Source organism: Cervus canadensis, chromosome 8 (assembly GCF_019320065.1).
Source record: "Cervus canadensis isolate Bull #8, Minnesota chromosome 8, ASM1932006v1, whole genome shotgun sequence".
NCBI lineage: Eukaryota > Metazoa > Chordata > Mammalia > Artiodactyla > Cervidae > Cervus > Cervus canadensis.
The window spans coordinates 56,512,146-56,656,324 of record NC_057393.1 but is presented as its reverse complement, the minus strand read 5'-3'; the positions used below and the strand labels follow the sequence as shown (position 1 = coordinate 56,656,324).

At 43.2% G+C, this 144,179-nt stretch overlaps 2 protein-coding genes and 1 long non-coding RNA gene across 4 annotated transcripts in view; 1 reads left to right on the top strand and 2 right to left on the bottom strand.

Annotated features, from left to right (window-relative positions):
* DRGX (dorsal root ganglia homeobox) overlaps positions 1–24,085 on the bottom strand; it is a 30,884-nt gene extending 6,799 nt beyond the window's left edge. The window contains exons 1-5 of the mRNA XM_043475038.1: positions 24,052–24,085; positions 19,797–19,894; positions 18,843–18,944; positions 15,549–15,727; positions 15,347–15,459 (exon numbers count right to left, since the gene is read on the bottom strand). Coding sequence (XP_043330973.1) covers positions 15,347–15,459; positions 15,549–15,727; positions 18,843–18,944; positions 19,797–19,894; positions 24,052–24,085 — 526 coding nt within the window. The remainder of the gene's footprint in view (positions 1–15,346; positions 15,460–15,548; positions 15,728–18,842; positions 18,945–19,796; positions 19,895–24,051) is intronic.
* A 16,617-nt stretch (positions 24,086–40,702) lies between these two features.
* Positions 40,703–113,145, bottom strand: ERCC6 (ERCC excision repair 6, chromatin remodeling factor). Of its 2 annotated transcripts, XM_043476336.1 has the most exons (21): positions 113,032–113,145; positions 107,948–108,383; positions 105,989–106,109; positions 103,991–104,102; positions 98,356–99,067; positions 82,364–82,492; positions 78,077–78,235; positions 71,015–71,150; positions 61,487–61,657; positions 60,808–60,984; positions 57,444–57,560; positions 56,281–56,376; positions 52,909–53,124; positions 52,333–52,443; positions 51,833–51,952; positions 51,188–51,282; positions 50,678–50,823; positions 49,891–50,592; positions 47,810–48,014; positions 47,027–47,105; positions 40,703–45,904 (listed from the first exon to the last, which is right to left on the bottom strand). In XM_043476336.1, exons 2-21 carry the CDS (start codon positions 108,367–108,369, stop codon positions 45,482–45,484), a joined length of 4,449 nt encoding a protein of 1,482 aa, XP_043332271.1. In that variant the 5' UTR covers positions 108,370–108,383; positions 113,032–113,145; the 3' UTR covers positions 40,703–45,481. The 2 variants fall into 2 exon arrangements, with proteins under 2 accessions (XP_043332271.1, XP_043332272.1); XM_043476337.1 differs by lacking the exon at positions 40,703–45,904 and having other exon boundaries at positions 47,027–47,102; positions 47,803–48,014.
* LOC122446313 lies at positions 84,031–105,017 on the top strand. The gene is made up of 4 exons (XR_006270842.1): positions 84,031–84,163; positions 87,639–87,733; positions 103,907–104,110; positions 104,858–105,017. It is a non-coding gene; the product is annotated as an uncharacterized LOC122446313 (long non-coding RNA).
* Positions 113,146–144,179: the final 31,034 nt, after the last annotated feature.

Genomic DNA, 144,179 nt, shown 5'->3' with positions numbered 1-144,179 from the left:
ATGAGATTTCTCCAAGTGTTCTCCTGCCCGAACAACTTCATCAACCTGGAGCACTGTTGACAACAGAAAGAGCAAAATATGAATGCACCCTTTGCAATGCTCAAGGCAGCAGATAAACCCATGGTTACCAAGTGAAAACCCAGATTCCAAAACACATGCATTTTGCCCACAGAAAGTAGGCTCAAGGCCCTCACCACATACTTAAAGACTTCCAAATGCATGGCTAACATAACTTTTCTGTCTTACAAGGTTGCCACAAGCTAGAAAGCAATGAGACTGTTAATAGCAGAAACACTGATGGGTAATACTGAGATAAAAGACAAAAAATTTATAAAACAGCCAAAAAATTCAACATGCACAGTAACCTGGAGCCATTTAGTACAAGGCAAGCAAAGTGGCAAGCTTTAGAATGGCCTGAAGCTGCCGGTCCCTGGCCACAGGAACCACCGCAAGAGACAATGTTTGAAAGGGCTTTGAAAACCACACCAAGTCTGTGTCTGCTAGTGATGGGGTGACGCGGAGTCAGCCATGAAAGAGACTGTCCTCTTTACTATGTCAGGGTGGTAGCAGATACTTTCGCAACTATCTACACCAAAACCGAGTCATATTTATCAACATCCTATAAAATGAGAATGGTGACAGGACACCTCTGGGGTCTGAAAGCCAGATGCAGCCTGCAAAGGAGGAGGAAACGGGCTTTGAAGTTTGACTCCTGGTTCCACCGTTAACTGGTCATGGGACTTCACACCATCTTTCCAAGCTCCAGCTTCTTCATCTATAAGAAGAGGTAATATATCTAATTCTATAAAGCACCCAGTACTAAGTCCTCCAACAATTATTATTTCCACGACCACACACAAAATAAAGGGCAAGAGTAAGTTCCAATGCACAGCTTGTTCTAGTTACCAGTTCAAATCAGTGACCAGCAAAAGTCTAGACTTGCTCTGAGCATCCCCGGGAGGACACACAGAATGAACAGTGAGATCCCCCTCCAGATGTGTGGCTGTGCTGTGAGCATCCTTCACCCTGCCTTACACAGTCCCTACATGGTTTTCACAGCTGTGTGGCTTCCTTGATGAGCCCTGTTCCCATCATATCAAAAAGCAGAATAACTTATTCTGCCACTAGAATCTTGAGGAGTAAGCCAACAAACTTTAAAAGTCTCATCTTTTCATGTCTGGATTTCCATACTTGGGGCTCTAGTTTTCTTTTGTTTTTTTATCTGTCAAAAAGCTAAAATCACGAGTGGTCTAAAAATTAAATTAGTTACAAAGGAAGTCATTCCCGTGCGGCAGTAGCAACAAAAAATTATGAAGAAACTAACCACCCAATTCTAGACAATTGACTGAATAAATTATAATCACCTTATTGAATGCACTAAAGCTATGACAAAATTATATTGTAAGAGGACATTTGGTGCAAAAATATAGTAATAGTAAAATATTAAATTTTAAAAGTAGGTTAAAAAACAGTAAGTCAAAATTATCCCATTATGTGTGTGTGTGAATATGTATATATATATCTGTATATACACAATAGTACATATATACATCGTACATATGTGTATATGCACATGTACAACCATATACCATATCAATATATGATCACAGGTATATATAGTAAATAATACTATTTAGAAATAGAAAATATTTATAAACTTAAACATTGATTTTTTAATTCTAAATAAGTTTTAAAATACATAAATTTATTGGAGATACATATTTATAAATGGGAAGGAAACAAATGTACCAATCACAAATATTCCTCATGGTTGATTCTGGATGCTAAGATAAGCTTTATATTTTTCTTTGTGTTTTGTTGTATCTTCCACTTTTTCTGACCAAGTATTACTCTCACAATAAGTGTGTCTTTCTCGTGACTCGTGATTCCCCATCTCCTTTCATTCCAATGATGGGAGAGATGCTCTCCTTTAGAAGAGAGTTCCACTGAGGTTTCTAAGGAGTAAGAACTGTGTCCTCAGCACCTGGCTGAGACTCCATGACTGCTAATGGCCTCAGTCTGCACTGGAGCTATTGACTGGCAAACATGGACCTAAGGACTGGCCGTGGAGGACCCACCAGGAACATTTCATCGATTTCCTGTTTGGTGGGGATCGAAGTCAGTGATCCCTTGCAGGGGATGCAACCCAACCTGCCAGCCAGCAAAGCCCCTACAAGGCCAGGACTTCTTCCCTCTCACCTACCACAAGTGCCATCACCCAAGCCTGTGCAAGAGCCTCCCGCTCCCCAAATGCAGACTGAAAATTATTTTGTTTGGAGAACTTACTACCTCCTCGACACTAAATTAAAACGCACAATTAGATTTCCATTAAGTTACAGCAAATTCTGCTGAATTGATTTAATCGGCCTACATTCCTATATGACATCATGCTTTAAAGGCTTGGCCTGAACATAAATACTTAATGTAATAAATACAGTCTGAAGTATTTGATCTCCTCGGCAGTTTAATTGATCTACTACAGAGACTGACAGGAAAATTTAAGTTAGTTCTGTCTCGTCTTTGCCAATAGCACATTTTCATCATATAAAGGCACAAGAACGACAATTTCGGTTACAAGTAGAGCTCTTGCACACCGATTTTTTGCTAAATGGTCATGTTAAGGGTAAGAATATTGAGCAAGTAAGTGCGTAAGTGGATTTATAAAACTTTTCATATACATACAGTTCATTTCTTTTTTGCTTCATAGCAAAATAGAATAAACATGTTCTGTGATTCCTAATACCAGTTCCTTACAGTTTGCAAGGAGTGTGGGGGTAACAATGTTGGCAGACACCTATAATATTTAAGCAGAGACTATTCAATGCCGTGGCTAACTGTGTTCACCTATAAACAAATATACAACAGGGTCCAATTCACTCCCAGGTGATTTCTATCACAGAACTCCCAAACTGCTTTCTCCCATCTCTGTGTTACGGTTTTTATTGCTTCTTTAACAGGAGTTGTGTTTATTTTTGTACCCACCTCACCTCCCAAATTTGCAGGGTAAGAGCCTTCACCTATCCTCACCCCACAGCCCTGATTCTAGAGCTAAAATGTCCATTCTGGATACAAAGAAAACACTCTATTATATTTGGGGGAGGGAGGAAGGAAGGGGAAGTCTATCTTTCCTGATCTAGGGAGCATATTTTGATTCCTCAAAGTTGCCATCTCCCAGGTCCTAATCTTCCTCAATACCCCATGAAAAGAAAACCTATGGTCACCACAAAGCCACCCAACCTGATTAATGCCAAAATCCCCAGGTTCATTTGGCAGGTTACCCTGGGGTGGTTTAGTTGCTAAGTCATGTCTGACTCTTGCGACCCCATGGACTGTAGCCTGCCAGGCTCCTCTGTCCATGGGATTCTCCAGGAAAGAACACTGGAGTGGGTAGCTATTTCCTTCTCCAGGGAATCTTCCTGACCCAGCAACTGAACCCAGGTCTCCTGCACTGCAGGCAGATTCTTTACCAACGGAGCTACAAGGGAAACCCCTACCCTGGGGGAGTAGACGCTAAATCCCTCCCCATCAGTCCCACGTGTGCATGCACTGTCCCGATATTTGTTTATTCACTCAGCAAATGCTCTCTGATGGGAGTCAGCTCAACCAACCATTCCTTGTGCTGTGACCCAGTCTGGGGCCAGGATCAATGTCCTGTTTCTGCTTAGATGCCTTTGAGGGGGCAAGCAAAAGATGACAGCACCCAGATCCAAGAACCCTGCTCATCAGGGGAGCAACAGGGACACACACTCTGGGTGATCTGATGCCAGTGAGTGCCACCCTCCCTCCTTCCAGCAGCCCCCTGCTGCCTCTGGGCATAAGCCAGGAGCCCTCTGCTCAGCTCTGCACTCCAGGGCCCCATTGATTAGCAGGAAGGGCAAACCCATCAGCACCCATAGGAAATGGCTTCTGGAAAGTGAGTTGCAGTTTTTAAAGCCAGAGAATGACAGCAGGGGCCTGTAAAAGGAACAGAATCAATATAGGGTGTGGGGAACTGGACAATGGGACACTTGGGTCCCTGGCCTGTCTTACCTCTGGCAGACACACTATGTGACCTTGGGCAGTCCTATCCACCTCTGAGCCTCAGTTTCTCCTACTGTATCCTGGAGAAGTGGTGGTAACATACTCATCAAGGAGATTCCTTCCAAATGTTAAGTGCTGGCATTCTTCACCCCTGTCTTCATGACATCGGCTAGGCACAGAGGATCTAGGGCTGACCCAACCACATCCCACACGAGGACAGGTCATGCTCCAGCCCTCAGGTGCCCTGTTCCCCCAACACCTGCACCTTCAGAAGTAAGCCGGGGTCCTGCAAGGCTGTGCTGCTTTCCTGGAGCTGCACACACTGCGGACCTTAGGCCGGGAGCCTCTCCCATTGAGTGGTGAACTCTGCAGGAAGTGGGATCCTCTGCCCTAGTCAGACTTCACTACCTCCTACTCTGCACCAGCCTCTGTGTTAAGGGCAGAGGTGAATGCCTTGGAAGGATCTAGAGGTGATTCAGATAAGGACAGTGCCCTTAAAGCACTTATAGTCAGGACTGGGAAGTTAGGTGAGTTCAAAAACAAACCTCTCAGGACTTCCCTGGTGGTCCACTGGCTAAGACTTTGCACTCCCAATGCAGGGGGCCCAGGTTTGATCCCTGGTCAGAGAACTAGATCCCACACGCCACAACTAAATTCCCACATGCTACAACTAAAACCTGGTGAGGTCAAATAAATAAATAAATATTTGTTTAAATCCCAACTCACATCACAAGGCCAGAGTATCCTCAATACCTGTGCAGTCAGTCTCCACAGAGGGCCTTCGATGAACCACACTCCCAGTGTTCACACCTGTGTGCAATTCCCTCCACTTGTATCTGAGCTGGCTCTGTGAGCAGCTTCCATCAATAGAATTCAGCAGAAGTAACACTGTGCCTGTTCTGAATAGAAGTCTTTAACAAGACCTGGCATCTTCTGCATTTATAATCTCAGGATCCAACCACCATCCAACTCCCACCAAAGAGAGAGAGAGAAAGAAAGACAGGGCACTCTTAGCATCCCTGCCAGGGCACCAGGCACAGAGGCATTGCCATCCTGCATGTATCAGCCCCAGCCACCATCTGACTGCAACCTCATGAGACACTCTAGGTAAAAGCAGCAACAGAACCACCCGGCTGAGCCCAGCCCGTCCTAGGAATTGGGAGAGACAATAAAACAGCTGGGCAGTCTTGCTGCCGCTTTTATTATACTAAGTTGGGGGGTAAAGTAAAACAGTACTGAAAATCGGAATAGAGGTTATCAGGGGAAAAAGTTACGAGCCAATTTCTTCATGATCATAGACAAAAAAGCCCTAAAAAAAATATCAACCAGTCCATCTATATATAAAAAGAATAACATGTCACCTCTAATTTGGGTTAATTCCAGGAATGCACAATTGGTTTAACATTAAACAATCAACCAATGCAATTTCCTGTATTAATATTTGAGAAAGAAAATTCCTGTGGTTGTCTGAACAGCAGCAGGAAAAAGTATTCCATGAAATTCAACATCCCTTCATATTCATGATATTTTAAGATAATAATTAAAATAAAACTCTTAGAAAACTAGGGCAAGAGAAAAATATCTTTACTTGATAAAGTGTATGTTAAAAATAAAAAGGCAGACAGCAAACATGATGGTGAAACCTTCATGAGGTTGTGAGAGCTTTCCCCTGAGATCAAGAATAAGGGCAGAAAGCCAGTATCAGTCACAAAGACCAGCTATTGTATGATACGATTCCACTCAGTGAAATATCCACAGTGGCAATAACAGAATGTCCACAATCCATAGAGACAGAAATATTAGTGATAACATGGGGCAGGGGAGGTTGGGGGAAACGGTGACTGACTGCTAATAGGTCTGGGGTGATGAAAATTTTCTAAAGTCGATCGTATGATGGTTTCACAACTCTTGTCTATATAAAAAAATCACTGAGTTGTTCATTTTAATGGGTGCATTGCATGGTATGTGAATTGTATTTCGATAAAGCTGTTACTGAAAAAAAGAACAAGGCAAGGATGCCTATTATCACCACTTCTATTCAGTACTTTACCAGAGGTTCTGGCCAGCACAGCTAGACAAGAAAAAGAGAAATAACTGCAGTCTGCCCTTCTGTATCCCCAGGTTTTACATCCTCAGATTCAACCAACCAATTGAAATCAACCCCCCAACTGGTTGAATACAGAGATGTGAAACCCTCAGATATAAAAGACCAACTATACTCATTATATTACAACATTTTCTATAAGGGACTCAAGGATGGGCAGGTTTCAGTATGGCAGGTGGGGAAGGTCACCCTGGAACCAATCCCTGTGGATACCCAAGGATAACTGTATAAGGTGGAAAGGGAGAGACATATTATTGTCGTTATCTACAGATGGTCTGATCGTGAACAGAGAATATAATAAAAAATTGACAACTAAACCTTATTACACGGATAACTCCCCCACATATGCCGAGTCAAAGGAACCAGGCATGAAAAACATATCCCATATGATTCTATTTATATGTATACACATGTACCATTCAAAAAAGTTCAGACTAGACAGTAGCGTTTCAGAATGCCTACTCAGGTGGCTGACAAAACCGCGTTACCATTGCAGTCAGCATAATGGTTTTTTTAGGGGCAAGAAAAGTGATATGAGAAGAATGGGGCATGGGGATTCAGGGGGCTTCTGGGGTCCAGGCAGAGTTCCAGAAGAAGGGTGGCACATGAGTGCTTAAAACTATTCAGTAAGTTCTAAATGCATATTTTCTGAATTTTCCTGATTATCATAGTTCATAACAAAATAATTTTAACTGCTTACTAAGATTGTGATTTTTCTTTAAAAATCACAACACAGAGGAAAAAGTGATTAAGAGAATTAGAGTGAAAACATTTCCAGGGGCTTGAAAGAGGAAGAGGCTGCCTCCAGCTCTGAGTTTAACCCTGCTGGGGAAACACTTATTGGCCAGTAAAGCCCTCCCAGTCTCAGACTCTGGACGCTTTACCTTGGCTTGGAAGCCCAAGGGCCAAGTTGGGAGGGCACATTCTGGGGTAACTATGGGGCTTTGTTCCCAGGAAGGACATGGCCAGACCCTTTCCCAGCACTGGATGCCCTGCCCCTCGCCTCTCACCTCTCTCCTCATCCTCACACATGTGATGCAGGCTCAGGACGGCTATGGAGCTAGGCTACAGGGTTGGGACCAGGTCTGGATGCCTCTGGGCTCCTCCCCACCTAAGCCTCACGTGGGACCAAGGCCTCACCTGGAGCAGGTGGAGAGGGGAACGTAAGAGGTCAGACCTCCTTCCTCAGCTCTGCTGCGGTTCTCTCAGCTTAGGCCTGACTCCAGGGGTCCATAGAAGACACGGAGAGTCCCCACAGACCTGCCTTGCCTCGCAGGCTGCCCATCCTCCCTCTGGTCCCCATCTTGTTGAGGACGGTCAGCTGTGATGCCCCGCCTAGCAAGGGAGAGTGGCTCCATGGCTAAGTTATGAAAGCTCTCCCCTGGCAGCTGTAAGGAGTTTCCACCTCACACCCAGCTCTCCGAATCACAGGTTAGATACAGCCAGGCTAAGTACACAAGAGAGAGGGCCTTCACCGACGGGGGCCCGTCCTGTGGCCAGCACTTCCCCGGAACAAACCCAAGCACTTCCCTCGGCCATTAATAACCTCCTCTGCATTAATGAATTGTGAACATAAGGCTGGCCATTAACACAGTGCAGGAAAACTCTTTGTATTGCAAAGGCTTTTTCTCTAGACACTCATTATTGATACGCAAACCCTGGCTTCATGGGGTAGGGTCCTGCTGCCTTTTTCTTTTCCAGTTTCCATAGGACATCCAATACAGAAATACACTGACTGCCTGCCTGGTCAGGATGGGCCCTGTCTGACCACCCCAGAATACAAAGCACATCACTGGCTGCATGAAACCCCAGGGAAGGAATGAGTGCCCTGACCAGCAAATCTTACCAGGGGTGGGAAGGAGCCACCATCACTGCCAAAAATCAGAACAATGGGGGTTACAGGAAATAGGTGAATGCCAGCAGTGATAAGGGCTTCCCATGTGGCACTAGTGGTAAAGAACCCACTTGCCAATGCAGGAGACACAAGAGACAAGGGGGTTTGAACCCTGGGTCGGGAAGATCCCCTGGAGGAGGGCATGGCAACCCACTCCAGTATTCTTGCCTGGAGAATCCCATGGACAGAGGAGCCTGGCAGGCTACAGTCCACAGGGTTGCAGAGTCGGACAGGACTGAAGCGACTTAGCACGTCTGCCTGGAAGTGATAACGTTCACAGAAATAGTAGACGCTTGGAAGAAAAGACGTTTTATTGGATCTTAGAAATATGAGTGGGACCCAGTGACTTGGAAATGAGAATGGAGGTATCTAGTTAATAACGATATTGTTAATTCACACCTCCCACTGGTCTAGAAGCCTCAGATATTCTAACTCACGCTCCCCCCATTTACTCCTATAAATTCAGTCCTATAATGTCAAGATCCCCAAATTTACAGATGAGGAAGCAGAGGTAGAGATTCCCAGTACTTTACTCAAGATGTACGTGGCTAGGGACTTCCCTGGTGGCCCAGTAGTTAAGAATCTGCCTTCCAATGCAGGGGACACAGGTTTGATCCCTGGTTGGGAAACTTAAGATCTCACATGTCACAGGGTGACTAAGCCCACAAGCCACAACTAGAGAGCCTGCATGCCAAAACTAAGAGCCAACAAAGAAAAATAAATCAACTGATTAAAATAAATAAATAAATGTCAATAAAAATTAAAAGATTAACATGGCTAAAGAATGCAAGCATGAGGATTCTCACCAGGCAGGCCACCCAGAGCCGTTGCTTAAAGCTACTGCACTCATCAGCTGCTTGATAATTAAAGCAGAAAACTTTCACAAATGTGTGGTTTTCAACTGGCTCTATCACCAGTGGACAGTCTCCTGGCCCCTCTGTTGGACTCAGCCCAGTGCCCATCCAGGGGCCTGCCCAGCAGAGACTACAGGTTAGTCTGCCACACTTACACATATAGGCTCTCTGCTTAACCAGCCCACCCAGAGGGTTCATAATCTCCTGTCCTTCAAGGGAACCAACCCCACCTCTCATGCTTCCTGGACTCCTGATTGCTTGAACAGCCTTGCTGACCCATCTAGATACATCCCTCCATGAAAATCCCTCCACACACCCCAACGCTGAGCCTGCTGAATGGGTGTCCCCAGTGCTCCAACCCCAGAGCTGCCCCCCAGCCTGCTGGGGCCTGGCAGCAAGCAGGGCAGAGTCACCCAGCCCAGGACGTGGCAGGGGCAGGACTCCAGGAGGTCTCTGCCCTCAGCTCCTGGCCTGAGGCAAGTCCACCAAGCCAGCCCAGTGTGTGCCATGCCAGTTCTGAGTTGTGCAGATTTTCCAAAGCCAGGGTCCTTTCCAGCTTCATCTTGGTTTTCCCAGCTCTCCAGCTGCTTCTGAACCCCAGGACCCTACCCTCAACACGTCTCTCCATGCAATGAAAATGAGGGCCTCTAATTCCCTAAGAAAACTATAATCCAGAGTTTTCTGCTACTGACTTCTCAGTCTGGGTACTAAAGCTCTGCAAAGCAGCTGGGAGACCTGTTCCCTTTCATCTTTTCTGGACCACATTCCCCCTTAATAAAAAAATTAAAAGCAGAATCTAGATACACCCGGCATGTCCTAAGCCACAGTGAAAGAGCTGCCAGCACTCAGCCAGTCCACCCATTCATATTGGAGGCAGGGCTTGGGGACACCCCACAGCTCTGTGCTCTGGCACCCCCACCGAGCACAGTCCCTCTGTAACTAGCTCTCTGGATCCACTCCTGCTTGTCTTTTTCTCCTCCAGTGCCATCCACCCCGGGCGGAGATAGTCAATATTCCAAGAATGCTCTTGTTCTCAGAGCACATTCAAAGCCAGTGTTGCCAGGAAAGTGAGTTCAACAGTTACATAAAGGACCTAAGGATTTCAAGGACTAACTCCTAAAGCAACTCAGCACCCTATACCTTGCCAACCTCCAAGCTCCCCCACAAACATTCCTGGAAGCTCTCTCAGTGTTCCCCAGGGAAAAACTTCACATCTGTCACAACACCACCTAGAATCAGAGGACCAAGACTTCCTACTCAGAGTCCCTCAACTTTATAGAGAATGCTCTGCAGGCAGTCAGCTCTAGAACCACTGCCGGGGAGGGCTCCATGTGCATCCAGGGAATTGATCCTGCCCAGGCACTGGGAGCCCACATTCCCCTCACACTTAGGCTGGGCATTGGTGCATCTTTGGCTTGGATCCTCAGGCCCTGGTCTGGAGTCTTGGGAGTGACACCAAGAGTGCCATCCAGGGCAGGGTCAGCACAGTGCTGTCTTTGGTCCAGGGCTATATGATCCCACCAGGACCACAAAGTCTGGGGAAGGAGACATGAGCACTGATCTGAGTCCAGAAACTTAAATTCCCTTTGATTCTTTTCCTGTGGGTCATTTGCAAGTTGCCTCAGGCCTGGGGAGTGGGCTAGGATCTCTGGGCTGTGGTGCTCAGCTGACAGTGGTCCTGGTCTGTGGGTGAGTCCAGATTCCCCCACCAGGGCTCGTACCCAGTGGACTCATAGCTGCTCTCACTTGCCAGGGAGAAGAGGTAGGGGGTGGGGTGGGGCGGGGTCCAAAGTCCCTACAAGCAGGTACCCACCCAAAGGAATGAATGAATACATTGTGTCTGGAGGAAAGAGCACATCAGGACCCATGGAGATCAGCCCTGATCTGAAAGGGGAGGCCTTGCTGATATAAATGACATGTGAGCAAGTGGTCTTCCTTCCTGGAACCTCAATTTCTTGTTTATGAAAAGAGGGATGGGCATGGAAGCCCAGATGTATACCTTCTAGCACCCACATGCATCAAGTTCCCAACATGAGGGCGCCCCCTTGTTGGCCAGAAGCCCCTGAGAAGCAGAGTTCGGGGCACCAGCCTTGCCAGCACCTGGATGCCCAGCCACTTGTGTGGGTGAACTCAGGAGAGGGCAGCTGGGTGACATCCCAGAGGTCCTGGCACTGAGCCAGGCCTAGAAAATTGGGATCGCTTCTCTCTTGGGTCCAGACTGGGCCATGCATTTAACTTCTGTAGCTCGAGGAATCTCCTGATAGAAGGAGACACTGGCTGTAAGAGTCTACAGGTCATAGGCCTCAAAGCAACGAACAGACGTTCCACAAAACAATCAAGGGTTGAACCCCAGGGCATCCAGAACCTGACTTTCAGGTACACACTTGTTACCCCAGGTCCAGAGGCAGAAGCAAGTCTGCCAAGCACATCTCCATGGACGGCCAAGCCCACCAGGACTGCAGCAAGGCTGTGCTGATCAGCTGACTTGGTGGAGACTTCTAGCTCAAAAAACCCCACAGCCGGGAGTGCCACCTCACAGGGTCGGGCACTTTTAGAATGCAAAAGTACCCAGCTAATACCAGCTGTTATCTCAGAGCCATCCCAGCCCCACTGACCTCTTGTGCAGCTCTAGAGTCTCCCTGATACATCACTGACTCCACTACCCTATGTGAGAATTAAATGGGCCAAATGCGAGACAGTTTTAAACAGTTCGTGGGGTTCTCACAGCTAGAATACTGGCGTGGTTTGCCATCCCCTCCTCCAGAAAGAAGAAAAGAGGCAGAGTACAGCAGAATTGATGCTTTTGAACCATGGTGATGAAGACTCTTGAGAGTCCCTTGGACAGCAAGGAGATCAAACCAGTCAATCTTAAAGGAAATCAATCCTGAAAACTCTTTGGAAGAACTGATGCTGAAGCTGAAGCTCCAGTACTCTGGCCACCTGATGCAAACAGCTGAGTGATTGGAAAAGACCCTGATGGTGGGAAAGATTGAAAGCAGGAGAAATGGGTGACAGAGAATGAGGTGGTTGGATGGCATCACCAATTCATTTGATATGAACTTAGGCAAACTCTGGGAGAGAGTGAGAGACAGAGAAGCCTGGTATGCTGCAGTCCATGGGGTTGCGAAGAGTTGAACCTGACTTGGCAACTTAACAACTCCCACCACCAGGCAGAGCACAGAAAAGGTTTTCAATAATCACTCACTTCCCGCCTTTCCGACACAACTTAGCTTGCAGAGACTAACAAGCCAGCTGCTCAGAGAGACCAGATAGTAAGGGCCACGATGGGTAAGGGGTAAGGATGAGCAGCAAGAGGGGAACTTTGCCAGGGAGGGCAGAACTGAGGAGGAGCTATGACTACAGGAAGAAGAACTCAGAAAGCAGAGATGGGAGGGGTGGAGTAAAATTGTCCCCCACAGGAAGGCAGGCCGCAGGCTGGTCTGACCAAGGATGTGCCCATTTGGCCCAAAGAATTGGAAGCCACATTTAAAAGATGGGGTTATTCTAAACAGAAATCTGGATTTCTAGCTTCTCCTGAAATTTCAGTTGTTCTGGCAATGTTGGTTCCATATATCCATTTGCCTACCAGGGGCTGACCTGAATGGCAGTTGACACTTGAGTGGGCAAACGCTCCCCAGCCCACCCTCCACCCCCACCCAGTTCTGCTGAATCGCAAGGCACCCCTTAGCATGATCTTTGCATAACTGCTGACGGTAGAGAAGCGTGCCTTTTCCCCACCCCTTGCTCAAAAGTGGGAGAAAGACGCACGGACTGAGAAGGTTGCGAGTTTCAAATGATCAAGAAGAGCTCATTTGTATCTGGGGGAGCGAAGGCAAAGCCTCACACACTCGCTTCGCTCACTGCCTGCCTCACTCTGTAAACGTGGAGGGTGCCACCTGCCCCAGCACACCTCGTGTCCCTGACTGTAGCCAGGAAGGCCTTCCAGTGAGGATGTCCAGGCTTCCCAAGCAAGTGTCACCACAAGGCACAAGGATGTGCCCTGGTTTTGTGTGCACACTGTGATTCCCATCACCTCTGCAGAGCCCTGCACACCCCAAGCCTTCCCCTCCACCAAAGGAAAGTCTGTTTCCAGCAAGGCAAGTTCAGAGCAGGCCCCAAGGGTGTACTGGGGTTGGGGGGAGTACCTACAAGCAGAGGAAGAAGAAGAGGATGACAGATACGCCTGTCCCTCCCCCCAGCCCTGCCTCCTCCTGATCCGTGCTGTGTCCCCCTCTCACCACGGCCTTCGGCCTCTCCGTGGCAGGCAGGCAGTCTCCCCTGCTCCCTGCCGGCAGTCCGGGCCTCTCACCCTTCCTTCAGCCACCACGGGCCTCCGCCAGGGCCTCAGCTTGCCACAGATCCCCCAAAGGCTGTCCCAGCAAAGAAATGTGGGATTCACCTTCAACTCATGAGGCTGGAGTGGGGCAAGCAGAGAATGTTTATAAAATAGACAGTCATTCCCAGGAGCTGAGTTGGCCCTCACCGAAGCAGAGATGATTCAACAGACAGACACAGGATTGCTCCTCTGTCTGGGCAAGCTCCCTGAATGATACCTACATCCCACTGGTAATCTCTTTCCGGAACCTCCTTGTAATTGAGACCCCCACCTTCATTCTTAGCACCCTTCAGTCTATTAGTCTGTGACTGTGTCCCAAGGCCACTCTGTAGAGGGCCTCTACGTGGCCCCTGGAGCTGAAGGAAGCACCAGGAGGGCATGGGATCCAGAGATGGATGGAGCTGAGTCTCAGCCTCCCGCACCAGGATTTGCCCAGCTGCCTGGACCACTCAGAAGTGGCTCCAGGCCTCAGGCCCCCACTTCCAACAGTGAAAAATCCCCCATGAGAGTGCAGTATCCAAGGCCTGCAAGCTCTGGCCCTGCACCTTATCTCTTGGCCCCATCCCGTGAGCACCCAACACGCGGGCCATTTACCGGACAAGCCTGGATCTCCTCCCTGCTGCCCTGCACGCCTGTTCCCTGCGCCTAGAACACCCTTCTCCCCTTCTCCCCTTCTCGCCCTTTAGGAGATTCTCCAGGGAGGCTCCATCATGCCCTCATTCTGACTCCAGAAACTACATTTGCAATGCAGATTGCCATGATATGTGTGTGTGTGTGTGTGTGTGAAGAACTTGCTGGAGGGAGACCCCCTTGAGGCCAGGAGACCCCAGACCCTAAAAGAGAACACAGGAAACACTCTAGGGGGAATCTCCCACTACTAAAAGGCTAGAGCCCACACCTGCACCTCCACCTCCCAGACCCACTGTGACAGACAAACCCCAACACTAACACTTGCTGCCCCATGCCCACTCTGGGGCCCAGCCCTGCTCCCGGCCAGTACAGCTGCCTGGCTTCCTCACAGAGTGGGTGTGGGGCCAAGAACTAAAAGATACTGGATGGACCCATTCATCCAGTGGGTTGCCCCAGAAACCCCCGACGGACAGTCCCATCAGAGTCCCTCTCTGTCGGCCTGACAAAAATGGCCCAGATGGTTTTCACCATTCAAACAATAGCAGCCTTTGAAAAGAGAGCAAATCTGAGAAGACCACAAGCTCTAACAGTTCAGATTGCTGACCTGGAGTAAGAAATAGCAACCCACTCCAGTATTCTTGCCTGGAAAATCCCAAGGACAGAGGAGTCTGGCGGGCTACAGTCCATGGGGTCGCAAAGAGTCAGATACGACTGAGCACGCATGCTGATCTCTGACATCAGGAGGCCCCGGGGAAGGCTGGTGGGTGAGCTGCATGCATGGAGACGGTCCCTGCAAGGTGGGACAACTGTCCACTGCAGGCCTCACCCATGAGCTGCAGGCTAGCACCTAACACTGGTCAACTTGAAGCGGGGAAAGGACAGGGTGGGATGAATTGAGAAAGTAGCATTGACATATATACGCTGCTGCTGCTGCTAAGTCACTTCAGTCACGTCCGACTCTGTGCGACCCCATAGACGGCAGCCCGCCAGGTAAAATAGACACCCGGTGGAAAGCTGCTATGCAACCCAGGCATCTCAGCCTGGTGCTCTGTGATGACCTAGAAGGGTAGGGTATGAGGAGGGGAGGAGGCTCAAGAGGGAGGGGATATATGTATATATATATATATAATTATGACTGATTCGCATTGTTGTATGGCAAAAACCAACACAACACTGTAAAGCAATTTTCCTCCAATTAAAAAATTTTTTTTTCAATTAAAAAATAAAATAAAATCAGTACCAATGCAGTGGCTCCTTCTGAAACAGCCCCCTTCAGCCAGTCCTTTGGCCAGTGCACTTAAACTTAATGACATTCACCTGTATTCTCAAGACATCTAGAAATCAAACAAGACAGCATGTGTGCAAGAGGATGCTGTTTGCAACCCTGGCTGAGCCTGAAAGAAGGAGAAAAGGAGCTGCACCCGCCCCAGGTGCAAGGATGGGCCAGACCAAGAACAGTCTCCACGATCCCCGGGGAGGAGGTGAAGACCTGCAGAGTCCAGACTCACCTTTCAGGGAGGCGACGTGTGACAGGGCCTGGGCGTAGGTGGCCGTATTCAGGAGGGTTCCCGGCAAGCACGAGGGGAAGAACGGCCCTGTGGGACCCACAGTGCGTCCCAGGCTGGCAGAGAAAGAAAATCACAGGGTGAGTTCTCAACCCGGCATTCCCACCAGCCCCCGTACCCCAGGCCCGAGTTCAGCCAGCCTCACCTCTGCTGGGCCTCCAGGGCCTCCTTCTTGCTCCGGGCCTGGTCCCCCGGGGGCGGGGAGTTGAGGTTTCTCACCGGTGGAGGCGTCACCTCTGCCATGGGTTCCTTGGCTCCTGGCTCCTGGTCAGAGGCCCCTCTCTCCGTTTTCCTCCATTTGGCTCTTCGGTTCTGGAACCAAACCTGAGTCCGTGAAGGAAACACACATACACCCAGGGAAGGCAGAAAATCAGACAGAAGGAAGCAACCAGAATCTAAACCCAAATGCCTGCTCCCCGTGCCTGGGCCCATAGGCACCTAACAGCAGGTGTGTGGGAGCACAGCCTCCTCTCTCCAGAGATTTAGCAAAGCGATGCTCCCTGAATTGCAGCTTCAGACCCACAGGTGGGTCAGAAAACCAGTGTAGAAAATGTGACAGGCATTTTTAAGATTTTTTTTTTAATGTGGACCATTTTTAAAGTCTCTAATGAATTTGTTATAATATTGCCTCTGTTTTATGTTTTGGTTTTTTGGCCTAGAGGCATGTGGGATCTTAGCTTCCTGATCAGGGATCAAACCCACATCCCCTTGCACTGGAAGGCAAAGTCTTAACCACTGGACCACCAGGGAAGGCATTTTCAAATGAGTATCAAATCACAGCAAGTATCCAACTGCACTGCCCAGAGTAAGGGTAAATGTACCCTCTTGTGGCAATTCTCAGTGCATGCAAGTTCATTTGTTTGATGTGAAATGTGTTTCCTATGGGGAGAAGGGGGGATTCATCATCAAAGCAGTTTGTAAAACACTGCCCTGCGGTTTCCTCATGCAAAATACTCATTCTCTCTTCCAGCAGGTTTGGCCTGAGTGTGTCTGGACTCATGCATGTAATTTAATCCTGACACATCATCACATCATGACAAGTACATCACTTGTGCACCCAGTAGGAACACTGATTCTGGAGTCGGCTCCGGCTTAGAATCCTGGATCCCAGTGACTCTAATTCAGAATCCACTGCCATCTTTTCAGGCAGGCGGCTCTTAACAGATAAGAAAACTAAACACAAAGTGTTTAACTTGTCCAAGATGATTCAAGTGCTATGTGGCAGATCCACAATTTGAAGCCCAGTGACTTAGCTGGGAACCATGATCCAAACTGTTTGGGAGTAATAATAGTGTGCCCCCACCCCCCCGCAAGCATTGTTAGGAAAATGAACAGAGACGGATGAAGAACACCGAGCACAGTGCCTGGCACAGAGCAATTAATCACGCAGTGAACGTGGGCCAGTGTTATTATCTGCACCATCTTCAGGTTAGGAGGCAGCTTATGATTCACCTGCTCTAAGCGCCTTCTTAGAGACGGGTGTGAAGTTCTTTAACCCCTGGGAACTAAGACTGTGTTTGTAGGACAGCCTCAGGGCAGCCAGGCAGATGGGGGCCCAAGGTAGCCCCAGAGGTCAGTGAAATCTGCAGTTCTTAACTCTATGCAGCTAAACATCTTTCCCATTTTCCTGGGAGATTAGTCCTGGTTTAAAAAAAAAAAAGGCTTGGCTAGACCCCGCTCCTATTCCCCTGGGCATCCTCTCATCCTCCTGTCGACCGACTGGCCCAGGAGAGAGCCTGGGAATTGAGGCTCACCCCACCTCCGAATTTTCATTCTCCTTTAACTGGGGTTTCTTTCTTTTTTAATCTAGTTGGTTTTTAATTGCACATATCAGCAACCATTGAATAATGATTTTATCTATATTCTAAATTTAGGGCAGTTAAATGCAAAGCAAAATGCAGACACTTTCTGGCGTCTTAATTGAATGAAGGTCACAGCTATAACAACATTTAATTGAGCTATTTTTCATTATCATATTTTAATGACTTTGCACTGACAGTTCGCCTGCTTCTGAGGAAAGAGCATGATGGAGTCGTTTATTTCCCTATTTAGTTATTGTTTGACAACATCAGCTTCGATTAAGACCCTGCTTTATAGAACATTAATCATATTTGAATGAGCAAGGGGTATAAATGTAAACACATCTCCCTTCCCGCCAGCAAACCCATGTCCCCACACGGAGGCTCACTAAACAAATGCTTCACAACCATTGTCTGTTTGCATAATAGCCAACAATAGCCCGAACAACAATCCCCAGCTTTAATTGTCACCACCCCTATCTCACCCTTGCACCTTTCAGGGAGAAGTTATGATCTTCCACTTCTGAATGCTCAATAATTGTGTCATTTATCTCAATTTGCAGTTCAGTCTTTAGGCAGCTATTGGCAAGCTGGCATTAAAAAAAGAAAGGATAAACAGCATCCTGGCCAAAGGAGATTTTCATTTCCAAATAATAATCAGTTTAATTTGCCCGCATATGACCAATGATTCATGTTCAGATTTAATAATCAGGATCACATAATCTGATTATAGGGGAAATAATTTGTTTACAACCCCCAATTTACTGCTCAGAATTCCATTATCTCTCTTCAGCCATTGGTTTTTAAGAGATACTAACATGACCCAGGGGAACCAAAAGCAAACTATTATATTTCCTACAATTAGATCTTTGCATAGTCTTAACCCCAAGCCCCTACATAAAAAAGAACAGAAACAGCATGGAGGAAACCCCATAAATAAAATGAATATATAATTGTGCTCAAAGAATAGCTCTCCCAGAGAGGCGGCGCTGAGAATCTATTCCTCCTGCATTCGGGCACATCTGCTGGGCTCGACAGGCTTGTGCACTTAAATGTAATCACCATGGAGCTTCTAAAAAGAAATCCTGCTTAGAGACGGTCACTGCGGGCCACGCTCAGCTCAGAGGCAGCCCTTCGATGCTGCCGTTTAAAGATTTTTAAATTGCCCATGTTCTTCATATCCACTTCGCTGAAAGAGTCCACACACTGGAGAAAAGTTGGACATGATGCAATTTCTGGAAAGCAGATTCTACCCTGTTCCCATATGAAAACATAGTTCTCTGCAATTGACCGGCCTTACTCCAGAGCGGTCAGAACTGCTTTGAGAATAGCATCTCAGCTCTTTTTTTTTTTTTTCCAAAGCAAGGAAATGGATGTGCATTGATGTAATTTAGTACCTTAGAGACGCGGACAAATTAGTGTAGAACATTATCACTAGTTAATTATGAATGACCGATTAATCAACCTAATCTAATATTCCACATTATGTTGATGTTATTAAAGTGCATCATGAAAATGACAGATAGTCTTCATTTGCTTTCTTTGGCCAAATGTGCACTATGCAGTCATGATGTCAAAAAAAAAAAAAAAGTTTGCCAGTTTTAATATTAGAGAGTTAAATAATTAAAAAGAAGGTTTACCTGCACTCTGGCTTCTGTGAGGTTGATTTTCATGGCTAGCTCTTCTCTGGTAAAGACATCAGGATAGTGTGTTTGGGCAAAAACTGCCTCCAGAGCTTCTAGCTGGTAAAAGGAAAAAATATTTACTGGTGAGAGGTTGCGGCTAGGTGAGAGGAAACAGATGCATATTTCAAATTTTCTATGAGTGGTGAGGAAGTCATTTCACAGATCAAATGGGGAGGAAGAGAAAGAAGAGAGCTCTTTGAAAAGATCCCACAGAATTAAAATTTCAACCGCGGATGACTTAGGAGCAAAGACACACTAACAACCTCAGGGCTATGCCAAGAGGTAGAAGGAGAGAGGAACTAAAATGTATATGCCTTTACATTTAAAGTGCAGCCCATGTGGCTGTCACTGTAGGGCTTGGGAGGACAGAAGCAACTTGCACAAGCCCTCACTGTGTCAGTTCCACGGAAACCGCCTAGGCTTTCTGCTCCAGGGCGCTCTGGGAGAAAGACAGGTTTAAGGGCCCTGGAAACACAATGTCAAGGTTCCACTTGTAGTCCTTCCACTGATGGACAATACCTTCTACAATTCCCTCAACCTCTTGGGCTTTCTAATCTATCTGCTGGGGATGAGAATACCTGACCTTCCTTCCTCAGAAGGTTATTTCAAGGTTGAAACGATATTGCTACATCGCTGATGTGAACATGTCCCCGAGATTATCAACCTGACACAAATGGGCACCAGCATCACTGCCTCTTCATTTACTATCTGGGATCACAACAAGGTCACCATCCTCTGCCCTCTCTCCAAACAGATTCCTTGACACACAAATTGTTCAAGAAAGCAGAAAGATCCGGTTTAAGATAATTAGTCAGCAGCCTTATTTTTAAAAGACAAAGAAGAGCTGCTCAAACTCTGAGTTTTTTGGAGGCAGGAAGTGGCTGGCTTTCAGAAGGGGGACATCATCACCTGCTGAAGAGTGAACGTGGTCCTGTTACGGCGCTGTTTTCTCCGCAGAAATCCATCGTCGAAATCTCCCGTAGAATGGTTGCCAAAGGGTGCAGTGCCTGCGATGAGCAAACTGGATCAGTCTGAACACAGCCCCACCCCACAGTCCTCACACAGAGCCCCTGCTATGCACCCTCGCTGGGAGGCAGCGGCCTGTCCCCTCCAGACAGAACCTTGTCTGGCCAAAAGTGTTTTTCTTTGCTCCTATTGTTAAGGTTCCCTCTTTTCCACTCTCTCATGCGCTCTCTCTCTCTTTCTGTCCCAGTAATCTCTGACTTTAAGCTCAACTATGCCTATTTCATAGGATGATGGCAACCTTACTCCCCCAGACAGCCAAGTCCACTTGTGAAATTCTGGACCCTCTGAGTCAGGAAGGGTCACTGACTTGAGACGGAGCCTTCATCAGCTTTCTGGCTCCATCTGCATCTCTACACCTTCAGCTCATCCCTTCTACTTCTGATCTTTTAATAGAAGCCTCAAAGTTTCTCTTTTGCTCACCTGTTACTTTACTTTTCCTTGTTTCTATAAACAATAAGGATTAAAGGCTGGAAAAGGGAAAAGAAAGACATCTCCAAGAGATATCCCCAGCACTCCTTTCCTAGAACTTCAGGGCATGAGCAAGTAAGAAGTTTATAAATGAATATTAATACCATTGGTCACAGCTCATCGGCACCATAGCGGATCTGTTACATAGATGTCAATTAACAAGAAATCTGCTCTAATAGTGACTGTCCTGAATTGCAAGCAGACTTCAACAGAACCATTCTCAAAGGGCATCCCAGCCTCTGGCCAGGCTCATAAAAGACCTACTGCTCCTGATTCTCTGAAAAGAAAGGCATTCTTTCCACAGTCCTCCCTGGCAGCCTCCAAAGCTCGTATTAAGCCGGAACAGAGTTTGGCCCCAAACGTGCATTCAGATCATTTTCCAAATGTGCGTCATTTACTTGACAGTCCACAAAGACTTCTTAACAAAACAAATGAGCAAGTTCCCATTAGCCAATGAATGCTGTACCTGCCATGGACTCCGGTCTCAGAATCACTGCATGCTCGGCATTAGGAGCTGACAAGTCACACTGCCCAGGCATTATCCTTCTGAAGGACTATTTTATGTACTAAAATTCTGTGTACTAAAATTCTATGTACTACTCATTACACTACTCCCCTCATCCTATGCCACAAGACCTCCACTCCCTGGTGAAGACTTCTCCTTCCATTGTCTCATCCAAATTGCTTTCTTCCCTGAAATCCTCAAAATATTTTTCTCTAGCTCATTGGAAACTTCAAAGAGACAGACTCTAAACAGTCTTATTCCCACTATTTTGTGAGAAACCAAATTGTCTCCTTTTAAAACAAAACATCTGACTGGTGAAGATGAAATGCAACCTCTAAGACTCTCCAATCACAATCAGCTTCACAAATTTCTGCTTGCTTGTCCCAAATTGTATCACAAAGTGTACATATAATATCTTTAAATGAAACCCTTTATGTCATACTGGATCCTAAAAAAGGCTGACAGTTGATCAAATTAATAAGAACAAAGGCTGACAACCTAATAGAAAAGAGGAAAATATGAGAACATGTTTTTTACTTAAAAACAAATAGAATGGTTGATAATGTTATGAAATTTTAAACCTTTAAATAATTAACAAAACATTTTTGAAAAAAAAATAAGATGCACAATTATAACCAGTACAGATAAAAGTATAACGAATTGTACATACTCTTCACCATTTGTAAGAGCACAAATTGGTGAAGACTTATTAGAGGATAATTTGACAATATCTGCCCAAAATTTTAAGTGTATATACAGGTATTTAGTCTATAAATACATTTAAAAAGTGTACCAAAATAGAGAGAGAATATTGTTCCTGGTAACATGATAACAGAAAAAAGCAGAAACAACTAAAGTCCCCAACGGTGAATATTTTCTGTACGACATATAATGGAATACTACACAGCTGTTTAAAATAAGCCAGTAGATCTGCATACATTAACACAAAAAAATCACCAAAATCTGTATCATGAAGAGGAAAAACCAAGTACTGAACGATGTGGCAGTACAATCTCGGTATAAAGAAGACATAACATATACAGGAAAAAATACATAAATGAGGGTAAATGCAGGTAAAAACACATTTTTCTTGAATGAATCACAAGAAACCAACAATAGGGAATATCTTTAGAAAAAGAGATAGAGAAGGAGGATCTCACTTTTCAGTGTACAAGTTTCTGTTCTATTCGAATTTTCGAGCAGGTAGATGTAGTACTTTTTAATTTAACTTCAGCAAAATTAACTGAGAAGATTTTGAGCCATGTTTGCTTTCTCCTGTATGACTTTCTAGATTAATAAAAAGTAAAAAGCCAGTAGGCAATAACGAGATGTCAGATTCCAAAGATCTGTCCTCTGCCTCCCCATCCGCAGCAGTCACCTCCTCCCCAGCAAGACTAAACTAAAATAAAACACCCTTTTCTGTAAAGCTGGCTTTGAAACACATCTGCAAAGGAATAAAAAAGTTCTTAAAATCCCATTTCCTTTTCTTCTGGTCACAGAAATCATGATCACCATCGAGGTGGGATGTGACCAGATGCAGGAAAGAAAGATGAGCTGAGCTGAGGGTAGCAGCAGCTCAGTGCTCTGCGGCCACGACAGGCTGGCCAAGGCTCTCCCCAAGTGACTTCTGCAACCCACTCTGCAGGCTGGACTTTCCCCTTCAGCCACCCTGGCAGCCCACCATGTGCTAAATGCCCAAAGCTCAACCATCCCATTTTAACTGGAGAGGTGGGCTGCCGAATACCAATCAGTCCATACCCGAGATTCAGATATGCAGAAAAGGTGTATCTAGTGCAAAAGCAGAGGCTCTCCCTGCAGTCCTAGGTCAGGGGATGAACCTCTCAGACCTTTATAAAGCCCATCAGCATGGGTCCTTGGGAGCAAAAGGAGGTAAAATGCAGTCACGTGTCTGTCCTTCCCTTCTTAGGAATGCTGATCAAGCTGGCAGGGCTTGGACACTGGTCTTCCTTAGCCTGCTTTAGAAAATCTTACTGAACTCTTAAAAGCTTCTATGGAAAAAACAAAACAAACTTTCTGAAATCCCTTGTGCATGGCCTAGCTGAAGTCAGCTACTGCTCCAGGTAACCAGGGCAAGGTGAAGGAGCATGCTCTGATATTTCAGGTTCTCCAGGGTCTCACTACCTTTTGCCCTGCCCCATGCCTTTGATTTCTTTACGCCCAAAATTCACTCACCTCCCCCATCCCCAAATAGAGGAGTAGGTTGCCAAAACCAAGTCTTGGTATTGCTCCCAATATGATAGGCTACAGTCCATGGGGTCGCAAAGAGTCAGACACGACTGAGCAACTTCACTTCACTTCACATACGTCTTGATAGCCCAAGGCTGAGACTACTGGTCTGAGGAAGGCGCTGTTAAAGGGCCAGAGTGTGTGGCTTTGCATTTGCCTGAGGCATTAGTAATCTCTGTTTGTGGCCGGCCCACCCCTGGGGAGTCCTCAAGACCAGCGATCCAAGCTCTCCCCTCTCACCAACTTATCCCCACCTAACAATCCACTGCAGGGACCATGCCAAGGATCCTGAAGGGAAATTTATTCTAAGAACTGGAGACCCTCAAAGACCCAAACCCTGGCCATGGGATGCCCATGGGAGTGGGAACTGGTTAGCATTTGGGGTCAGAAAACCAGTGAGTCACAGAGGAGGAGCCATACCAGGGCACTTGGTGGGCAAGGCCACCGGACTCCTGAGGGCCACGTTGTCCTGGAGCAGACCTTGAGGACCCTGTGCAAGACTGCCTTGGGCAGGGAGTGAGAGCAGCCTGGCAGAGGGTGGCTCCTGCTCCTTTCCGGCCCAGGGCCATGCAAGCCACCTAGTCCACCGTGAAAGATTGATGCAGCCGCCTGGGCAGGGGAGTCTCGATTAGAGGCGTGACACCAGCATCTGTGCTAGGAGGGTCCGCTGGTACCGGCAGCGCACATTGCCTGGGGCCGACCAGCCCAGGCAGAGATGGGGGAGGTAGGAGGCAGGTGGCGACGGGGTCGCAAGACTGGAGCGCGATGTGGGGAGGGATCTAGGGGGCCTCTACCCAACTGCCGGTGGCTGCGCCCTTCTCCGAGCTGGGACCTAACCTAACCAGCCCCAGCTGCCGCTCGGGCCCTTTCTGGCCGGCACCGGCCTTTTGGAGCACCTTCGGCTCGGCGCTTACTCACCCTCTAGCTGTGGTGGACAGTGGAAATAAAACATCGCCGACGGCCCGATCGACTGCACGGCCAGGACTCGGGACGGTGACCGCTGGACCGCCAAGGCACGCGTACGCGTCGATCTGGCCCGGCTGCAGAGCAAACAGCGACAGAGTCTAAGTCTCCCTCTGCCTTAGCCTCCACCCGGCCCGGGAGCGCACTGGGCGCTCCCTTCCTGGAAAATCCCCTCCCAACGCCTTCAGCCCACTATGGGGACTGGAGGGGAGGCGGAGTGCCGTCGCAAGCCGGGGACCCTGTGGGCAGCCGTTCCGTTCGGGTCCACCACCCGGACAGACGTTCCCCAGCCTCGGCCCCAACACCAAGCCTACGTAGTCTGGTTCCCGGCTCTCAGGGGTCCCCACCGCAATCCCTGCTCCCAAGCCACCTCCGCCGAGTCGGCGAGCGCTCCAGGGCATCAGCGCCAAAGCCAGCCCCCGCCAGGAAGGCAGCCCCAAGGCCGGCCGCACCGGGCTCGGGGTGTGGGTGGGGAGCCCCGCGTACCTCGGCGGGAGGCGGGAGAGGAAGGCCGGAGCGCGACCGCCTCTGGTCCGCTCGCCGGGCTCGACTGGCAGCGGGCGGGGCTCCGCGCGGCTGGCGCCCGCAGGACCAGAAAAGTGACTCGGGAAGTGGCCAGATGTCTTGCTGTCTGTCTACAGCGCGCGCCGCCGCTCAGCACTCGCCTTTATAATCTCACGCATAATTGGCCTTAATCTGATTATTTCCAGCGCTGTCTACAGCGAGTAACTTGGATAGGTCTACTGGGCCTTACAAATGGCCCACGTGGTGTAAAAAAAAAAAAAAAAAAAAAAAATCCGTCATTTCTTAGCAAACATCAGGAATGTCTTTCCTCTTTTCTTTTAGAAGGTTGAAACAATCACCACTACCACCACCCCCAAAAGGCATTATTCTCTGACCACTCCACCCCACCCCCACCCCGAGTTCCCTCTGCCTCAAACCTTTTTTCTCCGCCGGAGCTTGACTTTAGACTCCCCTTGTCAGAGGCCTGGTGACTCCCGGGCTGCGAATTGACAAAGAGCTGCTAATTGTCGCCACCGGATGGGTTTTGGGGGGACTCTTTGCACACGGCTTCCCTTTCCAAGCGATCGTACAAAAGGAAAGTTTGATTTTGTTCTCAGCAAGGGGTCCCTGAATTTATGTTCGCTTCTCCATGCAAATGATATGCGGTGGGACCCTTCGCAATTACTTTTAAAATGCATCCGAGGCAGACACTCAGCAGAGAGAGACCGCCCTTCCCTCTGCCTGGGTGAAAATTAAACTCTAAAGTACCGGGCTGAAATTTTCAAGTCAGGGGCGCGGGATTGGATCAAATCACATAAACTGCAAAAAAAGCAAGTCTAATGGCGCATAATTGGTTCTGTAATAGCATTACACTAGGATAATAGCCCGTTACGGCCCCCTGCACTATTAAGTGCTTCCCTGGCGGAAAGCCTTTATGATATTAAAGGGGGAATATAATGATATTTTGGTTATTAAATGCGTGTAATTAATTTATGCACCACTGAAAATAAAGTTGGTATTATGACCCACTCAAGATGCATCAGAAGATGCAAGTCAGACAACTGTTGATAAGTTCTGGTGTCTGTGTTCCGTCTAGACTGCTGATTTTATTTTGGGACGATGGCTTCTTGGACAGACTGCATAAATTGAATATTTTATAAACATTCTAATGCTGCGTTCAGGATCCCTGGCGAGGCAGTAGGTTGGGTCCCTGCATCGCCTGGGATCCAGCCTTGATCTTAAAGACACAGTGAGTGGAAAGCAAAAGGCCTGGCGGCCCACACGTGGACATCCACCCCAAGGAAGGTGCATGGAGCGGGAGGGCAGATTGCCTGCCAGGGCCCTGGACCACTCGTGGATGACCCTCTGAAAACCACCAGGAGGAAGAAGCAGGACCACTTCGGCAGAGACAAATCGGGGCCGCTACACTTCAGCGGCCCCTCCTGGACTCAGCCCGCCCAGGCACAGAAAGCCGACCCCATCTCAAAGAAGAAACCACTGGAAACGATGGCTGGATTCTGAGCTGAGAGAGCCCGCGGCGCCAGCTTCGCCAGGGCCACCGACTCCAGGAGTCCAGGCGACCCGCCAGCGGGGAGCATGCCTGCAGGTCTGGGCGGCGGGTGCAATAGCAAGCTGGGCTGGCGGGGCAGTGAGAGAGCCATTTCCACTCCATCCGGAAAGGGCTAGAGCCCTGAGAACCGACCCTATTTCAGCCCAGGCCAGGAAGCTCAGCGAGCTCTCTCTCCTTGTCTCCCTCAAAGCACCCGTGCTCTCTGGAGTTGTTTTCAAGAGCCAGGGTCTTCCCTTGAGTGCCTGAGTCTGCCAAAAACCCCCTCAAACTCCTACCTACCCTAGGCGGCCTCCTGCAAGCACCCTGCGCGCTCCGGAGCCGAGTGCCTGTGAAGCGAGGTGAGGAAGACATCTGGGCTGGCTCCACAAGATGCTCCAAGGAGTACCTGAGTATCTGTGTAGGAACCCCAGGAACCAGGCGCCCAGCGCCGCGTTGGCCCCGAAAACCAACGAGGTCCAAGCCCGTCTCATGTCCCCTTTTCTGACATCGGCTGAAGCAGTTTTCTGCCAAGGTCCAGAGATGTCCTGGGCACTGGACGGGTTTGTCCTGGGTCTGCGGGCAGGGCGCTCCCCGAGCCTCCCTGTCGGTCAGAACCCTGGACAGCGGCACCAGTTTCTACCGGGATGCTAAGGGAAGCGACCAGTCACAAGGTCCCCTCTGCGGCCCTGTGCTCCGCGGCGGCGGGACGCACCCCGCCAGATTCTGGGTGTTGGGAGCCGATCCCAATCCTCTTCTTGTCCAAAACGAGAAAGTTACTTGGGACGCTCGCTCAGTGCTCGCAGCAGGGGCTGAACCCTCCGTTCCTCAGTCCAACGCCCAACTTCTGTCCCGCGGCCCCAGCCGGGAAGCATCCCACTACCGCTCTCCGTGTAGTCCCGGCCTTCCTAGCGTTCCGCTCCCGAGCCTGGCTGTCTCCCCGGTGAGACACTCAGCCGGGCTCCCGCAAAACACTCACCCAGAGCGGGGCTCAGAGCCAGCGGGACCCTCGGTCTCGTTTCCCCGAAGTTCCTCTCCCCCAGCCTCGAGGCCAGGCTCGTTCCTGTTGGCAAAACAGCGAATAAACAACCAACCAAGCAATCACAGAAAGGAAAGGCTACAGCAAACTTTGATGACGACGCGGGCCCTCTTTTTTCCCTCGGATTGTCTCCGACCCTCCGGGCCGGGACCGGAAAGAGGTGACTCACACGTATTGCTGCCATTTCCCTCCCCTCTGAAAAAGAGCTTCGGTAACGAAAAGGTTATTTTTTCTTAATTCCTGTGCGGTAAAATGTATTTTCCAATTAACCAAATTCACCGATCTGTCCAGCTTGGACACTCTGATAATTTACAACCTAAAAGTGTACTTTCTTTATCTAAAGACCAAGGTGACTGCTTTTAATTTTCTCTAACCTCTTTACACTTGATGTTCACCAGACTCATAATGTTAATTGGCTTCATATACGGATCATCAGTTTAATGAAGAAATAAATCCTGTGTTGCTTTATGTTTTAACAGTGATTGCTTTAATGAGGAATGTGACGTGTTCCAAAATCAAAGCTGCAGGAGACATTAGAGGGGGCTTCTATTAGGACGGAAATGCTTATTTAAAGTTAAAACCACCACGGGTCATATTTCAACAGTTTCTGTCAGCGCCAGCCTTCCCCTCTCCCACCTGGGTTGCTTCCAGTCTCTAGAAGGATGCAATTGTGTGGTTGGTCCTCAAAGGCTCCTTCTCTGAATTTAATACACAGCAGCCACAGACTTCATTCTCTCGAAGAATCATTTTCTAGCTACTAAACAGGCATGCTACCTTACCTCCTGTCCAGCAGAGCAGAGAGAAGCTGGAACAGAGTAGTGAGTTCAACTTTCAAGGTTGTTCACTTAAAAAAAAATAAAATCAAGTGGGAAGACAGTACCACACACCCTAAGATTTGTGTGCAGCTGTTACAGAGCGGTGCCCCCAGCACAGCGCATCCCTACCACTGAAAATTCAAGCCTCCGCTCTTAAAAGACAGACAACTTCAGCTTGGGCCGAGTGGGCGGTTGCTGACCCAGGCTCTGGCCCCTGAGAATGTCTGCAGGGGATGAGCTGGGCTCCCGTCTAGGTGATGGTAGCTTTCCATCTCCGTATCAATTAATAAGAGAGTAAATCTGCTTTCTCTAGTGGGTGTTTGATTTTTCTAATTTTAAGCTTGTTCTCTATGAAGAGAACTGTCATTGCAAAAATACTGAGAGCAGCAATAAAATGCTGGAAATTGGAACATCTATACCTGGAAGCCCTAAATTGTCCTTCTGTTGAATTATGAGTTATTTTTAATTGATTCCTGAAAAGAATTCCAAATCCTTAAAAAATGTAGGGGGTTGAAATGCCAGGTCAGTGTCTCCAACATCACACATGGTATTTATTTCTTATCATTTGCTCTGTTTTAGGAAAATGGAAAAACATTTGGAGACACCACTGTCAACATCTTTTGAGTCCGAATGCACTGTGTTGGATTTGACTTTTCAGCTGTACTCAAAGAGATTTTTCCAACCTCCCTTTCAAAACTTTCTTTAGCAGAAAAAAATTTCAGTAAACACAGTTTAAAACCATAACAATGGGGTCAAGCAGATAAAAATATTTCAATTTTCAGGGAAAAATAAAGAACAAACTGAATTCCTGTTTACAAGTTTTCAAAGTGTCCAGATGATCTGTAATATTGTTTCACTGTTTAAATTTTTTAAAGCCTCTCAGGTGGAGCTCCCTGTGGCCACACAGCTTTCCCAAGACAGAAAGTGCAGCACATGCGTGCTCAGTAGGGACCCCATACATCCTCTGCAAATCTATTGTCATTTGTAGTTTTGGAAATGGCCAGCCAAGAAAGTTTAGTTTGCCAAACATGATGGAATAAGTGAGGGAAATAGCAGCTAATTGAAATTCCAGGTGAACAGGGTACTATGAATAGGATATATATACACACACACACCCCTACACACACACACACACACACACACACACACATACACACACAAGGAAAAGATAGGCATTTTATTATCTTGGAAATTTCCTATCATTCATTAGTTTTATTGTCATGTAAAAGTAAGAGCAGCTACTTAAATACAAACCAGCTTCCAATAACTTCACCTGCAATGACTGCAGGACAAAGTGCATTCCCATATGGTTCTTGGGGGCTCTCATACCTGGCTCTAGTCTGCCTAATCCTCACAAGGTGAGAAAGCATTGCACCGGAGGCAGGCCCGCTGCCTGAAGAGTCTGGGCGTGCTTGTCACTCAAGCAGGCTCCAGTCCTCATGAGCGAGGTGAGAATGAGCAGGTCACATGCCCTTTGAAGACCCCCATGACTTTCTACACAAAGAGGTGATAAAAATGCCTATTTCAAGTTCTGGTGGGAAGATTAAAAACAGTACTAAAGGGCTTAGGGCACTGAAAATATTCTGCATATTACAGTGATGGATACGTGTCACACTACTTTTCTTACAACCCAAAGACTGTACAACACCAAGAATGAACCCTAATATAAACTCCTAGCTCTGGGTGATTATGATGTATCAGTGTAGATTCACTGCCTGTAACATCTGATGGGGGCGCTGGTAATGGGGAGGCTATGCATAGAAAATTGCTCTAAAAAAATAAAGTCTATCTTTTTCAATTAAGGGGAGGGGAGAAATGCTGAAAACAATGCCCAGCATGTAACAAGCACTCATTTTCTACAACTGTTACACTATCATTATTGTTATTGTTGTCTTGCCACTACTACGATCCACGAGGGGGCCACATTTTTGGAGAGATGCTACTCTGAGCTGCTCTGGACACTTAGAGATGGCACATGCCTCTTCTGGCTGTCTCCAAGAGGAGTCCACCTTGGGCTGAAGCAGCACCATGGGGAGAGTCCCTCTTTGGCACCTTCTCCTACCCCATCTGCCAGTCTACCAAGCTTGTTTCCTTACATTTTTCCCTTCATGCTTCTTTGCTTGGTTTGTTGAGTATTACTCAGCACACACCTCTTTGGCTAGAAAACCTAAACCAAGGCCCTTTAAGCTGTATCAGAGGTGTTTTACTTGGCCAACAGAAATCTTTTAGAAATTCAAATTGAGTGCCTTTAGACTGGGTGTGTCAACTCTACTTGCCTACAACTCCTACTATTCCACTCTACTTTCCTCCAGGTCGCCTCTCATATTTGTGTGACCCACCAGGTTCCTGCAGACATTTGACTTTCCTACCTCTGACATAAATTCTGTGTGAGTCTAGCATAATTTCTAGACTGTTAATGCATTCTTATCAAATATTAGGATGGGAAAGGGGTATATGAAGGAAGACAGAGTCCACAGTCCCTGGAGGTTCAGAGTCTAGTTCAGTCCACTTCTGTAAACATTTATCTAGCAACCCCTCTGTGCTAGGAGCAGGAGACACAGACCTGATGTCTGGCCGCAGGAGTCAATCTCTAGAGATTTTGGATAGGAAAGGAAATGGGAGGGAGCAGGGAGAAGGGAAACTGGCACCATCTGGTACCACTCTGAAAGGCATTGGCTTCACTGGTCTTCTCTCTTCTGCCCTAGAGAGCTCTCTAGAAGGGCAGCTTTCATAATATAGACCACCTCCTGCTGGGGGAGGGGCTCCCAGGATGCTCGTGCATCCTTTTGCAGCTTCAGATGGAGAAGCACCCTCTCTGCCCAGAGCACACAACCAAGTCTCCCCTCAGTCCTCAGTGTCTTGGCCATCACACCAGAGCCCAAGAGTCTTGACAAGGCTCAGTATCAGCCCTCAGCCTCTTGCTTCCCAATTCCTGCTGCAGGGAAAGTCTCAGGGAGCTGGACCATAGTCTGGGATATGTCCTAAAGCTGAACCTACAGGAATCAATTTCTAAGATCCCAACATCCAGGACTACTCTGCTGGATCTACTGGAGTCACTGACTTGGAGCAAAATCATTTTAGCAACATTTAGTTGTTAATTGTAGCTGGCTATTATTAAAGACATCATAATAAGTTGCTGAAAAGAAAATGAAATCAATCCAAGGAAATCTCAAATAGGATCCAGCCTAAAATAGAAGAAAGATCTATCTCCAAATCTAAATGATCTCACCAATAAACCTCTAGGACAAATAACTTTCAAGGTCAACCCTTCAGTGTAAAACAGTTCTCCCCATAAGAATAAAATAACAGAGTTGCTGAAAGTTAAAGGGGAGTGGGGAGGTGGCACCTGGACAAACTGGTTGACAACAGAAGCAGGACTGGAGTCCATCTCCCAGCCACAAGCCGTGTGCTCTTGACTGGCCCTCTTTAATAAGACATGTTTCTCCTGAAACAAAACACACAGTCAATTGTCCATGCTAAGTGTTCAGTAAATGTGCAGAATTTAATTGAAATGACTATTAAAGAAATAAAATGTTTGCAACATGAATATTAGTAAGCACTATAAAAGCTTTCTAATTTCTAATAGACTTGAATTATGTAAACATCTACGGTGGGAAGGGAGCAGGTCTGTAATCAGACTTGGGGTTAACTTTCTTAAACCCCTTTCTTGTCTACAAAGCAGGATTGACAATGCCTGCCTTTCAGTATCTGGCTGGCCATCAGTACATCAGAACATCAGTACCTTATTCTCTCTCTCTATCTCACACACACACACACACACTCACATACACACACCTAGTAGGTGCTTCAGAACTGTGACTTCTCTGTGACATGCTTGCAAACCTGGCTTTAGAGGACCTTCCCCCTTCTCTTCTGACCAGCCCACTCCTGTCTGTGGTTAGACCCCGCCTCTTCCAACCTACTGTCCCTGACCCACACCCAGTTCACAGTTCTGCTCATACTCTCTGGTTCTGCCTTTGTGACTCGGTTCACCATCATCTTGCCCAGCATGGACCAGCCCTGGGTGTATAGCAGAACTTCTCAGCACACTCCAAGAGTAGGGTCCATTCTGCCTCCCTCCCCCCATGCTGGCCTCACTCAGTGGGAGCCTCTCAGAACCCATTTAAATCTCAGCATAAATATTTATTGAATGAACCTGACTGATGTCTGAGCAAGGCTGGTGCAGGCAATTCCCACCACTCTGCCCCATCACCTATCAGCCCACAGCGCCCCACAGGCCAGCCTGGTGAGTGACAAGGCTCAGCTTGACATCCTGATACACACTGGAGACATCCTCCATGTACCTGGCTATCCATCCATTTTTTCATTCATTCCACAAACAGCTGTGGAGTCCCAGTTGTGTGCCAGGTGCATTCAGGGGATGCACTTGTACACAAGACCCGCAGGGATCAAGGAGGTTGGTGTGTCAGGAAAGCCTCTCATAACCATTGTAGCAGAGCTCACTAGAGTCCAGGTTCCAGTGACAGGCTGTACCCTGGAAGGGTGGACCCCTGCTCCCCAAGTCTGCCCCCTCCCAAGCCCCCAGCCGCATGGTCCAGAGTCCCGGCCAGAGAGGCTGAGCCCAGCTGCTGCAGGACAGCAGCTGAAGCAGTGATGGATAAGGCTCAGCTTTGCTGGGGAGGTGGGGGGGGGCTCCCACAAAGCTTCCCTGATGCCATGCTGAAGCTCCAATTTTCCTCTTCTTCACCTCTCACTCCTCCAACAGTTGCTCACCGAGAGCCATGTTGTGCAAGAGATGGCTTTTCTTTCACTATGCTTAAAATCTTTTAATTTTGTTTATTTGCGTGATTTTTTTTTTCTAATATTGTCTCCCCAAGTAGACTAAAAGTCTTGAAGGCAGAGAACAGGTCAGAGTGGGCTCATCATGACATTCTCTGCCCTTAGCCCAATGCCTAGTACCTACTACTAGACATGCAATATAGAACACATAAGAATGAGACAAGATCTACGGGTTCAAGTTCAGGAGGACATGGACATCAGTAGAGCATTTGGCAACCAATGCCTCTCCCTGCAGTGCTGGTCTGTGTCTTTCATGTTCCCTGGGATAAGCTAGGGCACAAATAAGTACATGAATCAAGGGCCAACCAATTGTCTCCTCTCTCCTGTATCTCTTACTAATTGTTGCAGGGGGCTTTTGAATAGGCACAAGCAGTCACTTCTGAGATAATAGTGAGCAAAGTGGGCACACGGTGCAGTCTTACAGGAGGAAAGCACTTCTCCTAGGCTGTGTTGCCCAACTTGACTCACAAATCATTTGAGAGCTTTCTCTCTCCCCACTTCACATCCCGCAGTACTAGAATATACGTGGTGTTTCATGTCTGAAATCCCCAGGCTGCTCTCCAGCTCCTAAACATCATCTCCTCATCTGCAACAGATAAATGATTCCCATCTCAGAAGAAGTGCTTTATGATATGGTAAAAGGCTCCATAGATGTGGTGGTGGAGGTTAGCACGTGTGAGGCCCCATTCCTGAAGAGGGGTGGGTTTGGGGAATGGGTAATAGCCTCTCTGCTTTTGCATCTTCTCTGTCTCTCTCCCTGTTCCCTCCCTCCCTCCCTCTCCCTCAATATCCTCTGTCTGGTCCAGCCCCTAACCGGCAAAGCCTGTGCTAAATTCTGTCCTATCTAAGGGATGCCCTATCTGCCTTAGCTCTCCCAAGATTGTCTGTGTGGGCTCTGACCTCTCACCACCTTCGCCCCTTTAACCAAGAAATAGAGTTCGGATGGGGAGAGGAACCAGTGAAGAAACGGGGGAGAGGGAGAAGATCCTCAATTTTTAATTTTGAAGGGGTGTCCACCTGGCTATTGTGGTGAAAGTTTTGTTGCGTTGTTGTTTAACCAGAATCAATATTGGCTTTGTTTTATTACATTTGAAATGTGAAGACGATTGTACAGAACACCACTGACCAAGGTCCACACCCTGCCTGTTTGTAACACTGGTCTCTTTACACAAAGATCATTTCTCCCTGACATCTGAGGGCATCTGAACTTATAATAGATTCTAAGATTTTTTAAGTGAATAGATTTTTTTGAAGTGGTAGGTTCCTTTTATTCTGCTCCTCAGAAAAAAGAGTTTAAAGGAAAAATCAATGAATTAAATGTGAAGATAATTTTTAAAAAGCACATAGGACAATGAAATTTAAAACATCCACAATGTTACAACCTAAAAGAACCATTATTAACATTTTATTGTCGAGCTTACAGATGTTTTATATGAATTTGTTTTATGTATACTTTTTAAAGAACGAAAGTGGGACCATAACACTACCTGGGTCTTACTCACTTCACAATATATTGTGAATGTCTTCCTGTGTCATTAAATGTTCTTCCACAATATTCTTAGTGGTTCTTACACACAGTTAGGATATATGTTCAGTTGTTGGGATAGAGACCTTTAACAGTGGCTTAAACGAGACAGTGCATTTCCCTCTTGTGTGGATGTCCACTCTGCTTTGATGGCTCTCCTCTCTGAAGTGGCAGGGCTCCCTTTAATCTGCTTTCTCCACCATCCCTCAGGTGTGGCCCTTGTCCAAGTGGCCCAGAGAACCCTCTCCACATCTGCCTCACAGCCAGCAGGGAGGGTAGAGAAGCAGGGTTGGTAGCACACCCTTCATTGGAGGGCACAGCCCTTCCAGCATCTGGACGGTACACATGCTACCTCGGCTTGCATCCCTGTGGCCGGGAGCATGTCCCCACCCAGCTGGTAGGGAGACATCCATGTGCCCAGATGAATATCACAGGGTCTGTTATCCTGGGAGAAAGGAGAGTGAACACTGGGGGACAACTGTCAGTATCTGCCACAGTGCTGTTTCACTGAGGGACTGTTGTGGAACATTCGTACAGCCATTGTTTTTCTCTTAAGATAAATTTTCCAGTAGACAAACTGCTTGAACAAGCAATAAACATATTGAAGATTCCTGAGAGTCATTCGTGCCTATTCAATCCCTAAGCTATGTCCAACTTTTTGTGACCCCATGGTCTGTAGCCCACCAGATTCCTCTGTCCATAGGATTTCCCAGGCAAGAATACTGGAGTGGGCTGCCATTTCCTTCTCCAGGGCATCTCCCCAACTCAGGGATCAAACCTGCATCTCCTGCAGTAGCAGGAGGATTCTTTTACCACTGAGCCACCTGGAAAGCCCGAGTCTTTTGTACTTGTTCCCAAATCTGTGAAAGCCTATGCCCACTTAAATATTTTTCTTTTTGGCTTCCCTTCTACCTTGAGCGAGCTTCCCTTGTGGCTCAGCTGGTTAAGAATCCGCCTGCAATGCAGGAAACCTGGGTTCGATCCCTGGGTTAGGAAGATCCCCTGGGGAAGGGAAAGGCTACCCACTCCAGCATTCTGGTCTGGAGAATTCCATGGACTGTATAGTCCATGGGGTGGCAAAAAGTTGGACATGACTGAGCGACTTTCACTTTCACTACCTTGAGCACCCTTCAACTCTCCATCCTTTACCAAGGAGACCAGCCCGCATGAATGGTAGACATCAGTGACCACCACCCCAAACTGAAAACTGTAACACAGATCCTGCAAGCCTGCATCAGCCCCTCTCTAGTCTTGGGTGGCAACATTGAAACCAGACAGGGTCTCAGGGACAGCCCAGAAAGTCAGATGGAAAGACTCACAGGCCAGGGAACGATCTGCATGGAAGACCATGATTCCCTAAACAGACCCTTGGGAGGCTGATTGTGGACACTGTCAGGAAACCCAAAGCCAGGGTACACTGGGGTGGGAGCTGGAAGGCGGTGTAGGCAGGTTCTGGGAGAGGCATGAGGTCAGGGTTTTCCTTCCCAGGCTAAGGAGGAAGATAGTCACAGGTCAAATGCCAGGGGAGTCGGGACTCTAGCACTCTAGCCTGCTGGCTAATTTCTCCCTAGAGCAGGGGCATAAACAGAGGTCCTCAGGACTCCCCAAATCTCCTCGGCTCCTCCACCACCAGGGCCGCCATCAGCTGATGGGGCCTCTGTTCACACCCCAACAGAATGGCCATACATCCTGGGTCACAGGTCAGCACTGGTGACTTGATGAAAATATGAGCTCAGATTAAAAGGAGAAGAGGGGAAGTGGGAGGAAGGCAGGAAGGAAAACCTTGAGTAACCCCATCTTGGGGACCAGAAAAGGGGAAGGGGGAGGGCTCTCTCTGTCCCCAGTTGGCTCAGCCCAGTTTCCTCAGACTGGGCTGGCGAAGAAGTGTTACCCACTGGCTAAGCTTCTGAGAGTGCTGCTGTTATCCTGACGTCCCATGGCGGTCCCCCAACACAGAGTCACCCCTATTGATTTAAGCCAGAGCCAATGACTTGCCACTAGGTGGCACCAAAATGCAAAGACACTCGCTCCTTCCTCCAGCAGGAAGTCCGGCACAGACAGCTTCACAAGGAAGACTGAAGCCCCCGCTGATTTATCTGGGTGTTGCCTGCTCCCATCAAAGCCCTGGCACAGAGTGGTGACTCAGAATGTGTGAATGTCTTCTGGTTGCAGGACAGACGGACGGATGGACAGATGGATGAGTGGATAGAGCTGATACCTCCTGCAAGACCTGGGCATGCCTTCTCCTCCAGGTGGGCACTGCCGATGAAGCTGGGGTCCACCCTGGGCCTCACAGGCAGCTCCAGGTCAAGAACGGGCCTTTCCCGATGCTTCTGCCTCTGGCTCCACGTGGGCCCACAGACGGGGCAAAGGATTTTTATTATACAAATTGGTGGTTTACCTGCTTATGGGGAGGGGAGTGAAGGGGTGGGAGGTTGAAGAGCAAGAGATCACTGGGAGTATCCTAATGGTCTCACCCAGGGCAATCAGAGAAACCCTTCCTGTACCCAGTCCCCAGCGCAGCCTTCCCACCTTCAAAGTTCAGGCCTTCCCATTATTCATTCCCAGCTCAAAGTCGTCTCTTCAAGAGAAGACTCCCAGGGCCACCACAGAACTCTCCCCACATCCCCAACTCTCAGCTCTTCTCCTGCTTTAATTTCCTTCTTAGCCATCAACACAGTCCCACATTTTATTGGTCCACCTCCCAGCTAGCATGCAAGCCCAGTAGAGCATCTCAGTGTCTAGAACTGCACCTGGCACACAAGCATTCTGTTAACCGAACAAACTCAAAGCTCTTCCCCTGGCTGGACCAGCTTCCAGCAGGCTCTGGTCCCCTCCCCCACCCCAGCCAGGACTCCCACCCCCAGGGTGAGCTCATTACCCCTGAGAAGTGCACCTTTGCACAACAATGGGCAATGTCCCCTTAATTACTCTGCTGATTTTGGGTCCTGCAGTCCTAGCTCTGCAGCAGCACCATTGCAAACTTCATTCCCTTACAAAGTCCAGGATACACAAATCTAATATATTTTGTTTTAATTATCGCTGTTTAATGAGCCATAGTGAGACTATGGTGAGGGTGCACGAAAGGAGATCATTTAGGGGAGGCCAGTGCGGAGGTGTTGGTGAGTGAGAGCCTTACCTGAAGTTTCATTTGCAGCTGCATGGCTGCCTCTCTGCCTGATGGAGAGCAGTCACAACCCACGGGGACGATGGAAGCTCCCACAGGCCAGGTGCCTGGCTTGCTCCCCATACTCATGGAGGCAGCAGACAACTTTTTAAATACTTTCTGACAGTCTGATAAGCCTCAAACAAAAATGGCATCTTGTTTTAATTTTTTTTTTTCATTTTTAGGTGGTTAAACAGTTTATTGTACATATATTCTGTTTGTTGCTTAGTGGCTAAGTCATGTCCCACTTTTTGTGATCCTATGGACTCTAGTCCTCAGGGCTCTGCTGTCCCTGGGATTCTCCAGGCAAGAATACTGGAGTGGGTTGTCATTTCCCTCTCCAGGGATTGAACCAGCATCTCCTGCATTGCAAGCTTATTCCTTACTGCTGAGCCCCCAGGGAACCTTATATTGCTTCTACTGTAATGTATTTCTTTGGGGTTTTTTTAGAGGGGTCTGAGTATTCCATGCTTACTTTCCTATTGGAAGGTTCATGATTCCTACTGGAGGACTGATGATTTGCAAGAGCTTTAAATACAGTAAGATTTTCCCCTTGTTTGTCATCTGTGTTGTATATATTCTTAGTTTATTGTGCGGCAGTGGCTGTGTGTCTACCCAGGACAATCCCACCTGCTCTGGGCTTTCAACTCAGTGAAGCAAGGTTGTCCCGTCACTGCCCTTGAGATGAGTTGGGGGAGGCAGAGCCCTCGTTCCTCCTTAAGGCATTGGTTCTCTGGCTACTCAGGAAGGAACACCGTCCTCCCCAGCACCCAGGAGGACCTCATTCTCACCATCACCTACATCACTTTCCCTCCGCCCTGCACGCCCTCTTCCCTGCTTTCCCAGACACTCCCTCTATTCTAGTGAATTTAGGCTCCTGGATCCATCAAAGGTTTGTTTCTGCTTAGGAGGGGACAGGAGGAGGAAAACACAGCCTTGGAGCACGACTGAGAGAGTTCAGGGGAAAGGAACTATCCAGAAAAACCACACACAGAGGAGCCTGCAGGCTCCCTGCATGACGGCTTGCCTTACTTGTCATGTTCACCTTCTAAAGCCAGGGTCAGTCTAGGAGCGGGATGAGCGAGGACTGCTTTCAGCATCTGCTGCCTCCTCAAAGGATGGAGGAATTTGGGCAGGCAGTGTCAGCTGCAGAGAAGGTGGATGGACCGTGGAGACAGCTGAGGCCTCCCTCAGGTGACACTCTGCCTGCAGAGCCACATCTGGCCACTCACAAACTGCCCCTGACCATTGCAAGAGCTGAAGCCCTGGGAGGAAGGTGCAGGTACCCGCCTTGCGTGGGATTTCCTGACCCTGGTTCTGGTCACACAAAAACATGGAGGGGAACAGAGGCATGAGAGAGGCTTGTCTGCTCGCTGCCAACCACAGACAGGGGATTATTTGAAGAAAGTGGGTATGGGTGTGTTTTCATCTTCAGTCAACAAACTGTTGCCAGGCTAGAGGGGCCCAGACATACCCAGAGCTGTCCTGCTGTCAGGGCACGTCCATAGCAAAACAGCAGAAGGCTCTGCAGACCTAAAGAATCCATTCCCATATGGATCTCCAGACAGCCAGTGTTCCCAAAGACATGGGCCTATGCAGTTGGGTTTTACTGCAAAATGATAAAGCTTCTGTCTGTGATGGGGATATGGATATTTGGGAGCTGGGGGACTCATGAACCAGGGTCTCTGACTGCCAAGTGGCTCTGCAGGTTCCAGCCCCACAAAAGGTGAGAGAGGAGGATAAAACCTCAGAGCCATGGAGGGACTGAGCTGGGGCAGAATGAGGCCTTGCCAGTCCCCCCTCCCCCCTCCCTCCATCACGATGGACTGACGGAAAAACAGCCAGGACTGGAACCTGGGCCACTGGGCTCAGGTCGTTGTGGCAGGAGTGGAGCCTGAGCAGCTGCATGCTGGCCAGCCAGGCAGGACCCTGCGGGGGAAGTGATCAGGAGAGCGGGGAGGGTCAGAGTCCAGCGAAGGCTGGGGAAGGACTCTGAATGCGGCTTCTACTCCATCTGGGCCAGTGGCCTGCAGACCGATGCTTTGGTCCTGCTCATTCAGGCTTCTGACTAAATTCTCAGCGTGCAAAGGGCTAGTTCCAGACGGCTTTCATCTCTAATGTCCCCCCTGCCTGTCAGAGGGACTGAGACACTCTGTGCACTGCCAACAGAGCCCTCGCTCTCTGGGGCTGAGTGTGGAGCCATCCTCACCATCAGGCAGGGCTGGGTAGTCCCCCGGGGGGCGCCTTGCCCCTGTTGTTGGTGTAGATGACAAGCAAGGGGTTCGTGTTCTCTTCCCTGGCCACTTCCGGTTGACCTTGCCATAGCTGTCCCTCTGCAACATGCCCATTTTGTTTGCAGTCAGGACCACAAAGAACAGAAAGCTGCTGGCTGAGGCCTTCATCCAGATCCAGACAGACACCTGGAGATGCCAGGATCCAAACAGGAATCAAACAGGATGGCCCTGCAGCCCTACAACCTGGGTCCAAACTCTGGCTCTTATCAGCTGAATGCTTTTTTCCCCCAGTGGTTAGCATTTATTGGGAACATTCTACATGCCAGACACTTGATATTTTGCATTATCTTAAACCAGTCTTCACAGTAACTCCATAAAGTAGGTGCTGTATTTATTCCTATCTTATATATAAAGAACCTGAGACTTAGAAGTAAGCTGTGTTGAGATAAGTAAATTTAATACAGACCAGTTCCCTATAAGACAAACCAAATGAGCAAGTCATGGTTTTCTGCTAAGCAGACCCAAGCCAGAATGCTTTTAATGCATGGCCCTCTCCCAGGAGATACTATATTCCTTGACTGGAACCTGAGAGAGGGAACCCCATTTTCTTGGATTACAGATTACCTGGATTATAAATCTGTCATCACACTGAGACGGGGAGGAAGCAGGGAAGGAATAGTCTGTCAGGAGTCACAGATTTTAGCTGTTCTCACCAATATTTAGCAGATTTCTTGACTGTCTCTTTACAATATACCCTTAGGATTATTTCCAAAAACATTAAATTTTCCAGGGAGGGGAGGGGTGTTTGTCTTCTGGAATTTCATCCAGTTACAGTCCTTTTCTGGATTGCACTTCTGCAGAGCCCTTCACACTGCCATTCTAGGAGTCTAAAAGATGTTTTAATGTTGGAAAATTATTGTGAACTTTACAACTCTAAGAGATTTAAAGGGGAAAAACAACACAATTAAATCAATAGATGCAGAAAAAGCATTTAATAAAATTCAGCACTGGATCCAGAACTGGAAAGAGCATTTCTTTAACGGATAAAAATCATTTGCCAGAAAATAAAAGCAACCACGTGTTTAATGGTAAAACTTTGGAAATTTAATCTTCAGTGTCAGGAATAAGGCAAGGATGCCAATCACTGTCAAATATATTATCATATTAGAAATATGTAGTATAAGTATTGAAATGAAAGAAATACAATTGTCATTACTTGCAGCTGACAAGATTGTTACATCCAGGACAATTTATAGACTTATTGGATTTAATAAAAGAGTTCAGCAAGGTTGCTAAATATAAGACCAATATGTAAAATCCAACAATCCTCCAGTTCATAAACTAAAAAATGGAATACTTAAAGTGTTATGATAGCAAAACTGTAGAATTAGCAATAAATGTAAGATGTGCATGACCTTGTAAGATGTAAGTGAAAGACAATGGAATTATGTCTTTATAATATGTATCATAAATAGAGTGACGTGTTCTATTCACAGTTGAGAAACTCAGTAAACAATCCTCTGCAAGCAACCTGTACAGTCATTACAATTTCAAAAACAAGATCCAAATGTGACAAGCTGATTCCAAAACTTAGGAACAAAGGTCCAAGAAATTTCTTAGAAGATGAGGGTAATCATTCTACTACATTATGATTGCCAATTATAAAGCTACAATGATTAAAATGGTGGGTTATTGGCCAAATTAAGTAAGTAGACCAATTTAACATGAGTACAGAGGCCAGAAATATTCCCATAATTACATGGAAATTAGGTATAATGATAGATGAAGGCTTATAAATCAGGAGGGAAAGGATGAAATACAGTTTTTAAAGGTGCTAGAAAAAGTAACTATCCACATGGAGTTTACAAGAGAATTTATGAGAATGTAATCATGGCTTTAGTTAGGAAAAGGGTTCTCAAGGAAACAAAATGAAACTGGATTTGACTATATTTAAATTAAAAACTTCTGTATAATATCATAAAGTCCTCTGTTCTAATTCTCCATATCTTTATGTAGAAGTTAAAAAATCCCTAACAAAACATCTATAAAATAGCTAGGAACATCTATAAAATAGCTAGGAATCGACCTAATATGAACTATGCAAAACCTGAAGAAAGTTATTAAAATTACTCTAATAAAATGAAGCCTATCATGATACTAACGGCAAAAACTATATTATTTAAGTCTATTATCCTCAAATTAATGTATAAACTAATACAATCTCAATCAAAAGAGCAACACGATTTTAGTGGACCTTAATAAACTGATTCTAAGTTTCACCTGAAACAGAAAATGCGCAAGAATAAGACAACGGCGGTGGGGGAGAAGGAAAGGAAACTGGTCTATAGATAGCACAACACTGTACCAAGTCAGACAGTGAAATGTGTGGTCATGGGAACAGAATCTAGATCCACTACCCAGAAACAGACAAGTGAGCATATGATAAATTTGGCATTTTTCAAATGGTCGGAGAAAAGAGTGGACTATTCAATATTAGTAGCAACAATGGCCTTTCTGTCTTAGAGATATCTCTAAGACAGAAAAGAACCTATAGTAAAACTAGGTAAATATAACATGAACAGGGAACTTGTAAAGGAGGATCTACAAATGGAAATGTTTGTTTTATAAGAAATCAGAAAAATTCAAGGTAAAACAAGGTATTTTCAACCACAACACTGGCTCAGAAAACAAACTCCTGAGATTGACATGGGCTACTGTTTGCAAGAGTGCGGAGAAATTAGTTCTTTTATGGGGTGTGAATTGAAGGAGGTAGTTCCACAACATCCATTAAATTTAAAAACCCAACTAATTTTAAGTCCAGCAATTCCATGAAGGTAGAATTACACTTAGAAAAATGAAAAAGTGTCTAGCGTACGTTAAATGAGAAGTTAGTTGCTAAATAACGAGGATAATAATAATTGCATTTTTGTAAAATCACATGTAAAACAAAACAAGCTGCTGTAACAAAGAGACTCAAAAAGATAGTGGTTTAAACAAGTCAGGAATTTATTTTGCTCTTAAGTAACCGGTGAAAAGGAAGCAGTTTGAGACTGGCAGGCCAGAATCTCCATCCTCAGCACACAACTCTGACCCTTTTGTGTTACTGCTTAAGCTCCCAAAGGCAAGGTGGCCAGCAGAAGAGGGGAATGTTGAGCGAAGTAAATACCCAATTTCTTATTTCAGGGCACAGTCTGGACGTTCTCTTCACATCCCACTGCCTGTCACGTGGTCACAATTAACCATTTAGCAGAGTGTTAAGTGAGCAGCCTTAGTGTCCAGGTAAAAGGCGGGAGTCTTAGCAGGAAAGGAGAAGGGAAAAATGGACATTATAGCAGCAGTTGCTGCCACATGTATCTGCAAAGGCATAGAAAACAGCTTAGAAGAATACACACCAAATATAGTACTTATCTCTGGAACAGGAGCAAGAGGAGTGGGAGGCAGAGTATTGCTTGAAATGTTTTAAACAGTGATCATGTTTTAACTAAGGAATTTTTCACATTTCACAAAATTTTAAAATCCTTTATTGTAGCTTAATACCAATATAACATGTTAAATACATTATTTACATTGTACAAAGATTTAAAGGTCCAAAAATTATTTTTCATCTAAATGAATAAGTTATTCTACGTTGTTAAAACTATGATACTCGGAGCATCTTCCTCTAAGTGTCTCCACCCAGAGGCATGATGACAAAGTTTACCAATGTCCAAACTGAGACACAGGCAAGGCAGTGACTACCCAGGGTCTCAGCTGGTAGTAGGGCTGAGACAGGCTGGGAGTGAAGACCATCGCCATGTGACCGCATCATAACTTTTGCCAGCATTTTCTACTTAAAGAGAAGGCTACAACTTCCCTTGCTCAGTAGACTTTAGATTTCAGACAACAGAGATATGATGCCCAAGCACTTCATACTCATGAACAGCATCAGTACTTTAATCTGAGAACAAGAGGGATGCAATTTTCTTATAGGTTAAAGATAACAACAACAAAAAAAGAACTTCCCAGAAACAAAATTCATGAGTTTTGACTCCCTTCTGAGCCAAGTAGTCAAGTCTAGGATGTACTGACCCGTGTAAAAGTCTATTATTTCTAGACAATGATGGCAGAATGAAGATGATAGGATCCTCTTCCTCTAATAATAAACCACTCTAAAAACTGAATGAAATGAACAAGCCACAATCCAGAAAAAGAAGCAGAAAATCCTGCTGGAAATTATGACTGACTATGACATCTCCTGTCTAAAGGGAGGGAGTCACGGGCCAAGCTATTTAACAAAATCTCAGAAAACATAACTAAAACCCAAGTCTTCAATCAAAAGCTTCATGTTGCCTAGTGGAGCCTCTCCTCGACTCTGAAACCCAGAGCGCTCCTCTTTGAGTGGCGGAGAAGAGCACACAAGAGATCTGGACCCAGCTGCTCACTTTCAGCATGAGCTAGATGGGAGGAAGGCAAACACAACACAGAAAAATCAGAAAGAGGGAAAACAGCAAGCCAGAGAAAACAAATCTAAGAAACAAACAAACTGGACCATGACAGTTCTAGAAGACACTAAAGAAATCCAGTCAATTTAAGAAAACAAGACTTCAGAGCTGAGATGATAAAAATAACAGTGAGAAGGAAAGAAAAACAAGGGTAAGAAAACAAACTAAGGATCGAAACACCACCATAACAGAACTCTAAACACATAAACAACAACCAGAAACAGACGCAGATGAAAACCAAACCTCTAAAACTGTAGAGTCACGGTGAATGCAAAGGGAAAAGAGAGATGAAAATGACTAGACAGAGGAAAGAGAACAGTGAAGCCTGACAGAAAGTTACCGGCATCCTCAGAAAGGAAGACAGTGAGTTAAGGAAAAAATGTTCAAGGTTCCCTCCCAGCATGGAAGCAGAGAAAAGGCTGGAATGGTGGTCACCATGTGGTGATGATGGTATATCTGGGTATGCTCTGGAGTGATGTTTCTATGCATTGGTATGTGTTGGTGGTTTTATCTGTACTTACTTTTGGTTAACCTTGAGCTTTTTGCTTTTTAAAGATAACACATTTCATTTTCCTAAAACCAAGAGTCGGTGTAGGAGGAAAAATGTGCCCTTTGTTTAAAATAAAGCAACTTTAAACTGAGAAAACTATAACCTTCTGCAAATAACACATCTCATCACTTATTACCAAACTATTCCATGCTTTACAAATAAAAAACTTGCCAATTTAACAGTACCTTAATGGAAGATTGTTTAAAGGCAATCGATAGGATTCAAAAGGTAACAAATGTGATCTCTTTTTTGAGTGGCAAATGATCAGTTTAAGCATTTAAAAATGAGGTACTCAAATGATACTGTTAATAGCTACTGATGAACTGATTACCTGAACAGGTCTAACTGAATGTAAGACATGTTTTTAGCACCAATAACAAGAATTCTTGCAAGTTCTAGTCTATAGACTTCCAATGAGTAACAAGTAATGTGTTCCCTGATAGCATCTTCTGGGTAAAAGAACAAGTGTGCTCCAAGGATTAACGGTTAGGTCCCTGATTTTATAACATAATTCATTTCGGAAAAAAAGAAAAAAAGTCAACCCAGGTATTTTTAAAACTTAAGTTTTGGAGAAGAATTTCTACTTCCCTAAAGTTTTGTTTATGAGGTAGCTACCATTCAAAGTAAACATCAAATACAGCCAACTTCCACTGACAAACATGATAATCAAATAATTAATGCTTTCACCAGAAAAAGTCAACTAGAAGTCCAGAAAGGAATGTTGCTCAGCAGTACTCTGGCTTGAGTTTCCAAATGCCTTCGCCAGCAGAAGTTCTATGAAAAGTGCACAGACTTCTCAAGAGTTCTCTAAAGACACAAGACTGTGATGCTGATAACTTGGACTCGAACTCCCGCAGTATCTCCCGGGTGCTGGCCTGGCCATCAACTTCGGCCTGAAAGGCAATGAAGTTTCTCATTTCCACCAGAAGGTCATCGTGTTCTGCGCTGCAGTGCAGCGGAGCAGCAGCTTCTGGGAGGTGCCCGCTTTCACTTTCTAAGCGCTCTGGCAAAATCAGGTGGTTTCTAGCTCTCATTTTAGCCAAGAGTGAGGATGAAGCGAGGGCCCCGGATGAAGACTCTATGTCTTCAACTTTTCCACTAAAATGCTCTGACGCATGATCTTTTCCATCCTTCTTCACAGCACCATCCTGGAGAAAGAAGACCAGTGCATGGATATATTTAATCCCCTATTTATGCTCCCACTTATTTCTCCAAAGGCTCTGAGGGGCCATAAGATAACACATGTGCCCAGGGCGCTGAGGCTGATGGGGGAAGAATGAGACATCGTCTGATGCAAACGGAAAGGAGAGGAATTAAGTGTCTAAATTTACCTGCTCTTAGAGAACATTTCCTACAAAAGCCCCCAAACTACACTATCTACTTCGTCACCATCTTAAGTGGTGAGCATGGAGGGAGGGCCAGGCTTCCAGAAAAGACTTCGAGGAAAACCATCTCCAGGAGGTACGGGCTCTGTGGGCTTTTCCTGTTCTTCCTCCCAAAGTTTCTCTTATCTGGGCACCATGGGATAAGGAACAGTATCAGAGTTGTACTTCTTTTTCTTCACTTTTAAATCTTTTACTACTGTACACCTCATGAGTTTCCTCAGAACAGCAACAGAAATCTAGCTTTTCTTCGTTTTCCTACTGCTAAAAGAACGTAACACGGGAAGTCAAAAAAAGTTTCTCTACTACTAAATGTGTTCAAATTAATCTAAAAGTAGGAGTCTGAACCTCGGAATTTTCAAATTTCATAAACAACACAACCCTTAAGCAGAAAAAAAAAAAAGTATTAAACAATAAGAATATGGCCTACTATTTACTCTCAGTGAAGCACTCAAAGCATTTAGGGGGTTGCAGGAGAGGGAGAGACAGATGTGATGCTTTGGCAGCTTGTAAATTACAAACAATACTCAGGTGATTTTCTAGATCTTTATTCTAGACAGTAGTGGTGCCTCGGGCTAGCACTTCACCTCCAAGTGGGGCAGGCAGTATGGGCAGCAATACGTATCACCTACCCTGTGTGAACTTCTGGAGGACATAACAGAGATTCTACTACGGATCTTGGGTTAAAGGCTTTGTCTTTTCTAGGAAGTTAGCTAGCCCTTTTAAATTCACACAAAAGTGCTTCATAAATGCACGAAAGTGCATGAAATACAAACAGTAGATGTCATTATGCCAGTGATGTCCTTCACATGTGGAATTGAGTGAGATTTCCATGGCAGTTCAATCAAGTAAATCTTGTGAATAAAAGTGGGAAGGCTATCAGATTACCTGGCATTTTTCCTTTGGAGATGCTGAAGAGGGATGCTGCACAGAGAAACTGGAGTTCCTTTTCTGACCGAATCTGCTCCTAAGTAAGGAAGAGTCACAGTTGATAAAATGTTACTTTGTGACTTAGAGATGAGAATGTCCTTCCAACACCTAAACTCTTGGAGAAATTTTCTTCTGCATGGTTATTTTCTCACAGCTGTGATGCTTCTGCTCTACCCACTCCAGTTCAGATCAGTCGTGTCCGACTCTGCGACCCCATGAACCGCAGCACGCCAGGCCTCCCTGTCCATCACCAACTCCCGGAGTCCACCCAAACCCATGTCAGATTCCTATACTTTTCTGGGAAATTACTACTGCATCTCAAGGTAAGAACCACTCAATATCCTTGCTCAAGTCACAGTGGAAACCACCCTCGAATTCTAGGTAGGAAAACTACTCTAAAAGAGCAGAGTAATTATTGATTGCTGAAACATAGCTAATCATCTTATTAAAGTTTAATTGTTATTCTATAACTCTTACTATTTTATAATATCACCTCTTAAGCAAAAGAGATTTCTCCTTTCCTCAGAAAATTAGCTCTGGAAAGGAAGGAATGAAAGCAAAGAAGGTAAGATGATAAGTGTACTTCTCTTAAGTTGTGCACATCTGGCTGGCCCAATCCCTCCCTGAGGGATTTGCTCCTCCTACAGATAAATAGCAGGAGTGTCTCCGCCTGTCCTGACTTTATTTCCAGCCCGGCCAGTTTGGCCTCCTCACAAGCATGTCAGGGTGGCGACCTCTTACTTTTTTCCCGCTGCTGCACCAGCAAGCCCTCTGTGGCCAGTCCAAGTGGGAACACCAGACGCTGCTCCCAGACACTGCTGCCGAGAGAGTCTCAGTGCTTTGAGGGCATCCTGAGCCACGCGGTTGGCCTCCGCCTCCACCAGGACATAGTCTGGACTGGCTCCATCCATGATGGCGTCGTGCTTCATGACACTGTGCACACCCACTGGCAAGAGCAAAGGAAACCGTGAACACGCTATTTCAGCTCAGACACAATCACACGTTCTCCTCTGTCCAGGCTAGTGTGTTCTGGGTGGAGGAAAAAAGCATCAACATTTTTGGCTGCTATTCACCCATGACCACCAGGACCCACAAACTTTTACAAACGGTGCGGATCTTCACCTGCATCTCTACCCAGTGAGGGAAGGGCTGTCAACTATCACTGCGTTGTATCATCAAAGCATAATGCTTTAATTACCACACTTCCACAAGCTCTTCCCTGCTATCTGGAAAATTTTAAAACCTTCTACTAATGTATCCTCTATTGAAGGGGGAAAATAAAAAAGTATAAACAAAAATTACATAATTTCTAAAAAGTAATGATCACAGAAACACTACACACCAGAAGAATTCAATACAGTCACAGGTGGAAAATTCATAGACCTAAATATTTATATTAATAAAAACGAAAGAACAAAATTAAGTGAACTGAATTTCAAGCCAGTTTTATAAAAATTAGGACCAAAAACATTAAAACAACAACAAAAACAAAAAGGAAGAAAGTACTGAAGATAAAATCAAAAATTACAGAGACAGAGAACAACCATGGATCTAATTAATTAATCAAACTCCTGGTTTATTGAAAAAAAAATCACGAAACAACCTACTGGTTTAACCTGATCAAGGAACAAAGAGGGAAATAGACAAAAATTGCAAATGACAAGGGGGAAATTATCTTGAAATAGTCAATTTAAAAAAATTATTACAAGAGTATTTTCTACACCTCCACGCAAATAAACTTGAAAATTAAATAACATACATAATTTCTTAAGAAAGCAGATCAGGAACTGTAGGAAAAAACAGAGAAAGTTACCAATGAACTACCTTACAAGAAAGCACCAAGCCCAGAGGCTTTTCGTCTGAGACACTGTACGTAAGCCTGCTTTCCTGAATAGAGACCCATTCAGAGACCTTTGGTAACTCAAGACCGTCACCTTGGGAACACAATGACCTGTGAGGCCTGAGCGAGACAGTCCCAGGGATGATTCAGCTGTGCAGGCTGGCCTGTCCTACAGGGTCCTGAGCAACTGTTAAATCTGCTTTCCTGATGCTTCTCCCTTGATATTAGCTATCAGCTCTCCTCCTTCCAGAGTGCCTGCCTCTGGCCATGCCCCTTCCTCTCCCCGTGATCTGTCACTTGACTCTCCTGTGGCTGGAAAATCAGATATATAGAGCATGCAGAGAAATATTCTATGAATGTTCAGGTGGTACAAATCTGTCTTAAGCATTGCACCCCTCCTGCGTGTGGTTAGAAGTCAGGTCCCACTGTTCGCTCAAGGTTCAAATTCTCCTAGGAAAGAGAGGTGAAAATGATTTTTAAAGATGTCAGTACAGGGCTCCGCTGGTGGCTCAGTGGTAGAGAGTCTGCCTGCTAATGCAGGAGGGACAGGTTCGATCCCTGATCCAGGAATATCCCACATGCCTTGGCGCAGCGAAGCCCATACGGCACTATTGAACCTGTGCTCTCCAGCCCTCGGGCAGCGACTACTGAGCCCACAGCTACTGACGCCCGTGCGCCCGAGAGCCTGTGTTCCTCAACAAGAGGCCGCCGCAGTGCGAAGCCTGCATGCCGCAACTAGAGGGGAGCCCCTGCTCACCACAACCAGAGAAAAACCTGCACAGCAAGGAAGACCCGGCTCAGCCAAATATAAATAAATTAAATTATTTCTGAAAATGTCGGAACACTTCAAACCTGACTTCTAGAAGGAAAACTACTTCCAGTTGAGTGCGCATTCTGCTCTGTCAGGGATGCCTGCTCCCACAGAAGCAGCCCCTCGGCTCTACCCCTAGCACACCTGTGGCAAGTTCAGCCAAAGGAGTACCTGATTTTCTGAAAAGCTTCTCCAGGACGTAGTCGTCATGGCTGCGTTCCTTGGCCTCGCTCTCATTTTCATTGTCTCGCCTCCGGTACTGCCTCTTCTTCACCAGGTGTGGAATTCGAGTTCCCTCAAACTTGGCGTCTCTGCGGTGCTTAGAGCTCTTCGGCTTTTGATTCGGCCCCAGGTGTTTCTCCATGGTCTCTTCTGCCACATGATGTTTCATTTTCGATTTGTGTTTATAAAAATTATTTTCCGTTTGCTCATTCTCCCAAAGAGGTTCTCCCTGAACCTGGCAGCTTTCTCTTTTATCAGAAAGACTCTCCTTTTCATTGATGCTTTCCTCACCAGACGTCCCACACGTTCTGCTGATTCTTGGAGAATCTGAACTGTCCCCGTTTTCATGACTCGCTAAGGACTCCGGTGGTCTGGAGACTGTATCTGTCTCTTCTCCAAGCCTCTCACTGCTGGTTAGACTATGAGGTATCTGAGCGGCATCATTCAAAGGAATGCCTTGGTCAGAAGTTACTGCATTCACTTCAGCGCCTGATCCTCCTACAGATGTCTCTTCCAATGACATGGCATCATTTGCAGATGTCTTACAATCAGGGAACTTTTTGCCCACTGGGACATTCTGGTCTGTTCCACAGGCCAGCTGAAGTCTTCTTTTTAAATGGCGTTTGGGTGTCTGAACATCTGAACCAGTTCCTTTGAAAGAGAAAAACATGCTAATGTCATACTCCATAATCCTTACATATTTCATTACTTTAAGTTAAATTATTGCACGGAATACCTGCAAAAATAGCACTTGTTTCAGTGCTCTGGGATGTATCAGGACTACTCAGAGTAAACAGCTCATAAAGATCATTGGACTTGAAAAATCGTCTTTGCTTTGGATCTTTTAGCACTCTATTTGTCAAAAACTGCTTGAAGATTTGTCTAAAAAGATAAAAATTAAGCTGGTATGAAACAATGTTTGGCTGCACCTTAGGATTCTAAACTTATAGCAACTGTTTATTAATAAGGTTAAAAACAATCAGATTCATCAAAGACATTTTAAAAAAAGCACACACAATAAGCCATCTAAGCTTATTTTAATGAGAAACAAAAAATATGAGAAATTATTTAAAAAAAAACATCTCTCTCTCAAATTACAGCAACTATTTCTCTGAGATGGCAAGATTTCTTGAGTAATACTCCTTAAAAATTCCCTGCTCCAAAACCTGGTGGCATGCCTCTCCCTCTTACACACCACAGCCTGGAAAGCAGCTTCTGGTCAAGGGGTGCAGCTGAGTGTACTGACCGGTGGTAAATCTTTTCTTCAATGGTGCCTGCGGTTAGAAGCCTATACACCGTCACCTGCTTCTTCTGGCCTATCCTCCACGCTCGCTCCCGGGCCTATAGCAGAGAAAAAAGGGAAAAAAAGAAAGTGAAGTCGCTCAGTCGTGTCCGACTCTTTGCGACCCCACGGACTGTGGCCTACCAGGCTCCTCTGTCCATGGGATTTTCCAGGCAAGAATACTGGAGTGGGTTGCCATTTCCTTCTCCAGGGTACAGCAGAGAAATGTGGCTCAACAAGGGCCCTTCTCAGCAACAAGCGCTGACTAACAGCCAGTCACTTCCTTCCACTCCCCAAATTAGAACTTTGGCTAATGAGGCTAAATACACCCAAGGCCTGTTAAGGAAGACAAATGGGCAGGCGACAAAACAGACCAAGCCAGCTCTACCTGAAAAACAACGGTGTCAGTTTCCTCCCACGTCCTCTCTTCACCCACGTCTGGTGTGGATGCTACGGGTAAACTGAGAAGACCCTCCCTCCAAGCAGAAGACAAGACACAGCCAGGATGTGAGCTCTACGCTGAGGCTAACATGGCATGGGGGGATGCTCCTGAGTGTAAGCCATCAGACAGTATGTCACCAACACAGTCCTTTAAGAAAATAAACAGACCTGCGTGTCTGTGCTTGGGTTCCAGTCGGGATCATAGATGATGACGCGGTTTGCGCCCGTCAGGTTGACTCCTAGGCCACCCACCCGAGTGGTCAGAAGAAACACAAATATGGATGTGTCCTAGAGGTGAGACATATGATACTCGGTATGCACATGGAAAGTCAGTTACAGCTGTTCACCTCAGCCTTCACATGTTCTACACATGGAAGCCTGGTTGCAGTACAAGCAATGGATTATGCTGTAGAGACCTTTGGTCAGTCAAGATCCCAACTCACAGCTTCTGCTTTTCATAGCAATTATATTATCAATGTTTGAAAACTGGATTTTTAAAAAGGAATACACATTCTTTGTTTAAACACACACACACATCCCATTAACCCAGAAATGCATCTAGTTAAAGCTGCCCAATCCCAGATGTAGGCACTGTGGGTGCAGACCTCTCCTTCCATCCCCTCTGCACAGTGGCATCATGTGACTTCATGGTTCTGTTCACTTGTTACCTCATTGTATCTTGTAATCAGTGGTTGTCTGGAAGCTATCGCCGTGGTGCCATCCATCTTGAGATAGGAATAGTTTTGGGCTCTGAGAAATACTTCAAGGATGTCTAACATCTGTTTGGGAGAAGGGGTGGAGGATGTAAGAGTTTAAAAATCAAAGATACGCCTCCAGTGAGTATGCGACACTCATATAAACAGGATCACACCTTCCCCAACAGGCTTAAATTAAAAGGGGTTTCTTGGTTCGAGGCGGATAAATAAAACTACTACAAGAGTATTTTTGGTATTTCCAAACTGTCCTTACAAATTTTGTAAAAAGCAGGACATCTGAGTTCAGACAAAACTCACCTGCACCCCAAAATCACATGGCATTAAGATCTCTTTTTAAAAAAGCCATCTTCTGGGCACCAACTCTAAATAAAGATCCACCTCCTGAAGAGCTTTGCAGCTTGCCACTTCAGTATCAGTGGGTGGATTTGCCTTTGGAATCATTTTAAACCATATCCCATTTTTTTTTTTATTATTGGTTATAAGTCATAAAGAACCAACTTGCTTCTTGTATGAGGCTTGTATACGCACCTGTCTGGACTGAGAAAACAGCAACACTCGTTGGCCCTGCTTGTGCCATATTTTCAGCAAGGACTCAACAACTATCATTTTCCCAGAACGTTTCCAGTATCCAAACTGATCTTCCCCTAGTTCCTCGTCTGGAATGCCTTTAAGAGTCTTGGGGCCTCCAGAATAGAGATCAGGGTGATTGCAGATTTTTCTTAGGGCTACAAGTCCAGAGAAAATCTATGGTACAAAAGAATTATGTCCACTCAGATCACCCCATGTAAAATAATATTCACTCAAGAAGGAAAGGAAGGAGGCTGTTCAATACATAATACAGATTAAGAAGTAATCCTTCATCAGCTTTTTAGTTTTCTCCCCAATCACAGCATATTAGGAATGGGAAGAACCTTTATACATCTTTTCCTGACAGGGCAAGTTCTCTAAAAACAAAGTCCTGTTGGACCAAACATATCTACTGGGGTCATATTCAATTGCTGATGATTCTCCCTCTAGAAAAAAAGGTTCACAGTATATAAAAAACTGGTTCACATTTTAAACATAAATAAGAAATATCATGCCCATTCTCAATGGAAATCTGGGCTTCCCTGGTGGCTCAGATAGTTAACAATCTGCCTACAATGCAGGAGACCTGGGTTCAATCCCAGGTCTCTGGGTTATAGCAAGAGCCCTTGGAGAAGGGAATAGCAACTCACTCCAGTATTCTTGCCTGGAGAATTCCATGGACAGAGGAGTCTGGCAGATTATAGTCCATGGGGTCTTAAGGAGTTGGACATGATTGAGGGGTCCCAAATAGGAAAAGAAGTACATCAAGGCTATATATTGTCACCCTGCTTATTTGACTTATATGCAGAGTACATCATGAGAAACGCTGGGCTGGAAGAAGCACAAGCTGGAATCAAGATTGCCGGGAGAAATACCAATAACCTCAGATATACAGATGACACCACCCCTTATGGCAGAAAGTGAAGAACTAAAAAGCCTCTTGATGAAAGTGAAAGAGGAGAGTGAAAAAGTTGGCCTAAAGCTCAACATTCAGAAAACTAAGATCATGGCATCTGGTCCCATCACTTCATGGCAAACAGATGGGGAAACAGTGGAAACAGTGGCTGACTATTTTTTTGGGCTCCAAAATCACTGCAGATAGTGACTGCAGCCATGAAATTAAAAGATGCTTACTCCTTGAAAGGAAAGTTATGACTAACCTAGATAGCATATTAAAAAACAGAGACATTACTTTTTCAACAAAGGTCCATCTAGTCAAGGCTATGGTTTTTCCACTAGTCATGCACGGATGTGAGAATTGGACTATAAAGAAAGCTGAGCACTGAAGAGTTGACGCTTTTGAACTGTGGTGTTGGAAAAGACTCTTGAGAGTCCCTTGGACTGCAAGGAGATCCAACCAGTCCATCCTAAAGGAGATCAGTCCCAGGTGTTCACTGGAAAGACTAGTGTTGAAGCTGAAGCTCCAATACTTTGGCCACTTGATGCAAAGAGCTGACTCATTTGAAAAGACCCTGATGCTGGGAAAGACTGAAGGCAGGAGGACAAGGGGAGGACAGAGGATGAGATGGTTGGATGGCATCACCAACTCAATGGACGTGGGTTTGGGTAGACTCCAGGAGTTGGCGATGGACAGGGAGGCCTGGTGTGCTGTGGTCCATGGGGTCGCAAAGAGTCGGACACGACTGAGCGACTGAACTGAACTGGAGTGACTAAAATTTAGGGAAATCTGCCATGTAACTTAGCAAATGCATTTAAATATTATACTCCTAAGTACCTCACTAGAAGTTCTATAGTTTACTATGTGAGTCAGGGGTTTGAAGTTCCATTGACTTTTACATTAGTATATCAGAAAACATGCCACGTGGAAAATACACAGATGGAAACAATGTGTGGGATGGTTCACAAGGCAGAGGGCTTAGGAGCCCCAGAGAGAGAGAGCCCACCTGGCCACCCACAAGCAAGCAGGCACCTTTTACAGCTTTCGGCCCGTGACTCAAGTCACACTCACAGGTATAAAAGTTCAAGTGGAAAAGATAAACCACAAATTGAGCAATAATCAGAGAGTATGGTTGTTCTAACTAGTAAACAGATAAACAACACACGATCTGAACAAAGCAGGAACACCGTCAGGACTCCCCAGAGTCATCTGTAACTGATCTTTCTTCCTTGAGATCTCTGCTGTCCAACACAGCAGTCATGAGCCACGTGTGGCCACTGAACACGTGAAGTGTGGCAAGTCCAAACTAAGATGTGCTACCCATGTAAAACACCCAATTCTGAAGACTCAGTACAAAAACAAGAGTAAAATATGTCAGTAATTTAAAATTTTTGATTACATACTAAAATGATATTTTAGATATGTCAGGTTAAATAAAATATCTTATTAAAGCTGATTGTACCTGTTATGCTTTTCACCTTTTTTAATGTGACCATTAGAAAATTTAAAATCACACACATAGCTTGTATTCTCTATCCAGCACTGGACAGTGCTGATCCTACCCACCTAAGGCTTCACAATTTGGAGGCATGTGAAGATAAGTCAGGGGACATACAGGAGAGATGAATAAATGTGAATGGTTTAGAAACCCCCTAAAGATGCCAACGATAGATGAAATAAACTACTAAGAGATGGTTAAAAGAACAAAAATGACTTGATCTGGAAGAAAAAACATGTAGACATCATGGGACACAGGAAGCCTTGTCAGCCATATTCATCTCCATCTGCCTCCATGTAGGGGCAGGACAGTGAATTTCAGAGCATTCCCTGCTCCTCAGCTGTGCCTCCAACGAGGACGAACCAAAGACTAAGGAATTTTACATGTCAAATAAATAAAATATAGTTCACACTTTAAGATACTGAAGCACAAAGAAGTTGAAGAGTTTACATGGAGCTTCTGACTAAAGCTGATGATAAACTTACTACGTAGGCTTAATAAAGAGACATTTACACACATATATTGCTGAGTATGGCCAATAACTGAAATGCTATTACTTATACAAAAATGCATTATAATAATTCTTCCTCCATGCACCCAGCAGCCCTGGGCTGCTCCAGACTTTCTACATAGGGCTGGCAATCCCTGTAGGACCCACCGTTCACAGACCCCGTGGTCTAGTGCATTTTTCCACTAGACCACATGGTGCTGGGTTCAAATGTTAACAGTGCTGCAGTACAGATAAAAAGGCAGCATTCTCAAATCTTGTGTTCTCTTACTTCTGGAAGGGCTTCAAAGGAAGTAAAGGTTCACACCCAAACATTTTCAAGACGGTAACACTAGTCAATCTCTGACTAGTACTAGTCCCCTTTCCTCCCCCATGTCCCTGGGTCCACAGCTCTCTCTCTCCAGCTTCTCTTAATATTATTTGGCTGACCTGCATCTCTCCATTGAGAATCCTGTAAACTTCTTTGGAATCAATGAAATTTTGGTAGACTTTATGTTGTTCATCTGTAAGACGGCAAAACAAGACCTAGACGGAGAATAAAAAAAATAAAGACAAAAAAACTTAACAGTACAAAATACTAAAATAACAAAATCAACTAATCAAAACAAGCATGATGTATATAATCTTCACAGTGTGTCTCTTATTAAAAATAAAACAAAGCAAAAATACATCTTAGAGCTGAACAATGAACAGGTCCCTCCTTCACAGCCCCTCCATCTCCATCATCTATCCACCTTGTGATCCCCATGCCCCATGGTCCCCACCCCACTTTCTCTGAGTCTCTGAAGCCTGGCTTCCTGCTCCCAAGGAAGTTCAGGACCAGTTTCACAGCCCTTCCTCCATGCCAGCCCCCAAGGGCTCAGACCCTCTCAGCTCGCAAGCCCCTCACCCAGACTTCACTTCAGCAAGTCCAACCAGGCTCCAAAACGTTGCCTGGCACCCCCTTTCCTGAGTTCTAAGCCACACACAAGATTACCAGACTGGTCTCTGACAACAACCCCTACCCTGCCGGCCAACTGCGCCTACGACTCCACGCCGCTGCCTCTGTCTCAACCTCTGATTCATGTTGATGTATGGCAAAAACCATCACAATATTGTAAATTATCCTCCAATTAAATAAAATAATTTTTTTAAATCCAACAAAAACAACAAAAATAGAAACTGAAGCTATCAGGCCTGATCAATCTCAAAAATAATCGATCAATACTTCTTCATCTGCCACATGTGGTTATTTTCCTTTATTTTCAGAACAGGCCCCTTCGTGAGGTCCAGGACAACCCTTCCATCTTTGTACTAGATCCAAAAACCTACTCATCCTCATCAGGTCAGTGCTCCATGCCTTAGATGCTCCAAAATCCAAGGGGAAAAACTCCCTGAAAGAATATGCACAGTGACCACCTCTTCTTGCCTTCTAGTCATTCCTGAGTCCAGAAGGCTCACATGTCACAGGCAGGTGTATACGGTAGACCCACCTGCCCCATAGCACCAGCAACCACACCTGTTAGCCTCACCAATTCTATATGTGAAAAGCAGAAAGAATGATAGGTACATTGTGCTTTAGGAATGTTTTGATAATTCCTGGTTTTACAGACCTGTTCGTTTTTATCTGGCAAAGAAAGGCTCATTTTGACATCTGACTTCATTCTCCGCAGTAAGTATGGATTTATGGTATCTCGTAAGACGCACGCACACTTATAAGCAGTTTTAACCTTTAATAAGAGAAAAGGGGAAACAATTACCCTGTCTAAGGAATGCATTTGCTCTTACCTCACAATTGATTCTGAAGTTTAAATTCTTTTTTAAAAAAGAATGATCGATGGTTGTACAAAACTATTGGAAAATGGTTTGGAAAATTTTAAGTTCCATACATTCCAGGGTGCAATATCTTTCATAAGATGATCAGTAAAAACAAACAACAAAAAAAAAACTCATTAACCAAAAATATACAAAAGAGCAACCAGGTAATTTTGTGCCCTCTTCCCCCTCCATTTAATTACTGTTATATATTTAAACCCTAAAGTAGAGATTTATTTAGTGCTTGACCCCACCCCACCCACCCCCCGCAGGGAAAAAACTGCTTTCAAACAAATCTCAGTTTATAATCTTATATTCTCCAATGGCCACAAAGGGGCTGCTACTTCACAAAACTGAAGATCAAACGCTAACTCTAGGGAAACACCGCAGCAAGGGAAACAGCAGATAATAAGCAGAGATTACTGCCCACAGGAGATTCGGAGCATAAATTCAAAGAAAGCCCTATGATCCCAGAAATGAAAGGTCACTCCAGCCTAAAATGCAGCATATGGCTCTGTAATGGAGCACGGCCACATGAGATGGGTATTAACTGTCCAGAGAAAAACAAAGACCCACAGCACAGGAAACCACTCCCCCTGCAATTTACTTAAAGGCAAACAAAGAATTCAATAAATTATTGATATTTAAAAAAGTCTAAATAGGCTTAACAACCTACTATATACTAGTTAATGGAACAAGAAAATCTCCAACCAAAGCTTAAACTTAAGTTACTGGCAAAATGAATAAAAAAAAAGAGCTTGACCATAATATATTAATACAGAAAAATTCATGTTAAAAAATTAACATGGTAGAAAAGAAAACACTTCCAAATATCCTAAGAACACCTCACTCATGTCTGTATGTGTGCTAAATCGATTCAGTCATGTCCAACTCTTAGAAACCCTATGGATTGTACCCGCGGGCTCCTCTGTCCATGGAATTCTCCAGGCAAGAATACTGGAGTGGGTTACCATACCCTCCTCCAAAGGATCTTCCCAACCCAGGGATCGAACCTGTTTCTCTTATGTCTCCTGCATTGGTAGGTGAGTTGTTTACCATCTGAGCTACCCAAGAATGGCAACTATGGCATCACCGACTCGATGGACATGAGTTTGAGCAAGCTCCAGGAGTTGGTGATGGAAAGGGAAGCCTGGCACGTTGCAGTCCATGGGGTCACAAAGAGTCGGACACGACTGATCAACTGAACTGAACTGATGGTCTTAAAAAAAAAGGAGCAAATAATAGCAACACCCTTGCTCCCAAGGACTTTACAATCTAAAAAAGGAAAAAAGACAAGTGCACAAATTTCTGAAACAAAGACTTCAAGTAAGAAACAACACTACATTTACATCATTTCAAAGTATTGAAGAATGGAACACTAAGAAACGTCATTTCTGGGATATTCTTGCCAATAATGTGTAACCTGATTCCAATCATGAAGAACGGAAAGACAAACCCAAGGTAAGGCACACTCCACAAAATAACAAGCCTGTAGTCTTCAAAAATGTCAGGTCATGCAGGCAAAAGAAAGCTTAGAGGAACTGTGTCAGATGAAAGGAAACTGAAGAGACATGGGAATCAATGGAACAACTGACACAATGTAAATGACATACAGATTAAATAACAGAATTACATCACTGCTACAGACTGTCTCCTGATGTGGATGTTAGACGGTTATGTAAGACATCTCTGTTCTTAGTAAATACAACTGAAGGATGTAGAGGAAAGGGGTATAGTGTCTGCAACTTACATACATGATTCAGAAAAAAAGAAGAAAAACTTTGTGTGCATGTGTGAGAGGTAGGGGAGAGGGTGGGAAGGAAAGAAAAGCAAATATGGCAAAATGTCAGCAAAATGCTAAAAACCAGGGAATCTGGGTAAAGAGTATACAGGGGTTCTTTTTACAATTATTGTAACTTTCTCTTAAGTTTGAAATTATCCCAAAATAAAAAGTTAGGAAAAAAAACAAAAATCAGGATACCTAAAGGATAACGGGGACTCAATGGAAGAAGAGAGCTCTGATAAAAGTTAACTGAAGATCAAAACTCATTTAATCTCAAAATTTTAAAGGTATTAAATTGGTTTTTGATAGTCCTCCAATTTTAAAGATCTAATATCCTTTTTCTAGTTTTAATATTTCAAAATATGTGACCACCTCTTTTGGTGGCAGGCTTTATTTCTGTTATAACCTGGCAGGTACAAGCCCAGCCTGAGGGCTGTGCAGGGACCTTGCCCCCAAATGTCACAAACTGCCCTCCAGTTGGCCTTTCCTCCCGATGTTTCTGTGTGTGACAATCCCACTCTATCAGTCACCCAGGCCTGAAACCTCAGAGGTAAGCTGCAGCAAGCTTGTCCAGTCTCCCCCCACCCAATTTCCTTTATCAGTTTTCTTATCCACCTCCACATCCTGTTTGTTCTGTCAAAAAAACACCACCCAGGACTCTTGCTCTCCACCTTCTTTTCTCAGGATCACCACCCACAACCAGGTCCAGGCTCTCCTCACCCTCACTCCCAACAACTCCGGCAGGTCCCTCAAAGCCAGCCTCCCTCCTCCCTCCCACAACTACCTGCAGCCTGAGTAACCCTCCGAGCACAGCTGTTCCCAGCCTCCTGCTCAGACACCTTCAGTGGCTTTTCCCTAAGCGTTTCGGCCTCCCTTCAAGACCCCACTGCCAGAATCCCCAGCTTTCCTGCAACTCCCCCACAAGCATCTCCAGTTGAGTCGAGCATGTCTCTTCATTGCCCGTGGCCATACAGAGTAGCTGATGCATATGGCTGCTCTAACCTAGAATGTGCCACTCTTTCCAGCCTGTTTTCCCAGAATCAGGTTAAAGGATATATGTCTTCTGAAATCTTCCCTGGTTTCCCCTTTTCTAAGCTTTTACACTACTTTATAAGATGCACTACTCCAATTTGCACCATTATATGCTGTCTAGAACGAATTCACTCTTGTCTCATAATTCTGACTGCTCTTGAATATTTTACATGATTTTTTAAAAACTCATCTGGAAAGTTATGTGCTTTTGAGCAAAAATAACTTTGTGATTTTTATAAGCTGGGCCATTCACCTTACATTGTGAAAGACTTGGCTACAAAGTATAGTATTTAGTAGGACTGTTTTAAGTATAAAATGCCAGAAGTGTTACCTGGCCAATACATTACCTGTACCGGGGAGGCGTTTGAATAACCCCCCATGGTGATGGGGACTGAGAACTGCTCCATGAACACAGGCAATGTACCCAGCTTTCCAGGGAAGATGAAGTCAAAGAGAGACCACAGTTCTCGGAGGTTATTCTGCATTGGTGAGCCAGACAGGATGATGCGATGAGGCGTGCGAAACTATTACCGTAAAGAAAGGACTTTTCTATTAAATTCACCTTTTAACATATGATCACCAACCCTACCCAAAAACACTCCCATGCAATCCTGTCATTTAACACAACTACATATCATTTTGGTCTCCTCTAAAATGTAGACATTTTATGCAACTTCAATTCTTCAATTACACATAGATAAAAAATATACATACATAGATAATGTATATATATGGAAGAATTTTTCTTATTGTTCAAGTTGAAGACTATGGACTAGAGTTGGATGTGGTTATATTCTAACAACTGATCTGTACAAGACACATTCAGTAATATCAACAATTAGAATCTGAGAAAACATGATTAAGGGTAAGAACAAAAAGTGTTCAGCATTAAGGCAAAACATGTATTTCAAACTCCTTATGCAAAAGCACAAGGAAAGAATCCCTAAGTGTGTTATTAAAAGCAGAGAGTTTATTCTCAATGAAACATTATCCACCTGGAAACCCCCTTGTTATAAGAGGTCACACCTGTTTGCAAGCAAGGGTGATGGCAGCATTTGGATTTCGAATTTTGTGTCCCTCATCCAAGATCACATAGTGCCAGTCATGCCTGCTAATATCATCTTGCATCAGTCGAATGTAGGAGTAAGAAGTGATCAAAATCCCGTGACAATGAGCAATGTCTCGAACTAGTTTCTCCTAAAACAATGACAAAATGGCAAAGCCAGTTTTAAATAAGTTAAATGAACATGACTGTTTTTTCAATTCTTTTTTTTTTAATTAGAGGATAATTGTTTTACATGTTGTGTTGGTTTCTGCCGCACAATGTGAATCAGCCATAATTTTATATATATATACACACACACACATATCCCCTCCTTCTTAAGCCTCCCTCCCCTTCCCATCCCAAGCATGACTCTTAAAATCAACCTTTCAACCATGATACAATATAAGGCACTTTATAAATATATACATAAACATAAACGTAATACATACAACCTAGTTATGTATTATCACACTGGAAATCTACTTTATGTTTCATTAATCTGTAAGTTGTAAATGCTGATAATATTTCACTATTGTGGGGGAAGAGAGTCAAAGAAAACCAGAAAAAGATGTAACATGTAAATTGCCCAAATTTTATTTTTTAAAAATACCCTTTGTGTTAATCCGTATTAAACGTCCTTCCACTTTAAACTGGGCTTCCCTGGTGGCTCAGACAATAAAGAGTCTGCCCACAGTGCGGGAGACCTGGGTTCAATCCCTGGGTTGGGAAGATCTCCTGGAAAAGGAAATGGCAAACCACTCCAGTATTCTTGCCTGGATAATCCCATGGATGGAGGGGTCTGGCAGGCTACCATCCATGGGGTCACAAAGAGTCGGACATGACTGAGCAACTTCACTTTCACTTTTCACTTTCATATTAAACTTAAAACAAGGTAGATGAAAAATGATTTATTATTTTAAAACAAAAGCAAGAAAAGGAAGGAAAAGTCAAGGCGACAAGAAGGACAAATCCAGGGGCTCTAATGATGTGTAACATGAATTCAAGGAGGACAGAGTACAAGGGATTAAAAGAAGTGATTTTTTAAAATGATACCAAAAAATTCTGAGAAGAGCCTGGAGTCCACGGAGCAAGACACTCCTGAGTGCCAGGCGGACACAATGAAAAAGCCATACACCTAGACATATACCAACTAGATATCTGAATTCCAAAAATAAAGACAAGAGAAATGCTGTAGCTTCTAATTAAAACAAAACAGATTTTTTTAAAAAGATTCCCTTCAGAAGAAAAGGACTCTACCTGTGTTGACTATCTTTTCTGCAACACTAAAAATGTCAGAGAGCAAAGGGAAAATCTTTCCATAATTCTAAGAAGAAAGCAAAGACTCTGGAATTCTGCACTGATCCAAATTAGCAGTCATGCTTGCCAGAAAAAAATAAATTCTACCTTTAGACAGGCAAGGACAAAAAATAAACTAGCAGGAGATGGCCTAGCAATGGCATGCCACATCCAGCAGGTGCAGGGGTGCTGTTACTATAAGAACGTAGTCCCTTTGCCTGGTGGGAGCAGGGGGCTGAGGACTCCACACTCTGCACTGGAGCAGACAGCAGAGCGCCCCACCCGAGGCTCAGCACGGACGGGGGGCTCACAGCACCTCTGAGAAAGGACAGGGTCCTTACTAACCCCAACTTACAGATGACAGAACTGTGGCTTAGAGAGAGTAAATAACATTATCAGGTCACAGAGCTGGGAAGTGGTGGAGCAGGATTTGAGTGTAAAAAAGAAGCCAACTCCACAGCTAGTATTAACTAAGTATTAGGCAACACTGCCTCTTACTTAACTACGAAAGAAAATATTTTTAAGGGAAGATTACATGTAATATACTTACCAATCTTAAATTATTACAACAGTAATTAAACATTAAAATATTGTTTTAAATACTAATGAAACTGTTAAGAAAGAATATAAAATATATATATATATATATATAAAGAATCTATTTTTGCATTACTGCAAGTCCAAGTTAACAACCAAGAGTGAGAACAGGAGAAAAATAAGAGTGTACTTAAAAAAAAATCCCTTATCCAAGGCTAGAATGGGGTGTACATAGGTAATGAATACTGTTTAATTCTTTACCATGACAGAAAACAGGCTAAAGTACATTTGCAAAAGATGTAAGCCCATTTACTGATAATAGCTGGTGCTGCTGTTCAGTCACTAAGTCATGTCCAACTCTTTGTGACCCCATGGACTGCAGTCCATCAGGATCCTCCATCCACAGGATTTCCCAAGCAAGAGTACTGGAGTGGCTTGCCATTCCTTTTCCAGGAAATCTTCCCAACCCAGGGATAGAACTGGGGTCTCCTACATGACACACAGACTCTTTAACACTGGGAAGTCCTAATAATGGGAGTTTAGTCGTGTGTCTTCGGCATAAATATCTGAAAAGAAACAGATTGTAGGACTATCAAACCACTGTCAGGGAAAGAAAGGAACAGGAAATAGACAGGTGGTTTCAGACCTAACTGCAGAAGGAAATGGCAACCCACTCCAGTACTCTTGCCTGGAAAAATCCTATGGACAGAGGAGCCTGGTGGGCTACAGTCCATGGGGTCGCAAAGAGTCAGACATGACTGAGCAACTAAACTTAAAAAACTAAACTTCAGACCTAACATTTATTTTGGGGTTGCTATGTGACAGTGGGCTGACAGCAGTGACATTTTCACTAGGAGAGTGTGGCCAAAACCTAGACTGGCACTGAGAATTAAGTACATGGGAACCATTAAAGATATACCAAGGAAATGCAAACAAAAACCTGTGGGACACGGCCCCGCTTCTTAGAATTCAACATTAGAAGGGAGAGGAAGCCTAAAGGCAACTGAAAGTTTAAAAGTCAGGATCCAAAGGATCTGAGGCTTGCCATCAGTGAGCTCCTTCTGACAACTCTCAGCAGAGCCTCAGCCCACATAAAGGGCCTTGTTCCTCACACCCCACTGAGGCTGAAATCAAACCAAGCAGCCACAGCAAGGGGTGAAAAAGGGACAGTGAGACAGGAAGATAAAACCAAGAACTAGTGAAGCTTAAGGACAAAACTTTGTAGAACTGATAAAGAAAAAATGTAAACAGCTCTTCGAAAAGACCCCAAAAGAGAGAGACCTCGGTAAAGTCAGCCTGAAGAAAAGACTAACATGGCAACATGAGAAATGTTAAGAGTCACCACAGAGGCAGTGAACACAAAATATCAGCCAATGCAGTGTGCAACTTAATGCCATCTGAAACCTGACAGAGGACGCTTACTAAAAATAAATAAATTACCAAAATGGACCCAAGAAAAATGAGACAAACCAATCAGACCCGTTCTTAAGGACTTGAAAACAATGTTAAACTTTTCCCACCAGAAGTCTACTAGACCCAAGGGTTTTATGAGTGAAGTAGGTATCAATTCTGCGATTTAAATGGCTCCAAAATACAGAACAAGAAGACTAGCAAAACCCTGTTTTCAAACCTGACAGAAGCAATATACTCACATGTACCCCTCAGTAGAGATCCATTGCTTTATAAATAAAAATTTAGCACTATATTAAGTGAATAAGGCATCACAGGAGTAGAATCACTAAATATTAGGAAAACTAACATAATCATTCATATAATCATAATCATATAAATTTTATAAACTCAACGTCTTCAAAAATATTATCTTAATAAACAAGAATTAGAATATTTTAATTCAATAGAATATAAAGGGTGTAACACTGACCAAGAAAATTTTGAATGAGGAAAAGAGAGAGAAACTGTCTTACATCACACACACCTCAGGGCTCACCTGAACCTTCAGAGGTAAGAGCTGTGATACCTGGCGCCGGTAAAGGTTCGTCAAGTGAGAGCTATATCATTAACACGACACCGCTGCACCTTCTCCCTATTCACGAGCTTCAGCGCCTGCACAAAACTGCACAGAGGGAGCCATTTCCTGACTACTTTTTTTGGTACCTTATGATGAATGCACTGCCTCGACTCCACCCACTTCTCCCTGACCACAATGCTATCCATGGCCTCGGGTCCCACCACGGCAGTCAGTGTCCAGCGAAGACACGCAAGCTGTCCAGAGATACACTGCTCCACCTTGCACTCATCCCACCAGTGCTGAGATTTTCAGAAGCCAGAGGTGATTGTAACAGCTCCTCTGCACCTTAATTTTCCACTGGAATTCTGAGCAGGCAGCCATCGCAACTCTATCCCCATCTCCCCCTCCTCCCGGGAGAGCAGTGGCTGCTAGAAATCATGGAGCAGGCGGGGTGAGGGACAACAGCGAATGGACACATGGCCACGTCCTGCACCCTGAGTTCCAGGCGTGGGGCTGTGTGCACAGAGAGAAATGGGAAACAACAACTGTTTGGGGCCTGAAATACAGAAGTGAAATTACCACTCACTTTTGTAAAGTGTCCACTGCATCACAGCCAAACCCTGCCCATGTGGGTCCACTTGTTCATGACCTTGGAACTCCTAGCTGCTGAATTCACCAACTCACCACCTTCATTCCACTACACTCCAAGCAACACCACCCTGAACTGGATTCTGGACACCCCTCTACCACACTTAAACAAATGGGATGCCAAACCTCCCAGTTACGCACCACCAGAGTGATGCTTAGCTTCATGGGCATGTCTAAGAACTGAAGTTTATTTGGAAAATTCTGAGATTTAAGCTATAGCTATGGAAATACAAATTTTCTACCATATTCAGAAAGATGTATGATGATGAGTAAGAATCAAAGATGCTTTTATAAAAAGAGTAAGAAATTTGCTGAACGTCTGCATTGAAAATATAACCTCCACTTACCAGCCACTGGGTAAAAGCACATCTAAGACTATTTGTTTTCACCTGATTCCATCTTAGAATTCTGTAGCTGCCTAGACCAGAGTTTCAATAACGGTGAATTGTTGAATATTATGGAGGTCTCTATCCAAACACTTAAGACAAATCATCTCGGGCGGTTTCCAAATTAAAAGCTTGTAAAATATGTAACCTCTCCGAGTTTTTGCAATTAATAGGGTACATCTGCAATTAGCCTGACTTACTGAATGCAGTGCTGTTGTCATTAAAAGATGTCTGTGAAAGTGCTGCTGTTATTATGGGGGCTCAAGAGACCAATCCCTCCTAGAGGGCAAACAGTGGACTGGTGGAAAACAACAGCCATAAATCACACTGTCAGGCAGCGGGGAGCGCCGAGAGGAGCACAGGCACATGAAGGCCATTCACAGGAAACACAGCCCGGCAGCTTCCCAGGCAGAATTTACTGCACCTGTAATTAATTAAAATTTCCTTCAAGCTAAATCTTTAATAAACAAGGATTTGTGCTGACAATGAAGAAAAAAAGGGCCCCGGCAACATAATTTTACAATATCCCTTACAGAACAAGCGTAGCATCTATCATGTCTTGTATCAGGTGTATATGCCGTCTTGAAAGTTAATAGGAGCTAACATCACTCTGTGTTATAATTTGTGTACTTGGAGTGGATCTGAAATAGTTAGGATGCTTGAGGGACCATGTGGTCCTTTTCTACTTTTGTTATGTTTTTTCTTGACTCCCAGCTTTTTAAAAAGCCAAGTCTTTTCATGCTAGCGTTTCAGAAAACGGGCCTTTTTAAAGAACATGTGATGGCAGTCGTGCCAGATGGCTGCATCCTGGTGTGGTCTGTTCTCTGGTCACACCCTGCCTTTCCCAAAAAAGAATTTTAACATTCTATTTCACTGTATCCATTTGGAGCCAATGTACCTAGACACAAGGTGGAAAAGGTCTACATGGGAAGGATTGTGAATATTTTTTATAAAGCGAGTGTGAAGTTTCTATCTCAAGTATAATTACATTGAATCAATCAGAAACATCAAATGTCTTTTCTCAAGTACTGAGATGAAGAGGCCTACCATATTCTTTGTTTTCAATAGTAGGAATTACCTGAGTAAACATTATATGCTGGGGAGCTAAGTTTATTGTGCACCCATATGAACCCAACAAATTCTCAAAAAATTACTAAAAAAAAAAAAATACCCATTTTCAAGAGTTCAAACAAGGCTCAGAGAAGCTGAGCAACTTGCCCCAGGTCACAAAGCTATAAAATGGCAGATCCAAGATTCAAGCCCTGGCCTGGTCATTATAAAATCTATGCCTTTAAACCTTTATGTCACTACTCCATTTCCTAATCCTATGGCTCTAAATATCATGAATGGATCAAAATGATGAATCTCTTTGAATTATTAATATCAAAACTATTCCACAGTATTACCATGGCCTACAAAGCAGAGAAAGGTGAGAGAGCTTTAAAGTGACAACTTTTCAGAATATAAGCAAGACATTTCTCACTAGACAACTTCCAACAAATTGAAAAAAGGGTCCTTAATAATTAAACAAACTTTACAACATAGTGCTAAAGATGCCACTACCTGCTGTGAGTTATGAGATAAGTATTATAAAACTGTCTTCTTTTATTATCTTTTCATGTATTTTCTTTCCCCAAGAAAATGGTTAGTTTTCCAAGGCCAGTTAGAAACATCATATCCATTTTTGGCAACCCAAGTAACATCACATACCTACGATATTGTATTTACAGTTATTCAACAAATAAAGATTAATCAACTTATGTATCAAGTTTCTCTCCATTAGAAAAAGGGATCATAAAACATAATGAGAAAAGGAAAATCCTAGATTCCTAGTAAATGAGATTTCAACTGACCATTAAAGGAGATTCAGAGCCTGAAAATGTTCTTATCTGATTTGATCATTTGAAAATATTGGCCACATATTTTTTTGCATGGTTGCTGAGTATGCATTTCATAACTCAAAATTATGCTGTCAACCAAAGAGAATATTAACAAAGATAATATAGGATCACATAATGAGAGAGGTGGGAAGCTAAAAGGCAATTTAGGGAAGAAAAATGATAAATAAGTTCCATTAGAAATTGTTTGATCATTTGATATGTATTCTCTAAATGAAAAACTTTAAAAATTTTCAAAGTTTAATATCTGCCAGTTACAACAAATCTTTAGAAAAATAAGAATAATCTACTGAATATGAATAATAATTCTGGCATTATTACACTGTTAAGCTTCCCAAAGAGAAATTCTCTTCCCTTCCCTATTTTCTCCAGCACTGAATGTCCCTATCCCAGAGTGCTGCCATTTTATTTAGACAGGACAGCCATGCTTCCCCATGGAAAAGATAAATTTCAGCCTACAGGATGGAAAGGAAGTTAGACAGCAAATGTTGGCTTAGAGGACAGAACAGCACTTGCAGGATATTTGAAGTGTGATTAAGAAAAGTAAACTCTGTTGCAATTTAACATACACCTGTAAGCCAACAAGTGTGCATGGGTGGTAACAAGCATCTGTACACACAAAACAAATACAAAAGGAAGAAGCAGAGGGATCAGATGCTACTCAGTGTTTTAATCCAGAAGCCAGAGTTCTGATCTCAGAAATGTTCAGAAATAGGAATTTTGTTTCCAGAAATGAAAACAAGGCCTGTGCAGAGGAATTAACACATTTTCAATATGCTATCATCACAAGTAATAAGCTGATACTAATATTAATAATAAACAGTGTTTCTAAGTAGATAGTATGGTTTGAAAGATACAGAAGACCACCTTTTCAATCTTTTGCATAACAGCTTACATCTTTAGAGATATGAGATACTTTATAACAGAAAAGGAACTGTACAAAGAGTTAAGGGTCAGGGTAAAAACATAAGCCTTCTTACTTTTCCTCAAAACTTAAGTAAGAAACTTTCAAATTAAAGTCCTCAGTAAACCATTACGTACTAGAAAAACTATGAACAATTATATGTATGCACATATCTGTGCATAACCAGACATCTCAGAAGATGCAGATCACTGTTGAAAAAAAAAAGTGAATAATCTGTTCTTTAAGGTTTTGTTTGCCCTCCAAGCAAGTTAAGGAAGCAAGACTCGTCAACAGAGGCACTGACCAACGTCAATTCTATTTCCATTCATTAGTCAATGTATTTCGTTTGCGTGAAGGCTGCTTTTCAGGCTAACAGAGGAAATACAAGCAGGCCATGATATGGTGAAGGTGTAACAGAAAAGGCACAGAAGAACATAAAAGGATAAAGAGGAACCTGTGAAAAATGTGCTTTTTAAAGATATGCCATCAACTAATGAATTCTAGTACAGGATTCTGCAATACAAAGCATTAAGAAATGTCAAAAGACAAAGAAGTGAAAAAAGGAATCAAAAATATTTTACAAGGGTGATAACAAGATAGTTACAATTTAGCTTGACTAGAAAAATGATTGAAACTTATTTTCATAAAATAAAAAAAACACTGCTAAAAAAACACTTTTTAAAAACTGCAGCGTTTACCTCACTTCATTAATTATTTCAACTCACTTGTTTTCCATTTATCGTTTAAAATTCAGGGCAAAGTCAGCTGGTTTCAACAACAGCTAGTAAAAGCAAGATTCCACCTCACCAAACCTGAGCTACCAAATTATAGATACTCCTGTTTCACTTCTATCAAAAGCTCTGCTTACTCATGATCATGAACAAATGGGAATTTGGAGGAAAGGGGGTCTTGGCAGAATTACAAAGACATTAGAGCTTAGTGGCTCACATGTACTTAACTCAGCAAGGCAAACATTCACCAGCCCTCTCAGCTGGCACTGCTTTCATTAGGGCATGAAGACCTCACTCAAGAGCTATGAAAATCAGCAGAGAAGAACTCATAACAAACTGCCACTGCTCATCTACAGAGTAATGTACTCTACTGCAAACCCCAGTGAAAATGTGTAATTATCATCTATTCAGCTATAGGGGCACTTGGGATGCAAAAATGATGAAGACATAGTCTCCACTCTGCAGAACTTACAGTCTAGATGATAGACAGAAATAAGAATTAAAAAAGCATAATACAAGCTATCTACGCTACCCATAGAAGAACAGATGATAAACTTCCTTTTTGATGATGTGGCTAAAACAACAGTAAATGAAGAAATGCCACCTTCAAAGAACAGTGATTATACTTAAATGGCAATCAAGGATTCAGACAACAAAAAGCAACTTAATTAACTAAAAGGCAATAATACAAATAACGAAAATCTCAAAATGGCAGGCTGTTCTTTTGCTCATTAAAAACACATTTTAAACGCATGTTAACAAATGCCTTTACTGATTAAAATACTAATTACATTTTGTACCTACTTTCCTAAAACTGTTTAAAGCCAGTAATGCCTCAAATCCAGCCAGTTAACTATTGCATAAGGCCCTTGATTTCTGGTCCCACTCAGGGTATCAGGCTTGTGTTTCACTGGACAAGAACATGTCTTATCATCACCATGGGCTGTTAGAATGATAAAGCCTACATTCATAACTGTTCTGAAAATACAGAGTTCTAAATTGAATCGAACATTAAATGCATGAAAGAAATATCAGAACATACATCTGAGAGATAAATGGATCAAAGCAAAAACAATCATGTAAAATGGAAGGTTTTAAAACAAAAACAAGCAAAAAGGTATTGAAGTATTGTAATGTTACCTTTTTGTGGGTAAAGGACCCCGTTTCGTGCAGAATTGCCACTCTGAATGGAGGCCACCACGTGTGAAATTCCTTCACCCACTGATGCATCACCGTTGTTGGACAGACAATTATGGTCGGACCCAACCCCTCGAACCTGCACCCAAAATGTCCAAGAGGAAAAGACAACCATGAATGATAGTATACGGATGATTAACTGCCAAAACATGAAAAAAGAAACAAACAAAACTTTACAGCTCGAAAAAGAAAATCCTACTGAGGATAAATCCACCTAGTGAAATCCCTACAACCCATTCATCAATGAGTGGATGCATGTATTAACAGGAACCACCAGCTAATATGTTAAAAATATCATCTACAGTAAAGTAAATCAAACAAAAACTACCTAACAAGGAAATTTTTCTCTCTTCTTCTATTTCAGATTAGTGAAGGCATATATGGTATATATCAACCTAGGTGAACATAAGAACATATTCAATCAGTTTGAAGCTTTATAGTTTTCATCCACAGGATTTCACTGAGTCTCACAGCCCTGGGAGGCCAGCAGGATAAGAATCCTGCAGTGTCCAGGCTGCTGAAGGTTGGTGTGCCCAAGGTGCCACGGTTACCAGGAGATGGAGTAACACCTCAAGTCAGTCTTCTGAAAGCTGCAGCCTACTTTTGCACTACATCACTTCTCCATGTGATACAAAACCAGTGGGTGAGCACCAGTGACCATTTCTCCCAGAAAGCCCCAGTCAACGGAGTTCAAGCGTCACAGTTTTCGTGGAAAGCAGCTGAGCGTTACATAGCAAGAGCCTTAACAACAGCCGCGTGTTGACCAAACAATCCCAAGACAAACATTCGTGTACCAAGATACACACTGTAGCATTCTCTGTACTGCAGAAAAAGTGGGCGCTACCTGAACATCTGTAAATAAGAGACAGGCTAAATAAACCATCCTATTTCTTTACTACTGCACAGGCAAGTAGCTAGGAGCACTGCCTAGGTCTGAACCCCAGCTCTGCACACACTAATGGAACTTCAGTTTCTCATCTTAAAATGGGAACAACAGCCAGTTATATGAAGTTTAAATCAATAACTATAAAGTGCTTAGAACAGTATATAGTAAATACTATTAGGATTTGTTAAGACAGAATATATCATATAACCATTAAAATCGTCTTTGAAGAATATGTAACACCTGGGAAATGTTTCGAGGTCTTTCTAAAAACCACATAATGTATGGAATCATTCCAATTCATTTACACACAGGGAGCCAGAAAACTGGTCATGGCCACTGTGTCAACATCCATCTCTCCCCCTTTTCCTTCCGGACAGAACAACTGTGTGCAGGTGTCCCCTCTTCCTTCCCAGACATGTACTTGATGGGACTCTGACCACTGTCTGGTTACGGCAAAGAGGGAAGGCGCCGGAAACAGTTCATCTGCGGCCTGTTAGCACACAGCATTCCCCTAGAGATGCTCACCAGTCCACTGAGGGGCCTGGGAAGACTGGCTGGCTCATGGTAAGGAAGCACTTATGCTCTAGGTCAGGGATAGTGTCATCTCTCAGTCTCTCCTGCTGCATGTGAACAAGGAAAGAAGAGCCCAGCAGCCACTGGCGGTTGAGTTACTGTGCAGAGAGATCTTATGACCACAAAAAGAATTGGCCTCAGGAAAACCTGGGCCCCCGAGGAGACCACTGGGCTGCTTCTGATCACGCTGTGTCTACAATCTACCTCCTTGGTAGGTTCCTAGATGTATCACATGTTATGTAAACATTTAACCCAAACGGAAGTCAGGATTTTTTTTACTGGCAGTCAAAATATCCTGATCCATACGACACCACAGGCACCTGACTGAACCAGTACCCTTCTGCCCGCTTTCCTACATGTCCACATGGAACCATGTCTGAGCCCAGAGCCCCACCACATCAACGCTTCTACTACTCCACCTTCAGTCCTGCTAAGAGACGGGTGTCAGTCGGCGCAGAACATGAAACCCGCCAAAGTCAAACTGGCTATGGGAATCTCTTCAACACCAGACTCACACTCAGCCACCAGAGGCAACCAGGAGCCGAGACTGACAGAGGACACTGGAGCCTACATCGCCTACCTCTCACTCTGCAGCAGTCACTGGCGATTTTTAAACTGTCATGCTCTGTCCCCTGCCTATTTCTGCCCACAAGGATGCTGACTATCTGAAGCTATCCACTGCACACACTTTCCCCATGCTACCATCTCACTAACCCTCAGTTTCAATCACTCTGTTCACACTGGTAACGTGAATCTAGGTCTCCAGCCCCAGTCTCTTTTCTGAGCTCCAAAGTACCATTTGCCTGGATGTCCAACTACTGGCTGGTCTCTCCACTCAGATGTCCCCACAGTACCACACGTCATCCTCCCCCGAACTGTCCCCACTCCGAGGTTTCCTAATCCAATGGAAAGAACTGTCACCCATTCTCCAGGAACCCTCAGTGGAAACCCAGGCCTCTGCCCACTCCTATTCTTCACCGCATCCAACCGATACAGAGTTCATACCACATACACTTCCTCTCTGGATCACTCTGTCTCTCCACTGTTAACACTCCCCTTCTGGCCACTATCATCTCTTACCCAGGACACTGCACTTTCTAGCACCACCTTTTTAAGAAAGCATAATCAGAATGCCTCATCCCTTTGCTTAAGAGCCTTTTCATGTTTCTCCCTTACTCTTGAGACAGTCCAAACACCTCACCCTGCTGTATGAGACCACGAGGATCTGACCTCGGGCCACCTCTTCAGCATCACCTCTCTCCAGAGCCCTCATCCTGACCGGCCCCTCACAGTTCAGCACCCCTCCCTGCCAGCACTCTTTTCTCACCAAGTGTAGACTCCTCTGACCTCTCAGCCTTCACCTTGTCCCTTCTTTCCCTCTTATTTCAACCACCCTCAACCTGCCCTTCAGCCCTCAACTTCCTCCCTTCCTGTCCCTTTCTCTCCAGGTAGGTTAAGGACCCTTCCTTGGTACATCCACACTACTTAGGACTCCGCATTAACCCTGCCATAATATATATCACCCTTTGTGTGTGTGTGTGTGTGTGTCTGTGTGTGTGCGCACATGCATGTGTGTGCAGGACATCCTTTCTAAGCTCCTTCACAGTACAGGGGTAGCTTCTTCTTTAAATGATCTCAATGTCTAGATCACAGAAGGCAATGAAAGAATATTGGCTTTTTTAATGAAAACTTCTTTTAAAAGGTTGAAAGAAAATTATATTGAAACATTAAAAGAGATTATTTTTGAGTTGGAGATCATGGTTGACTTTTTTTTTTTGCTACAGTTCAATAAATGATTCTCAAACTTAAAATTTTTTTTTGTAAACTAAACCACACAGCACTGGAAATAGTAAAAATTATCTGCACAACTGAAAAATACTTTGTAATTCTGTAGAAAAACAAGCTACAACCTAAATAAGGCTGACCCTTTTACTCCAATGTAACAAAATACCGCCACCCATTTCTAAATCCTCCCAACCTTCAGCTAGTTACTGCCCCTGCCCCTCTGCTCCAGAGAATGGGCTCAGATCACAAGAAGCCAGGAGCTGACAGCTCCTGAAGAATTCCCAGCAATGTCTCAGCGTCCCCCCAAGGGCAGGTCCCCTCAAACTCCTTGGGAAGAGTACAGCTCAGCCCTGGCCCCTTCTGTGACAATACTCCCTAAAAGGATTAAACACAGCAATTTCTTATATCCTTCAAGAGCAATTAGAGAGCTATCAATATGCACATACTGTCTAAAATATTTAAAAACAAACTCACTTTCAAATAAGCATAAATACATACATATGTTTTTTGCAGGTCATACAGCATTTTGAGGTCATATAAAAGGCCATACTCCTTTTATAACATGGTCGCTGTCAACTGCTACAATATTATTTAAGGCCAACATTTTATTCTGGCTTAACATCTGTCTGGCATTATTATGCCCTTCAATTTCTACCATTCTTTTAGGAAACTATGGAGGTTTTCACACAGAGTGGGAATCCAGGAGCAGACCTAGACTGCTCCGGAACCACAGAAGGGGCAATCACATCCATTAACAATCACATCAACTGTACCACCCTTCTCCAATCCTCAATACCAGTGAGATGATCTTAAGAAAGGGCTAAATGTACTAGAGCAATTAAGTACCAATTACCAAACTGGCTACAGTTTCTTTCATCTTTGATTATCATTGATTACCTAATAAGTTTACAAGACAATACCTCCATGGTCAAATATTTCAACCTGCAGGATAGAAATCTGCCACTGATAGCCTTGAACTTATCAGGTATTACAAAGTAAAAATATTTACCTTTGAAAGTTTACTAACTTTTTCAGGCCATTTATTTGTAATTAGGAATTTCCTAAGTGATATCCAAGACTTCACAGTATTAACTGAAGTTTGAAAGGTTAACCATTTATTTCTTCTCCATCATAAAGTTCAGGGGCCTATCATTATAATATGAATGGCAAAGAGAAAAGTATATAGTGTATACATTAGGAACTGGGAAAACAACCAGTATAGATTTTTATTAACCACATGTAAGTATGCTTTTCCTTCTTTTTAAAAGACATTACATATAAAACACATTTAAGAAACAAAAATAAAAAACTTCTTTTTACCATTAAGTTCCTTCTTGGTACCCCAGAGACATCCATGGTTTCAGGATCATTGACCTTAAAATTACAATACTAAGACCATTCAAATAAAAGCCCCGAAATCTATAGCTTGCAAGAGTTCAGAGGAAATTTACACAGCCCATGAAGCAATGCTGGCTCATGCAGAACTTGGTTTGACTATACACCCGACTATTTCTCTTTAGGACATAAACCTAGAGGAAGACTCCAAGTTCACCTAATTTCAGAGAAGGACATGCTATAAAATTGTGAGAAAAATGTTACAGTTTGCCCTGGTACAGGCACAGAGAAGAGACCAAGCTCCTCTGAACACCTCTATTCACAGAGACCAGTCGTTTGGCTGATATATAACTGCATTCTGGGAAGCCACTTCTACCAATACTATCTTAACAAAGATGATCTGGGCTATAATCCAACATGCCACACTATTTCATTATGGAAAAAAGGAGATGCACATTGATAGTTAATTGATTACAGCTGCTGCTCATTATTAGCCCACAGTTCACTCCTAGTTGGATTGTCACCACTCAAGAGAACATGTTTTAATTTTTCGATCAAAACTACACTGCAGGGATGATTTTAGGTTTCCCAGGCCCAGCGTATTAGACCCCACACAAGTTTCATGATAATAGGAAAAGAAGGGAAGAAAAGAGATGGGAAATAAGAAAATCCCAGAAATCATTTAAGGAAAGAAAGATAGTCTTAGAAACTATCTAGGGCAGCTTGGGGCATTCTAGTTATCAAAACCAAACCAAAACAAACGAGAAATGCAGAGGCAAGCCAACCAAACAGCTTGTTTAGAACAGAGAAAGCACTTTACAAATGGTAAATTAATGATATACCTAGGTAAGAAAACACTAAATGCCCATTTTCAACTTTGACTTTTCCATTGGGATGGAATGTTTTCACATGAAATGTAGTAGAATTTCAGTATTGGAAGAAAAAAACTCTGCTTCAACACTTTATTGTAGTAACAACAAAACATTTAATATTTAAAAATCTCCCAATATATTTTTCCCTTCCTACAACTGTGTAAGTATTTCTAAAATATCCTAAAACTTTAAGTACTGCTCATGGGATGTGCTGATCTGCTAAATTAATGAGAAGAGTAAGGAATAAAAACAAAGCAAAAAACTCTGAAGATTAAAATAAAAAGTTCTTTACTTAACACGTTATGGTTTGTATTTGACCCACTCCAATAATCTTGCCTGGAGAATCCCATGGACAGAGGAGCCTAGCGGGCTACAGTCCATAGGATCACAAAGAATTGGACACGACTGAAGTAACTTAATCCACAACACACACAACATTCCACTAAACATTTCTCTGTTGATGAACCAGAGTGTAAACAGTCACTTTTCTGCTGTGGCTGACTTCAGGCACACTAACACTCTTTTAAAGGGGTCGTCAAATCACATCCTGTGACTGCCTGGGGTTTCTACGACGTAAGTGTCTGGTAAATATCTTGCTGTTACTCATTAGGTAAAGCCTATTAGAATCCAAGGAGCTGCTGGATTATCTGGGTTTAAAATTAAATATTCCACATAATTCATCTAGCACTAATTGATTTACATAATTCATCTACCATTACTGATTTACATAAAAAGTCAACTTATAGCTTAAATATGGAAATGCTCATTGAATTTCAAGATAAACTATTTCAGTCCTACCACAAAGAACAAGCATAGCTTAAATGTTTATTCTTTCAGAAGATTAAAGTTTTAATAATTTGAATTCCTAAAGAAAATAAAGATTACAACCAAAAAATAGTTTTCTATCATTTTATATTTCTATCATTTAGACTTTGACTTTCAAATTTATATAAAGTTCTTAAAGACTGGGAGAGTAGGGAGAAAGCATAGTGAGCAGACAAGCATGTAATGTCATTAAAAAAAAAAAAAGCACTATCTACAAATGCTATCACGTGTAATGATTACAAAAGAAATCCTCCAAAGATTCAACTTTCCCCATGAATAGACTTTGTACTTACTGTAATGCTCACCTGGTCTCCTGCCAGAACAAATATTTTAATGTAAAATTTAATAAATGGAACTAAAGGTATTACATCTAATTTAAAATTCCATATTGTGTAAACTATTGATATTAACATAATTGAGTTTGTAAACAATCCATTTGTAGAAGCTAACCTTAGACACTGTATTGACCCAAAATATCTAGTGGGGCTCATCTGCAAAATGAAGCATCAATGCCTGGAATTCATTAAAAGTGTTACATGTTTAATTTCTCCTGCCCTACAGCTCCATTGTCTCGTAAAAATTTTCCTTTGATGTCCCCCACTAAAAGAATTAAAGGAATATTGTAATTGAAATGTCATCAATAATTCACAAGACCCTCCTCCACAGCAATACATCTGATGAAATATTAATTGAGCTCCACAGACTGACAGTCTGCAGAGGAGCACTTGCCTGTAATTTGAACCACGAGTCCTGATCTTGCTGTAGCTCAGACCTGCCAAGAAGGCAATTATCTGGATGGTCTTGCCCAATCCCATTTCGTCTCCCAGAATCCCTCCTGCCTGCTGGCAGTGCAATTCCCACAGCCACCTAACACCTGTCTGCTGGTACCTACAACAACAAACACCAACAAGAAAAAGAAAATGGCAAATGGTGGGTAATACAGATCATAACAGAAAGTACTCATGAATTAATCATTTAGCGAGGTTCTAGTACCAGTCAGAGAAACATGCCGGATGTGTGTTTTACATGAGTATTATATTTATAAGGTCATACATTTTTGATTACCTAAGGCATAAAATCACACATTTTTCTTTACAGAACATTAACACATTTCTAATTAAACTGATAGATAGGGTAATTAGGGACTATTTCATTTCTTTTTCAACATTAGAAATAGCCTGGTAAACAAGCATAAACTTATTATCTTTTATTCAATATCTTCCTGAAAAAAAAACTCACAATGTTTTTTAGTTATATAAAGTTCTGATAATTTTTCTATGAAAAGATGCATTAACATTTACTTTTCCAATCTGAACAGCATAAAAAAGCAAGACAAAGAAGACTACAATTTATAGTATATACTGTTGAAAAGTCACTTGGTAATCATATTATCTTTTTATAGGAAAAATTAAATTTTAAGGCCATAAACAAGTCTAAAGAATAGGGCTAATCACAAAATTAGTACATAACAGATGAGTCTGTCATATTACTAGCAGAGGCAAAAAAAAACCAAAAACAGTTTAAAGGCTCAAAAACACAAAAGGTATTTTAATATTTTAAAGTAGAACTTGATTCAGTGACTTTATCATAGATACAAAGGTCAGTGCTATTAAAATTTTAAATAAATTTTAAGCTTGATTTTAAATAAGTAAAGGTCAAATAGAAATAATACACTTCCCCCTAAAAAGAAGAGAGGGTTGGTATTTGCCCTTTCCCATCAATGGTATGTTTAATGCAATAATCTAAAAGTGAAGTTTAAAAAGGAAAAAAGCAAAACGCATTTCTGAGAATGAAAGAAATATTTAACACTACGGAGTGGCATGAAGATTATATGCCAAATTTAAAAATCTAAAGGAAAAAGCACCTAAAAGACAATGAAAGCTAAAGATTTTTTTTTCCCTCCCAAAGAAAATACCAAGGATAGTGAGATGGCTACTCCAAAAGAAGGCGATTTTGTTGTTTTACTCCCCAAATGTTTACTCTTTGGTACATGGTATCTCTACCTAAAATCTCACGGATTTCAGTCTCTGTGAAACTAGTTTTACTCTTCTCTCAGTAAGTATGTCATTGTTAACTTTCCCCCAGTATTTTGAAAATCAGCTGTGGAAAAAAATGTAGTCCAAAAAGTTCCCCAAAAAACTGATGTACGTTCACAATCCACTAAATTCCAGTCAACCAGCCTCCTTTTACTGAGGTACAAAACTAGGGGGCCAACTCCTCTGGGAAGAACAGGGGCCAAAATCTCCCAGAGGTCATTCCAAAGCTTTCCCACTACATGACACTGTCTCCACCCAACACGGCTCCGATCCCTCTCTGTTTGGGGCCAATCAACTGAAAGAACCTAGAGAGGGACAATCAAGAAACAATGAAAGGAGTACCAAAGGGTGACCAGCATGGTATCCAGGGGGAGTTAGGGCATCCGGATTCTAGGTGACCCATGAGAGGCAGAGAGTGTGCTCAATGTCTCCTCATCTACAGATACAATTTCCAAGGTCATCCAAACAACATACGGTTGTGTATATAAGAAGTTGATTAACACTAAAGAAATGACTTAAGGAAAAACACCCACTAGGCAGCCTTGTAAATCACCTCACTACATGGAAATCCCTAACCACACCTGGGGACATTGTGCAAAGATGGCGAAGAACAGATGCCTCTTTCTCTGAAGGCCCTTGGGCTGCATCAGCACACTGGATGGTAGGCACGCATCACTGGATGAGCACTGCCGGGACTGGGCTCTGATTCCAGCAGTGTCACTAACTGACTCAGGTTTTATTGCTTTAATTTCCTTAATAATAAAACACTGTAAAACAATTCCATACTTTAAATGAAAGCAGGCTATGGAATTCAGTTTTCAGAACATTTGAAAACATAAAAATTACTCTTCAGGAAAAGTTAAAGATTTTTACAAACTGCTGTAAAAGAGTAACAAAATTACTATACTCTGCTTCCCCCATGAGACTGAAGCACCACAAAAGAGCCACAGATAATTGGTGTATTTTGGCACTGTCACATTAACCTAAGACTGCATTTACTAGTGTGGCTAAAAGTAAGGTCAAAAGATTGAATTTTGTCACTTGATTGCTAAATCACAGAGTCCAATATGTTTGTTGAGTAAATTTTCAAAACAGAATTTCAAAAGTTAACCAGGATGGTGCAGCAAATAGCACTTAAATAGATAACAGCATCTGCTGACTCCTTTGTGTACAAATATATCCTGTTAATTTCATTCCACAGAGTGTGGTAAATACGGTAAAAATATATCTACAGCTTAAAATTAAATTGGCCTGGCTAAAACTTAATCATGAAAGAAAAATGGAGACTCTGACAATGACGCTACATTTTTTTTCATATAGCAGAATAAAAGAAACAGAAGTTTTGTAACATTTGAAATATTGAAAATTCTGCTTCTGAGAGATGAAAAATGAAAATAAATATTTTCAAGGAATGTGTAATTGAGACAAAATTTTTTTCAACATGTATTTACACTAACTACAATAAGGCTAACAGTCAATACACTGAATCTGATACACTCTTAATAATAAGTAAAGTTTAGTTCTATTAACCCTGAAATTTCTTTGCTAGAAAGTCCCACATTTAGACAAAAATGCACATTCAACTTCATTCTTGAGGGTATTTGCCAAATCACTTAACACTCACATAGAAGTATCCTGTCTTCATTAAGTTAATCTGTAACCTGGGTATTCCTTCCGCTAGTACAACACAGATACTATTTGGCCTGTTTCTCAGTAAGAAATCACTTTAGAGAAGATGAAAAGAGTTGCCAATAAATATTATCTCTATTTATATTTCCATAGTTAATTTTCATTTGGGAAAAGCAACAGCCAAAGTAGCCACTTCTACGGGCTACTCCAAAACATCTGCAAAAATTTATAGAGATTCCCTACAGTTCTTCTTTATAGTTCTGTCCAGTATAGCCAACCCAACCAAGATATTTCACATCTTTAGCATTCAGTTTTCTTATATGTTCATTGGGATAAAATAACTACTCCCTCTGTCCCCTCCACCCTCAAGAGAAAAGTTAAAATTATAATAAAAGCTCTTTGAGAGGAAATATAAAAAGCAGGCTCTTTTTAAGTAGACATCTTGCACAAGTTTCAGGCATGGCTATCAGCTGAATCTATGAAGGAGATTAAACCCAACTGTCTCAAAGAAAGATGTTTACATCCTGCACCCAACTACCAAGTGATGATACAAGAGACAGAAAGAAGCTACTTAACACTTTAACTTCCTATATGCATCAAGGAAGCTTTCCTAAAGTACCTTGTTAAGTAAATCCCAGGAGGGATGAGACTGAAACCCTGGCTCAGTATTTACATTCATCACGGAGACTGTACTGGACCTTGTAGGCTATGGACACGCATCTACCACAGGGTATCCATTTATCTGCAACCCTGGGCCACTTCACATATAAAACATAGTTTTTCAGTCCTGAAGGTGTTTGCCTACATCTTCTCTTTTGATGTAAGAATCACATCTACAGGAAATACTTAGATACACATTTGGTCAGCTCAAAAGTATTATACCCTTAGGTATAATACAAGACATTCAAAAAAATAATCTCTACAAAGTTTTTTTTTTTTCAACACAGAAGTATAAGACCTCTGCAATATTGATTTTAATAAGCAATTCTTCTTAATTAATCTGATTTAAGAAATTAGAGGTTTGGCCCCTTAAAAATGCTAAAAACAACAACAAAATAACTTGATATAAATAGCTTTTAAAGTGTTGTTTTTAGTCAGCTGAGACAGGTCCACATAGACATAGATTTGTAAGTTTATAAACACACTGAACGCACACTTTAGTCAATTTATTATCATCTAATTTTAATGAACAGCATGTGGCTAAAATTTCATTTGACAGTAACCGTATTCAAAATAAATTGCTGCAAGTACCTTAAGGGCCCACAGGTTAACTACTATGTAGTTCCTAAAATATTAATTTGTACACAATGGCTTGATGACAGATGTAAAGGAAGGAACACATGGCACATACTTAAAAAGTTTTTTGAACAGAAAACCCGGCATTTTAAAACCTTCGTCAAATTCAGCATCGCTTTCCTCAGAATCATCTTCAAGCCTCAAACTCTGCTCTTTGTCCTTCAGTCTCAGTTTCTTCCATCTCCTGCCAGGAAAACAAAAACCATATTTTCATTACTTTGGTTCCAAACCAGATTAAAATAGATAGTTCAAAGTAATACAAAGAAAAAAAGACAGACAAAATAGAACAGTCCTTTAGCTTTCTGCTGCCATCATTACCCAAAACACTGATGTTCAAGAGAAAAAAAAAAAGATTCTCTTTTCCCTCCTCTTCAATTCAATTCTCATTTGAATTATTATAGCTGCTCTAGAAATATTCCTGTAAGGTCTCATTTCATTATCAAAACTACTTGCTCCTCTCCCGGCATACCCTAAGGGAAAATTCCTCTGCTAGTTCCTAAGATATATGAACTTAATTCTAGAAAAGATTCAGTGGAAATTTCAATATAACTAAATTTATAGATACTAAATGTCATAGCTCCAAAATGACAATGTAAGAAAAAATAAATTTTATTTATAATTACTATTTCTGTGCTAAAGATATGATGGCCATAGCATAAAACAGCACAACCTCTTGGAACATAAAGCAAGTTTTCGGTCAAAATTACTGTGTATCAGATTCACATGTTGATTACTTAATTAGGGACAGGCATCAACAATATAAAAGTATGGATAATTGTACGACTGAGAAAAGAAAGTGTTCGCTAAATAAAATCTAAGTTATAAATTTAGTTATATGATGCTTTTCAGATACGAAATAGGATGAACATTTATATTTCAGAAGGGTGACTCCATGTATGTATAACAAAAGAAACATCTAAAGATCTGAGAGTATTAGTGATACAGCAAGGCTATTGGGGAGGTACAGTCATTTAGTCAGACTAATTCTGCACCCATATAACTAAAATGGACACTGGTGTCATAAGAGAGGAAAAAAAAAAAGTCAATAGCCTCACATTCTAGTTGCTTCCAAAATAATAGGATAGCTTTTTGCAGTATGCACACAACTGATACTTTGATTTTCACAAAATGGCGGAAATGAAATAGCGCAGTAACACAGATAAATGCCTTCCAAGTAGAAAGCTCACAGGAAGGGGATAAGAACAGCAACGCATTTAAGACATCATTAATCTGCCCCGACTACACAGGACTAACAGAGAAAGTGTGAGGGAAGGTAGAGGAAAACATGAGAGGATAATATTGCACACGCGGCCCAAGTGAAGAATGTGTTTTCCAACACCAATTACCAAACCAGCACAGAGGCCAAACACACGGGCAAGAGGCAACCCCGTGCGTAGATGCTGGAAGGCCTTAAAAGCACATCCTCTGATTAATTCTAGCCTGGTGAAAATTTCAGCGCTTCAGAGTAAGGAAAAGAAGGGCTAACTGAGGCTTAACTGTGATCAGTAAGGAAGAACTAGTTGGTGATCTGAAACTACTTCACAGGGCACTAGGAGAACCTATAAATAAGCACTGCTGTTGATTTCCAGAGAAGAGACAACGGAAAAGGCAGTACAAGGCCAAGCCTAAGAAAAAAGCCATCACATAACCATGAAGTTTAATATGTGACAGTGTTTTTTTTTTTGGGAAAATTTTAATGGCCTTTTTGTGCCTAACCTCTAAAGGCAATCTCTTCCTCTCTTCAATTAGTATTTTTCTTTCTTAAAAGTCATCACCACGCAATTCAGGAAGTACCTCTAAGTGGCTCTAACAGTCTTAGCTCCTCTTCTGAGTTGCACATTATCTACAAATTCAGGTAAGCACAATGGTATATAGTAGTGGTTCTCAACGGGGGGGGGGGCAACCTGGGCATCCTCTGAGGGTGACCCCCATCCCCATCCCAGGATAACTTGACAATGGAGACAATCTGGTTGTTCCAAGTGCTGGGGGGCGGGGAGACATACTACTAGCATTTAGCAGGTAGAGGCCAGGATGCTGTTAAACATCCTACAATGTCCAAGATAGTCCTCTACAACAAAATATTATCCAGCCTCAAATATCAACAGTGCCAGGCTGAGAAATTCTGATATAAAAGTATCCCTTACAATTAGAACTTAGAAACTAAAATGATGTATATCCATTTTCCTGACATATATATATATACACACACACATATCTGATTTTCGTTATCTGAAATTTAGCAAGCAAGCAATTTCAGATAATGAGATAGCCCTCAGTACCCAAATTCTTAAAATCAGAGCTCAGAACCAAACATCTGCATAATAAATTTCTTTTTAGCAAATTTGTGGATAATATAAATTTTGAGAAAAAAAATCACAAAAACTTAAAAAAAAAAATCACAGCCACTTAAAAATACTTCATTTTGCATCTACTCAAAAATAATTTACAGGAAGAAAAAGAAAAGCACCAGAAGACACTGGCTTTATAAGTTCTGCACAGCAAGGTCACTGAATATTCTGCATCCAAGAGTTTCACACCTTAAACTTCACTGACAAATGATAGCTACTTCCTTAGACCTAGCCAGTTCATCTTTGTGGCTATTAAATTTCCCACCACATCGTGCTGCTTCAACAGAGTTTCAGCTTCCTCCCTCTCACTCTTTCCTCTCTGAAATATATAGGCATCATGTTGCCACAGAACACACAGCACCTAGGAAACCGCATAAGCCACTACAGAATGATTGCATTCCAGTGCCTTCCGCTTCATAAAGAAAGATGAAAAGAGACAAACATTTATCCAGTTTGGCTAACAGATGACTAAAGGCGGTGGGGAAAAAAATCATTATTGCCTACAAGTATTTGTATCGTTGTGAAGACAAATTGCCCCAGTAGAATCGTATGCACATATTAAAGACAGAAAATACCAGCGTTATAAAACCACATGCACGTGTGGCTCCAGCTACGAGATTCTCCTGGTATATAGAGCAGTAATTCCTCATGTGGCAAAAAACCAAGAGACCTGACCGTCTAACCAGCGCCGCGAACGTGGGCAGCACCAAGTGTTGGTCAGCAAGAAGGACCACGTGGCACGCTAGTGGGGTAGAGGAGAGCCAGATTCACCTCCACGCTGACAGAAACAGATGTCTTCCCATCTCAGATGCCAACAGGGTCTAAAACTGCTCTCTTCAGTGTGGTTAACTCGCTGGTCCTGCAGGCTGGCAGGCTGAGTGGCCTGCCCAGTCTTCAGGTATAAAAGGGGCTTCCGTGTTGCGAATAAAGCGGGTCTGACGTATGCCCAATGAGCACAGGCCCAAACCCTCAGACTCAGATGGTCCAGAATCAAATCCTACTGCCATGTATTACCACTTCAGCCCTCAGCAAGCAACTTAACCTCTTTAGCAAAGAATGCCATCTATGTCACTGGATTTGAGGGAGGATTAAATGTGGTGCCACATATAAATAAGATAAGAATATAATAGGTGCTCAATGAATTAATGTATTATACATAATCATATGTACTTACTAAAACCTCACACAACCCTGAGAGAACTGTCACAATGCTCATTTACAGCGGAATAAACAGAAGCAAAACACAGTTCAACACAATCTGCACGTGAGAAGACAACGCAGCACGAACACGTGACCAGATTCTGGAACAGGTACATCTGTTCAAAAATGATGACAATCTGTCAAACGGATGCTCAGTAAATGACTGTGATGAGCACGATCACCATGAGTAAAGACACTTAGCCATCAGAAGACATCTGCTGGAAAATGTCAATTTAGAAGTTCAATAACAGATTTGTAAATAGTAAATTGTCATGAAGTATGGCCACCTTTTTATATGATAGTAACAACAAGATTAACTACAGATTAACCTAAAAATGGTTGGGAGTGAGTCAAAATTAAGATCTGGACCCAGAGATCTGAAATCTTAAAAATGGCCTCAGAAATGTCTCAATTCAATTATTTCAATAAATAAGCTAGATGATGGATTTTAAAAGTAGAACGGGGCAGTAAATAGTCCAATATTTACATTTTTGAAAAAGAAATCACTTTGCATATTTTCTAGCCCCTCGTTTTAAAAGAGTCACACATGTAAGAGTCACAGCTGCAGCCACATAAAACCAAGCGGGCCTGGTGTTCTCTGGCAGGGTTTCCAGCTCCCCACGCGATCGCCGTAGTCAGCCCACTGCTGACGCTGCTGGCAGCTACTTAGAAGAGAACCCAGTAATAAACATAAACTTACAATTCCAATCAGATGCAGGCAGGGCAAATGCTCCTTGGCTTCGCCGCATTCGTGCAGGAGTGAGAACCTGGCCCAGGCTGGGGGCCCTGGGGCTGATACTGCAATAACGATCTGTCAGCAGCGGCTCGGACCCAGGGCCCAACAGGCAGCAACGCTGCACAACCAGCTGAACTGCACAGGAACAGTATGTCCTTCAGTTGTAACCTACCGGCATGCCTTGTTGATGGAACCCTGAGAATACATCTGAGAAGTTAATTTCTTTTCGAAGGAGAATTTCCAGCATCTCAAGGACGTTCAAAATGCCAGAGCAGAACACAGTCAGCTGCCACCATGCCGAACCTTGGAGCCCACTCATCTGCATGCCCTGTACTGTCCCCAACCTCCCTCCCGCAACACACACATTCATTCACGTGCCTGGGGACCCTTCAGACCTCAGCCCGAGCAGCACCTCTGGAAGAAGTCTTGTGCAACCAGCCAGTTAGATGTCCCGTCCTCCAGGTGCCTTCCTAACACCACGCACCTTGGGCACACCTGATGTCTCCACTACCAGAGTGTGAGCATCTTTTGAAATCTGTATCTGTCTCCCCTGTTAGAGACAGGGAGCCACCTGAGGTCAGAGATGGTCTCAGTCATTTTCATATCTTTAAAGACTAGTATAATGCCCACTTCACCAGAGGCTTGATAAATGCTAAAGGAATGAATCAACAGGGTTCAGAATTGGGTGAGGAGGACCCACGGGCAGAGAACCATGGCTTGAAAATGGTCGTAAAATACGTCCCTCAGAAATGGTTCAAGAAACGTCCTGTTCTAGCTCCTTTAGGTCTGCCTCCTGCCGCACTTCCTGCCCCTTCTACATGCATGACTCTGAAATACTACTCTGGGCTGTAGCCACTGCATAAACATGGCTGGGTCCACTGCAAAGAATGAGGCTTGGCCAAGAGCAACTGCAAAGTCAGAGATGTTTAATTTAGAATTTTATAAGGAGGGGAAAAAAAAAGAGGAGAGTAAGCTCATTACATTGAATGACAAAAATTTTGTAAGTTGTTTTCAATTCCTCATTTCTGTTTTTCTGGGTTTCCTAGGGGATTCACTTTGCAACAGGACTGGTTTTTGCACACCAGCTGATGGGAAGAAAATAAGGAGTCCTGAGTTTGGGTCCAAGGCTCCCAAGGACCAGGTGGGAAAGGCTGGGCCAAAGATGCAACTTTTTATGAAAGGATTAATCTCTTAGCAGAGGAAAAAAGAAGTTTACATAGCCCTAATCTATATTTACATTACCAGAAAGGAAATAATGTTTCTAGTGTTCCCACTTTCATCTTTTCTTTAATCCATACATATAATAGTCACAGCTGCAACCCAACAAAATGAGGTGAATGTGTTACTCACTGGGAGGTTTTCTAACTCCTCCAGTCCCTCAGACTCCAGTGGCAGCTACCAGAGCAGAACCAGCAAAAAACACAAATGTAAGCTACCCACTGAGAAGGAGATACTGGATGTAGCCAGAGAGCTACATTACAGGTCTATAACTAGTAAGGGGAGGTCTGAACTTCAGAAATACCATTTAACAACACTGCATTTGTCTCCTCGACCACAAAATGAGCCAAATAATAGGTCCTTATAGGATTAAATGAAGTAATATGTTTACTATATGCTTTGGAAACTATTTTTAATACTGCATACATGTCAGATACTATATCACAATTATTGGCAGATTACACAAAAATGCAAAACTGAGAAATCTGAATTAATTGTAGGTTAAATGTGAACAGTAACAAATGTCAAGACACTGTGGAACTGCAATCTAAGGTGGGCAGGAGTTAAGTGTACGAAGTCTAGAAGGTCATCACGCTACTGTGCCTGTACTATCAGCCAAGATGAAGATTATCATGGTCACTCTGAGCACTCACTGAGTGCAGCAAAGATGCAGAAAACCAAGCTTTACAAGGCACAAGAGAAGGATCTGGAACACTGACCTCTGAACAGAGAAAACTAAAGAACCAGTGTAATCTTGACCCACCCACACTCAGAACCAATGAGTAGGCTATTGGTTAGAAGAATGCCCCCTGAGCAGATGTCTAGTGCCCCCTAGTGTGTTCCAAGGAGAAATAATTTTTTATTTCTCCCCAACTGTTAATAATGTACTTATATAGATATTTTATCACTAAGTGGACACAGTCATATTAATAAGAATATAATATATGAAAGGTTAAAAAAAAAAAGCCTAACATTAAACAAAACTAAGTTTATAAGAGCATATGCAGTATGAGTTGGCAATGCATATTAAGTACAACTGTTAAAAGTGCTTTTTACCCTGGAAAAACGTTCTCTCTTCATACACATAGATATTTACATAAGCTCTTCCTCATGACTCTCACAGACCCTCTTACTGGCTTGATGAAATCTTACTAGAAAATGCTTTACCTAGTGGACATACAAATAACAAGACTAGCTAATTTTTGTTGAGTGTCTGATATCTGCCAAATGTCTCAGGTGTATTACCTTTTGTAATCCTAACATCACCCTTGAAGAAGGTACTGTCATTTACAGATGTGGAGATACACAAGACCTTATAGCTACTTGGTAAGACTTAGGCATTCTGACCCCATGGCCTGTGATCTGCACCCACTATGCCATATATCCTAAAAGAAATCCAACCTTGAACATTCACTGGAAGGGCTGAAGCTGAAGCTCCAATACTTTGGCCACATGATGTGAAGAGACAACTCTGGAAAAGACCCTGATGCTGGAAAAGATTGAGGGCAGGAAGAGAAGGCGGCGACAGAGGATGGGTTGGATGGCATCATCAATTCAAAGGACATGAGTTTGAGCAAACTCTGGGATATACGGAAGCCTGGTGTGCTACAGTCCACTGGGTCACAAAGAGTTGGACACAAATTAGCGACTGAACAACAACCAAAATGCCCCCCTAGCTGTGGACAAGCTATGTTTTGAAATTATATATACATACATATTATGTTTTAATACATAATATTTTTTTTAAATTTAGAGGCAGGAAACACCCTAATAACGACAACTAAGAGTAACTGATTAAGCGTGCTGGGTACTGCTTTAAGTATTTACATGTATTAAATAATTTTATCCTTACAACTCTATAGACAGATACTATTCTTAATCTCTTTCTTAATTAAAGAAAGGTAGGCAGGGACAGGTAAAGCAGCCTGCTCAAGATCACCAATGTGAAGGTTCTAACCTGGAGTCTGTGCTCCTGTTACATAACCTTGAGTTTCAAAAACATTTTCAGACTTGCAAAAAAAATCACCCTTTTTCTCATAGCAGCAGCCAAAAAGGTCAATAATCATCTCTCTAAATGCTCTACAATGAAAACACTTGTACAAGAACAAACTAAACTCTAAAACGTCAATTCAAATTTGTCTCAAGAAACATCAGTGTGAAAGTCTAAGGAGAGGAAAGATGGCCATTGTTTGTACAATAACATGATTCCCTCCACACCATGCTGCTGTGCAGGTTGGGTCAAAACTCACTCTTCACTGGACACCTGCTAACTTATCCAAGTAACAGTGAAATCAGTTTAACAGTTCCTCTGATTACAGATAATCTGGGCTGAAAAAACACATTAGTTCAGTTAAGTCACTCAGTCGTGTCCAACTCTGTGACCCCTTGGACTGCAGCATGCCAGGATCCCCTGTCCATCATCAACTCCCGGAGTCTACTCAAACTCATGTTCATCGAGTTGGTGATGCCATCCAACCATCTCATCCTCTGTCATCCCCTTCTCCTCCTCCCTTCAATCTTTCCCAGCATCAGGATCTTTTCAAATGAGTCAGTTCTTCACATCAGGTGGCCAAAGTATTGGAGTTTCTGCTTTAGCATCAGTCCTTCCAATGAATATTCAGGACTAATTTCCTTTAGGATGGACTGGTTGGATCTCCTTGGAGTCCAAGGGACTCTCAAGAGTCTTCTCCAACACCACAGTTCAAAAGCATCAATTCCTCGGTGCTCAGCTTTCTTTATAATCCAACTCTCACATCCATACATGACTACTAGCTTTCACTAGATGGACCTCTGTTGGCAAAGTAATGTCTCTGCTTTCTAATACACTGCCTAGGTTGGTTGCTCTTCCAAAGAGCAAGCGTCTTTTAATTTCATGGCTGCAGTCACCATCTGCAGTGATTTTGGAGCCCCCAAAAATAAAAGTCTCTCCCTGTTTCCATTGTTTCCCCATCTATTTGCCATGAAATGATGGGACCAGATGCCATGATCTTAGTTTTCTGAATGTTGAGCTTTAAGCCAACTTCTTCACTCTCCTCTTTCACTTTCATCAAGAGGCTCTTTAGTTCTTCACTTTCTGCCATAAGGGTGGTGTCATCTGCATATCTGAGGTTAGTGATGTTTCTCCTGGCAATCTTGATTCCAGCTTGTGCTTCATCCAGCCCGGCATTTCGCATGATGTACCCTGCATATAAGTTAAATAAGCAGGGTGACAATATACAGCCTTGACATATTCCTTTCCCAATTTGGAACCAGTCTGTTGTTCCATGTCCAGTTCTAACTGTTGCTTCTTGACCTGCATACAGTTTGAAAATTCTTTGGCATTGCCTTTCCTTGGAATCAGAATGAAAACTGACCTTTTCCATTCCTGTGGCCACTGCTGAGTTTTCCAAATTTGCTGGCATATTGAGTGCAGCACTTTTACAGCATCATCTTTTAGGATCTGAAATAGCTCAACTGGAATTCCATCACGTCCACTAACTTTGTTCATAGTGATGTTTCCTAAGGTCCACTTGACTTTGCATTCCAGGATGTTTGGCTCTAGGTGAGTGATCACACCATCATGGTTATCTGGGTCATGAAGATCTTTTTTTGTATAGTTCTTCTGTGTATTCTTGTCACCTCTTCTTAGTATCTTCTGCTTCTGCTACGTCCATACCATTTCTGTCCTTCATTGTGCCCATCTTTGCATGAAATGTTCCCTTGGTATCTCTAATTTTCTTGAAGAGATCTCTAGTCCATGCCTGAAGAATATGGATGGAGGTTTGTGACATTGTACAGGAGGTGGTGATCAAGACTATCCCCAAGAAAAAGAAATGCAACAACGCAAAATCGTTGTCTGAGGAGGTCTTACAAATAGCTGAGAGAAGAAGAGATGCTAAAGGCAAAGGAGAAAAAGAAAGATATACATATTTGAATGCAGAGTTTCAAAGAATGGCAAGAAGAGATAAGAAAGCCTTCCTCAGTGATCAATGCAAAGAAATAGAGGAAAACAATAGAATGGGAAAGACTAGAGATCTCGTCAAGAAAAAACACATAATATACTTAATACCAGACAAAACAATACACAGGCACACCTTGGAGATATCACAGGTTCAGTTCCAGACCACAACAAAGCAAATATTGCAATAAAGCAAGACATATGAATTCTGTGGTTTCCCAGTACATATACAAGTTATGTTTACATTATACTGCAGTCCAGTAAGTATGCAATAGCATTATGTTTAAAAAAGCAATGTACATACCCTAATTAAAAAATGGTTAGTTAAAAAATTGTTAACCATCATCTGAGCCTTTAAAGAGTCAACCTGTTTGCAATAGTAACATCAAAGATCACTGATCATAGATCACCACAACAAATACAATAATAAAAGTCTGATATACTGTGAGAATTAAAAATGTGACACAAAGATATGAAGCGAGCAAATGCTACTGGAAAAATGGCAATGATAGACTTGCTTAAGGCAGGTGTCACAAACCTTCAATCTGTATTGCCTATACTCAAATGCCTATACCAACCTAGAGAAAAAGCAAACTATACCTCTTAATGGGAATTGTCAAATACTAGGAGGCTGAGATCATAAATTAATAAAATGAATATGCCCTCTCCAAAATTTCCAAGGAAGTCACATATTTTGCTGCTTGAAATTTACAACTGACCTTATTGCTCTGTTTTCAGTTTTAAGTTGCAAGGGCCACTAAGATCTGTAGTGATTGTGAGGGGAAAGTCACACATCATACAGTTAAATCATTCCTAATGTAGGGTGAAATTTCAATATCAGGATCATTCTCCACAATTGCAATATCCATGAAAGAAATTCTACAACAGAAGCACAGTGAGTACAATTTGATTTTTAAAAATATATTCAAGGCACCAAGCTGGGTATTTAATATAGTTTGCATTTCTGTGGTGCAATAGGTTTTCTATTTCAGACAGCTAAGAATCCCTCACAGATTAGTCTAATTTGCTAAATTGAGATACTCAGTGTTTTACTTTTCTTATCTGCCTTTTTATGGTCTATCTGGGTGGACTTAATTGGCACATCTGAGCAGATGAAATACCCTCAGTTAGGAGTCCAGATCTCACAGAGTAAATTAAGACTGATGCAGACAATTATGCACTGGAGCTGAGGATGAGAGGTGTGTGCGTAGCACGAAGCAGAATTAGTCTTCATTTGTGTCTTAGCTTCGTCATTTAAAAGAAGCCAAGATGCTCTCTATGAAACCTCCTTTAGGGAGTTAACTTTTTCTTCTCTCTTTAAAATACAGATTACTACAAGAAAAGAAAAAGGAAAAAATATATATATGTTTATTTCTTAAGAAAGCAATTAACTCCCAGAAACTGATGACAAGAACTGTCAATAAATAATTATAGTTTCTGGGTTAAATCTAGATTAAATTTTAACCAAATTCAGATTTTTAGAGATCAAATGATTTGGGGTATTTTTTGTTTGTTTGCTTGCTTGCTTTGTTTTTAAGGCACAAGCAAATCAGGCTCTACAATGTAACTTGGCCTTTGCCTAACTGTGACCTGAATTTCAGTGCAGTACAAACAGAAGTCTAATTGAAGGATAAACATGGTACAATCACAATGCAAAGGGACTGACTCTAGACAAGAGGAAGAGGCTCTGTGAAGACAATAAAATGGAGACAGAGCAGCTGGGAGCGTGCGAGGCACAGCCTTCAGCACCATTTCTAGCCAGGGCTGGGACCTGCAGAAGTGTGAGCTTGTCCTCATCAAGTGATGGGAGAACCTGATCACTGAGGCCATGCTCTTCTGGGTCCACGGCACCAGTCCATGCTGACAGACCCCTCCCTCCTGACCCAAACCACCTTCAGCTCCACCCCAGCCCCAGCCTTCTCACTCGCTGCTACCCTGGGCAAAAGACCTCAGCTTTCTCGGCTCAGGATCCTGTCTCCTATGGGGCCGTGAGGACTAAACCACTGGACCCACAGAGACTGAAGCACTGCCAAGTGGTACGCATTTACTAATGTCAGTTATCCTAGTTCTCATACAACCTCCTCCCTCCCTCATGGATGCCCACCTCGCTCAGACCTCCAAATTTCGAATCCAAGAGACTTTTTCAATGTTTATCCTCCTGGACTTGACTCCTCTTGGCATCTGAAAATAACAACAGCCCTCCCCTTCTAGAACTAGGCATGTATACAGCCAAACCCTCTCAACAGGGGTCCAACTCACCCCTACCACAGAAGCCACAGTGCTCAAGGGAGGGGTGATGAAGACACCATTTACCCAGACAATTTAGCCGTGTGGAGGCTTCAGATATTCTGTAAGATTTACACAATGAATGGAGTCATCTGACTTTTTAACTCCAAGCTATTCACACTAAAATAAAGTTTAAAATGTGATAAAAGAAAAACCTTTAAGATTAAAAATTATCAGAAACCAGTTTTATCAATGGGCACCATGACTCCAGATTCGGGTTATACCACACCATGAGGAAAATTCTATCCCCATCCACATCAGACCTGTTAAGCTTTCCAGACATCCCAGCAACCTCCCCAAATCTTCATCCGACTGACCTGGGTTTGGTTTCCAGTCTTGGGAGGCAGGGGTGGCTTTGTCCTGATTCTTGGCACCACCGTGTGGCCATATACAGATATTGCCCATCGCACCCAACTCCAAGTCCTGGCTTCAAACCCCAGCTCTTAGATCATGGGCAAGTTGATAAACTTGAAAAGGCCAAGATAAAGTTATATATTACATGTTATATATAACATGTGTTATAAAGTTACATATTACAAGTTATATATAACATGTGACAGAAATATATGCATAGGATCAAAGACTGGAATGAGGGACTTCCCCTGCAGAAATAATGTGCCCCCAAAAGCAAATCAAGTACTTTCCTTTTCAATGATGCCCTGAAGTTTGAGGGTAAATGTGGCAAGTGCTTTAACCTGCATCCTCAGGTTCATATCAACATATCTGAACCACTCCACAGACCAGGCCCAGTGCTGGGACCAACCTTCTCCACAAAATCTTGCTTAAAGCACCTCCACCTGATTTCATTACACTCTTCACCCTGGTAGGTCCCATGTGTGCCCTTGTCCCCTAAAAGACTGCAGATTCCTCGCAGGAACGGAGCCGGGCATTCATGCAGTGAGAATAAAGATGAAGCAATGGAGTTGCGCTCATATCTCAACTGGGAAATGAACCAACTACACTGAGGGAAGCAGGACTGGTCATCTGGCAGGGAAAGGTGCGTGCATGAAACGTGTGGTCTTCCAGGCCACTCTGGACTCAACCTGGGCACATATCACCCAACACTGAGTGTGTCTTATTTCTATTAAGTGCCTGGCCCTGGAAGATCCCAGATCCTAAAGCAATGGATTTTACGGAAGACTTCACAACTGAGAGCCATACCCTAATGGAAACTTGACTACCACAAAATTAAAATAAAAAATTATGGATGCTTTGTAAGATCTGTTAGCACTGACATGAGTAAGAACCAACAGAATAATTGCTTCTAAGAAGTGGCCCATTCATCATGGTACATAACCAGAGCTATGAAAATCAGGGAAAAAAAAAAAAGAAAATCAGGGAACACCATTGAGGGGACAGCCTGCAAATGCAACAGGACAGAGAAGAAAGCAGGATAAAAATGTGGAAAAGGCAAAATATACAGTGTAAAAGATGGTTAAAACTTCCAAGACTGACCTGAAATCTTGGGCTAAGTCAGAGAAAGTAGGATTGTAAGTGCTATTACCTAGATCCAGAAAATGTTAAGCTGTAGTAAAGGTCTGACAGGGTATTCCTGCTGAACATCAACTAAAATCAAAAATACCTAGTTAGGACTAACCTAGGGCTAATGAAAGACATAAGACTCTCAACTTGAGAGAACTAAGCAGGTGAGATGTCTAGGAATCATCCACTTTTACTTCTAAGAGTTCAAAACAACACTGTAATTAGCATGGCTATAATTTAAGCCCTGTTATATAAATATGTATAATTTAACACATATTTGAGTTCAAAAGGTACCTGCGCTGGATATATATTTCTAAATTCTAACCATTAGGAGAAACTCATTTTCTATGTTGTAAACTAGTTGCTGCTGTTGTTCAGTTGCTAGGTCATGTCCTACACTTTGCAGTCCCCACAGACTGTAGCATTCTCTGTCCATGGGGTTCTCCTGGCAAGAATACTGGAGTGCATTGCCGTTTTCCTCTCCAGGGGATCTGCCCAACCCAAGGATGGAACCTGCACTTCCCGCGGATCCTTTACCACTGAGACACCAGGGAAGCCCCTTGTAAACTATATGGGGCTTTATTCTAATCATCAATCATCAAACCATACTATTAATAAGATAAGAAATCCTAATCTTTTTCTTCACTCAAGGGGTTACCATTACAATTTCAATCTGTCTACAAAGATCAACAACAAGAAACAACAAAATATAGAGTGACTGGCAGTTTTAAAATATCCTTAATATGCTTTTCAATCCTGAGCACTTTAGTTTCTTTTAACATCCCCCAATCCAACGAGTACCAAGGGAGATGCAATATAAACATTTTAATGTGGATATCTGCAGTTTAACAATTATCTGCCTTAATAACTATAGCTATAAAATTTTAAGAGCTATAGTATTTTGGTGGCAATTAGAGTTATTGATATTTCTGAAACTCATTGGAGATTCTACTGTAACTTGAGCAAAAACTGACTTCTGATATGGCTTTGGATATAACAGTTTTACAATCTTAACATTATTAAGAAAAACTTATTGCCATGAATTTAAATCTATATTTAAAATTCAATCAAAACAAACTGCTCTTGATCAAAATACCAATATACTTAAAATACATTTAATATTGACTCAATTTAATGGCAAGAATATTCATTCCACTTACAATCAATATGGTGAGATTAACACTTTTATTAATTCTCTACAGCAGTCAAGGAAAAAATATGCTGCTCACTGTTCAAGAGTATTGAGTAATACCCCTCAAACAACTTTACAGATATGGAACGTGCCAAGTAACTTTAAAGTTGCAATAAGAAATGACAAATACTAAGCCACTCTTCAACCCTGTCTTGCCAAGTAAGGTATTACTGCAGTGTTGAGTGTAAGGGCTCTCTTAAAGACCTGGATCTAGGTTGCAGGTACTCAAATCATTTATGAAAATAACTATGCTCCATCTACTTCTAAAAGGTTAGGTAGGGAACATATGTGGCAATGTGGATGGAGAATGTCAGTAGTTCTAAACAAGAAGAAAAGAATATCAGGTCAATCTTCATTCTCAAAGGTTAGTGGGAAGCTACAAAATTACAATAAACTACACTGAGAAAAAAAGAAAAAACTGTTGAGGATTGGGGAAAAAATATCCTGGGAGCAAATATTTAAAAAGTAATCTGAAAAAAAAAAAAAGTAATCTGTTAAGCAGATTCTCACATCCCCTTGAGCTTCTCAGTGCTCTCAGCAAGCTAAAGGCTGAGGCTTGAGTCACGCAGCATACTGTTCCGTGAGACACAGTGGACACTGCAGGGTACACACTGGTTTTCATGGTTCACAGAAAACGTGTGAACAGACAACGCTGACTCCACAAACGAATGTGTTCACCTTCCTTTTATCTTACTTACACCAGATACTGACAAAATCATGGAAATAAGAAGCCAAAGTTAGTCTCTAGCAAACACAAAGAAGAGACAGTGGGAAGGGTATCCTGGACTTTCGAAGCCCATTTCTGGCACTGGAAGGTTTAAATTCTTTAAACAAGTACTTTTTTAAGACGAGGAAGGAGGCATTTAGGAAAGCAATCTTATTCTTTCATACACTAAAACTTAAACGTCAGCTCTCTGGACTTCCTGGGGGCGCTAGTGATAAAGAACCCACCTGCCAGTGCAGGAGACATAAGACACACAGGTTCGATCCCTGGGTTGGGAAGATCCCCTGGAGGAGGGCACGGCAACCCACTCCACTATTCTTGCCTGGAGAATCCCATGCACAGAGGAGCCTGGTGGGCTACAGTCCACAGGGCTGCACAGAGTCGGACATGACTGAAACGACTCAGCATGCACACACGTACTCCTGAAATTATCTCCACCCAGCATACACCACACAAGCCAACCTCCTCCTCCTCCCCAGCCTTATGGCAAGGCACCCACTCTCCAAAGGAAGGCACACAGCTCCTGCTTTATTCCTTTGCATGCCTCTTGACCCAGCCTTCCCCTTAAGCTTTTCTTCTTAGACTTGCCCCCAAATCTGAATGATGACCCAGAAGTAGAAGCATCTTGGGTCAGCTCCACTGAGGATTCAGGGGCTCTGATGATTCTATCACCGACTCAATGGACATGAGTTTAGGTAAACTCTGGGAGCTGGTGATGGACAGGGAAGCCTGGTGTGCTGTGGTCCATGGGGTTGCAAACAGTCGGACACGACTGAGTGAGTGAACTGAACTGATGGTTCTATTGGGCTCAGGCTGCAGGAAGTCCAATCTTTGGATGAATAGGGGTCTAACACACTAAGCTAGACCAGAACTCTTATTAATAAACCTGCCACCTACAATAAAACACAGCCCCTGTGGACTGACCTTAATCGTTGCTTATAATAATCTTCATCTCCATCGTCTCGGCATCTCACTACCTTCCGACCTCCTCCCGTGGCTTCAGCCTCTTCCCCAGAACTTGGAAAAAAGTCATCATCCATCTCCTGCACAGTGACTTTCTTCTGCCGTTTCCGGCGACTGAGCACCAGCCTCTGCTCCCAGCCAGTACCTTCCCCGGGCAGGTCGGCACCCACTGCCTCCTCCAGCTCCTCCTCCGTGGGCAAGTACTCAGAGTCTTCACCTTCAGAGTCCCCCTCTGCCTTTGGTCTCACATCACAATCCCAGGGTTTCTTTCCCTTTAGCGATCCCACCTGCCCCTGGAGCTGAAGAGCCCTCTTCTGGAGTTTCTTGATTTTTTTTTTCAGGCGTTTATCTGTTTTCGATAGAACTTTGCCTCTCTCGTCTGGTTTGTTTTCACGGAGCGTTGAGCTCAGCTCAGGAGTGGCCGAGGCTGCAGCTTTTTTAGCTGCTCTTTTATTACAAGCTTGCTTCTTTCTTTCAAAGGACAGTTTCGCTTGATCTGCCAAATACTTTTCAAAGCCTGACGCTTCATTGAGCATTAGTTTTCTGGGTTTTTTCTCCTGCTTCTGAGCGATCTTGGTACCAAAAGGTGTCATCTGGCCAGTGCGGACGAGCTCTTCCCAAGCGGTCTCCTGAGCGGGCATGAGCATGCTGCCAAGGCAGGATGGCTCCGCTTCTGAAAAAGGGATGACAATGCATTGGGTACTAACATAAAACTTTCCAGAACAGACATGTGTGCTACTCAACACATAGATACAAAAAAAAAAACCACTGATGTACTATACTATATATAAAGAACAGTGAAATTTAATATACTCCTATTCAAAAAGGTCACTTCTCAGTAACTTTTCCCAAAATACTGCATTATAAATATGCTTTCTGGGCATCCAAAGACAGACCCAGTCATATGTAACATACAGAGAGAAATTTTGCCATGTTTCCTTATCAAGTAAAGAGTAGTCCTTGAAGAAGCAATCTCCCAAGTTTGCACATCACTGCTAACACCAGCATTGAGAGGGACTTAAATTCAAGAGACAGCAGAACTGAAAACAGAAATCTAAACAATCAGCATGCACCTAAATAGGTTAGACATAAATGGTGGCTCTGCTCCGTTCAACAGGATAGTCACCACATGGCCATTTAAATTTACACTGAGAATTCATTTTTTCAGTTGTACTTGCCACACTTCAAGAGCTCAATAGCCACATGTGGCTAAAGGCTACCATGATGAACACCACAGACAACATTTCCATTATTGCAACTATGTCTACTGGACGGCACCACGTCAGATAAGTAAACTGACTAAAGGGACGAACTAAAATTGGAAGTTCTGCTATACTAATAGAAAGCCACCCAGAAATCATTCCTCTTTCATCAGCTGAAATTAATCTCTAGCAAAATTACTTTATCCATAGCCAAAATATCAAAGGAAGCAAGGCTTAACGGGGAGGAAACCATATTCTAAAATCTATGATCTCTTGCAGGCCAATAACACCCGCGCAGTTTTTCATTAAATGTTCACTAAAGAAAAACATACATCAGAAAGTGCACAAATCCTCAGTGTACAGCTCAGTGAATTTTCAGAAAAATATACCCACACACACCTGAAGACGGAAACAGCAAACCACTCCAGTATTCTTGCCTGGAGAATCCCATAAACAGAAGAGCCTGGTGGGTTACAGTCTACGGGGTTGCGAGAGTAAGACACGACTGAGCGACTAAACCACCACATACCTATACACCAGCACACAGATCAGGAAGCATAAATTACTAGGATCCCCAGATCCGCCTTTCAGGGTGTCTCCCAGCTTCTAGCCCACAAGATACTGACTGACCTGTTAACACTGAAGATAAGCTGGACCTGGCATTGAACTTGGAAATGTCTGTGCTTGGTCTGGCTTCTTTTGTTCACAATTATGCCTGTGAGTCATACTTGCTATTGAATTTGGTTGCAGCCTGTTGATTCTCTTGCTGCTGTTAGTACAGTATTCTATTATACAACTCTACTACAATGTTTCCATCCTACTGCTAATGGACGTTTGGGTAGTTTCCAGGTTTGGACTACTGAGAATAACGTTGCTACGAGTATTTCAGTACATATCCTTTGGTAACGCTATGTATACGATTCTTTGGGTATATTAAGCTCTGGTAGACAACACTGAACATTTCCAAAGTGGTCCTGTCAATTTTAAGTTTTATCAACAGTGTTTCAGAGTTTCAGCTGATCCATATTCTTGCCCTTCCATTTTAGCTATTCTGGTAGGTGTGCAGTAGTACCATTCAGGGGCTGGAATTTATATTTCCCTGAGTGACTAAGAGAAGAGAAGGCAACGGCACCCTACTCCAGTACTCTTGCCTGGAAAATCCCAAGGACGAAGGAGCCTGGTAGGCTGCAGTCCATGGGGTCACAAAGAGTCGGACACAACTGAGCGACTTCACTTTCACTTTTCACTTTCACGCATTGGAGAAGGAACTGGCAACCCACTCCAGTGTTCTTGCCTGGAGAATCCCAGGGTCGGGGGAGCCTGGTGGGCTGCCGTCTGTGGGGCTGCACAGAGTCAGACACGACTGAAGTGACTTAGCAGCAGCAAGTGACTAATGAACTAGGGAACGTCTACACAGATTTGCTGATCTTTCAGGTAGCCTCTTGTAAGGAAAATGTCCAAATCTTTCACCAATTTTTCTTTTCTTTTTTTTTGCCAGTTTTTCTCACAGGTGGTCTTTAAAAGAATAAAAAAGATTTCTAGGAATTCTTCATACATTCTAGACTCAAGTCCCTGCATTAACACAGATATTGCAAACATTTTTTCCCATTCTCTTAAATGCTCTTTCAGCAAACAAAGACCTTAGTTGTAACATAGTTCATTTATCAAATCTTTTCCTTTACAGTGAGCATATTTGTGTCTTGTTAAATCTTTGCCCCAAGATCATGAAAATGTTTACTATAAGTTTTTTTTACCCTTCACATTGGAAGATCTGCAATCCATCTGGAATTTACTTTAGTACGCTATATAATGGGCCAATCTTCACATTATCTTCATGTGAATTAACCCAGCACACTTAATGAAAAGATGATTCTTCTCCACAGCACTGTACTGCGACATATATCATACATTCAAGTGACCACATATGGGTGGGTCTGTTTCCTGGACCCTCTATTTTGTCCCATTGGTGTACTGGTCTACCCTTATGCCACTACTGCACTACTGTCTTAATTATTATAGCTTAATAACAGGTCTGGATATTTTATTCTTCTTCAGGATTGCTGTGGCTATTCTTGACCTGATGCATTTTTATATAAATTTTAGAATCACTTTACTGGTGTCACTCACCTCAGCCTACTCTTCCTACCCTACACCCTCTCCCTCAGAAAATTCCCTGAAGTTTATACTGGGGTTGAATTGAAACTAGAGAAGGATAGAACTGACATCATTACAATATTGTATCTTCCCATCTATAACCATGGTGTATCTCCCTCATTCATCTTCTCTTAATTTTTCAATGACATTTTGCTGTTTTTAATGTAGAGAGCACCAAAGAAAACTACTTTTTTAAACTAAGAGTTATTTCCAGGTATTTTGATTTTGATTATAATTGCCATCTTTACTAAATTTTTATTTTTTACTTTTGCTCATATGTAGAAATATGACTGATTTTTCTATACCGACCTTGTGTTCAATGACACTGCTAAATTCACATAGTAATTCCAGTAGAACACCCACTGATTCTTTCAGGCTTTCAATATGACCAATCACACATTCCATAAATAGTGATGGTTTTATTTCTTTTCTTACATTACTACACTACCCAGTAGAATGTAACAGGAAAGGTGATAGCAAGCACCTCATATCATCACGGATCAGAGGAGCAAAGCCAACTGCTGCAGTTTATCCCACCAAATTCCAGGAAAGGATTTTTTAATCAGATAATCCTCACAATGATTAAGAAATGGATCATTATGTGGAGAGCAGGGAAAAGGAAATCTCAGGAAAGCATGGGAGCAAAGAAATGAAGGTCTACTGTGCTTATGCCCATCTCAAGACAGGCTTGGAAGGTTAAAGAATGTAGCCAAGGTCTATACCTGGGAAATAAAGAGCTGGGGTGCATAAAGCCTAGACACTCTGCTCTCCTGCCTCCCCAGACAGGGCACAGAGCACCAGGGAGAAGAAAGGGACCCCAGAAAGTATGGAAGAGAAAGGGTGATAAGAGAGACCAGGAGTCTTAAGTGTTGGCTAGAGCCCCAGTGGAAAGAGATAACAGGAAACAGGCGCTCAGAAAAAGGGCAAGGCCATAAGTGTACAGACTTTAAGATACTAGAACCTAGGTGGCCAGAGAAGCCATAGGGAAGGGGTAAGATTATTTGGAGAGACGTAGTATTATAAAAAGAGGGCTCAGCAAGAAATTCTAAGAGTAATTATTATTTAAAATAAGCATAGAAAATCTGGTCAAAAACAACTCAATAGAAATGGTCAGAAGGCTGAAAGGAAAATCAGGAGACAGACATGGCTCCTGAGAGGCAGGGAAGTAGCAGCTGCTACAGACAGGCCAAGTGGAGCTTTTGGATTGGGGGAAGCAACAATTACCCCTGGGTCGACTTTTACCAAACAAATAATAGGAAGCAAAAGATAACAGCAAGTTCTAGGCAGCCAGATCAAGAAAAAGTTTTTTACCAATGAGAAATACAGCATTTCAGCAGCAGGAAGCACTGGTCACAGGCCCAGTGGATTCCGTAGGACAACTCTGATAGCACAGCTACTATTTCTTTCCATCACTTCAACTGAGTCTTCACAATTCTCTTGTCTTACTGAATGGAGTCAGCACAAAATATTTGCTTGAAGGGCTTAAATCCATATTTCAACTAGTAAATAACTGAACAGCTACCAACAATTTCTAAACACACATACACACACTGACACTCAAGACATTTTGTTTCAGAGCTTATGCATCTTCCCAAAAGGTTTTCCAAAAGACACCCATCCAGGGCAGTGATATAAGCAATATGGCCATGGATTAAATAACCTGAATTAAGATGCCTTAACAACAGAATTGATGGTTAGAAAGCCTCTCAAATAGGTCCCAAAAAGATTTGAAAAGCAATTCTATGAATGTTGACTGGTGATACTGGGTCAACAAAATATAATTCAGTCAAGATGTTGGGTGCCTTTATGAAATTAATTATACAAAATGTTAAGATTTCTAATTTATTAAACGTAATACTAAATGGGCACCAGGAGCCTCTATTAGGGTGAGTTAAAAATTTACTTTCATTCTCTGAAGCCCCAAAGGACTTGTTAATTCGTTTCATCTCACAGTTTCTCTCTCTCTGAACAGTCTCAATCTAAACATCAAAGAGCTGCAAAGAAAGATACATAAAGGAAAATAAAAACAAGTTAGACTAGTAGACCAAGGTTAGGGTTAGGATTAGGGCTAGACTAGGTTCTATAGGTGTAGAGAATAAAATGTCCTATGTTTGTTGTGACACTAAGCAATTAAATGTATTTGTCCAAACACCCAGGCTGGGACTGGAGAGACACCCTCCACTGACAGAGGTTATCAGGCCGCAATTCGAGAACAGAGACACCATCCCCGGGATCCTCACCTGCATCCTCCTCCTCCAGACTGGCATGATCTAGTTCAACTTTTACCTCTGCTCCTCCAAGGATGGCCTGGAGTCGCTTTTGTTTTGCTGTGATCTTCTTCAGCTGTTGTTCCTTAAATGGTAAATGTTGAATACAAAAAAATAGCAGTGAAGTGATTAAATACAAAAGGCTGCATCATAAAATTTTAAACACTTTAATCAAGGGCAAAATCAAAATAAAACACAAGGGCCATATATTACTATTACTACAGAGAAACTTATCTGAGTAACTGCTACTTTTCTAGCAGGAAGTAGCGTGTTCCCCCAGGCAGCACCCCATCCCCACCCTCCTGACTGGGTGGCACAGTCTTCTACTGGCTAAGCACCTAAGCTCCACATGCACTGACCCTCCATTGACTTGGGAGGTGGCGCTGCTCTACTTGTCCCCATCACACACTGGGTAAATCACAACATTTGTTTCTGACCTTAGCTGCCAAAGGGCTATGAGGTCAATAGGCTCTATGGCAAAGAAACACATAAATGTCCAAACAGTTGAAAAAGTCAGCCCCCTTGATAATCTACCATATTTCTGATTGTCCTTTATAGTACACTACTCAATCACAACATTCTAAAAACAAAATCCATTTTGACAGACCCTTTCACTCTGTCCTTCCTGCCCCCCCGCCTTTGTTTTGTCTTCCTCCAACATCACCAGAACTCAGCTATGTGGCCATTCCTAGGGATGCCCCGGTTCACTAGGCCTGTGGTAGGTGGTTCTTCTTTCCAAGGTCAAGAATGTTTAAACAGCAGACGTGAGTGGGGGGAGAGGGGACATCCTGATTATGGACACCATGTTATTATGACTTGCAATTCTGTTTTATCTTGCAGGTTTTCTCTCAGCAAATTCTCATTTAAAACAGCCTGTCTCTGAACAATCTCTCTCTAAACATCAGAGAGGTGCTAAAGAAAGACAGAGGAGTAGACAACCAAGTTAGACTAGTACCTAAAGTGGTCTAAGTATTGGTCCTCACTGCTCTTTGAAACCCCAACCCACCAGAAGCCCACTATTCACATGCTCCCACAGAGGCCAGATGGTCCCCTGTCTGCTTTGGGGAGACACCGGCTGCCTCACTCCACTGTGAGCAATGACCTATGAGCTACTGCTATGGAGTTAAATGAGGAATCAGTGTGGTGAAGACCATGAACTGGTGAGTGGAAAGCCAAAGGAGGAGCCAAGGCTACCTAGCCCCCAAAGGTAAAGCCCAAACAGGCGTCGTGAGGACCCTACTCGCTGCCCTGAATCAACTGCAAGCACAAGGCCATCTGTCAGTCACTCTGGACGGCAGTAATAAAATGATTAAAACCAGTCATTTCTACCTCCTGCCATATGTTGTTATGGAGTGTACATAAGTTCTAAAAAATGATTCAGACTTTATAAACACAAAGTCAAAAGTAATAGACAGTTCCCTGCCCTTAAGTCCAACAACCCTAAGTGCAGGCCCAGTTGGTGTGGCTGGGTGACAACTGAACACCTAAGGTCAGCCTCTTAGGACAGTAAGCATGAGTGTGGGGGGGGCAAGGGCCATGCTGACGGGAAACACGGTGCAGACAGTCAGTAGAAGCAGGAGCTGAGCAGGAAAAGAGGGCAAGTCCACATGAGATGAGCCAGCGTGAGAGGCTGGCGGGCCAAAGAGGAACCTCAGCTGGGGGGAAGAAAGCAACGACACAAGGGAGCCCACGAAAGTACGTGAGTGAGGAGGCGAAAAGTCAAAAAAGGGAACTTTCTCTCAGTTGTGAAGGTGCCTGTACATGTGTGTATGTATTTTTAGGAACACTCTTTAAACACAGGATGTTAAAGGGAAACAGCCAAAAAATTAAATGCATAAAATTTAATTCTCTATTGTAAATTTGCTTAACACCTTATAAATACTTTTCAGAATACCTATTTCCTAAATATTACATGAGCTTAAATAATGACTGTTTCAAAAAATGCAAGACTTAAGTGTTTTCTAGAGTCACCTTGTTATACTTCTGTCGTTTTACAGAATCTAGTTTCCTGTTGATGTCTTTGTTGGTGGCAGCTTGAGGGCCAAGTTGTTCAATAATTTTATCAATCTGTCTTAGGGATGTCGTACATGACCTGAAAAGAGAAAATGTCTATTTTCCACTCTGGTAACATTTTTTATAGAATAATATGAAAAGAGGAATGCTACAAACATGTCCCTTTTACTTCTCATTAACTAAAAGACAAAAGAAACTAAACCAGACTAACATTCTTTTTGGACACTAACAGAACTTGAAGAGTTGTTATAAATCTAAGATGACTGCTCATGTTTTTCTTTAATCTGGCTAATTTTAATCTGCTGATTCCCATTTGCAAACTGATTCATTCATTCTATAAGTATTTTAAGAAACTATATTATTTAATATATTCAAGAGACTACACAAAAATGATGGGCAATGTTGTCCTTGTATATCAAAAAATGCATATTTTTTTTTTAAAGACAATTTTTTAGAGCAGTTTTAGGTACACAGAAAAACTGAGAAGAAGGCAGAGATTTCCCATATACTCTTTGCCCCAAATATGCACAGACTACCCCATTACCAGCAACCCAAACATGGGTTTTTAAAGCCCATTATGGGAGTTTCCCAAAGTTTGGAAAAAAGTACTGAACATATTTAAACATTTTCTTATATAAATCAGACATCTGTGATAGTATTTTTCTTTTGTATGACTAGAAAACTTATTGCTATATTATTACACTTTGGAGTACAAACAGAAAAAGTCAATTTATAATAGACTGCTCCTAAAATAGACATAGAATTGCAACCCCCAACTTTCAAAAGACAAATTCAGTACTGACACTTGTGTAATTTGCTGTCTATATCCTCTGTGGATTTCAGCAGAAAAGATGTTATCAATGCAACTTACTGGTGGTCTTGGCACCATGTGTCACCCTCTGTCTAGCATTAGGCAGTCTCATGACTCTGTAGCACCCTACTCTGTCACCTCTGCAAGCAGTGGACACATTTCCAAGGTCGAACGTGTAAGGTGTGAGGACATCAAGGTCCTCACACCTGAAGATCAGACTACAACTATTGGAGAACACCTGCAGCTCAAGAGGCTCAAAGAACACACCAGAAAACTGTTAGCAGAAAACAGGCCCTTTAAGTGCCAACAGTACCACAGCATCCTCCACAGGCTGGCCAACAGCTCCATATTCTTCCCTCCCCCCTCCTCCAGCTGCTCCCACCTGACACTGCACCATCCCTCCACCTGGTCCTCCCCTTCTCTTTCCTGCTTGCAGCACGCTCTGCTGAGAACACTGGCTATGGGAGGGCAGAGAGGCAATGGAGAGTGAGCTCACCTCAATCCTCTGCCCCCTCTTTCAACCCAGGTCCAGGCCTCTCCACAACCAATGCATTCTGCTCAGCACAGCCCAGGTCTGTTTCTCCTCTAAAGCATAAGTGAGCCTCCATGGAACTTCACTTTTCCTTAGAGAGTCAAAAGTACAACGGAAGAAAGGAAAAGCTGGGAGGTATTTGTCACTGTTTCCAGAAATGCAAATCTGAGGTACCAAAAGACTGGTCCTCAGTTTAGGAACAGGAAACTAGAAAGAAATTATAGGATGCGGGGAGAGGGCCGGGGGATATTCCTGGTACCTGGAGTAGGACACATCAGATCTTCAGAAACACCTCTCCTGAGAACCATTCTGTGCCCAAGCTTGCGAGATCTGGGCCACTCAGAACAGCACTTCTCTCCAGGACATCATGTGTAAACAAGCTGCCAAGAACTGAACTGAGTGAGTACTGTTTACAATGCTCCTGAGAGCTAGGGTTTAAACACAGGTCAAGGACTTACTGACTCCATCTTCTGATTAAAGGTTCTATAAATCCCCTCAATTTTTGGACTACCACAGGTATTGTCTAAATTTTTCAGACAGAAGTAAAATCAGAGAGAAGGCGGTCCACACTCACGTGAGGTCGTCCAGGACTGACCGATACTCCTTCTCTGCCTCAGCAAGCTGGGCCACGCGGTTGGCCTCATGGATGGCGCTGTCCACCTGCTGGAGCACCCCTTGCTCCAGCACATCCTGGTCGTAGACATCTACACCCAAGCCCTGCAGCTCCAGGGCCTGTGCGCTGGGCTCCACCGCCTGGATCTGATGTCTGTCGATGTGCAGCAGGGCTGGCCCTCTCCTGGGAAGTTCCAAGAGACACCCTTCGGTGGAAGTGGAGGGTCCATTAGCAGAGGAACAAGAGGGGAGTCTCTGCCCCAGGTCCACGTCGCCATCCTTCTCCTGCTTGATTGTCCCCTCTTCACTGACACTGACAGCCTGGCTCTGTGAACAGTCTTGCTCCTGAGTTTGACTTGAGTCGGGGATTCTTTCATTTGGCATCCTCTTCAGACTATCTAAAAGGAAAAAAATTTTCAGCAAGCCCATCAGTTACATGGAATTGTATTTATAAAGTTTAGTAAATATTTATAACTAAAGCAGATTGATTTCTCAAAAGACCAAGCAATAATCCTCCAATTACATAAATTCAAGTTTCCAATTATTATTTATCTTAAAAGAACACAAGTTATGGATCTTCTTGAGTTCTGATAATAATTAAGAAAAAAATCCCAACAGAAAAAGAAATGCAGTATCATCAACAAGAACCCTGGGGCAGCCACCTGAGAAAGCTGGCAACCAGAATCCCAAGTGATGCCCACAGAGACTTCTCCAAATCAAGCGAAGTCATTTCACTGCTGCTTTCCAAGTGAGCCTCTTCACTGCATTATGGCACAAATGACCTACATTAGAGCTGCATGATCGACTGCAACATACAGATTTAGTGACTTAAGAAGAGAGACTTGTACAGAGATTCTCTACAAATCTAACACTAGAAACTTTTAGGTTGACTATTTATTCCAATAAGTAGAAACCTCTGAAAAGAGATAATAAATAACACCACTCAAATCAGAACCTCAGTTAGATTAATTAAAAGTCTCAAAAATAACTCCATTTCAATGCATAATATAATTTCTCACCAGCAAGCTAGCAAAAACACAATGACTGATAATATCCACTATAGGTAAGAAAGAGCCACCTTCACATAATGCTGGTGGGAATATAAATTAGTAAAATTCGTTTGGAAGGCAGTTTAGCAATATCTACCAAAATTTAAAATGCACATTACTAGGCACTTATTCCAGAGAAATACTCACATATACATAGGCTATTTATTGTAGCATGTTTAATAGTTTTAAACTGGCATTAAGTATTCTCAACGGTAATAATATAGAAGCCAAGTAAAATGAAAAGCCACGTCGTATGAAGGCATTTATATTGGAAAAAAATGTGTACCCACATCTGTGTGTACGGAATGCATTCAAAATAATCTGAAGACACATACTAAACCTGCAGCATTGGAAGAGGGGAAACAGAAGGAAAAGGAAAGAATAAAGGGGAACTTTCACATTTTACAACAAGAAATCAGGAACTCTTTTTTTTTTTCCCTTTTTTTTTTTCCTTTTTTTTTTTATCAGGAACTCCTTGAATGAAAATGTGTTTGCTATGCTGCCGGTATAACTCCATCTAATAAATGCTTTTAAATAGATTTTTTTTTAAGTGACAGCTTATCTTTTTATTTAACTGTGAATAAACTATTTCTATGAAATGTTCACAGGTTCCCCAACAAGCTCCACTCATTCCTCATTAAAGTGATGCCAGTGGCCAAGCACTAGGACACGAGGATGCCAGGAACTCAGTGTCACCCTGCCCCGAGGGGCTCACTCTCTACTGGAGAAGCATGCCAGTGGGGCAGGTGGATAAAAGAGGCACAGACAAGAGGCCAGGTGGACACAGAAGGGACAGTACACTGGATGTGGAGTTCAAAACACACATACAAACTGAGTTTTGAACGTGTGACCCAAGATCTGATACAGATGAGGTGTTCAAACATGTGGAAAGGAAATCTCAGGGAGGAATCTAAAATAACAAGTCTGGTCTGGACAAGTGAGTCACTGGTGAATTCAGTCACGAAAATTTGAATCAGAAAGGAAGCAGATGGGAAGCAGCCAAAGCTGCCCAGCCAGAATGCAGGCAGAAACGTGAATCTGGGCTCTAGAGAAAATCTGGACAACATGTGGAAATACCAGCACAGTAAACAGCCGCAGGGATCCCAGGGCTCTGACAGGTACCAAAGATTCTTTTAGAGGATAAGAAAGAGGCTAAGTTTGAAAAGGTTAAAAGTCAACATCAGAGAAAGAAAATTCCTCCCTCTGGGACCCTTCTGATTATTTCCAGGAGAAAGGATCAGACTGGCACTCTATTGCTTTCAACAGAGAGCAGGATTCTGGCTCCAAGCCTTCATGCTAGCTAGAATTTTTTCATTGTTCTTATTTGTATGTATACAAGGATTTCCTTTTCAGTTCTTAAAAAATATACTAATCAATCAAAATATTAAGTAATAACTCTGTAGTGCAAAGACAAGGTTAAAATAATGATGTTTGGAGAAAACGTCTAACAAGGAGTTAGGAAGGAATGGTCAAATATGGAAAATAATATCGCAAGTTCTAAGGAAACTACAAAGGTTCCACTGGATTTGGAAAGTTGATCAGTGGTTACCTTAGTAAAAGAAATCTTAGCGAAGCAAAGGGGAAAAAAATCAGACTGTAGTGGGATAAGAAATGAGTAGATAAGGAAATAGAGGCCTAAGGATAGGCTACTGAAGAGAGATCACTGGAATAAAAAAGTAATCAAAGGATGGGGAAAGAAAATTTGGTCAAGAAAAACTATAGGATGAATACCTAGTGGGGATTAGGGAGATAATCTGCAAAGAAAGTGGTATATGAGACAGCAGCAAGTACAGAAGTGAAGAGGGCATAGCACATCTTTCTCTGACTCTGGCAGGAGGATGACTCCTGATGGACAGGTGCAGAGTAGAGAAGCTTAGGTGGACCGTAGAGAAAATACTCTATTAAGGCAGGAAATTTGGGCATTACCTGAGTCACGGGACATAGTTGGGATGGGAGGTGGGGGAGAGTAAGAATCTAAACTAAGTAACCTGTAGAAGAGAAAAGGTGATGGGGAACAAACACTGGTGACATGTGTGGAAGGCCTACCAGAGGCTAGTTCCCGAACCAGGAATTGCCAACAACCCCAATTTTCTCCTTCAGTAATTAGCAGTCCCAGGGGAAATGCCAATGTTGGGAGTCTTCCGAGTAGAAAGGCAGATGTAGCTTGGGGGTAAAGATGTTGAGGAGATATGGGAGAAGTCAATACAATGCTGTAAAAACAATTATCCTCCAATTAAAAATAAATAAAATTTTTTAAAAAGATGCTGAGTATTTTAAGTAACTGACCTTGGGGGTTCAAGCTGGGTATATTAGGGAAAAAGAAACAAACAAGCCAGAAGGCACTGAAGAGGGAGGAAGGAAAAGGCAGGGGAAAAGGAAGAAAAGAAGGAAGAAAGGAATCAAGACACTTGGAGAATAGACCAAAGGGCAAGTCTCCTAGGAATAAGAGATGAAAACCAGGAAGTTCTGGTTAGAAGGTGGAATTTCAGAAGTGAAATAAATCATCTGACATTCAATAAGTATCTACTGAGTCAATTACACCAGACAATGTACTATGTCAACGAGTTTCTGTCTGCATAGAACTCAGAAGCTCTTGCAGATGACACATATTTTAAGAATTATATATAATATATGTATTTACATACATAAATATATGTGTGCTTAGTTGTTCAGTCATGTCCTACTCTTTGCTCCCCCATGGACTGTAGCCCGCCAGCCCCCTCTGTCCATTGAATTTCCCAGGCAAGAATACTGGAGTAGGTTGCCATTTCCTTCTCTAACATAAATAAGTATTTATACATAAATTACACACACACAAATGTAACTGTGGTAACTGCTACAGGAAAGTACAGACTTCTTCATAACAAAATAACAGAGGAGCCTGACATTATAGAAGTAGGCGTGAGGTCAGGGAGACCTCTTTGATAAACTGATATGTGAACCAGCATCTGAAGGATGAAATAACAGGCCAAAAGTGAATATTTTGCAAAGAAACAGCATGTGTGATTTCTAAGGCTGGTAAGAGTTGGTGCTATTGAAAAACTGGAAGAAGGCTGGAGCATTCTGAGAAGTCTTTATTGTACATGAATTACAGAGTTAAAGAAGCTGATAATGACTCCATTTATTTACAGAACGTCTTCTAACACTCTGCAAGACTTAACCATCTGGGAAAACAATATCTTCATTGTCCTCCTTTAAGCACTGCGGGTCTGTGGGAGGCGCTGGATACTGGTTTGGAGTTTTAGTTGTATATATGCAAAACTGGGAAGGGGAAGGGGTGTACTTGAAGATGGAGCCATAAGCAAGGACCACATCACGGGGAGCCTAGGGAAACATGAACTTGGATTTTTCTCCAAGTGTAATGGAGTGACTCTTAACAGTTTCAAACAGGGTGATAATGCCGTGACCCAATTTATGTCTGTAAAAGACCAGCTGGACTACAGTATGGATAATCGATCGGAGGAAACAGCGCAACATGGACATGCTGGGACCCGTACGGGTGAAAAGCGACAGGAGCTTGGAACAGGGTGGCAGCCGTGGGAAGTCTTTATGCTACAGCATTTATATGCGGACTGCTCAATCCTCCTTCACATACACCTGACTTGTTTTTACCCCGACTGTCCCGTTCAAATAACTCGTTTTAATCGAGATCAAACAGGGCCGGGCTGACCCTAAGGAGGGGAGCGGGGGCAGGACACAAAACCGGAAAGTTGATGCTTAGTCGCCGGCCCTCCTTGCCCTCGGGGGAGCCAGAGGCCGGGACCCCCCAACCCCAATCCCGGTCCTCCCAGGTGAGCGCTCCCTAGCGTTACTTCCGGCCTCAGGTGTGCTGGAGCGACAGCCGCGCGCCCAGCCCGAGGGCCCGCTCCTGGCCGCCCGCGCGAAGGGCTCCATCCCGGCTGCCAGGGGTCCAGGCGGGGCTGCGGCCGCCTGGAGAGTCGGAGCGGGCCCCGGACATCTCCCGCCTGACATTCAACCAGGCCGCCAGAACACTCACCCCAGGGCCGCGCGGCCACCCGTACGGAAACGTACACGCAGCAGCCGCAGTCAGCACCGGTAGAACTTGCATTAGGACCGGGCACGGCGCGTGCGTCTTCTGCGTCTCCTGCCCGCCGTAAGCACCGCCCCCAACAATGACCCGACAGCCGTGCGTGGGCGGGGCCTAGGGCGCATGCGCCGGCTTTAGGGCTTATTTTGAACCAGGGCGAGGCCACGTGGTTTGAGCTCGTGACACAGCTGTGCTTTTCTACCTGGGAGCCGAGTGCGGAAGTGGTCCTGGTTGCTGATCTCTGGCTTGTGGCTAGCGCTTCACGCGTGGTGAAAAATACATCTTTAGTAAAGGCGATTATAAGAATTAAAAGAAAGAATAATAAGAATGTTTCCAGAAAAGGTAGAGAGGGATACACAGAGTGCCGAGCGACTGTGCTGACAATTAACCATGAACCCCAAAGAGAAAGTAAAGCTTGGGGAAAGGAGCTGTCTTGAGCGCCTCACGTTTCAGTAGTCGGCTGAAATGTCTTCTGGCACGGCTGTTAGTACGTGAGGAATAGGGAGAGGGCTTATTTATCTTTGTTCCCCCTCTTACACACACACACACAGACACACGCACGCACGCACGCACCCCGGGTGGTGTGTGTACATAGTGGGCCTACGTCAGTGTCTTGATTGCGTTAGTCAGTCACTTAATATTTGTCCTCCGATCGAAAAAGTAAGGAGGATTTTTGAGCTGGGTGAGAATTCAGCTGGGAACGTTTGAAGAAACAAAACGGTCACACACAGGTTCAGAACAAAGGGAGAAAACTGAGCACCTGAGGAAGGAGTAGCCCCTTTGGGCGGCAGCTGTATCAAACAGCAGCTGCTTTGCCCAGAGATTCCTGCTCTGGGAGAGGATGAACCTTCCAGGGATCAGCGCCAGAGAGCCTTCTGGGAGTAAGTGACTGTGGGAAGGATCTTCTGGGTCTGCGTAGGAAAATGCCTTACTTTGATGTCTGAAGTTGGGATAGTAGGAAAAGGGAGTGGGAAGTATACTTAAAACACTCAATAATAGCACTGTGTCTGTCCTGTTGGCATTGCCAATCTACATATGCCTAGAGCCTTCCCACATCAAGATAACTTGTTTTCTTTTCTCAAAAGGAATAAAGAATTCTAGTCATGTCTTGAATAAAATATTGAAAATAGTAATGCATTGGTAAGATTAGTTTGAATGCTTGAATGGGAGAGCAGTTTTCCCCAAATATATAGTGGTTACCACTTTGAGAATGAGGTCCACTTTTTAATGTGTACTGTTTTGGTGAGCCTCTATAAATCATTCAGAATTTGGACGGGAAGCAAATGGTACACTAAGACTAGGTAGTTGAGAGTTAATAACAGTGTTTACAGAGGTGTGGGCAGGATTTAGGAAAACAACTCAGGATGGGGTAGTAATCCTGGGGCTGGTGAGAGGCCAGGAGCCTCTCTGTTGCCATCTGTTTTGGGCTAGATTGTATCCCTCAATTCATTTGAAATTCTAACCCCCAGAACCTCCAAATACAAAACTGTATTTGGAGACAGGGTCTTCAAAAACCCTAAAGACTGTTAAGTTAAACTGAGGTCATTAGGGTGGGCCCTAATCCAATGTAACTGGTGTCCTTATAAGCAGAGGAGGTTAGGACAAAGAGACAGAACGAAGACCATGTGAAGATACAGGGAGAAGATGACCATCTAGAGGCCAGGAGAGAGGACTCTGAAGAAAACAACCCTGCCAACACCTTAATCTCATACTTCTGGCCTCCAGAACTGTACAAAAGTTAATCTCTGTAATTTAAGTCACCTAGTTTGTGGTACTTTGTATGGCAGCCCTAACGAATAGATACATACATCATCCTTGGTCCTGAAGGGATCATGGGAGGAAATGGGTTCAGAAGACAGTAGCTGAGTGGAGAAGACCACTTGACCAGAGAAATGCAACAACGTGTGGTCACTCAGCAGGGGGTAACTGGGGAGATAAATACCCTGGCCTCACTCTCTTCCATTATTTCACCTGCTGGAGCCTCCCATCTCAAAACCACTGAGAGGTAACTCCCTGGCAGTTCAGTGGTAAAGACACCTCGCTTCTACCCTTGGGGGCACAGGTTCCATCCTGGTGGGGAGCTGATACCACATGCTGAGTGGCACAACCACAAGCAAAACAAAAAACACTGAGAGCCAGAGGACAAGGGAGCCTGTTGATGCCCAGCCCTATGGATCAGTCTCTTAGAGCACAGGGCAAGGTAGAGAGAGATGGAGAATGAATCTGGAACATCAAACAAGTATGCAACATATCCCATGCAATTATCAGTTCAGTTCAGTTGCTCAGTCGTGTCCGACTCTTTGTGACCCCATGAATCGCAACACGCCAGGCCTCCCTGTCCTTCACCAACTCCCAGAGTTTACTCAAACTCATGTCCATCAAGTCGGTGATGCCATCCAGCCATCTCATCCTCTGTTGTCCCCTTCTCCTGCCCCCAATCCCTCCCAGCATCAGGGTCTTTTCCAATGAGTCAACTCTTCACATGAGGTGGCCAAAGTATTGGAGTTTCAGCTTCAACATCAGTCCTTCCAATGAATACCCAGGACTGATCTCCTTTAGGGTGGACTGGTTGGATCTCCTTGCAGTCCAAGGGACTCTCAAGAGTCTTCTCCAACACCACAGTTCAAAGGCATCAATTTTTCAGTGCTCAGCTTTCTTCACAGTCCAACTCTCACATCCATACATGACCACTGGAAAAACCATAGCTTTGACTAGATGGACCTTTGTTGGCAAAGTAATGTCTCTGCTTTTTAATATGCTACGTAGGTTGGTCATAATTTTCCTGCCAAGGAGTAAGCGTCTTTTTATTTCATGGCTGCAGTCACCATCTGCAGTGATTTTGGAGCCCCCAAAAAATAAAGTCAGCCACTGTTTCCACTGTTTCCCCATCTATTTCCCATGAAGTGTTGGGACCAGATGCCATGATCTTAGTTTTCTGAATGTTGAGCTTTAAACCAACTTTTTCACTCTCCTCTTTCACTTTCCACTTTCATCAAGAGGCTTTTTAGTTCCTCTTCACTTTCTGCCATAAGGGTGGTGTCATCTGCATATCTGAGGTTATTGATATTTCTCCTGGCAATCTTGATTCCATCTTGTGCTTCTTCCAGCCCAGCGTTTCTCATGATGTACTCTGCATATAAGTTAAATAAGCAGGGTGACAATATACAGCCTTGACATACTCCTTTTCCTGTTTGGAACCAGTCTGTTGTTCCATGTCCAGTTCTAACTGTGGCTTCCTGACCTGCATATAGGTTTCTCAAGAGGCAGGTCAGGTGGTCTGGTATTCCCATCTCTTTCAGAATTTTCCACAGTTTATTGTGATCCACACAGTCAAAGACTTTGGCATAGTCAATAAAGCAGAAATAGATTTTTTTCTGGAACTCTCTTGCTTTTTTGATGATCCAGCAGATGTTGGCAATTTGATCTCTGGTTCCTCTGCCTTTTCTAAAACCAGCTTGAGCATCTGGAAGTTCACAGTTCACGTATTGCTGAAGCCTGGATTGCAGAATTTTCAGCATTACTTTACTAGCATGTGAGATGAGTGCAATTGTGCGGTAGTTTGAGCTTTCTTTGGCATTGCATTTCTTTGGGATTGGAATGAAAACTGACCTTTCCCAGTCCTGTGGTCACTGCTGAGTTTTCCAAATTTGCTGGCATATTGAGGGCAGCACTTTCACAGCATCATCGTTCAGGATTTGAAATAGCTCAACGGGAATTCCATCACCTCCACTAGCTTTGTTCGTAGTGGTGCTTTCTAAGGCCCACTTGACTTCACAGTCCAGGATGTCTGGCTCTAGGTGAGTGATCACACCATCATGATTTTCTGGGTTGTAAAAATCTTTTTTGTACAGTTCTTCTGTGTTTTCTTGCCACCCCATGCAATTATAATTATCCTTTTAATATCCCTTTAATTTAGAAAATGCATGATGATTCAGAGTCACTCTTAATTCAGTATAGCTTTTTTACATGAATTTGTATTTAGTTAATTAAAGGATCTGTATACTTTCAGTCAAGTTTCCCCTGACCTCTCTAGACAGAGAGTACTAATAAAGTCCTATTAATAGCAGATTTTATTGATTCCTGTGCCCACCTGAACATACAGGACCCTTCTTTTTGTCCAGGCCCTTATGAATGAAATTAGTGCACTCTAAAGGAGATATTCCCTCAGCCCTTCTGCCATGTGAGGACACCACGAAAAAGGTGGTGGTCCCAGAAGTGGGCTCTCACCAGACACAGAACCTGTTGGCATTTTGATCTTGAACTTCCCAACTTCTAAAACTGAGAAATTTCTGTTGTTTGCAAGCCACCCAGTCTATGATGTTTTGTTAGCAGCATACATTGACATAGAATGTAATAGTGGGATTTTTAGTACCTTGTTCATAATACGCATTTACAGACTGAGATATCTAGATGTCAATCAAGACCTCTTACTTCCCCCATATTCACTCAGTCCCTATTGGTTCTGCATTATTGATTTGGATTTTAATGCATTTTACTTAACAAGCACTTATACAGCCCTGACTGGGGGCCAGGTTTTGTCCTGAGTGCTTTACAAACATTAACTCATTTGAATATGACCAGAGTCATCCTCCTGCCTTTACTTTCTATTTAGCTATCAGTGTAAGAAACTCTCCCCGTGCCCTTACAAAGCAGAAGAGCTAAGTCGACTCTCTCTTTTAAAAATTTCAGGGTAGTGATGATGCATCAGTTTGGTTCTCCATTCCCCATAACCGTGGCAGAAAAAATGTGTACTGGAAGTGCATTGAACACTGTGCAAATTTGATAAATCCAAAAACGGCGGTAAAAGCGTATTGTTTAGAATTATCTTGGCAGTCACTGGAAAATAATGTTAAATGTATGCTGAATAAATGAGCTAATAATTTTAAAAACAACAACCATATAAAACCATATGTTTCCATTGAAAATATATGTGTATATATATGTATGTGTGCATGTGCACAGTGTGTATGGTGGGGGAGTATAAGGTAGGCATAAGGGATGGTCTCCTTACTTTTTGGTCACACCTCCACCACTATCTCTCTCATTGATAGAGCCTCTGTGTCTCTTAATCTCATTGTTTCATATATTCTGTCCAACTTTGTTATTTTCCTGATTTTTCACAAATCCCTCCCTGATTACTTTTGGGCATTACTGGCTTTTTCCCTAAACATTAGCATCATTTTGGTAATCTTCAGCAAACACCTTGCTCTCCAAAGCTGATATAGAAAGAAGACAGCCAATATGTGTAAGCAGCTCTTTTACCTAAACTTTAGAAGGAAGTAACAGTGTGCCCTGATTTTAGCAGGTTCCACTATTTCAGTGTAATTTTATTGTCAGTAACCAGTATTCTGACCATTCTCTGTAGCTGTACATTAAGGATATGTCTAAGGAACTTGTGGTGATTCTGAACACATGAGAAGAAAAGTTATCATTGATCTATTCTTCATATCAATGGAAACTGGTTACTGATTAAGAGTGTGAACCTGAAGAACTTAGCAACTGTAAGAATAATCTGAGGACATGGATGTGTTCACAGGATATAAGATTCCAGCTAAAATTCGTGGAAAGAGAGTAGATTGACATAGATCTTCATGTCTGTACAGTGTGGAGCAATTTCACATGTTTGTTCTTTATCAGTATAGCTCCCTCTGAGCAGCCAACTCTCAGAGAATGCTATTACACCAATGGCCACTAGAGGAAGCAGAGCATCAACTCTGGGTTAATTTCAACAGATATGTTTGCTTGAGTTGCTACTATTGTAACCAAAAGTGGAAAAGCCAATAAAAAGGCAAGGTTGGTGGAAAGGAAAGTTTGCTTTATTTTAAATATAGGCAGCTGGGGGGAGGGGAGTGAGGAATGAATGTGGGGGACACAGAGGTGAACATGGCAGAGTCCCTGCTCTCATGAGACTTACATAAAATCAGAGGGAGAAAACTACAAATGCTTTAAGCAAAAATATGAAATAATAAATGCTATTAAGGAACATGAAATAGGATAACATCTTAAGAGCGTGACTGGGATGCCCTCCTAGCCAGTGTGGAGTAGTATTCAATAGGAGACATTACAGCTGCAATCTGAATGATAGGAGGAAAGTCACCATGTGGGATTAGGCAGAAGAGGATCCTTGACAAGAAGAGGAGGGCATGTGGACGGCTGGACCACTCAAGACGGCTCTTCTTTGTACATCCGCTGTGTAACCAGTGCCTGTTTCACCTACACCCTATTCACATGCCTGACCTTCCTACATACTTGCCCCAAGCCCCAGCCAGTGACTGTTCTTATCGAAGGGGAAGTGAGGAGCCTGATAGTTTCTCTGGTAACCAAGGAGCCAACCACAGATGTCAGTTCCCCCTGTAACTGGCAATTTCCCCTTACCAGAGCAGAAACTGCCACCATGACCCATACAGTGGGATGTCACTCCAGGACGCTGCTTCAGACGCATACACTCCCCCTATCCATTAAACACGTCCCTGTCGCTGACTCAGCTCTTTCTTTGATCTTAAAGCTGGTCAAGCACAATCCTTGTAGGCCTGTGGGGTGCAGCCCGACAGCAGGGAAACACAAACTTGGCAAATTTACACACTAAAAATTGGGCCGCTGTGGCTAAAGCCTGGGAAGGCAGGGGCTGGATACCTAGAGCTCTGTCAACTAGTCCTAGAATTTAGATGTTGTTCCAAGTGCAAATCAAATCCACTAGAAGTTTAAGGAGTTACATGATAAAATTTTGTTTTAAAATATTTTTGTATACGGGTAGTCACAGGTGAGGGACTAGTGGTAAAGAACCCACCTGCCAATGCAGGAGATGTAAGAGATGCAGGTTTGATCCCTGGGTTGAGAAGATCCCCTGGAGGAGGGCATGGCAACCCACTCTAGTATTCTTGCCTAGAGGAGCCTGATGGACTACAGTCCACAGGGTTGCAAAGAGTCGGACATGACTCAAGTGACTTAGCACACAGCACAGTCATAGGTGAACAAAATAAAATTCCGAGTCCAGAAACAAACCAACATGTCTATGGTCAATTGATTTTCAACACTAGTGCCAAGACCATTCAATGGTTATCTCTTCAACAAATGGTACTGGGAAACTGGATTTTCACATGTAACAGAATAAAGTTGGAGTCTACGTCATTACCACAAACAAATATCAACTCAAAATGGATCATAGACCTAAGTGTCAGTGCTAAAACTAAAGCTCCTCGATGAAGATTCAAGAGGAAAATCTTCATGACCTTGGATTTGGCAATGCATTCTTAACTATGACACCAAAACCACAGCAATAATAGAAAAAAAAAAGTCACTTGTACTTAACAAAATTAGAAACTTTTGTGCATCAAAGGACACTCTCTAGAAAGGGAAAAGACAACCCACAGATTTGGGGGAAATATTTATTTGCAAGTCTTTTATTTGATAAGGGTCTAGTTTTCAGAATAATGAACTCTTCTAAATCAACAACAAAAAAGAAAGAAAAGTCAGTTAAAACAAGCAAAGTACTTGAATAAACATTTCTCAAAAAACATTGGCTAAACTTATCAGGTGTGGTCTGAGTTAATATTGTATAGAAAGAAAGCTTTCTTTCCTCCCACATTCGGGAACAGAAGAAGGACCTAAAAAAGCGATGTTAATAGTAGTGATTTTGAGGGGGTGGGGTGTATATGCACGTTGCAAGATTAAGCTCCCATTTCAGCCTATTACATCCTTATTCATTTTTCTCTCCCCCATATTTGGAGCTAGCAATGTGTCTGACCCTTGGAAAGTGGAGAAGTAAGTGTCTGAATCTCTGTTCATGTGCTTCTCTCTGGGCTGTCAGTATGGTAATATTCTATAAGTCATTATTTACTTCAAATTCCAGTCCTTATAAAGCTTTCCCACCATCACCTTCAGGCTGCACTTCCTTGCTCTCTGAGTCCAGCACAGCACTCAGCAGACTGTTCTGTAACTGGCTGGGCCAGCGTCCATTTTCCCCATTGATGAATAACTGGGCTTTCTGCTGCCCCCACCAGCTCACCCTTACCCTCCACGGGCACCAAATGCCACTCCCAGCCCTGTCCCCTCTCCCAGAGCTGCAAGGACTATCAAGCACTTCAGATAAAGAGGTCCAGCCACTGCCTCTCAATGCATCAGCCCCTTGGGGACCCGCTGATCTCAGAGCCATCAGTAGTTGTACCAAGGTTGTACCAAGCGGTGAAGCTTTAAAAACTTGCCTCCTCCAGCCTGGCATGAGCCTCTACCCATAACCCACCTCATTTCTGCGAGGGCTGTGCTTAGAGACCCACGAATTCCTCAAGATGCTTTTTAAGACTTCCTGCTCTTTGCTGGCAAATTGTTAATCAGTTTGTGGCAGCATAAATAAAATTAGAGGGTTTAATTAAAACTAATGAACGAGTGAGTGGAGACCAGCCTGGCCGCTTTGCTCTCTGAGCCTCAGAGCAGTAAATAATGAAAATGTCACACGGCAAGTGATATGGTTTAGCAGAAGTGAAGGGCCAACAGAAAGGAGGCCACAGAGAGCTCTTCCACCGGGGTGTAATTTTCAAGGAGGTGGGATCCCTATTTTGGTGTAACTTATTAACTAATTCCACAGGAACTGTTCCAGTTTTCTGGCTCTTCCCCTCCCAAAAAAGAAAGAAAACAACAGCACATAGGATGTCCATTCTTGTGTAACTGTGTGATTTGTGTAACTGTGGCGTGCTTTAATGTTCTGATCCTCCAGAAAGGGAGCAGTAGACACAATGATAGGGCCGTACTGTAGGCAGTTGGGTGGGAAGAGTTCTGGAATTCTGACTTTCTCCATGTGGAGGAAATAAAAGGGAGAAGTGTCCCACATCCTGCGTGCTTTTCTCTATTTTAAGAAAATCTTTATTGAATTTGTTACAATATTGCTTCTGTTTTGCATTTTGGTTTTTTGATCACAAGACATGTGGGATCTTAGCTTCCTGACCAGAGTTGAACCTGCTTTGGAAAGTGAAGTCCCAACCCCCGGACCACCCGGGAAGTCCATTCCACTTGCCTTTCAAATGCTTTCCCAGACATTCATGTAAGTAAAAACCTGCTCATGATTGTTTGGGCTTAGACCTGGACTCCATTTAATCATAACGTCCATTTTGCACGGTTTTACTAAGGCATTTTCCAGGTATGCAATGACCATGCAAACAGGAGAAACAGCCCTCCTCCCAACATCCACCTCTCTGGTATAAGACCTGCATCCACCTGCGTTGTAGCTGGTCACCTTCAGGGTGATTCTTTGCACAGATGCAGGCATCCGATGATTCATTTGTCCCTGAGTGGAGGCCTGCACAAGCATTTACATGTTCAAACGAATCTTCCTTTTTTATGAATTGCTTCCCTTTTATTTTATGCATCTGGGGCTGAATTCAGACAACTGTGTGCATATGTGCAGGGAGTGGTAAGAAATATGTATTACAGAAATGGATGCCTCACTCGTGATTCTATTTGGTGTTTATGAAATAGATGGGAGGTTGACACTTGAGGTTCTGGAATGGTCTACTGGAGAGTTTCCTTCTGCCTTCCTGGGTGTAACACCTTCTTCTTATCTTGGAACAATGTTTCTCCAAGTGGGGACCCATGCATACCTACATCAGCATCATGTGCTTATGAAAAACAGGTTCCCAGGCCTCCCCCAGACCACAGAACTGGAATTCCCAGGAGTGGGCTGGGAACAGGACTATCTTCCCAGCTCCATGAGACCCGACACACAATGAGAAGAGGCCCCTGGGACTTCTGGACCAGGGGAGGCCCTTTTGACTCCTTCCCCCTCAGGGATTCAGGGAACCTCTTCTCCTCTTTCACCCTCATCCTCATGCACCTCCCCCCACTCTGGGATTTAGCCAACAATTCCTTTCCTTACATTTACCTCCACCTCCTATTATCTCCCTCTATCAGCTTGGTCTATTTTGCACACCAGTATAACTACTGGGGAGTCTGGTGGTAATGTTTTCCGTAAAGTTACACAGATTTATATTTCCTGCTCAAGAAATGTGGTATCTCATGCACCCCTGTTCATAGCAGTGCTATGTACAACAGCCAAGACATGGAAACAAGCTAAATGTCCATTGACAAGTGCATAGATAAGGAAGATATGGTACATACATACAATGGAATACCACTCAGCCATAAAAAAGAATGAAGCAATGCCTTTTTACAGTCACATGGATGGGCCTAGAGATTATCGTGGTAAGCAAAATAAGTCAGAAAGAGAATGAAAAATACATGATATCACTTGTATGCGGAATCTAAAATATGACACAAATGAACTTATCTATAAAACAGAAACAAACACAGACACATGGAACAGACTTGTGGTTGCCAAAGAGGAGGGTGGGTGGGGGAAGGATGGATTGAGAGCTTGGGATTAGCAGGTGAAATTGTTATCTATAGGATGGATAAACAACAGGGTCCTACTGTGTAGCACAGGGAACTATATTCAATATCCTGTGATAAAATGTAACAGAAAAGAAATATTAAAAAGAATATATATATATATATGTATAACTGAATCAGAAATTTCTGTACAGCAGAAATTAACACTACATTGTAAATCAACTATACTTCCAATAAAATAATTTTTTTTTAAAAAAAGAATCATGGTACTTTATTTGTAGTTGGCTGTCCTAGCTTGAGTCAATACAGAACTGATACAGGTAGGGACAGAAGAACAAATGAACAAAAACTAGCAGAGGTCCCAGGAACAATCCTAATTTAACAAAACAATATTCAAGAAAAGTATGCAAAACCCTTTCAAACAATCAATGGCTTGGGATCAAAAGTTTGATCAAAAGTTTAAGCTCTAAAAAAAAAAAAAAAAGTTTAAGCTCTAAAGCTTTAAAAATCCATATTGGAGATGAGGACTGTGTACCATAGCCAGCATGGTGTGTACTGTTTTCTGACTGATAACAACTGAGGCCTTTGGTCTAGGAGGGAAAATGTCAGGTTCAGCAAGATGCAAAGTGGAAGCAATTTGAAAATGGTTTGGAGAGCAATTCCCTGCCCAAAAGGCCTAAACAAACCCAAACCAGAGCTTTTTGCACAAACAATTAGAAATAAAAGCAAAAATTTCATCAAAGCAAAGATGTGTGCACTCAACATATTGGCCCCTTGGTGTCATTTGAAGGAAATTAATGTGGAAGGCCAAAGAGATGGAGTCTGCATTATGCAATGCTCGGGAGACCGGCCTACTATTTTGTTCCTAGTGTAGCAGAAATAAATTCTGCCCGCAAGCCTTCAGGGAGAAATAAGACATGTGCATAAGTAAGATTAATCAGTGAAGCTAACATCGACCTAATGAGTCATCTTTGCCATCATAAAGCTTGAAAACATAAGGCTGTAGCCTGTCAGATACGTGCATTCTTATAAGAAACCAAACAGGGCTGTGAGGTGCACGGTGTGGGCAGCTCTTGAGCATGTTAGGCCCAGCAGGGAGGAAGTGATAGAAAAATGACTGCCTTGAGGTAGTTTTTCTTAAAATTGTTATGCATTTATTGGCTATGTTGGGTCCTGGTTACTGTGTGATGGCTTTCTCTAGCTGTGGAAAACCTGGGGGCAGGGGGATGGGGGGTTGCTACACTTTAGTTGTAGCACGGGCTTCTCATTGCCATAGCTTCTCGGGCTGCAGAACTCAGGCTCTGGGGCCTTGAGGCTTCAGTAATTGCAGCACGTGGGCTCAACAGTTGAGGCTTGCAGGCTCAATATTTGTGGCACATGGGCTTAGTTGCTCTGCAGCATGTGGAATCTTCCCAGACCAGGGATCAAACCCATGTCACCTGCATTGGCAGGCATATTCTGGACTACCAGGGAAGCTCCTGCCTTGAAGTTTTATTGACCTACTGTGGGACTGCTTCTGTGGAGATGCGGGATGGAGTGCTGGGCTGAAGAAAAATGAAGGTTTGGCGGCTCATGTACCTTCTCCCCACAGGAAGCCCCAGCCTTCTGGTCAAATAGAACTCCCAGGGAGGCTGCATTTTCCATCCAAACAAACCACCCACCAGGATTTCCTGGAGTACAGCAAAAGCTTCTGAGAAACTGGGAAGAGGAGAGGGACACAGAGAATGAACAGGACAAGATGTCCCTGGGGCAGGACCTACAGAAGTTTCCAGGCCTGCAGAAGAGTATTTGGAGTGGTCTTGTGTCCACTTTTGCTGCCAGCTTTCCACCCCTACTTGTCACCAGCTCCTGCTGGCCAGTCCTCACCTAGACCCAGCCCCTCTTTTTGCTGTGCAACTGCACTTGCTCACACACAGCCTCTACTTCCTTTGAGCCTGACAATCTCTTCAGGTCCATCTCCTTCCATCCCCAATTATCCCCACACTCAATCCAAAGAAAGACTGAGGACCATGGTTCTGTACTCATAAAGTATAGTCCCTTTTAGAAGGTGGCATGTTTCATTCGGTGTCTCGGATGTCCCCATACACTAAACTGTCAAAATGCCATTCCTCTTCCTCATGGAATCATGGTCACCTGGCAACCCAGACCACGTCTTCTTGACCATACACTCCCCAGGTGCACCCTAGCTTTGAGAGATTTCTTTAAGTACCTCAAAAGCTGAACCCCATCTTCATTCTGTTGACTTATTTCATTTAGATGGTAGACAGCATGCCCCAAGGGCCCTAGAGAATTTCTCTGTGGTTAGAGCTTCCTGAATGGAGAGCCAGGCCCCTCCACTGCCCACAGCCAGGTTCTGTGGGAGCAGCATTCTCCCTGTAGAGACAGCCAGCGTGGCACACCAGTGCTGGCACCCAGCCCACCCCAGCCGATGGCAGCCACCGCCAGGCCTGCTGCCTGGCTTGTTACACAAGACTCAGCTGCAGCATCCAGCATCCAGGACACACAGCCCCACACCTTCCCCAAATGGCTGATTCTAAAAGTCTGTAGCAAGGACATCAGATCTGGCCTTCTTTCCTGAGTCATGGGCACATTTTCTGTCTATGCAGGCAACTGGAGGAGAGGTTTCTGGGACTCTTGCTCATGACAGCCACTGAGTGTGCCAAAGGGCACATGCTTTGGAGCCATGTGGCAACATGACTGCCCTGGTGTCCTGGTTCAGTCACTGATGTGCATCCTGACCAGTGAGTTAACATCTTGGAGCCTTGGTTTCCTCATCTATCACTCACTCAATGCCTGCTATGTACCTGCACTATTCTAGGCACTGAGGATACAGCAGCAAATAAAAAAGATCCAATCTCTACTCTCCTGGAGCCAACACATTAGTGAAAGACAGGAGGACAATAAATGAGTAACCAAATAACTAAATCAGTTATTTAGTTAACTAAATAACTAAAGCAGTAACATCAGTCAGTGGTACATGCCACACAGGAGGTCCATATGACAGAGGGGTTGTGGCTAGACAGATGAGACGGGACTTGGATAGCAGGGTCAAGGAGGGCCACTCTGAGGAGATGAGCTCTGAGATGAAGTCTGATGACCCAGTGGAGGAAAGGTCGCTGAGGTCAGAATAAATCCCCTTATTCAAGGAGCAGAAGGGCAGTGAGCACAAAGAGTGGAGGGAAGCAGGGTGACATGTTCCAAGACAACGGTGGGGCTGGATCATGTAGGGTCTTGTGAGAGACAGGATCCTCTGTTTAACTTTAATTCTTGTTGCAACAGAAACCCACTGGCTGATTTTCCCCAAGAGAAGGATAACAGATTTCAGTTTTCAGAACTTTGTTGTCTGTTTGCATGTGATGAGTAGATGGTGGTGTTGTGGGTGGGGCGGGGGGGGGAGGATTGGGAGTGGGTGGAAGAGAAGTGGGTGACTATTATTGCCCAAGAAAGATTGGGATGGAAATAGTGGAATATAACAGGGACAAATTTGGAATATGCCTCAGGAGAAAACCCAACATATCTTGCTGGCAGATTTGATATGAGGGTTGAGGAAATTTGGGATGAGTCTAGGAGCTTTTGCTGGAGCCACTGGTTGGCTGGTGGTGCCACTTGCTGAGATGTGGAAGTCTGGAAAAGCAGCAAATATATTCATGTGGGGAGGAAGCAGGGAAAATGTTTTGGCCAGGTTGTGTTTGAGAGACCTATTACATATGTGAGTGGAAATTCAAAAGTATGCAGTTGAAGATAAGAGCCTAGAGGTGAAGAGAGAGGTCCAGGTGGAAATGTAAGTTTGGAAGTCTTCAGTACCTGGATGGAATCTAAAGTCATGAGATCAGATGAGAGCACCTTGAGGCAATATGTAAATAGAAAAGATGCACCAAGCTCTGTACCTTATAATCTTTAAAACTCAAGCACAAGAAGCCAGTGAAGGAGACTCCCATCCCAAATGGGATGGGTATAAGTTACAAGTGTACAATACAGTGATTCACAGTTTTTAAAGGTCATACATCATTTATAGTTATTATAAAATATTGGCCATATTTCCCATGTTGTTCAATATATACTTACAGCTTATTTTCTACCTAATAGTCTGTATCTCTTATTCCTTTACCCTATCTTTCCCCTCCCCTTATCCCTGTCCCCACTGGTAACTGATAATTTGTAGTCTGTATCTGTGAATCTGCTTCTTTTTTGTTATATTACTATTTTGATCTACTTTTTGAGATTCTACATTTAAGTGATACCACACAGTATTTATCTTTCTGTCTGACATTTCACCCAGCATAATGCCCTCTGAGTCCATCCATGTCACTGCAAATGGTAGTCTCATTTTTTAAATGACTGAGCAGTATTCCACTGTATATATGTATCACAGCTTCCTTATCTGTTGATAGGCACTTAAGTTGCTTCCATATCTTGGCAATTGTAAATAACGCTACTTTGAACATTGGGATGCATGTGCATTTTCAAATTAGTAAATTTTAAAAAATATTTACCCAAAGAGTGGAATTGCTGGGTCATACAGTAATTGTATTTTTAGTTTTTTGAGAAATCTTCATACTGTTTTCAACAGTGGCTGCACTAACCATGTACAAGAGTTCCATTCTTCCCTGTGCTCACCAGCATTTATTGTTTGTATTCTCTTTGATGATAACTGATCCTGGCAGCTCAGTTGGACTTCGTTCTGCCTTTAGCCATCTAATTATTCACGAGCCTATATAAAGTACCCCACCCACCTGCCCATCCAGTAATCATTTGTTGATCACTCACTCTATCCCAGATTCTACGCTTGATGCTAAGAGGTCAGAAATAATGAGAAACTCAGAATAAAACAAAACAAAATTTTGAGAGGGAATAATAAGAACCATATTTACCCTCCCACATGTAACAATAAAAAGTCCAATTAATATATAATGAAACAATGGATTTCAACATATTGGACAACAGACAAAGAAATACAGGGATTCCTGAGAAATAGAAAAAGAAATTGAGATAAGCCTTATTATTGCCTTGACTTGCCACCTGGAGTTTTTCAACCCACAGTACACAGAGAACCCAAACAGAACCAGAAGACTTTCTGATTTGAGAATGTGGAGCTGAGAGTCTGGGGGTAACCAAGACAGAGTTCTAAGAACGGAGTACCAGAGAAAAGAGAACAACAGTGACTTACAGTAAGTCCCTCTTGAGTATTTGGCAGAGTATTGACCAGCACATTTATGTAAGGAAATTGCCCAAGTCTGGGAAAGGAGCCATCCAAGACTATTAGGGGGAACCATACCCAGAGCTCACACAATAGTTGGAATAATGCCTGCTCCCACCAGGCTGACTGGAATACCTCATAATTCACAATAGAAATACTTAGGAAAATCTTGCCTCAATAAAGCAGAATAATTAGCCCAAGACTGGGCACTGCTCCAGACTCACCAAATGAATCATAAATCAAAACTTAAAGGATAAAACTGTCCCCAAGTAAATTAACTTCATCCTTGAACAAAGCTCAAGAAGATTTACAATAAAAAAATTATTCAGCACCTAACAAGTGTGACATCCGGTCAAAGATTATTAGGCATTCAAAGAACCAGGAGCTTCCCAGGTGGTGCTAGTGCTAGTCTGCCAACAAATGCAGGAGACCCAAAAGATGTGGATTCTATCCCTGGGTTGGGAAGATCCCCTGCAGTAAGAAATGGCATCCCACTTCAGTATTCTTGCCTGGAAAATTCCCTGGGCAGAGGAGCCTGACGGGCTACAGTCCATGGGGCTGTAAGAGTCAGAAGTGACTGAGCACACATTACACAAAGAGGCAGGAGAACATGATCCCTAATGAGGATAAAAAAGTTATTTTTAGGAGTTCCCTGGTGGTCCAGTGGATAAGAATCTGCATGCCATGCAGGGGACACAGGTTCAGTCCCTGGTCGAAGAGGATTCCACATGCTACGGAGCAACCAAGCCTGTGCACTCACAAAGCCCACACGCCTTAGAGCCTGTGCTCACAACAAGAGAAGCTACCACAATGAGAAGCCAGCGCATAGTAACTAGAGAGTAGCCACAACTAGAGAAAGCCCAAGTGCAGCAACAAAGACCCAGTGCAACCAAAAATTAATTAATTAATTAATTTAAAAAATTAAAAAAGAAAGTTATTTATAAAAAAGACCCACATTAAATTCCTGCGGTGAAAACCATAATGTATAAATTGAAATATAGCCCAGATGTGATTAATGGAGGAACAGACATTGAATAAAAGATTAATGAATTTGTAAACATTGCAATAAAATTATACAAAATGAAACACTGAGAAAAATGAATTTTTTGAAAATGAAAAGAGTGTCAGTGAATTATATGACAAAGTTAAGCAGTCTAATATATGTGTAATTGGAATCCCTGAAGGAGGAACAGGAAATATTTGAGAAATAATGGCCGAAAATTTTCTAACCTTGATGAGAACTATGAACCCACATGTCTATGAAGTTTAGCAAACCCAAAGCACAAGAAACATGAAGAAATCAGCATATCATAATCAAATTGCTCAAAACCAATGATTAAGAGAAGATCTTAAAAGCAGTTAGAGGAAAGGGGAAGGTTTTATACAGAGAAACAAAGATAAGGATGACTGTAGATTTCTCTTTGGAAACAGTGCAACCAGGAACACAATGGAGTCACATGTTTAAAGTAAAGGTAGTTGCTTGTATATTTTTGAGATTAATCCTTTGTCTGTTTCTTCATTTGCTATTATTTTCTCCCATTCTGAAGGCTGTCTTTTCATCTTGCTTATAGTTTCCTTTGTTGTGCAAAAGTTTTTAAGTTTCATTAAGTCCCATTTGTTTATTTTTGCTTTTATTTCCAATATTCTGGGAGGTGGGTCATAGAGGATCTTGCTGTGATTTATGTTGGAGAGTGTTTTGCCTATGTTCTCCTCTAGGAGTTTTATAGTTTCTGATCTTACATTTAAATCTTTAATCCATTTTGAGTTTATTTTTGTGTGTAGTGTTAGAAAGTGTTCTAGTTTCATTCTTTTACAAGTGGTTGACCAGTTTTCCCAGCACCACTTGTTAAAGAGGTTGTCTTTTTTCCATCGTATATTCTTGCCTCCTTTGTTGAAGATAAGGTGTCCATAGGTCTGTGGATTTATCTCTGGGCTTTCTATTCTGTTCCATTGATCTATATTTCTGTCTTTGTGCCAGTACCATACTGTCTTGATGACTGTGGCTTTGTAGTAGACCCTGAAGTCAGGCAGGTTGATTCCTCCAGTTCCATTCTTCTTTCTCAAGATTGCTTTGGCAATTCAAGGTTTTTTGTATTTCCATACAAATTGTGAAAGTATTTGTTCTAGTTCTGTGAAGAATACCGTTGGTAGCTTGATAGGGATTACATTGAATCTATAGATTGCTTTGGGTAGTATACTCATTTTCACAATATTGATTCTTCCAATCCATGAACACGGTATATTTCTCCATCTCTTTGTGTCCTCTTTGATTTCTTTCATCAGTGTTTTATAGTTTTCTATGTATAGGTCTTTTGTTGCTCAAGGCTGGTGCACTGGGAAGACCCATAGGGATGGGATGGAGAGGGAGGCGGGAGGGGGGATCGGGATGGGGAACATATGTAAATCCATGGCTCATTCATGTCAATGTATGGCAAAAACCACTACAGTATTGTAAAGTAATTAGCCTCCAATGAATAAAAATAAATCAAATGATCCCAAGGAGACATAAAAAAATAATAATAAAGTAAAGGTAGGGGAAACATCTATCTAGATGTCTATACCCAACGAACACGTCTTTCAAAAATAAAAGTGAAATAAAGACTTTTTCTGACATGAAAGCTGAAAGAATTTATCATGAGCAGATCAGCAATACAAGAAATGTTAAAGGAAATCCTTCATACAGAAGTAAAATAATACCAGGTAGAAATCTGAGTCTATACAAAGAATACCAAAAATGGAAACTATATGGGTAAGTGTGTAACAGGCTTTTTTATTTTTAAAGCTGACTATAGAGAACGGACTTGTGGACACAGGGGTTAAGGAGCTGGAGACGAATTGAGCGAGTTGCACTGACATATATGCATTACCATGTACAGAACAGATAGCTTGTGGGAAGCACTATATATCACAAGGAGCTCAGCTCAGTACTCTGTGATGATCTAGAAGGGTGGGATGGGAGGATGGAAGGGAGGCTCGAGAGGGAGGAGATACATGTGTACGTATAGCTGATTCACTTTGTTGTATAGCAGAAACGAATACAACTTTGTAAAACAACTATATTAAAATAAAAATAAATAAAAATTTTAAAAGATAATAGTTTAAACAAAAATGATGACAATATGTTATAAAATTTATAACATATATAAAGGTAAAAAGTGGCAACAATAGAATACAGATTGGAGAGAAAATATACTATTATAAGGTCATTACACTGTATGTTAGTGTTTCTCAACCATGGTTAATATTTTGGACTGCATAGTTTTTCATTGTGAGGGACTATTCTATGCATTGTAGGATTTTTACCAGTATCCCTGTCTTCTATCCATTAGAGGGCCTTAGTCTCTAGATCATGCTGACTGTCTTCTGAAGGACAAAATTGCCCCCAGGAGAAACCCACCTCTGTATATGAAAAAGTTTAATATGACTTGAAAGTAGACTAAGTTAAACATATATACTATAAACCCTAGAGTAACTGCTAAAATAACAAAACAGAGTTAATAGGCCAACAGAGAAGATGAAACTGGATATTAGAAAATATTAAATCCAAAGAAAGCATGAAAAGAGTTAAAAGGGAACAAAGAACAGAGAGGATACATAGAAAACAAATAGGATGATAGCTTTTAACTTAATCATATCAAAAATCATATTAAATGTACATGGTTTAAACATCCAATTAAAGTCAGAGATTGTCAGACTGGATTAAAAAAGCAATACCAGAACTATATGCTGCCTAAAAGAAATGCACTTTAAATATAAAGACAGAAATAGATTAAACATTCAGGTGGGAAAAAAACATATGCTATGCTAACACTAGTCAAAAAAAAAAAAAAAAAGCTGCAGTGGCTATATCAACATCAGACAACGAAAATTTCAGAGCCAAAAATACTATCAGGGAGGAAGAATGTCATTTCATAAAGATAAAGGGTCAATCTGTCAGGAGGACATAACAGTCAAACATTTATGACCCTTAATAAGGGAACTTAAAAATATATGAAGTAAAACTGATAGACCTATAATGAAAAACAGACAAATCTACATTATACTCAGAAATTTCAATACTCCTCTCTCAATAATTGATAAAACAAGTACACAGAAAATCAGCAATATGGCAGATATGCACATTCTCAACCAACTTGACCTGTTTGACACCTGTAGAAGGCTCCACACAAAAGTTCTCATTTTTCTCAAGTACACATGGAACATTCACCAAGATACTCCAGGCTATGAAATAAGTCTTTTACACTTATGCATATAAGTTTGGAAATCACTGATAAGCTCATGAAAGTTTCCAAAAAGTTCTGCAGTAAAATAAAACAGTAATAACAGCAACCAACCCCCAAACCAAATCTGTTTTACTTTGTTTAATGTAGTTCAGGACCTTGACCTTCATCCCCAATCTGAAATACCTGCAGAAAATGATGCGCCCACTGCCAGAAGTCAAAGAGCTTGGAGGAATTAGAAATTAGGCAAACCAAGGCCAAATTTCAATCACTGAATAGCCTGACATTGGATGTCAGCATTTCCCCAAGTGCAAATAAAATAATGACGCTCCTTGCTATAAGAGATCCCAGGGAAATGCCTTATATGTGCCTCGTAGTGCTGAACACAGCTGGGAAGTTAATTTTCCTCTCCTGGGGACAGATGGACTGTCCCCTTGTTCTTCAGCAATGCATGCCAGACCTCCAGGTGTCTTCCAAAAGAAAAGTGGTCTAGGGATCTGCTCTGAGAGAGGTAGACATCTATCTTCTGTCTCAAGTAGATGTTTGAAAGCCACATTCTTAAAAAAATTATAGTTGATTTGGGGCTTCCCTGGTGGCTCAGATGGTAATGAATCTGTCTAAAATGTAGGCGACCCGGGATCTATCCCTGGATTGGGAAGATCCCCTGGAGAAGGGAATGGCAACCCACTCCAGTATTCCTGCCTGGAAAATCCCATGGACAGAGAGGAGCCTGGTGGGCTACAGTCCTCGGGGTTGCAAAGAGTTGGACACGACTGAGTGACTAACACTTTCACTTTCATTTTCCCTGTGCTATATAGTAAGTCCTTATTGGTTATCTATTTTATATATAGTAGTGTGTATATGTTAATCCCAAACTCCTAAATTATATCCTCCTCTTTCTCCTTTGGTCACCATAAATTTGTTTTCTATGTCTGTAGGTCTACTTCTGTTTTGTAAATAAGTTTCACTTGTATCATTTTTTTTTTGTATATTCCACATATAATGAAATCCTCTTTCTTTAAAAATTCTGCTTGTTTTATTTATGGACTACTTTGAATGAATTATATATGATAAAGCATGCATAAGTCATTTTAGAAATCCTGCTTGCATACCCTTTTGCTATATGCCTTAATAGATAAATTGGGGGAAATTGTCTCTTTATTCCCCAAATGTGAGCTGTGTGTGCTGTGCTAGTGCCCCAGATAGGACTAGGGTAATGTTTTATAACTCACTGTAGACGCACAGTGTTGCCCGGGAGAAAGCGATAGAGGTCAGAACATTCCCAACTTTTGTTGAAACAGTTGTCCAAGAATGTTGATACCAATAGAGGGAGAACATGTCATTCTCAAGAGCGGCCAGACAGTGGCACCAAAGGCCAGTAATGGAATTATACAGGCCGGTGTGGTCTCTGAACCAGAACCCTGTTTAGCGAACAGAGTAAAGCCCGGCTAAGACCTTGTTAGAAATACAAATCCCAAACCCAGTGAATCAGAAACTGCTGGTGGTAGAACCCAGGACTCTGCACTTTATCAAGCTTTCCAGGGGATTCTGGTACGTGTTCAGGACACTTGCATCCAAGCCCAGGTCAGTTTTCTCTGAAATTGGCAGGTACTACTGTAGGAGTTGATTTCATGTTTCTTTATTTCACCAAACAGCTTCTGCCTTGCCAATAAATTGCTTTTTTTTCCCTTAAAAAATGTTTTTTTTATTGAAGACAGTTGACTTACAATGTGTTAGTTTCAGGTGTATAGCAGTGATTCAGTTACATAGAATCATTTAGAAACGTTACATACGTTTTTCATTATCTGCCTTCATGCTTCTTCCCTCCTAGTGGATATGAAGTGGCATCACATTTTTTTTTTACTTATTTTTAAATTTTTTTAAATTACAAAGATATGATAACACATTTACAGGAGACTTGGAGAATACAGAACTTACATATAGTTCCACTATATATTACAATTTTTTATGTAGATAAATTAAGACTTTTTAAACTGCTTATTTTTAAATGAAATAAAAAGCAACTGACTCTATGTCAGACCTGGAAACCTGCCACTTTAAACCTTGTCTACAGCTTTGACACAGGGATGGGCGGGTCTACAGGAACAGCTCCCAGGCTGGCCACCTTCATCCCCTTGTCCTTCCAGCCTGGGAAATGTGACTCTGCCTCCTGAGGGTTACAGAGGAGGGGCTCCAAGTGCTGGGACACTCACAGCTGTGAGTGACTGGCTGAAGCCATCGACCTCGGAGGCCTTCCCCCTGGAACACAGAGGAGGGAAGAGCATGGTTCCCAGTCAGCAGACACGACTTTGCATCTTGGCTCCAGCACTTTCTGACCATGAGATCTTGTACCCCACCATGTACCCCAACACAAGCCTCCTCTTGTGTACAAGAGGTTGAGGTGTTGGGGTACAACACAAGCTTGTACCCCAACACAAGCCTCCTCTTCTTCATCTGTAAAATGGGGGCAGGTAATAACACTTAATTCACCAGTCTATAAGTGGGGGTTGAGTAAAACTGCATGTGGGAAAGGGCTTTGAGACTTTTCTGTTAATCAGTGATAACAAAGCCCATGAGATAAAAACCACTAGGGATGCACAACCACAGCCCAATAAAATTAGGATGGTTAACTAAGGAGACTGCCTGTCATGGGTAGGGAACCATGGGTATCCTACCAGGGGTGTAGCAAGGCTACTGGGGGTTTAGGGTAAGGAAGAGCATAGGAGCACATCTAGACAAAGCAGTGTTTGACACAACCAAGACACAGAAAGGCTGTGTGTAGAGGGCTCTTCTCTGAGAGGTGGAATCTAAGAAGAACTAAATGCTAAGAGATGGCTTGAAACTCACGTGGCTGCAAAATCTGTCTTGACCTAACTCTGCTGCTAAGTCACGTCAGTCGTGTCTGACTCCGTGTGACCCCAAAGATGGCAACCCATCAGGCTCCCGTCCCTGGGATTTTCCAGGCAAGAATACTGGAGTGGGTTGCCATTGCTAACTCATTGGGTGGCAAAACCTGTCTGAACTGACATGAGCCTTTTTTCTGTTTCTTATGGTCTCTATTGATGCTGCAAAGTGTTGGCTGTTCACACATTTCCCTGCAGAAAATACTGATGCATTAGATTATAGGGGGCTCCTCCAGACCCTGCTGGAAACTTAGAAAAGATGCAATATATGCATTATCTTTTATTGCTACAATAGGAAAGATTTTCAATCCCAAAACCCCCAATGCCTCGGGGTGTCAGACAAAGATTTGTGGATCACAGAGTGGCTGGGGAGTAAATGTTGCAGCTACGGAAAGTTGCTCTGGGTAGAGCATATGGCAAGTGCTGGGTGAGGGAGCCATCAGGATTGTGGCTGCATGTTGGTGGCACCCTCCTCCTCCTGCACCCCACCCACTCCCCTTCCCCTGGTTTCACCTACTTTCTTAGGGCACCTTTGGCTCTTTGTCCTCTCCCCAGCCTCGATGTACCCTCTGGCCTTGCCAGTTCTGCAGCTATTCACGGGGTGAGCCCCCTGCCCAAGATAGACCAGATATGGCCCTCCTGTCCACAAATATGCCCCCAGAGCCCATCCTGCATTCACCTCAAGCCCTCAGTCAGGCCTTCCAAATTCAGATCAAGGCCAAAACAGCTCTACTAGGCAGCTTTCTCCCTGCTTTTGCCTCCCAAAGATTGCCACACCCCACCTCTGGTGCTGAAGAACCAGTTAAAAGGGAGGACCTCCCAAAGAATTCATGGAGTCACCTGTCTTTCCATCAGTCAAGAGCAGAATCCACTTGTCCAGTTCCATGGAGCTTGATGCCTGGGTTACTCAGAACACTGGGAGGCTAGAGGCTTCTCGGCAGCTCCTCGGGTCTCCTGGGGTTTCCAGGCCTCTGGAATGAGCCATTCAGAGACCCTCTGGGCTCCTTCACTCAGGTCTGGCTGCTGGAGGACACAGCCTTGCCTTCCCAGTGAGTGAAACTGGGATGCACATCTCCCAGCCTGGGGCCAACTGCTCAGGGAGTGTCTCCACTCACAAGGTGTGAGCTCTGACTTTCGCTAAGACAGAGCCCACCCAGGCTGCACCCTGGCAGCTTTCATTTCTGCTTGGGCCTGGTTTTGACCTACTCTCTTCTAAGGAGCTGTGGCCAGCTCTCTGCTGATGCAGCCTTCCAGCCCAGTGGTCTTGAGCAGGAGAGGAGGAACTCAGGAATCAAGGCCTGAGAGCCAGAGGCTCTGAGACAGAAGGACGCATATCCCCCAGGCAGAAGGGCCAGGTGACAATCTCAGTGATGGCTTGTCCCGGGATAGGCTGAAGGGCAGTCTGGACCACCAGCGACTGTGCGGATAGAGGTTAGTTAAGGTCACAGCTCAGAACACTTGAGCTGTGTCTTGGCACTTTCATAATCCCAGCAGCAGGTAGATGCCATTAACCCTCTCCCCTCCTGCTTCATTTCTCAGAGTCACAAGTCACTGGCTCAGCACAGCCCTTCCTTCACTACCTGGTTCTGTGGATGAATCCTCCATTATGCTTCCCTTAAATACCCCCTCCACCTCTGGGCTTTCTGAAGCCTGGCTTTCTCCAGGGACACCATCTCCTTCCCACCCTTCCCTTGGATTAATTCAACAGCCCTTCAAGGTACCAGTGCCTGTCACCTCCAGTGCCCCACCCAGGACTCTTCACCTCTGACACATCCCTGTCAGAGGGATGTGTACTCAGCCCCATGCATTGTCACTCAAACTGCAGGTCAGGCAGAGAATGTCCTGGAGGTCTCCCTTGCATTAACACTGCTGGGGGACAGGGGTGAGTGAGATGCTCCCAGACCTCTCCAAAGAGCAGAAGAGAGGTCAGGCCCCAAGAGGCACCCCATTCTTCACCACCCTCAGCTCCTCCCTCCACTCCAGCTGAGCAGCCATTGCTGGGTCCCGGGGTCTGGGGGGCCAGGGGTACGTTCTAGTGGGAGAGGGCATGACTTCTCCTCTCTTTCTAGCTTACGTTCAGCTCTGCACCCTCTCCTTCTTTCCCTTTCCATGTGTCTTCCTGGAACATCCATCCTAGGGAAGGGAGACAGACAGTCAACATAATCTATAAACTGTGCCTATGGTGACAGGCACATTGGAAAAAATAAAGTAACCAGGGAGGGATAAGAAGTACTGGGGTGCGATTTTAAGCAAGGTGGTCTGGGAAGGCTTCATTATTAAGTGCAGATGGGAGGAAGATGAGAGAATGAACATGCAGATGGACTACTTTCCAGGCAGAGAGGAGAGCAGGTGCAAAGGACTTGAGGCAGGTGAAGCAGGCACTCAGAAGACGGGTCAGCTTTGGTGAGGGTGGGGTCTAGACCAGAGGGCAGGATGCTCACATCTAATCATCAAGGACATTAATTAAACAAGATGGCATAGTTCCCAGGGAGCTTGCTAGTTTTTTAAGGTAATAACCCTGGGTCCTGTCAGGGTGGAAAGAAGCACCCTCACAGTGGGAATGGAATCCACATCTTGCTTTTAGAAAGCCATTTGTCTATACGAATTAAGGCACATAAAAATGATCTTACTGTTTGAGCCAGTCATTCCACATCTGGGACTGTATCCTTGAGAAAAATCCCAAACACAGGGATCCTCATATTGCTCCCTTCAATTAGCCATGAAAAGCCAATTGGCTCCCTGGAGCCCTGGCACACTGCCCTCTGCCGAAGACCCAGGCCTCTGCACTCGAGCACCCCACTCCCTCCCCCAGCCCCCTTGCCTGGACTCCCATCTGGAACACTTGTCTCAGAGTATATGACCTTGGTCTCCTCCCCCCGCTGCATGGGCTGGGGCGTGCCTGCCCCACCCCCTTTTTCCATCACTAGAAGGACTGAGGCTTTGTGAGCCTTTCAACCATGCAGACTAAACCTCCACAAGGGAGGATGGAATTTGCTCAATCTCTGGGATCAGACAAGAAGAACGTTCCAGGTCATGCCGTCTGCTACCAGATGGCATCTGAGATGTTCAAGTGAGGAAATGGCATTGGTCCACCAGTCATTTATTCATTTACAAACCCACGGACAGTCCACTCTGTGCCAGCCAATGGCTCAGCCCCCAGCTGAGGCACTACAGCCCAGAGGAGATAAGGGCAATCCTTATGAGGGGTGTGCACATGTGTCATAAAGAATTAGTTTGAAACCAGCTTTAAAATGGGAGTTTAATTAATAGCATCTTAATTACCTGGGAAAACATCGCTCTGGTTAGTTTCTTGATGCTCAAAGCTGATCATGCTTTTAACTGAGTCGGATGGTATTCCCCACAGCCTCCGGGTCCCTACATCCACAGAGGGAGAGGTCCCCATACACCTGCATTTATGTCTCTGACTATGAAGTCTCTTTGTCCCTGCCAGGGTCACCATCCATAGTTACAGGGCTATTCAGGGGATTCCCTTCCCCTACTCAGACTATCCTGAGTCAGGACTCATTATGGGACTTGACCTGAGTGATCAGTATGGCTGGAGTTAGTGTCAGTCAGAGGTGTTTTGGGCCACCTGTCTGTGCCCCAAGGGGGCAGCTCTTTCCTTCAAGATAGAAGCTTTGTCTGGAAAACCTCCCAAGACATCACCAGGAGTTTGCGGTTTGGAATCCCCAACTTAGTGGCCTAGACTTTCTTCCCTTCAAGGTCTCATCTTATCACCTGTCCACAGTACAGGCTCCCAAAACTCTTCAGTTGTATTTTAAGGTCTTTGTGCTTCAACAAGAAAGGGTTGAACTACTCTCACTTTCCTCCCACAAATGTCTCCCCCAGAAAGCCACTTTTGGTTTGTTCCACAGTCATGGTGCCAGGTGCTGGGGACCCAGTGGGGACAGATCTGAGAGAGGCACAGCCCATGCATGAGATACAGTGGCTGAATAAATGAGCCAGTGTCAAGTTTTCAAGCTGCAAGTCACCAACCATTATTTTTTTTGGTTATAAGACCAGGTTAGCGGACTATGACCAGAATTTAACATAGAGTGGAAACAAGAGTATGCTTTGCTTTGGAGGCATTGGTACACATCTGCATGTGTATGTGGCACCAACCATCCCCAGATGTTTTTCTGTCTATGAGGCAACATTGTGGGCTTGGGAGACGTTAGATGGATTAAATACAGGCCAAGCTGGGGGGAACACATGCAACCAAAGCCTGGAATCCATCTTGCAAGTGCTAGGTTCAAGGTATGTGTACTTGGACCAAGATATTCCCTGTGGTGAGTACCCTATTTCTCAGCCTATTCTGTTGGGAAAGAAAACATGGGTGGCAGTGTATTGTGGCATGTCAGGACCCTGGTGTCCTAGACAGGCAGCTCCGCATGTGTGGCAAACAGTGCCAAGAGAAACAGCAAGAAGAGGAGATGAAGTCATATACTAAGGGCCTTGAAAGTCAAGGTTACCTTTTGAACTTGGCCCTAGGAAATAGGAATTTAAAGCAGGATGACCCATTTAACAAATATCTATAGAGTGCCTACTATATGGAAGATTCATGTTGTAAAAAGTTGACTGTGAGAGCAATTTGGGGGCTCAGGAGCTACTGGCAATACTGAAGAGAGAGGGATCTGCTATGAGGCTACTGCAATAGTCCTAGCATGACATAATAAGGCCTGACCTCTGGTCAGAATGTCTGGAGAAGGAGGAGACAGGTACACTCTCTGTATCTGGCTGGGTGGTCCCCAACACCCAGGGGAGGATGGTGACCATGACTCTGCACATATGTCAAGGGGAACGAGCAGGGCTTTGGAGGTCACAGAAAAATTTCTGCAGCCCCCCAAAAGCATGGAAGTCACATGGTCAGATGGATAAACCTACGGGCATGAGTCAGACGGCCTTGTGACCTTGGCACATTACTCAAGCCCCTGCATTGTCAATTTATAAAATGGGGCTGGCCTAGAAGAACACTTAGCTCACAAGGGTGTTATGATATTGAAAGCTAATAACGGTAAAAGCCTTCTACTGTGCTGGCACAGGGCCAGGGATCACACTAGGACTCCTTGCTGACCTCTCTTACATCACAGATACGCCCGGAGAAGGTGCTGGCAGGCAGCCTGAGAAAGGACCAACTTCTAGCCACTCACAAGTCAGGGAAACTGGGCTGATTTTACAATACTGCTGCCCTCTCCAGGCCCATGTTCACAACTCAGGCCCATCCCTCCCCAGTGACTTGCAGCCTCAGGGTACATAGTATACGAGCCTTGTATGGCTGGCTCTCTCACCTGAGGAGGGCCCCCACCATCCACACCAGGGGGAATCCATTTTCAAAGGTTTTAAGACAAACGATCTTGAAAGTATGGCCACATTACCTGAGCACAGGGGGTTTCCCTGGTTCTCGGTAAAGATGGTCACTGCATACCCATTCAGAACAATTTGCTCCAAAGCAGGCATCGCCTTTGGGTTTTCACTGAGATTTTCTGTGTGCAGAGAGTGTGCTGGGTGCTGGGTGCAGGGATGCAGTCGAGCAGGCTGCGGCCCTGTGCAGCACACACCTGCAAGGAACATCCTTCTGGGGTAATCCTCCGCCTTCCCTCCATGCTGATTGCCAAGATATCTCTGCCTTAAACATACATGTCTCACGTCTGACGATAGAAGTGACTCTGACTGATCAATGCTCCCTTTTTGGATCAAGACAAGCCTCCAAAACCAAGAGAGATGGCTGGCAGCCTTCATTGATCTTCTTGGTTTTCTCAACAGAGCCAACTCAGAATACAAAATACAGAGTTTCCCTTAAATATCTTTTGCCTACCTGACTGTTCAATCAGGGGAGATTTTCAGTGAGGCTGCGTTGTCAATATGCCTTAAAGCAAATCCGTTTCCTGGCTTTCCCCAGGGTACATCTGGAGTATTTTTCAGGAACACTTAAGCTTTTCTCTAAGTGTCCCTCTATCCATTCCAAGCTCAACAGAATGTTGGCACAATGAGAAAGTCTATCCTTTTTCAAAAGTGATAAACAGTTTTATTCTTCCACTGCACAGTCATCTACTGGGGGTGTTGTGTACTAGGTGCAGAGCACAACCCAGCCACCTCAGACTCATCCCACAAGGACCCACACTCTGGGAGCGGAAACAGACACATGAACACATCTTCATGGTACAATATGACAGATACAGTGATAGACACCTAGTACTGGCCCAAGGGAAGAAGAAATCAGCTTTATTTGGAAGGTGGGACAAAGAGGCTTGATTTTTATCATAAAAGATGAGTAGAAGTCATCTAGGAAGCTAGGGAGAGGTATAACAACAGCATCAACTTACTTCACAAGGAATCTCATTCGAACAATACAAAACGCTGTGAGGGATCGTCAATCCACCCATTTTACAGATGGTGTAAGTGAGGTTTGGAGAGGTTAAACAATTTGCACCAGGTTAGAGAGTTAAGGAACTTGCAGAGGGGAGACAACTCTGTACAGTTTTTAAATGATGGAAACTAGCATTTAAGTAAATTTACTTAAGGTTAGATAGGTGATGGAATAAGGAATCAAACCTAGGCATCATATTGAGACCACAGAAGTAGATGAATTATAGAGGACCTTTTATGTCAAGCTAAAGAATTTGGACTCTTTCTCATTAAGATGAAGATGCTATGAAGGGTTTTAATTGGTGTGGCAACTTCACCACACCCACTCTGATTTACCCTGCCCAATAACTACAACTGATCATTTCTAGCAGTGAAGAAGTAGTATCAGTTATAGCCACAATGGACCTGTCCAGAATAAAGATATATTATTTAATGAGGCTATTCTGTTGAATGATGATGTTATATTTAATCAGAACTACTACAGCTCAGGAAGAAAAAAGATGAGGAATCTAATAGATGGGGAAGAAAAGTAACAGGAAATTTACAAAAAAGAAAATACAAATGCTCAATAAACACATGAAAAGATGTCAATTAAAACAATTATATAATTAAAACCAAAATGAACACCATTTTTGTCTCCCATGAGACTGACAAAATGGGGAAAGAAAAGAGCAACTATTAGCAAGGGTGTTGAGGATTGTGTTCTCTGCTTTGTGAGGGTATACACTTATACAGTCATTTTGGAGGGCAATTTGGAAATTTCTTTTCAAATCTAAAAAGCATATAGATTGCTCATATCTACCAAGTTGTTGTACCTCTAGGGAAAGCACCTCCAATACAAACACAAGGAGATTCAGTACAACATTGTCACACGTAAAAATTAAACGTAACCCAAATGTTCACCTAAGGAAAGAGCTGGAAACACTGGGATATGCTTATAACAAAAAATATGGTGCAGCAGCTAAGAAACTCATGCTATTTCTGTGTAGACTAAAGTGGATACATTGTTGAGTGGAAAAGGAGAGAACTGCAGAATGATACATATATAACATTTATGTAAAAATATGTTTATTTAAATATATAGGCTGTTTATATTACATTTTATATGAGTTCATGGATATGTATAGAAAGGGTTTAGAAAGGGCTTGGAAAATACACATTAAAAACAGTAACAGTGGTAGTATCTGTGAGGTAATAGAACAAACCAGGGTTGGGGGCTGGAAAGAAACATTTATAATGCCCTAATTTCTATGAGCAATCTCTACAAGCAATTTCTATTTATGTACTATTTATGTGATTAATTTTCATTTTAATAAATGTAGAGATGGATTAATAAACCACTGACACATCAGTTCCTATGCAAAGTCCTATGGCCAGCACTCTGCTGAATGCATAAAAAGCAATATCTTGTTTTTAGATACCCAGACTCAGATCTTACCTTCAAGAAGCTCCCAGGTGGGTATTGGGGAAAAAGTCCAACACCATGTGTGATAAATTCATGAAGAGGAGTAGAAGACGCAGCAGGATTCATGGTGAGAGGAAAAAGAGGTTATTCACATTAATTCAGGAATCAGAGAAGTGTAAAAATGAAGGAGAGGCAAGGCTGGGCATGGACCAAAAGAACTTCCAGTTCAAAGTGCAGAGGGGGGAGCTCCTGTGGCCCTGAGGGAAGACAGGAAGAACAGGGGGTTGGGGGAATGTGGTGGAAAGTCACAAGGCTGGGAGAAGAAGCTGGACTGTAGTCCTGGGCAGCAGGGGACCCTGCAAGGTCTGTTGGTCCCTGAGGATGTGCCAGAAACTTTACAGAAAAAAGAAGTTTGGCATCCACGCAGGAGTGGGTAGGCCGGGTTAGGAGGGAAAGGACAGGTTAGAAGGTAACTGACTGCCCCAGTGCAGGAGAAGATGTGGTGTCTGGGCCAGGAGAAGGGGTGGTCTTGATGGAGGAGGGAGATGAACCTGAGAAACTCATCGGATTGGGGTGAGAAGTGAGTGGAAGGGGCAGAGACAAAGGGGATTTTGAGGCTTTGCTTTCACTCAGGGATTTACAGGAAAGCAGGCCGGCGCCTCCTTCTC

Coding starts and splice junctions, on each gene's coding strand:
- ERCC6 (XM_043476336.1), bottom strand. CDS start 108,369: ATGCCAAATGAAAGAATCCCCGACTCAAGTCAAACTCAGGAGCAAGAC. Junction 60,985..61,486: donor TCACCCTTGCTTGCAAACAG/GTGTGACCTCTT, acceptor TTACGGTAATAG/TTTCGCACGCCTCATCGCAT. Junction 51,953..52,332: donor TGATTACAAGATACAATGAG/GTAACAAGTGAA, acceptor TCTCACCTCTAG/GACACATCCATATTTGTGTT.